The 132,914-nt window shown below is 49.1% G+C and overlaps 49 protein-coding genes across 49 annotated transcripts in view; 29 read left to right on the plus strand and 20 right to left on the minus strand.

Annotated features, from left to right (window-relative positions):
- Positions 1 to 3,827: 3,827 nt before the first annotated feature.
- Positions 3,828 to 5,324, minus strand: PHATRDRAFT_39244 (predicted protein; the record flags this gene model as incomplete). Its single annotated transcript, XM_002183373.1, has 2 exons — positions 3,828 to 4,200; positions 4,396 to 5,324. 2 exons carry the CDS (start codon positions 5,322 to 5,324, stop codon positions 3,828 to 3,830), a joined length of 1,302 nt encoding a protein of 433 aa, XP_002183409.1.
- A 4,931-nt stretch (positions 5,325 to 10,255) lies between these two features.
- PHATRDRAFT_48710 (predicted protein) lies at positions 10,256 to 13,488 on the minus strand (the record flags this gene model as incomplete). Its single annotated transcript, XM_002183374.1, has 3 exons — positions 10,256 to 12,842; positions 12,922 to 13,306; positions 13,416 to 13,488. 3 exons carry the CDS (start codon positions 13,486 to 13,488, stop codon positions 10,391 to 10,393), a joined length of 2,910 nt encoding a protein of 969 aa, XP_002183410.1. The 3' UTR covers positions 10,256 to 10,390.
- A 2,175-nt stretch (positions 13,489 to 15,663) lies between these two features.
- Positions 15,664 to 16,850, plus strand: PHATRDRAFT_48711 (predicted protein; the record flags this gene model as incomplete). Its single annotated transcript, XM_002183236.1, has 1 exon — positions 15,664 to 16,850. The coding sequence occupies exon 1, from the start codon at positions 15,687 to 15,689 to the stop codon at positions 16,848 to 16,850; it is 1,164 nt and encodes a 387-aa protein (XP_002183272.1). The 5' UTR covers positions 15,664 to 15,686.
- A 547-nt stretch (positions 16,851 to 17,397) lies between these two features.
- PHATRDRAFT_39247 (predicted protein) lies at positions 17,398 to 18,913 on the plus strand (the record flags this gene model as incomplete). The annotated part of the gene is made up of 2 exons (XM_002183237.1): positions 17,398 to 17,669; positions 17,893 to 18,913. The coding sequence occupies 2 exons, from the start codon at positions 17,398 to 17,400 to the stop codon at positions 18,911 to 18,913; spliced, it is 1,293 nt and encodes a 430-aa protein (XP_002183273.1).
- Positions 18,914 to 19,042: 129 nt separating this feature from the next.
- On the minus strand, positions 19,043 to 20,260 carry PHATRDRAFT_22658 (predicted protein; the record flags this gene model as incomplete). Its single annotated transcript, XM_002183375.1, has 1 exon — positions 19,043 to 20,260. One exon carries the CDS (start codon positions 20,258 to 20,260, stop codon positions 19,043 to 19,045), a length of 1,218 nt encoding a protein of 405 aa, XP_002183411.1.
- Positions 20,261 to 20,660: 400 nt separating this feature from the next.
- Positions 20,661 to 22,727, plus strand: PHATRDRAFT_22659 (predicted protein; the record flags this gene model as incomplete). The annotated part of the gene is made up of 3 exons (XM_002183238.1): positions 20,661 to 21,472; positions 21,536 to 22,320; positions 22,375 to 22,727. The coding sequence occupies exons 1-3, from the start codon at positions 20,694 to 20,696 to the stop codon at positions 22,725 to 22,727; spliced, it is 1,917 nt and encodes a 638-aa protein (XP_002183274.1). The 5' UTR covers positions 20,661 to 20,693.
- A 3,886-nt stretch (positions 22,728 to 26,613) lies between these two features.
- PHATRDRAFT_48715 (predicted protein) lies at positions 26,614 to 28,271 on the plus strand (the record flags this gene model as incomplete). Its single annotated transcript, XM_002183239.1, has 2 exons — positions 26,614 to 27,551; positions 27,652 to 28,271. Exons 1-2 carry the CDS (start codon positions 26,660 to 26,662, stop codon positions 28,269 to 28,271), a joined length of 1,512 nt encoding a protein of 503 aa, XP_002183275.1. The 5' UTR covers positions 26,614 to 26,659.
- A 351-nt stretch (positions 28,272 to 28,622) lies between these two features.
- PHATRDRAFT_39252 (predicted protein) lies at positions 28,623 to 29,083 on the plus strand (the record flags this gene model as incomplete). The annotated part of the gene is made up of 2 exons (XM_002183240.1): positions 28,623 to 28,639; positions 28,795 to 29,083. 2 exons carry the CDS (start codon positions 28,623 to 28,625, stop codon positions 29,081 to 29,083), a joined length of 306 nt encoding a protein of 101 aa, XP_002183276.1.
- A 482-nt stretch (positions 29,084 to 29,565) lies between these two features.
- On the minus strand, positions 29,566 to 34,310 carry PHATRDRAFT_39253 (predicted protein; the record flags this gene model as incomplete). The annotated part of the gene is made up of 3 exons (XM_002183376.1): positions 29,566 to 29,592; positions 29,653 to 32,214; positions 32,283 to 34,310. 3 exons carry the CDS (start codon positions 34,308 to 34,310, stop codon positions 29,566 to 29,568), a joined length of 4,617 nt encoding a protein of 1,538 aa, XP_002183412.1.
- A 1,388-nt stretch (positions 34,311 to 35,698) lies between these two features.
- Positions 35,699 to 36,124, plus strand: PHATRDRAFT_15371 (predicted protein; the record flags this gene model as incomplete). Its single annotated transcript, XM_002183241.1, has 1 exon — positions 35,699 to 36,124. A coding segment is annotated over one exon (426 nt), but the record flags the coding sequence as incomplete, so codon positions are not given.
- A 224-nt stretch (positions 36,125 to 36,348) lies between these two features.
- On the minus strand, positions 36,349 to 38,502 carry PHATRDRAFT_48717 (predicted protein; the record flags this gene model as incomplete). Its single annotated transcript, XM_002183377.1, has 1 exon — positions 36,349 to 38,502. Exon 1 carries the CDS (start codon positions 38,410 to 38,412, stop codon positions 36,349 to 36,351), a length of 2,064 nt encoding a protein of 687 aa, XP_002183413.1. The 5' UTR covers positions 38,413 to 38,502.
- Positions 38,503 to 38,896: 394 nt separating this feature from the next.
- Positions 38,897 to 41,420, minus strand: PHATRDRAFT_48718 (predicted protein). Its single transcript, XM_002183378.1, has 2 exons — positions 40,709 to 41,420; positions 38,897 to 40,622 (listed from the first exon to the last, which is right to left on the minus strand). The coding sequence occupies exon 2, from the start codon at positions 40,314 to 40,316 to the stop codon at positions 38,970 to 38,972; it is 1,347 nt and encodes a 448-aa protein (XP_002183414.1). The 5' UTR covers positions 40,317 to 40,622; positions 40,709 to 41,420; the 3' UTR covers positions 38,897 to 38,969.
- A 451-nt stretch (positions 41,421 to 41,871) lies between these two features.
- PHATRDRAFT_48720 (predicted protein) lies at positions 41,872 to 43,135 on the minus strand (the record flags this gene model as incomplete). The annotated part of the gene is made up of 1 exon (XM_002183379.1): positions 41,872 to 43,135. Exon 1 carries the CDS (start codon positions 42,805 to 42,807, stop codon positions 41,872 to 41,874), a length of 936 nt encoding a protein of 311 aa, XP_002183415.1. The 5' UTR covers positions 42,808 to 43,135.
- Positions 43,136 to 43,818: 683 nt separating this feature from the next.
- On the plus strand, positions 43,819 to 45,817 carry PHATRDRAFT_22666 (predicted protein; the record flags this gene model as incomplete). Its single annotated transcript, XM_002183242.1, has 2 exons — positions 43,819 to 44,503; positions 44,696 to 45,817. The coding sequence occupies exons 1-2, from the start codon at positions 43,985 to 43,987 to the stop codon at positions 45,815 to 45,817; spliced, it is 1,641 nt and encodes a 546-aa protein (XP_002183278.1). The 5' UTR covers positions 43,819 to 43,984.
- Positions 45,818 to 46,759: 942 nt separating this feature from the next.
- PHATRDRAFT_29793 (predicted protein) lies at positions 46,760 to 48,568 on the minus strand. Its single transcript, XM_002183380.1, has one exon. The coding sequence runs from the start codon at positions 48,396 to 48,398 to the stop codon at positions 47,124 to 47,126; it is 1,275 nt and encodes a 424-aa protein (XP_002183416.1). The 5' UTR covers positions 48,399 to 48,568; the 3' UTR covers positions 46,760 to 47,123.
- Positions 48,569 to 51,551: 2,983 nt separating this feature from the next.
- On the plus strand, positions 51,552 to 53,431 carry PHATRDRAFT_48723 (predicted protein; the record flags this gene model as incomplete). Its single annotated transcript, XM_002183243.1, has 2 exons — positions 51,552 to 52,520; positions 52,598 to 53,431. Exons 1-2 carry the CDS (start codon positions 51,726 to 51,728, stop codon positions 53,429 to 53,431), a joined length of 1,629 nt encoding a protein of 542 aa, XP_002183279.1. The 5' UTR covers positions 51,552 to 51,725.
- Positions 53,432 to 53,515: 84 nt separating this feature from the next.
- Positions 53,516 to 55,761, minus strand: PHATRDRAFT_48724 (predicted protein; the record flags this gene model as incomplete). The annotated part of the gene is made up of 1 exon (XM_002183381.1): positions 53,516 to 55,761. The coding sequence occupies one exon, from the start codon at positions 55,759 to 55,761 to the stop codon at positions 53,803 to 53,805; it is 1,959 nt and encodes a 652-aa protein (XP_002183417.1). The 3' UTR covers positions 53,516 to 53,802.
- Positions 55,762 to 57,377: 1,616 nt separating this feature from the next.
- On the plus strand, positions 57,378 to 59,504 carry PHATRDRAFT_48725 (predicted protein). The gene has a single exon (XM_002183244.1). It carries the CDS (start codon positions 57,757 to 57,759, stop codon positions 59,377 to 59,379), a length of 1,623 nt encoding a protein of 540 aa, XP_002183280.1. The 5' UTR covers positions 57,378 to 57,756; the 3' UTR covers positions 59,380 to 59,504.
- A 1,025-nt stretch (positions 59,505 to 60,529) lies between these two features.
- Positions 60,530 to 62,986, plus strand: PHATRDRAFT_48726 (predicted protein; the record flags this gene model as incomplete). Its single annotated transcript, XM_002183245.1, has 1 exon — positions 60,530 to 62,986. Exon 1 carries the CDS (start codon positions 60,668 to 60,670, stop codon positions 62,984 to 62,986), a length of 2,319 nt encoding a protein of 772 aa, XP_002183281.1. The 5' UTR covers positions 60,530 to 60,667.
- Positions 62,987 to 64,244: 1,258 nt separating this feature from the next.
- Positions 64,245 to 65,282, plus strand: PHATRDRAFT_39265 (predicted protein; the record flags this gene model as incomplete). Its single annotated transcript, XM_002183246.1, has 1 exon — positions 64,245 to 65,282. One exon carries the CDS (start codon positions 64,245 to 64,247, stop codon positions 65,280 to 65,282), a length of 1,038 nt encoding a protein of 345 aa, XP_002183282.1.
- A 1,684-nt stretch (positions 65,283 to 66,966) lies between these two features.
- PHATRDRAFT_39266 (predicted protein) lies at positions 66,967 to 67,581 on the plus strand (the record flags this gene model as incomplete). The annotated part of the gene is made up of 1 exon (XM_002183247.1): positions 66,967 to 67,581. One exon carries the CDS (start codon positions 66,967 to 66,969, stop codon positions 67,579 to 67,581), a length of 615 nt encoding a protein of 204 aa, XP_002183283.1.
- Positions 67,582 to 71,283: 3,702 nt separating this feature from the next.
- On the plus strand, positions 71,284 to 72,635 carry PHATRDRAFT_48727 (predicted protein; the record flags this gene model as incomplete). The annotated part of the gene is made up of 1 exon (XM_002183248.1): positions 71,284 to 72,635. The coding sequence occupies exon 1, from the start codon at positions 71,325 to 71,327 to the stop codon at positions 72,633 to 72,635; it is 1,311 nt and encodes a 436-aa protein (XP_002183284.1). The 5' UTR covers positions 71,284 to 71,324.
- Positions 72,636 to 75,739: 3,104 nt separating this feature from the next.
- Positions 75,740 to 76,604, plus strand: PHATRDRAFT_48728 (predicted protein; the record flags this gene model as incomplete). Its single annotated transcript, XM_002183249.1, has 2 exons — positions 75,740 to 75,748; positions 75,960 to 76,604. The coding sequence occupies 2 exons, from the start codon at positions 75,740 to 75,742 to the stop codon at positions 76,527 to 76,529; spliced, it is 579 nt and encodes a 192-aa protein (XP_002183285.1). The 3' UTR covers positions 76,530 to 76,604.
- Positions 76,605 to 76,855: 251 nt separating this feature from the next.
- On the minus strand, positions 76,856 to 78,520 carry PHATRDRAFT_39269 (predicted protein; the record flags this gene model as incomplete). Its single annotated transcript, XM_002183382.1, has 1 exon — positions 76,856 to 78,520. The coding sequence occupies one exon, from the start codon at positions 78,518 to 78,520 to the stop codon at positions 76,856 to 76,858; it is 1,665 nt and encodes a 554-aa protein (XP_002183418.1).
- Positions 78,521 to 80,001: 1,481 nt separating this feature from the next.
- On the plus strand, positions 80,002 to 80,460 carry PHATRDRAFT_7235 (predicted protein; the record flags this gene model as incomplete). Its single annotated transcript, XM_002183250.1, has 1 exon — positions 80,002 to 80,460. A coding segment is annotated over one exon (459 nt), but the record flags the coding sequence as incomplete, so codon positions are not given.
- A 1,023-nt stretch (positions 80,461 to 81,483) lies between these two features.
- PHATRDRAFT_52450 (predicted protein) lies at positions 81,484 to 82,071 on the plus strand (the record flags this gene model as incomplete). Its single annotated transcript, XM_002183251.1, has 2 exons — positions 81,484 to 81,574; positions 81,699 to 82,071. Coding segments are annotated over 2 exons (464 nt in total), but the record flags the coding sequence as incomplete, so codon positions are not given.
- A 1,086-nt stretch (positions 82,072 to 83,157) lies between these two features.
- PHATRDRAFT_48730 (predicted protein) lies at positions 83,158 to 84,670 on the plus strand. Its single transcript, XM_002183252.1, has one exon. The coding sequence runs from the start codon at positions 83,287 to 83,289 to the stop codon at positions 84,541 to 84,543; it is 1,257 nt and encodes a 418-aa protein (XP_002183288.1). The 5' UTR covers positions 83,158 to 83,286; the 3' UTR covers positions 84,544 to 84,670.
- A 282-nt stretch (positions 84,671 to 84,952) lies between these two features.
- Positions 84,953 to 87,280, plus strand: PHATRDRAFT_48731 (predicted protein). The gene is made up of 3 exons (XM_002183253.1): positions 84,953 to 85,329; positions 85,403 to 86,287; positions 86,618 to 87,280. The coding sequence occupies exons 1-3, from the start codon at positions 85,143 to 85,145 to the stop codon at positions 87,211 to 87,213; spliced, it is 1,668 nt and encodes a 555-aa protein (XP_002183289.1). The 5' UTR covers positions 84,953 to 85,142; the 3' UTR covers positions 87,214 to 87,280.
- Positions 87,281 to 89,833: 2,553 nt separating this feature from the next.
- PHATRDRAFT_39274 (predicted protein) lies at positions 89,834 to 91,945 on the minus strand (the record flags this gene model as incomplete). Its single annotated transcript, XM_002183383.1, has 1 exon — positions 89,834 to 91,945. One exon carries the CDS (start codon positions 91,943 to 91,945, stop codon positions 89,834 to 89,836), a length of 2,112 nt encoding a protein of 703 aa, XP_002183419.1.
- A 1,224-nt stretch (positions 91,946 to 93,169) lies between these two features.
- On the plus strand, positions 93,170 to 94,717 carry PHATRDRAFT_48732 (predicted protein; the record flags this gene model as incomplete). Its single annotated transcript, XM_002183254.1, has 1 exon — positions 93,170 to 94,717. Exon 1 carries the CDS (start codon positions 93,188 to 93,190, stop codon positions 94,715 to 94,717), a length of 1,530 nt encoding a protein of 509 aa, XP_002183290.1. The 5' UTR covers positions 93,170 to 93,187.
- Positions 94,718 to 95,369: 652 nt separating this feature from the next.
- On the minus strand, positions 95,370 to 96,372 carry PHATRDRAFT_22677 (dihydroderamide delta-4 desaturase; the record flags this gene model as incomplete). The annotated part of the gene is made up of 1 exon (XM_002183384.1): positions 95,370 to 96,372. The coding sequence occupies exon 1, from the start codon at positions 96,333 to 96,335 to the stop codon at positions 95,370 to 95,372; it is 966 nt and encodes a 321-aa protein (XP_002183420.1). The 5' UTR covers positions 96,336 to 96,372.
- Positions 96,373 to 97,372: 1,000 nt separating this feature from the next.
- On the plus strand, positions 97,373 to 98,136 carry Lhcf13 (protein fucoxanthin chlorophyll a/c protein). The gene has a single exon (XM_002183255.1). It carries the CDS (start codon positions 97,435 to 97,437, stop codon positions 98,026 to 98,028), a length of 594 nt encoding a protein of 197 aa, XP_002183291.1. The 5' UTR covers positions 97,373 to 97,434; the 3' UTR covers positions 98,029 to 98,136.
- A 544-nt stretch (positions 98,137 to 98,680) lies between these two features.
- PHATRDRAFT_48735 (predicted protein) lies at positions 98,681 to 101,603 on the minus strand (the record flags this gene model as incomplete). Its single annotated transcript, XM_002183385.1, has 4 exons — positions 98,681 to 99,505; positions 99,628 to 100,626; positions 100,722 to 101,164; positions 101,378 to 101,603. The coding sequence occupies 4 exons, from the start codon at positions 101,601 to 101,603 to the stop codon at positions 98,711 to 98,713; spliced, it is 2,463 nt and encodes an 820-aa protein (XP_002183421.1). The 3' UTR covers positions 98,681 to 98,710.
- Positions 101,604 to 104,973: 3,370 nt separating this feature from the next.
- Positions 104,974 to 105,899, minus strand: PHATRDRAFT_48736 (predicted protein; the record flags this gene model as incomplete). Its single annotated transcript, XM_002183386.1, has 2 exons — positions 105,171 to 105,899; positions 104,974 to 105,095 (listed from the first exon to the last, which is right to left on the minus strand). The coding sequence occupies exons 1-2, from the start codon at positions 105,808 to 105,810 to the stop codon at positions 104,974 to 104,976; spliced, it is 762 nt and encodes a 253-aa protein (XP_002183422.1). The 5' UTR covers positions 105,811 to 105,899.
- Positions 105,900 to 106,180: 281 nt separating this feature from the next.
- PHATRDRAFT_48737 (predicted protein) lies at positions 106,181 to 107,656 on the plus strand. Its single transcript, XM_002183256.1, has 2 exons — positions 106,181 to 107,147; positions 107,245 to 107,656. Exons 1-2 carry the CDS (start codon positions 106,378 to 106,380, stop codon positions 107,468 to 107,470), a joined length of 996 nt encoding a protein of 331 aa, XP_002183292.1. The 5' UTR covers positions 106,181 to 106,377; the 3' UTR covers positions 107,471 to 107,656.
- Positions 107,657 to 107,765: 109 nt separating this feature from the next.
- Positions 107,766 to 109,863, plus strand: PHATRDRAFT_39281 (predicted protein; the record flags this gene model as incomplete). Its single annotated transcript, XM_002183257.1, has 2 exons — positions 107,766 to 109,751; positions 109,834 to 109,863. 2 exons carry the CDS (start codon positions 107,766 to 107,768, stop codon positions 109,861 to 109,863), a joined length of 2,016 nt encoding a protein of 671 aa, XP_002183293.1.
- A 95-nt stretch (positions 109,864 to 109,958) lies between these two features.
- On the minus strand, positions 109,959 to 111,437 carry PHATRDRAFT_39282 (predicted protein; the record flags this gene model as incomplete). Its single annotated transcript, XM_002183387.1, has 1 exon — positions 109,959 to 111,437. The coding sequence occupies one exon, from the start codon at positions 111,435 to 111,437 to the stop codon at positions 109,959 to 109,961; it is 1,479 nt and encodes a 492-aa protein (XP_002183423.1).
- Positions 111,438 to 112,079: 642 nt separating this feature from the next.
- PHATRDRAFT_39283 (predicted protein) lies at positions 112,080 to 112,442 on the plus strand (the record flags this gene model as incomplete). Its single annotated transcript, XM_002183258.1, has 1 exon — positions 112,080 to 112,442. One exon carries the CDS (start codon positions 112,080 to 112,082, stop codon positions 112,440 to 112,442), a length of 363 nt encoding a protein of 120 aa, XP_002183294.1.
- Positions 112,443 to 113,383: 941 nt separating this feature from the next.
- PHATRDRAFT_29812 (predicted protein) lies at positions 113,384 to 114,687 on the plus strand. Its single transcript, XM_002183259.1, has one exon. It carries the CDS (start codon positions 113,472 to 113,474, stop codon positions 114,603 to 114,605), a length of 1,134 nt encoding a protein of 377 aa, XP_002183295.1. The 5' UTR covers positions 113,384 to 113,471; the 3' UTR covers positions 114,606 to 114,687.
- Positions 114,688 to 114,889: 202 nt separating this feature from the next.
- On the minus strand, positions 114,890 to 116,107 carry ACT1 (actin/actin like protein; the record flags this gene model as incomplete). The annotated part of the gene is made up of 1 exon (XM_002183388.1): positions 114,890 to 116,107. One exon carries the CDS (start codon positions 116,105 to 116,107, stop codon positions 114,974 to 114,976), a length of 1,134 nt encoding a protein of 377 aa, XP_002183424.1. The 3' UTR covers positions 114,890 to 114,973.
- A 1,208-nt stretch (positions 116,108 to 117,315) lies between these two features.
- PHATRDRAFT_48742 (predicted protein) lies at positions 117,316 to 118,230 on the plus strand (the record flags this gene model as incomplete). Its single annotated transcript, XM_002183260.1, has 1 exon — positions 117,316 to 118,230. One exon carries the CDS (start codon positions 117,316 to 117,318, stop codon positions 118,228 to 118,230), a length of 915 nt encoding a protein of 304 aa, XP_002183296.1.
- A 40-nt stretch (positions 118,231 to 118,270) lies between these two features.
- Positions 118,271 to 119,837, minus strand: PHATRDRAFT_29821 (predicted protein). The gene has a single exon (XM_002183389.1). It carries the CDS (start codon positions 119,778 to 119,780, stop codon positions 118,359 to 118,361), a length of 1,422 nt encoding a protein of 473 aa, XP_002183425.1. The 5' UTR covers positions 119,781 to 119,837; the 3' UTR covers positions 118,271 to 118,358.
- Positions 119,838 to 120,317: 480 nt separating this feature from the next.
- Positions 120,318 to 121,436, plus strand: PHATRDRAFT_39288 (predicted protein; the record flags this gene model as incomplete). Its single annotated transcript, XM_002183261.1, has 2 exons — positions 120,318 to 120,621; positions 120,745 to 121,436. The coding sequence occupies 2 exons, from the start codon at positions 120,318 to 120,320 to the stop codon at positions 121,434 to 121,436; spliced, it is 996 nt and encodes a 331-aa protein (XP_002183297.1).
- A 188-nt stretch (positions 121,437 to 121,624) lies between these two features.
- On the minus strand, positions 121,625 to 123,139 carry PHATRDRAFT_48744 (predicted protein; the record flags this gene model as incomplete). The annotated part of the gene is made up of 1 exon (XM_002183390.1): positions 121,625 to 123,139. The coding sequence occupies exon 1, from the start codon at positions 123,104 to 123,106 to the stop codon at positions 121,625 to 121,627; it is 1,482 nt and encodes a 493-aa protein (XP_002183426.1). The 5' UTR covers positions 123,107 to 123,139.
- A 683-nt stretch (positions 123,140 to 123,822) lies between these two features.
- PHATRDRAFT_15393 (predicted protein) lies at positions 123,823 to 124,416 on the plus strand (the record flags this gene model as incomplete). The annotated part of the gene is made up of 1 exon (XM_002183262.1): positions 123,823 to 124,416. The coding sequence occupies one exon, from the start codon at positions 123,823 to 123,825 to the stop codon at positions 124,414 to 124,416; it is 594 nt and encodes a 197-aa protein (XP_002183298.1).
- Positions 124,417 to 124,682: 266 nt separating this feature from the next.
- On the plus strand, positions 124,683 to 125,894 carry PHATRDRAFT_48745 (predicted protein; the record flags this gene model as incomplete). The annotated part of the gene is made up of 1 exon (XM_002183263.1): positions 124,683 to 125,894. Exon 1 carries the CDS (start codon positions 124,851 to 124,853, stop codon positions 125,892 to 125,894), a length of 1,044 nt encoding a protein of 347 aa, XP_002183299.1. The 5' UTR covers positions 124,683 to 124,850.
- A 130-nt stretch (positions 125,895 to 126,024) lies between these two features.
- Positions 126,025 to 127,929, minus strand: PHATRDRAFT_48746 (predicted protein). Its single transcript, XM_002183391.1, has one exon. It carries the CDS (start codon positions 127,784 to 127,786, stop codon positions 126,116 to 126,118), a length of 1,671 nt encoding a protein of 556 aa, XP_002183427.1. The 5' UTR covers positions 127,787 to 127,929; the 3' UTR covers positions 126,025 to 126,115.
- A 309-nt stretch (positions 127,930 to 128,238) lies between these two features.
- On the minus strand, positions 128,239 to 130,703 carry PHATRDRAFT_48747 (predicted protein). The gene is made up of 2 exons (XM_002183392.1): positions 130,283 to 130,703; positions 128,239 to 129,999 (listed from the first exon to the last, which is right to left on the minus strand). The coding sequence occupies exons 1-2, from the start codon at positions 130,569 to 130,571 to the stop codon at positions 128,285 to 128,287; spliced, it is 2,004 nt and encodes a 667-aa protein (XP_002183428.1). The 5' UTR covers positions 130,572 to 130,703; the 3' UTR covers positions 128,239 to 128,284.
- A 661-nt stretch (positions 130,704 to 131,364) lies between these two features.
- Positions 131,365 to 132,914, plus strand: part of PHATRDRAFT_29824 (predicted protein) — a 6,297-nt gene continuing 4,747 nt past the window's right edge. Inside the window, exons 1-2 of the mRNA XM_002183264.1 lie at positions 131,365 to 131,610; positions 131,749 to 132,914. The exon at positions 131,749 to 132,914 is cut by the window's right edge and continues 4,747 nt beyond it. Of these exons, the coding sequence (XP_002183300.1) occupies positions 131,491 to 131,610; positions 131,749 to 132,914 (1,286 nt within the window). The 5' untranslated portion in view covers positions 131,365 to 131,490. The remainder of the gene's footprint in view (positions 131,611 to 131,748) is intronic.

Consider the following 132,914-nt stretch of genomic DNA (forward strand, 5'->3'; position numbering starts at 1 on the left):
AGGTTTTGGATGTTGCATCATACACCGTCACTGCCAGCCAGAAATTTTGATTAGGCGGGTGTTTCGGTAGGGTGTTTTCACAGCGTCACTTTACATTAGTAAGGATTTGAAAAAGATTTTATTGCTTTAGAAAAGAAGTATTGTTCTCCGGGTTTACCAAGAGGGTTTACTTATGTTGTTGGACACTGAACCCAGAGGAATTACTTACAACATCGGACAGTGAACTGGGAGGGAATACTTATATGTCGCACTGTGAACTCAGAGGGAATATTTATATGTCGCACTGTGAACTCAGAGGGTTAACTTATGAGGAGTTTTTAGATAGATTTTATACATCATTGTAGGAAAGTACTACTCTGGGTTCTCCCTCCCCTTAGGGAAGCAGATGTATCAGCTGATCTCAACACAAGCTTGCCCTTGGAAATGAGGAAGCATCTAGCTGCAGCATAGACACACCCCAAGGGATATTGACTTGTGCTGGCTGGATTTTCCAGTAAGACATCAACCAAAAGCTTGCCAATCAGACCACCTTGAATGATCTGAGTCAAAGACACACTGCACTCCAGAAGATCAGAGATCTCTTGTCTTGTCTTGACAATGATGCTAGTTCCAACACAATCATGTCTCCAGAGGAAGCATAGCAGCTTTTTCAGTTCCTTGCTCAACACACTAACATTTTCTCTCATAGAAAATGTAGTGTTCTGGACAACTTGATTGATCTCCACTCCCTCATACAGTATCAAGCTGGCTCTGAGGTTGGCAGGCACTTCAGCAACTTCAATCCTTGCATATTGAGTCAGCCAATCCTCTGCAATCTGAAGCAACTTGGTTAACTGAAGTTCACCAGCCTCCAGCTCACGGTATTGAAAAATGTTCTGTCTGACTTTGCTTTCAAACTGAATTGCTGAATTTCTGATATATTTTGAAAAAATGGAAATGTATCTCTGAGGACTCTCATCCTCTCTGACAAATGGCTTGATCATCAAGGCTATGGCACTGAAGGAGAGAAGATCAGATGACTTAGGAACTGCCTCTTTTTCCTTCTCTTTAGACAAATCTTCAACCACCCTATTACAAATTGTTTTGATACAAAACTTTTTGACAGATCTAGCCTGAGCACATTGATCCCTCTTCTTGACTGCATTTGCAATATGACGCTCAAAATTAGATGGTCTTGAGAAAATTTCACCACAAACTCCACAGGAAATCATCATTTTTTGTGTGTCAATGCAACAATAATCATTCATAGTTGAATTGCTGATTCTTTGTACTTCTAATTGAAGTTCCTTGAAAGTTTTACCACTATACCCAGCATGGAATCTTTTTACGTGCCTGGAGAAGTTGGTACTATGATCTGCAGAAATTTTCTTCTTGCATACTAGGCAGTATAGTCCAAAAGGTGTAACTTGGAACACTGAATTGTCTGAATCTATGTTGACTTCATCAGGGGATAAATCTATGGATGATCCTGAGGGATTGTTTTGGCCATTTGCAGCACTAGTGGATAAAGTCCTACTACTAGATGCAACTTTAAAAAAATGTGATCCATGTTTTTTGTAAGGGTAGGGTTTGTCCTTCTCTGTCAGACTCTTTCCTCTTCTTCCGTTTGGCTGCGTAAGGATTATTTATGGCAGTGGGATGACTGTTAAGGTGGTCATTACTACTCATTTTGCTAACTCCTGTGGTTTTGCAATGGGATGTGTTTTGGATGTGGTTGGCAGTGAGTGTGAGTGACAGTGGAGCTAGCTACTTAGCCCATGGAGGCTTGGGACGGAGCCAAACCCTGCAGCCCCTTAAACCGGAGGAACATGTCTACGTGGCAAGGTGATGACGCGGCAACAACCAAATTTCGGCTGTCGTCAACAAAACGGTTTTGGTCGATTGGACCAACAAAGCTTACTCCGAATTAGATGCCCCAAAATTAATCTACCGTACATACTCATTCTCGGATTCACAGGACTTGCCTGTCTACATCAGCAAACGGAAAGAGACGGACCCCACAACAGTTTCAGAGTGAATAGTGCAATCACCCTAACGTTGAGAGACACAAAGACGGCAAGTTGTTTGCCACTGCATCTGGCTCAATGAAAATGAAGAAACGGTATTTCTTTGTGGATACAACAACAATTGTCGAAAAGTCTGAATAAACAACGACGGTCTATATTTGGTTCCGGGCGGAGGAGCGTGTGTGGCGTGCCGTGCCGCCGGAGTGTTGACAAATTGATACTCGTTTGTTGGAGTCTGGAGGATGGGCGACAACCCGTGTGTTTCTTCCACGGCAAGGACGACCAACGGGGAGATCCCCACGATGCCACACAGGCATACGACGGTGACTATCCGCACAATGGCCTATTGAATCTTCTACGGTATTGCGAAAGCACAGGTTGTTGCGGTTCCAGAATCACGCAAATGTGAAAGGTGGGGTGCTATCCTACAAACACGACAACACAATTTACACTGTAGGGATGGGCAACAATGGCACATACAAGCAAAAAGATTTGGATCAGACTGCTAGAAGCAATACTCAAGCAACGCTTTGGATGACAGACTTCTTTGTTGGGCTTTGTTGTTCGCAAATTGCACCACTTGCACAGTATGTTCGGAACGTGTCCATTCTTAGCAGTATCACGAAAGCACAGGTTGTTGCGGCTCCAGCATTGCAGTCAGCTGCAAAAGTGGCTATGTGATTATAATCGAAAAAGGCTTACATTCATAGTGGTTGTAAATTAAAAATTCTTACTTTACAGTCAATACTGTTTCCTTAGAATATAGCAATCACAGCGTGTATGGCAGCGTTGCGTGGGGTGCGGGCAAGCGCAGTCCGGCAGGTGGCAAGTTTGCGAATGGCGAAGCCGTCTTCCCACTATTCCATCAGCTGCAGAGTGATGTGAATGTTGACAGTGCAACCCAGGCTGAACCCGCCAGCGGTTGACTTGGCGCGGCGTGCTGGTTGCCGCGTGCTGTTTTTGTTTGCGGACGACACCTTCCAGAACAATCCGGGAGGCTTCTTTCCCCCGTCTTGGCGGTTCGGAGTTCGACTGGCTGGCTCAATGCGGTATTGGGATAGTGCCTTTTGTACAGATCCTCGGAGGAGTGTGAAATTGTTGGATATGGAGCAGACTTAGACGTCGTTATCCCGGACAATGCGTACAAGTTCCTGAAGTTGGCGGCGGAGCGACTATTGAGGGGGGGGGGGGGGGGACAGAGGAATGAATCCAGTGAAATCGACGATTTTAATTTGGGCTTTGCAAACAGGCACGCAACCCAAGAAAACAGTTCCACTACCGTGCGGCTACGACAATTCCTGTAGGCTACATTTTCCTCTAGAAGTTGTGTAGATTGGGACCAGTGGACTCTTTGGATCCCAAGCGTTCCTACTGCAGATCCTCGTGCTTTTACGGTACTCGCGGGGAATGCTTGCAAAGCCGTGCTGGGCGGCGTTGGTGCTGGATAGTGGTGACGGCTTTGCAGCAAAACCGCATTGCGGTGGGAGAACGTCTCTGTATGGTCAGTGCTGGTCTGACATGGATTTAGGATGAGTTTGTTAGGTGGAAAGGTAAACTTATCGATGATCCAAGAGAATTACTTATTGAAAAGACAAACTATGTTGAAGATCCCGGAGCAGTCACCTACGCAAAAGACAAACCAACTTGAAGATCCCGGAGCAGTCACCTACGCAAAAGACAAACCAACTTGAAGATCCCGGAGCAGTTACCTACGCAAAAGACAAACCAACTTGAAGATCCCGGAGCAATTACTTAGAAATAGTTTTTGGATAAATTGTATACAGCTAGGTATACCCCTGCTTCTCTGGGATCTTCCTGCCCTTAGGCTACCACATTCTTGGATAATGTGGACCATGTCAGAACCATACTCCTCTGAGTCTCTGACAGCCAATTTGCTTCTCCACCATACAAGATTTTGAGAGCAGCAACAATGGTTTGCTCAGGCAAAACATCCAGGGGAATATCATAGGTCCACTGAGTATCCTTGTCTCCAAGATGAAAGTGGTAGGCATCATAGTAGTCCTCAAGATGAGCCTTTCTATGAGTAAAGTAGGTACTGGCATGAGTAGAAGGAGCATGGTGACTCTGCATGGCAACCATGTCAGAAGTGGTGGCCTTCCCATCATCTTGCATAGGGAACAAATAGTTGGTCAGACTTGCAAAGAAATGTCTAACTTGAAGATCATTAGGCTCTCTGGGAAGACAAAATAAAGACTGCACAAAGTCTTTCATGCGGTACTTCCTATCACTTCTTACTGGGACAAAGCATGCCAAATCCCCCCCTGTCAATGAAATGACAAGTCTGAAGAGCAGTACAATCCTTGAAATTGACTTTGGAAGCTTGTGCTGGGTAAGCTCAGTACTGAGTTTTGACTGGGCCTTCCACTACTTTGTAGATTTGGCATAGAAGTACAAAGCACCATCCCCCCAGAGAACTTGAAAATCTTGGAGGCCTAAAGTTTCTGAATGCCTCATACTGCCAAGACCCAGACCATGTAAACAGAACTCAACAATTGATGACAGATGATCTTGGTCAATTTCATTGATCTGAGGGGACAACTTCAAAGATTCACTGAACACATCTCCACTAGCTTGTTGAACTTGAAAGTGCACACTATCATCAGATCCACATGATATTCTGACATTGATCAAAGGCAGAGTTGTGGTCAAAAAGACTTCCCAATCCTTTCCATCAAAGATCTGACTTAGAACAAGTCTGGCAGCACCAACAACCCTTGGAATGAGAGTCTTCCAAACTTCTGGCTTAAAGATGAGCCCTTGAACCACAATCTCTCCATTTCTGGAGAAATGCCTGTCAACAATCTTGGGTTTCTGCATCTGAATCTCTCTGAGCTGCCTGATCATGGGTCCAAAGGTGTTCATGGTGGGCCTCTCCATAACTGTTTTCACCAGTACCTTAGCTCCCTCCATGTAACCAAGAGGATGGCTCATAGCCCCCACAACAGAACAGAAAGCCAGTCTGAACAAGTGCATTATGGTGGCAACTTGGGAAGCAGATGTATCAGCTGATCTCAACACAAGCTTGCCCTTGGAAATGAGGAAGCATCTAGCTGCAGCATAGACACACCCCAAGGGATATTGACTTGTGCTGGCTGGATTTTCCAGTAAGACATCAACCAAAAGCTTGCCAATCAGACCACCTTGAATGATCTGAGTCGAAGACACACTGCACTCCAGAAGATCAGAGATCTCTTGTCTTGTCTTGACAATGATGCTAGTTCCAACACAATCATGTCTCCAGAGGAAGCATAGCAGCTTTTTCAGTTCCTTGCTCAACACACTAACATTTTCTCTCATAGAAAATGTAGTGTTCTGGACAACTTGATTGATCTCCACTCCCTCATACAGTATCAAGCTGGCTCTGAGGTTGGCAGGCACTTCAGCAACTTCAATCCTTGCATATTGAGTCAGCCAATCCTCTGCAATCTGAAGCAACTTGGTTAACTGAAGTTCACCAGCCTCCAGCTCACGGTATTGAAAAATGTTCTGTCTGACTTTGCTTTCAAACTGAATTGCTGAATTTCTGATATATTTTGAAAAATGGAAATGTATCTCTGAGGACTCTCATCCTCTCTGACAAATGGCTTGATGATCAAGGCTATGGCACTGAAGGAGAGAAGATCAGATGACTTAGGAACTGCCTCTTTTTCCTTCTCTTTAGACAAATCTTCAACCACCCTATTACAAATTGTTTTGATACAAAACTTTTTGACAGATCTAGCCTGAGCACATTGATCCCTCTTCTTGACTGCATTTGCAATATGACGCTCAAAATTAGATGGTCTTGAGAAAATTTCACCACAAACTCCACAGGAAATCATCATTTTTTGTGTGTCAATGCAACAATAATCATTCATAGTTGAATTGCTGATTCTTTGTACTTCTAATTGAAGTTCCTTGAAAGTTTTACCACTATACCCAGCATGGAATCTTTTTACGTGCCTGGAGAAGTTGGTACTATGATCTGCAGAAATTTTCTTCTTGCATACTAGGCAGTATAGTCCAAAAGGTGTAACTTGGAACACTGAATTGTCTGAATCTATGTTGACTTCATCAGGGGATAAATCTATGGATGATCCTGAGGGATTGTTTTGGCCATTTGCAGCACTAGTGGATAAAGTCCTACTACTAGATGCAACTTTAAAAAAATGTGATCCATGTTTTTGTAAGGGTAGGGTTTGTCCTTCTCTGTCAGACTCTTTCCTCTTCTTCCGTTTGGCTGCGTAAGGATTATTTATGGCAGTGGGATGACTGTTAAGGTGGTCATTACTACTCATTTTGCTAACTCCTGTGGTTTTGCAATGGGATGTGTTTTGGATGTGGTTGGCAGTGAGTGTGAGTGACAGTGGAGCTAGCTACTTAGCCCATGGAGGCTTGGGACGGAGCCAAACCCTGCAGCCCCATTAACCGGAGGAACATGTCTACGTGGCAAGGTGATGACGCGGCAACAACCAAATTTCGGCTGTCGTCAACAAAACGGTTTTGGTCGATTGGACCAACAAAGCTTACTCCAAATCAGATGCACCAAAATTAATCTACCATACATACTCATTCTCGGATTCACACGACTTGTGTGTCTACATCAGCAAACGGAAAGAGACGGACCCCACAACAGTTTCAGAGTGAATAGTGCAATCACCCTAACGTTGAGAGACACAAAGACGGCAAGTTGTTTGCCACTGCATCTGGCTCAATGAAAATGAAGAAACGGTATTTCTTTGTGGATACAACAACAATTGTCGAAAAGTCTGAATAAACAACGACGGTCTATATTTGGTTCCGGGCGGAGGAGCGTGTGTGGCGTGCCGTGCCACCGGAGTGTTGACAAATTGATACTCGTTTGTTGGAGTCTGGAGGATGGGCGACAACCCGTGTGTTTCTTCCACGGCAAGGACGACCAACGGGGAGATCCCCACGATGCCACACAGGCATACGACGGTGACTATCCGCACAATGGCCTATTGAATCTTCTACGGTATTGCGAAAGCACAGGTTGTTGCGGTTCCAGAATCACGCAAATGTGAAAGGTGGGGTGCTATCCTACAAACACGACAACACAATTTACACTGTAGGGATGGGCAACAATGGCACATACAAGCAAAAAGATTTGGATCAGACTGCTAGAAGCAATACTCAAGCAACGCTTTGGATGACAGACTTCTTTGTTGGGCTTTGTTGTTCGCAAATTGCACCACTTGCACAGTATGTTCGGAACGTGTCCATTCTTAGCAGTATCACGAAAGCACAGGTTGTTGCGGCTCCAGCATTGCAGTCAGCTGCAAAAGTGGCTATGTGATTATAATCGAAAAAGGCTTACATTCATAGTGGTTGTAAATTAAAAATTCTTACTTTACAGTCAATACTGTTTCCTTAGAATATAGCAATCACAGCGTGTATGGCAGCGTTGCGTGGGGTGCGGGCAAGCGCAGTCCGGCAGGTGGCAAGTTTGCGAATGGCGAAGCCGTCTTCCCACTATTCCATCAGCTGCAGAGTGATGTGAATGTTGACAGTGCAACCCAGGCTGAATCCGCCAGCGGTTGACTTGGCGCGGCGTGCTGGTTGCCGCGTGCTGTTTTTGTTTGCGGACGACACCTTCCAGAACAATCCGGGAGGCTTCTTTCCCCCGTCTTGGCGGTTCGGAGTTCGACTGGCTGGCTCAATGCGGTATTGGGATAGTGCCTTTTGTACGGATCCTCGGAGGAGTGTGAAATTGTTGGATATGGAGCAGACTTAGACGTCGTTATCCCGGACAATGCGTACAAGTTCCTGAAGTTGGCGGCGGAGCGACTATTGAGGGGGGGGGGGGGGGGGACAGAGGAATGAATCCAGTGAAATCGACGATTTTAATTTGGGCTTTGCAAACAGGCACGCAACCCAAGAAAACAGTTCCACTACCGTGCGGCTACGACAATTCCTGTAGGCTACATTTTCCTCTAGAAGTTGTGTAGATTGGGACCAGTGGACTCTTTGGATCCCAAGCGTTCCTACTGCAGATCCTCGTGCTTTTACGGTACTCGCGGGGAATGCTTGCAAAGCCGTGCTGGGCGGCGTTGGTGCTGGATAGTGGTGACGGCTTTGCAGCAAAACCGCATTGCGGTGGGAGAACGTCTCTGTATGGTCAGTGCTGGTCTGACATGGATTTAGGATGAGTTTGTTAGGTGGAAAGGTAAACTTATCGATGATCCAAGAGAATTACTTATTGAAAAGACAAACTATGTTGAAGATCCCGGAGCAGTTACCTACGCAAAAGACAAACCAACTTGAAGATCCCGGAGCAGTCACCTACGCAAAAGACAAACCAACTTGAAGATCCCGGAGCAGTCACCTACGCAAAAGACAAACCAACTTGAAGATCCCGGAGCAGTTACCTACGCAAAAGACAAACCAACTTGAAGATCCCGGAGCAATTACTTAGAAATAGTTTTTGGATAAATTGTATACAGCTAGGTATACCCCTGCTTCTCTGGGATCTTCCTGCCCTTAGGGCTGTGAAGCAGCTCCCTGTGCTTGTATTGGCGTTGGTTGGTATTGGTTCTGTTGGTGCTGTCTACAGTGACAACAAGAACAGCAACAACAACGACAGCAATGGGTGACGATGGCAACGGTCAAACCGGATCCGTCAACCCGTATCAAACAGAACCCTTATTTGGCTGCAGGTACCCACTGTGCTGTCATTTGGCACAACAAAAGCATGTCATTTGGGGCCGACAAAGGCCGCAATATTTTTTTACCATCGAAAATGCCTTGCTGCGATCGTGACGGAGGGAACCAAAGTTGGAATTGAATGAAAATTGCGGGAAGTATTGGTAGTTATCATTTCCGGTTGCAAGGGGCTTGCCAGTGTTTCATTGACCAAAGCTGGTGTTGGCAAAATATCAGTTGTATTGGGTCACTCTATCTGTGACCGGAGGAAACCTTGCTTGGCTGCTATCCGTCGCAAACAACGCTTTCCATTTCCCTAGCCATAATGGGAGTGACCAAGAGAGTTGCAGATGCAGGCCGTGTGGGGGACAAGTAAACCAAATAGAATCCACAATAAAAATAGTACAGGATACAACAGATATCAAAATACAACCAACATGTGTGTAGAACAGCTATAGATACTACAAACACTCAAAAAAATGCGTAACAGTATGCTAACTTTAAAAAGACTAGTTGATTTAGTTCCTGAAGTGCAAGCAGTGTCTCCATTTTGTAGCGTGGTAGCGTTCGTAGTGTATTTGTAAACTTGTCGGTTGGCGCACACTGCTCGCGTTGAGCTTTATCCCAGCCTTATTCCGATTTTGTTCGACATCATTTAAACCCTGTCGCAAACTTTGTTTTGCGGAACTCCTGTTCCCTCTGTGCCGCTTCCCCCTGCTCCTTGAAATCGCGTCGAAGATATTGCGCCTGGGATCTTCCACTCCGGTACCGTTTTCCCACTTTGCCATTTGCAAAGGCCAGAAATCCTCCAAAGCGGACAATTGCTGCACCGACTACATTAATGCCTTGTCCGTGGCAGCTTGTTGGAGTTGCTCGCTAGACCTCTTCCTAATGGGTGTGCCTATCATTTGAATGTTGAAGTTGTTTTGGTTGCATGACTGTGAAAATTAGAAATTTTAAATGTTGGACGGACCGTGAGGTTTTGGATGTTGCATCATACACCGTCACTGCCAGCCAGAAATTTTGATTAGGCGGGTGTTTCGGTAGGGTGTTTTCACAGCGTCACTTTACATTAGTAAGAATTTGAAAAAGATTTTATTGCTTTAGAAAAGAAGTATTGTTCTCCGGGTTTACCAAGAGGGTTTACTTATGTTGTTGGACACTGAACCCAGAGGAATTACTTACAACATCGGACAGTGAACTGGGAGGGAATACTTATATGTCGCACTGTGAACTCAGAGGGAATATTTATATGTCGCACTGTGAACTCAGAGGGTTAACTTATGATGAGTTTTTAGATAGATTTTATACATCATTGTAGGAAAGTACTACTCTGGGTTCTCCCTCCCCTTAGGAGCATGACCGCCCATCTGTACTCCGTTCCCTCAACCCCCTACAAAAGTATACAGGATCCTTTCGGGTCCTTAGACGATTCTAACCCGTTATCGTTGCAGTTCTCTATTTTATCAGCCTACGGAAGTATCTACAATCCTTTGGTTCCTCATGCACGATTCTAGCCCATCATTGTCGCAGTGTTTTAACTACTTAGGGACTAGCTTCCCTTCCAAAAGCGAACTATAGCAAGTGAAGCCTAATATGTACTATATCTTTTGTTTCCTTATATGTTGCTTGACTGTTCGTATTGCTTTCCAGAAGATAATGTTTCTTTTCTTGTGAAGGAGGACATGTAAGAATGAAAGGCAGTGCCCTCTGGATGAGCTTTAGTATGCATCAGAATTGCCACGAAGCGATCGTGTACCACCAGCACAGACATCAAATTCGAAATCGATCTCGTAATAATCCTGGTAACTGCTTTCTCCGTCGAGTATAGCAGCGGCCCTAATGCGGTATTTACCAGCAGGCACGGAACCGTTCCGAATGTCTCCATCCTTATCACCATACAGCATGTACGGTGCGTCGATCTCGCGTCTGCCTTTGATGCCAGCATTAGTCGTTGCATCGCGCAACTGCAATCGCACCGAGACAATATCAAAGCCGGGACATCCGTCGGCAACAGCTTCAATGTTCAGTTTACATGGGCGACCGGCTGGCACCACGGACCCTTCCATAATTTCACCACCCATAAGGATGCTATCAGCCACAACCGAATCCATGACAGAATCATAGAGCATAAAGCCAGTTACACAGGGTCCTGCAATAACCGTCACTTCAAACGTCTGACTGAAGGTCGCTCCAGCGTCCGAGGAACAGTCAGCACTCAGGTAGGGCGTCGCGCTCACAGTGTGGACTCCAACCGGAATGACAACGGCACGGTAGTCTCCCTCCGGGGAATCGCGGAAGACCGAGTACGGCGTATCCAATTCGCAGAACGAAACACTCGGATCGTCGAATGTCACCCGAACACTGTCAATGAAGTCAGCCGTCGAGCAAGGAGAATAGTCCGCACGAATGTTCACTCCCGACGGGTAAGCACTCTCATCATAGTCGCCCAGAGGACCAATCTCAGCATCCGTATCCGGGTCAATCAAGGTGAATCCAATAATCTCGTTCAAGCAAGCCGGGGGCGTAGGAGTCACTTCAAACGTCTGACTGAAGGTCGCTCCAGCGTCCGAGGAACAGTCAGCACTCAGGTAGGGCGTCGCGCTCACAGTGTGGACTCCAACCGGAATGACAACGGCACGGTAGTCTCCCTCCGGGGAATCGCGGAAGACCGAGTACGGCGTATCCAATTCGCAGAACGAAACACTCGGATCGTCGAATGTCACCCGAACACTGTCAATGAAGTCAGCCGTCGAGCAAGGAGAATAGTCCGCACGAATGTTCACTCCCGACGGGTAAGCACTCTCATCATAGTCGCCCAGAGGACCAATCTCAGCATCTGTATCCGGGTCAATCAAGGTGAATCCAATAATCTCGTTCAAGCAAGCCGGGGGCGTAGGAGTCACTTCAAACGTCTGACTGAAGGTCGCTCCAGCGTCCGAGGAACAGTCAGCACTCAGGTAGGGCGTCGCGCTCACAGTGTGGACTCCAACCGGAATGACAACGGCACGGTAGTCTCCCTCCGGGGAATCGCGGAAGACCGAGTACGGCGTATCCAATTCGCAGAACGAAACACTCGGATCGTCGAATGTCACCCGAACACTGTCAATGAAGTCAGCCGTCGAGCAAGGAGAATAGTCCGCACGAATGTTCACTCCCGACGGGTAAGCACTCTCATCATAGTCGCCCAGAGGACCAATCTCAGCATCTGTATCCGGGTCAATCAAGGTGAATCCAATAATCTCGTTCAAGCAAGCCGGGGGCGTAGGAGTCACTTCAAACGTCTGACTGAAGGTCGCTCCAGCGTCCGAGGAACAGTCAGCACTCAGGTAGGGCGTCGCGCTCACAGTGTGGACTCCAACCGGAATGACAACGGCACGGTAGTCTCCCTCCGGGGAATCGCGGAAGACCGAGTACGGCGTATCCAATTCGCAGAACGAAACACTCGGATCGTCGAATGTCACCCGAACACTGTCAATGAAGTCAGCCGTCGAGCAAGGAGAATAGTCCGCACGAATGTTCACTCCCGACGGGTAAGCACTCTCATCATAGTCGCCCAGAGGACCAATCTCAGCATCCGTATCCGGGTCAATCAAGGTGAATCCAATAATCTCGTTCGCGCAAATAGGGATTGGGGGATTGTATTCTACGGCTGTGCAACACTGATTGGTGACGTTCATGGACGGAGACGTATTGTCGGTGCATTCAACTGTATGGCAAACGGAATAATTACCAGCGGTTGAAATCGTCGCCATCGCAGGATTAGTCGTGTCGGAAAAGACCACTTCGGAGTCTGGACTCGACCACAGAGCGGAAATCGGCATGCTTCCATCCGTGCATGAGGGAGACCCAGAGAGCACAATCTCCGGGGTTGTAGTTTGGTAGGGACCATTAGTGCTGCATCCGGCATTGGTCGAAATCACACCCACACATCCGAGTAAAATATCGGCAATGATGGCTTCAGCAGCCACATCGCTGCTACGGAAGAGGCTGATGTCGACAACACTACCTCCTGTCTGCGCAGCAAGATCTCCGTAAGTACCTCCTGTACTGGAGAGTTGGTTGCTCGGGACGACACCAAAAAACACGCTGTTGCTGGCATTGTCCAAAGCAGTCTTTGCGTCCGCAAGCGTTGTGGCTCCATCACCGTTGGAAGGTTCATCCGTAATCAAGCTAAATAATCGAAGTATGGCAGAATAAGCGTGTCAGAAGTTGTCAATACTGTTCAACAAGGGCAGGTGGATTCACTTACACGGCACAGAAGCCGGCAGGACCGGGAAAAGAGGTCCCTGCAGACGATCCATCGAGCTTTGTGGAGTCCGAGGTCGTCGTGTACAAAAGGCTGTCTTCCGCAGTGAGTTCGGTTGCCACAAAACCGGGTTCGGTCCCCCCAGAAGTCTCGAGAGAAGCTACGGCAGCTCCGAACATCGAAGCGTCGTCTGTAAGCGTCCCGACTTTACGAGGGAAGCCTCCGAAAGCACTCGCGCCGTATCCAACTAGACCAACGCGGAAGTTTCCAGCAGTTGCCGAGTCAAGCGCGGCCGTAATCTGGTTGGCACGGTTGGCAATCTGGGCCTGGTCGTCGCCCATGCTTCCCGATTCGTCAATAATAAAAACGAGATCAACCGGTGCTTGGCCTTCGAATTTTCAATACAGAAACAGTCATTGCGCAGCAGAAATTGTCAGTAGTGTTTTTGTTAACAGTAATCCAAACAATGATGAAGAAACACAAAAGAAATGATTTACCTTTGACGGAAACCAAATTGGCAACAAGAGCAGCCCCGTAAAGAAACCATGTTGCTGGACGGAAAACCTTCATATCGTTGTTCTGCTAACTGTAAATCCATGATCGTCGTCATATAGCAGTAAAAAGGCACCGTGAGGAAAGATTTTAAAAAGACTCATTGTCGAGCCTAACTGTTGAGCAGCATTCTCACACACACCCCGCTGTGCTTTGCAATTTCAATCTTTTGGGACTCTTGTCAAGATCCGATGTCGAACCCGAATTGATTACTTACTGATATCTCTGCAGATGTCGGTGACAGTAATTTGAATAGACAGAGACCCTTTTACCGTCAATGAGATATTTTATGAGACTGTGAGGTGTGAGCGATCTTCCCCGAGCATGCGCTGAATAGCACAGCATAGGCTGGCTCCTTTCGTTCGCGTTTGATGATTGCTGCATAGGAGTTCAAAGCGGCACCGACAAGTGATGGTGATGTAACGCTCCCCTATTATTACTGTTTGGTGATGTATTGTACCGTGCTGTGTACGGAGATGGTCTATCTCCATCTCAGATGAAGCATATCTAGTGATGGGGTTCTCGTTAGTCAAAGCTTTGACAATAGTCCGGTACCCGCTTTTGCTTCTCTGATGCTTATGTCTGTGGTACGTGTCAAGTTGACGGGGAATAGTTTTCTGTTTGGTGATGTATTGTGATGTGCTGCGCACGGAGTTGGTGCATTTCTTCAATGATCAGAGTTCTCATAAGTCGTCCAGGGAAAAAAGTGTTGATGTTTTGCTCCCCAATCTATTTTGTTTGGCGATGTGTGGTGATGTTTTTGTTGAAGGGGAATGGATTGCATGTATTTACCGTTATACCGTAGGATACGGCGGTCGCGGCATACGAAGCTTCAACAAAAGTCCGGTACCCGCCTTTGCTTCTCTGTGATGCGTTTCAAGCTGAGCGGGAATGGTTTTCTATTTGGTGATGTGTTGTGCTACGGATATAGGGCTACTTTATATGCATGGGAGTTCTAAATAGTCGGTCAGGGCAGATTTTGCTGATGTTTCGCTCCCCCATCCACTCTATCTGGTTTGAGCTGGGACAACTTGTATGCAATGGAAATTGCTCGTCTAGCTAAGTATGGTCTGTGCTTACAAGTAGGGTCCAAAAGTCTATTTCTATTTTTTGCAAGGTGACTGGCCAAGCTGTGGGAAGTATTGTCTGTTCACCTTGAACGTGAACTACATGGATTCGCTTCACGGACAAGACGCGGCGGACCTGATGATGTTGTCCAATAGGTTGAGGCTTTCCACCTTGGACCAGCTCATTCCGTTGCAACGTCATACCTGTTGCTCTTTTACGATTAATGAACAGGTAAAAGATAATTTATACACGAAAAGCTCATGAAGTTCTCGCCTCGTTAGAGCATGACCTTATAGTTAGAGTCACTTTCATACTTTGGAAAATGACCTGCTGTAACCTTTTTACATTGAGAAACATCTACTGTCAACCCAAATTTGTTGCTCAAATTAAAAAAAAACGTTGAGAAATCTTGGTTTTGCCCATTTTATTGCTAGAATTCCTGCCGCTTCCGCCAACGCACCCAAATCGCTTTCACTTTTAGTTAATTTGCTGCTACTGTAAAGCAAACCAAATTTATCATTAACCGGTTTTGCGTATTAGGAGAGCTGATGAGAGATTGAGAGCGAGCAACAGCGAGTCTAAGTGAAGCGGCAAGTGTTGCAAAAAAAGGTAAGACCTAACATCAGTCGGAGTGGCTACAGCGGCTCCATAGAAAAACGAATTCTATGTATCGGTTGGAAACAAAACTTTTCGAAAATCTGTTATCATAGTTGACTGTCACTAATCAAGCATTTTCAGTGACAAAGGTTTTATATTAGTTTATCTCTGAATCAGCTGTATTGCCCTTTTTTGGCGTGAAATACATCTTAACCCTATCATCTATACTTCACTGATGATCTTTTTTTCTCATTCTCGCTCTTTCTCTAAGTATATACACGGAGTGGCACAGCAATTATGGTTTATTTTCGCTATTTCGAGCGTTCAAAGCCTTTCCTTTAGACGCGCATGTAGAATACGTAGACAATACATACCATACTTTCTTCTTGCGCTACTGACGAGGTCACTATGTAAAAGCGTGACACCTACCACCAAACAGCAGAATGTACGCGATGCTCACATCAATCGTGCCAGTTCTCCCTGTTTAGGTTTCCTGTTAGTCCCATGAGTTTCCAACGCCGCTAATCATTTTGCCAGTTTCTCTTGTCGCGATGATCTTTTCCTTGCTTTCCGGCGCGGATACATCAATCTTCCTTGGAAGCATTGTTTTCCTACTCGTATTTGTGATAGGTGCAGAAAACGGGGTTTCCTCAGCAATTTTTGCCTTGCACACATTAATTTTCGTGCCATCTCTCATCAGCTTAATCTGGCGTTGGCGTACTTGCCGATATGATGTTCTGTTTGGAGACTGGGCTGAGGACGTCGGCTCTCGTTCGACCAAGCAACCTCTGAATCCTTCTTCACTTTCACTGGAAAACCAACAAGTTCTTTTAAATCGCGTAGAGACAGCCCTGTCGACGTCACCGATGACGAATGTGTTGGTGATGGCGCCGTCTATTGCTCTGTTTTACATCTTGCTCGTCCGCCTATTCGTCGGTCAGGATATCTTCGCTGGCGACCCCTCCCAGCTAGACTACGGATGGAAGTTTGGTATTGTTAATGGTGAAGATAACATTGCCTTCGTTCCCGAGTTTAATTCATACGGACACTGGATTCAAGGTGTGTTGTCTGCCGCTTTCGCTTTTCCGAGTTTGAATGCCACTGTGTGCCAGTTTTTAATGTGCAGAGCGTTTCGGAAAGCTTCCTTTTATGGACCCACTAGTAGTGGACTTTTTCGAACAGTTCACTTCGCTTCCTGGGTTCTCACAATATACCCGGCCTACAATCTCGTGAAGCGTTTTTACCGATACTCGGAAGCCTTTGCCGGGTCATCCTTCGGTAACAACGGCTTGGAGTGGGCGTACGGATTTATGAATGGTATAGCTGTGGGGCAAATGGTTACTTCGATTCACCGTCACACTCTTTTCGTATGGATTCGAACAGATGGCCAAACGTTTGAGGCTTTGTCGCGAGAACGTGACTCGTGGGTTGTTCGCGGTGGTGGCTGCACTGCCTTTTCTGGGGGCTTTTGTGTGTGTCTGGGCATACTGGAAGCGATGCTTGGCCTGTTGCTGGTGTTTTCGGTCTTGTCAGCGGCAGCTTTGTTCGGCTTGACGTGGCATGGGTGCTTGGGCGGTGGTAACGACTGCTTGAACTATGAAGCCGACGTCGATACCAGAACACTATTGTTTGGATTCTGCATTATTCCAACAGTAATTATATGTTATGCAGCGCTACAGGAATGTTGGCGTCTGAAGAACGGGCAGCACATTTGAGTCTGGACTTTTCAACAAAGTCTCTTTTGGATTTGCGCCCAAGCTCTTGGTCGCGGCTTGCGGATATCTTACGCAGAGACTGTAAGAAATCTAGAATGGAAGGGAGGGCTATCGGTAGGAGGAAAGGCGCTCTAATGTTTGATCTCTGCAGAGTCAAAACATCTTAGTATACGATAAATCTTGCCAATTACACACGCACAAAGGGAGAATCCCCTTTTTCCGGACAATTTTACATTCATCCGTACCAAATGTTGGCATACACGAAGAAACAATAGGTTTAGGGCTCGGTCGATTTTGGCACTGTCACAGTCAGTTTGTACCATTCGTTCCACCGAGACGCTGTCTAATATTTCGTTGCAAGAGAGAACGCCAATACCCGCTGCTCTTATCTGGCGTAGAGGAAGAAGTTGGTACATTGATTGTCACTCCGTTGTGTTTTCGAGGTCGGCATTGACATCACGTACCAGTATGATTTGACAGTAAAGACAACGCACACATGATACTAGTGCGGTGTTGCTTTTGGGTTTGTTGCGTGTGCACATGGAGCATGACTATATCGCGAGGACCAAACTTTTGTGTCGCGTTAACAACTGTACGCCAACGAGCGGTCGTCCAAACCCGAGCTCGGACAAAAACCAAAATGGCCCTAGACAGTGCCTTGTCGACGCCACAAAGAGTAGCAGTTATCGGGGGTGGGCTCGCCGGCCTTTCGACCACTTACCACTTACTGGAAAAAATGCCAAGCGGTCGTCATCTCTCGGTAGAAGTCTTCGACAAGGGGTTAGTTGGAACTGCGGGAGCCTCAGCTGTTGCCGGAGGGTAAGTTTTCGGCGAGAGTCAATGTCAATACTGACTATTGTCAAAGAGCTTTTTCGTCAATGATTATAGACATATTTGCTACTCCTCATTGAGTTCTGTACTCATGACGACACACATATATCACCAAGATCGATGAGACGAAAGGGTCGAAAAGGATTGAGAAAAGATCAGATTATTTCTTCGCTTGTTCTTTTCTCACACGACCCCTTTTGTTTCTTGGTAGACTTTTGCATCCTCTCTCGCCTCGCGGAAAATTGGTGCACTTGGGTATGGAAGGACTCCAAGCAACAAATTACCTTTTGGACAAGGCGCAGAGATCTTCGGCGGACGTTGGGTGCACCCCCGAATCGGTCGTTTTGCGCAATGAACTGTATCGAGTGGCCATGACTCCAAACAATGTCAAACAATTGCAAACTACGGCCCAAACTTTACCAGAATTGTGTGAGTGGGTGGATTCTGGTACTGATCTGTCCGGCCTCTTCTCCGAAGGTGACAACAGCGTACTCGGTGCATTGCGTATGTATAATGGCTGCAAGGTAATCCACCCTCCGTCCTATTTGTCTTCCCTTTGGGCAGCTTGCGAGAGTCTAGCTGACGAAAAGGAGTTATCGGTGTCGTGGAATATAATACATGGTGATGATGGATTCACGGAAAGCACCTTGTCAGCGTGGAAAAATCGCTTGAAGGACTTTGACGCGGTCGTGGTTTCGGCTGGTTCTGGTATGTTTGGAACCTTTTTGCCACTTGCATCGCTCCCGATACAGCTTGTACGGGGACAATCGCTGGAAATGCGTATACCGAGCGACGCACAATGGTCGAAAAACGCGCTGTTGTGTGGTAAATACGTGTCACCACTAGCAGACAAGGATACTGTTTTGGTCGGTGCCACACATGAATTCCAGGAAAATGCACTTAATGTGAAAGGCGTGCTTGCTGAATTGAAAATTCGGACGGAAGGAATGGTTCCAAAACTGTGGGAGCAAGGTGTAATTCAACGAATGACGGTCGGCTACCGAGTGCAGAGCGAACGCGGCAGGCATGGTAGGCTTCCGATTGTTGGGCGAATTCCGATGCCTTTCGCGGAAGCTTTACATCGCAATGCTTGGGTATTCTCCGGTCTGAGTAGCCGCGGCTTGCTTTACCACGGGATTTTTGGGGAGGCTCTCGCTGGGGCGGTGCTACAAGGGAACGAAAGTCTTATACATGTAAGCTATCCAGAACTGGCTTGGTGGCAGAAGTCATGAGGACATATTTTTGGTATCCATTCCTGCACACCTGTACAGACGGATAATTGCATAGATAGATTATAATGTATAATTGTTCTTTTTCAGCGGAGACCAGAATATCGTATGGTGGCAGTGTCCACGGTGCGACTACGTTGCCGCCCGCGACATGTTTCGGTAACCAGAACCCAAGCAACTTAGGAGGACCGTTTTGGTAGCATGATCCGGTTTGACTTTGAACTCCACACCGAAGGCTTGTTTGAAAAGCCGCAACGACTCTACAGCGTACTGAGATAGGGTACCGACCCGTATTCGGCTCACATCTTCGGGTGATAAACACATCCACAATAGCGCCAGACTTTGCATTCCGGTATCGACACAACCGCCTTTACGAATTTCGTTCAACAGCAAAGCCGATCCTCGTGTGCCCAAGTCTTCCGGTAATTCCCGACTAGCATCTTTACGGTAGTCCAAACAGCACTCGGCCGTCAACACAACACCGTTGGTAGATTCTGCCGTCAATACGAGACTCAAGCCGGGACTCGGACCGCATTTGTGGTGTTTGATGGTGTGCGCGTCTGTATGGATCCAAACATCCGGCAGCAATCGGTGCAAGAGGCCTTTGGAGGCAAAGGCAACCCGTGCGGCCATACTCGACGAGACAATTTTGCAGGTAATGGCTGTCCCGCGGACCCGTTTGAACTTTCCGGGATCCGTAAATTCGATCGGTTGCAGTACTTGCACGACGGGAGAATAGAGCTCCACGCGACCGCCTCCGGCCGGAGCCGCACCGCGTCGCACCACGCGAATACTCGGTGCTTGTGGCGACAGGAAATCTTCGGCATCCGTCACACCCACGCCAAACTTTTGAAACAAGGGCAGAGCGGAGGCTTTAAGGTAGTCTGAGGTAGGATCGACGTCGCAAGTGCCGTCTGTAATGCCAAAAAAGGAAACCGACAAGGGTTCCTTGCCAAAAGGGGCGAGCGGAAGTATGCCTTCCAAAAACCAACCAATCGAGCGAGATGAATCCATTGATTCTTCGTCTGGGCGGGAATCTGTTGGCTGTGTCGGAACTGGACAAGTATGTTCAATGGATCCTCCAGTCAACACTCCTGGACTTAACCTAAGTTGTGTACCCGTACTGTTGATTTCAATACGACTACCATTCGTCATGCTGTCAATTAATCGCAGAAATGAAGCTTCATACTGCCGCAAACCCGGTGCATCAATGTCTTCCGCTCGAATATTGCGTATCAGAAGTGATCGGTGCGAGAGAATGCTAACCACGATGCGCTGCCGGAACTGGACGGCGCCATCTTCGAACCGCAGCGTCCCCGCGCTGCTAGTAGTTGCCGCTGCCGCAGACATCGTGTGTATGTTTGTTTGTTTGCTTGTTGAACGCGAGCAGATGGGAGGACGATGGCTATCGAAAGTGGCTTCCTTCTTTGACTGTGAAAAGGAGTTTGGCTATGATGAGTATTAGCTGGAGAGACTGACTATCAGATCCTCTCTGTCTCCCATGTTTGTCAAATATTATTCTTGACCTTTGGCAAATAAAAGAAATTTCGTTGGTTCCGAAAATCTTGCCTGGAAAATTGTCGGTCTGGCCTGCGCCTGTCGCCCCAAATCCGTTTCGCTTGACTGTGCGTGAGCGAGACAGGTTTGTCCAATAGGGTAGGGTACGTTTTGCACGTTGACGTTCCCTCTCCAAACGGCAATCTCCCAAGTCACAGTCAATCAAACGTATTTTGTGAGCGAATGCGGAAGGGTAAGTACAGTCCATTCGTAATGGTCGATACTCATGCTTCGTAATAAGTGTTTCACTTTCGGCATCGGATTGCTCTGCTGTACTATTTTTGGGGCAACTTTGGACTTGCCGCCGCTCTCCCACACCGCTTACGGGACGTCGACGGGGCCGAACGAGACGCCAATCAGTGAGAGTCTCCTCTGGAACTCCCTCGTGGATGCGTTGGACAACACCTGGCTTCGACATTTGTCATCGGAAACTCGAGAGAATCTGGAACGCTCCCGTGAGATTGCGCACTTGTCGTCCTTGGACGAGAACCGCACGGCACGACCCGTCTACAACGGTCACTATGTAGCCGTCCGACCCACGGGCTTGCCGCAACCTCGGTTGCTCCTGTACAGCCCGGACGTGGCCCATCGAGAGTTAACTATTACTCCAGAACAGATTGAGTCGGAGGAATTCCTGGCCTGGATCTCGGGAAACCAAGTGTACGGGCCAACTTGGGCCACACCGTACGCGCTTTCCATCATGGGCGAACGTTATACCAGCAACTGTCCTTTCCGAACCGGTGACGGCTACGGGGATGGACGAGCCATTAGCATCGGCGAATTCTGGGGACAGGAACTGCAGCTCAAAGGTGCGGGAACCACGCCCTTTTCGCGCAGTGGAGATGGGAGGGCGGTACTCCGGTCCAGTGTGCGCGAGTTTCTTGCTAGCGAAGCCATGTACGCGTTGGGTGTTGACACAACCCGCGCCTTGTCACTCGTCATCAGTGATTCCGAAACCATCTCTCGGCCGTGGTACAATCAGGCCTCTAGCGATAGAATCGACCAGTCTCTACCGTTTACTAATGATTCTTCTCGACAGCAGTCGTCCGAAACGGAACGACAAGATAGTATTGAACGCGTACGCCATCAAGATAAACAAGATCCGAATATGTTGGTTCAAGAGAAAACTGCCATTACCTGCAGAGTCTCAATGAGCTTCATTCGTATTGGCCATTTCGACTTGTATGCACGAAGATCGGAAAAGAAAAGCTTGGAGAATTTTGAGTATACGGGTCTTCGTTTCGATACCACAACTGCTGAATGGCACGAATTAGAGCAATTGATATGGCATACATGTTTTCGTGAATTTCGAACGGAATGTTACGATCCTTTTTATCCTCGTCGCAACATCGCCGCGGCTGCCGCGCTGCTGCTCGACCTGGCGGCCGAAAAAATAGCCACTATGGTAGCCGGGTGGATTCGCGTTGGTTTTGCGCAGGGAAATTTCAACGCCGACAATTGTCTCGTGGCGGGCAGGACAGTTGACTACGGGCCGTTTGGATTCGTCGAGGAATTTGATCCAACATTTTCGAAGTGGACCGGAAGTGGAACACATTTCGGATTCATGAATCAACCATCCGCAGCCTTGGCTAATTATAAAATTTTGGTGGAAAGCGTTGTTCCAGTTATCGCCGCGCAAACGATGGAAGATATGGAACGCATTCGGACTTCCTTTCTCGAAAGGGCACAAATTCTTTTCGAGAAAGCAGTGTCAGAGGTCTTTCGGATTAAGCTCGGATTCTCGAGAGATCAAAAAGAAGGAGACAGACTTTGGAATTCACTACAGTATATGCTGAGACATTCTAGAACAGATTGGACTATTTTCTTTCGCCAACTATCTTACATCACAAGGAGTTTGTCTCAAGATGCAGGCCGAAATTACACGGAAATGATGACAATGCTGGAAGGTGGTCAGCAAACCAGCTGGGGACAAGGGGCCTTCTACGATGCGTTAACTCCATCAATTCGTCAGCAGTGGATAGCTTGGCTGGAAGAATGGAGTAGTGCTTTAAGCGCAAATAGGATGTCGTCTGATGCGTTTGAGCAAATGATTTCTGTAAATCCCAAGTTCGTCCTTCGGGAATGGATGCTGGTAAAAGCATACCGTTCTGCTGAGATCGGTGAAGATGCCGAACTCTTCTATTTACATGATCTGATCCAAGCTCCTTACAGCGAAGGGAGTCCTCAACAGCAGACGCAATACTATCGAAGGGCTTCCGAGCATGCTCTCACGGCTGGTGGAACAGCATTTATGTCCTGATCCAGCTAGACGAAGCGGCAAAGGCTATATTGATTTTGAGTGTCTCAAGGAAGAAGGCTTGGCGGTGAAATCTGAGCATATGGCGTGGGGCGAATGACGGAGGTGGAATGCGATCGAACTCCGATTGTTTCAGATCTTGACAAGCCCAACACGGAGAGCCTTCCTCATTTCATTGATTACCGATTCACACTGTTTGGTACGTTTACTTCATAAAAAATAAATTTGGTTTCGTTGGAGCACCATTGCCAAAAGGGAGCGTTGACATTAACGATGTACCAAGACGCGTTGCTTCATATATGCATCGGTGGATAGGAGATACAGAGACTCCTCGCGTGGATGGCACCATGAGCCAAAATGCTTTACGTTTCCCACGCAAATGAGGTTGCGCCGCGCTCGCGTTAAGGCCACATTTAGGCGGCGATTATCATTTAAAAAGCCGGCCGGACCTCCGCTTCGAACAAAAGAAACGATAACGACATCAGCCTCACAGCCTTGAGAGGAATCAACGGTCGATACAAGGACATCTTTTAAAGACGTGTGCTTTATGAGACGCTTGATCGTTTCCACTTGCGATCGATAGAAAGTAATGACACGAATACTGTCGGGGGAGCACCAGTTTTGTTTCTTTGGATTTTCATACCGACTAAGAATATGAACGACTTGTTCCGCTTCTTCGCGATTTTGTAAGCTGCCAGATTTGGTCTTTTCTTCCTGACCAGCTATCTGGTGGAATACGTATGGGCGCGCATACGGCAGGCGTGAATACCGTGAATGGATCCGACTAACGACGCTGTCACTATCGGAAACCTTGCCTTCGTAGAAGCGCAGCATTGGAAAGTGACTGATCTCAGGATGCATACGATACTGAATATCAAGCATTGTGTACGGGTGTCCGCATTGGTACATGAGTCGCTCGTGTAGACTAATATCTAATCCAAACCATTTGGCCGTCTTGCTTTGCACTACCGCCGGTAATTGTTTCGGATCACCAACTATCATCACACGTGAAGGCTTGAGCCGAAATGGAATGTACAAGCAAGGCTCCGTTGCAGCAGCCGCTTCGTCGACAATCAACGCTTCCAGGGCAACATTTCGTTGGATCACATCCGCTCCGGCAGTACACAGTGTACAGAAGATAACGTCGGCTGAAGCAAGGAGCTCGCTAACAACCGTGCTGTCGTCAAGCTTTCTGAGTGCCTGGCAAATACCTGTCGCCAATTTCTCGGCAACGGAAAAATTTGTCTCCCGGTCAGATTCTGATACCGTTTGCAGATTGTGTAAAATAGAGCAAAGCTCATCCATAGCTGTTATCAGGTCTTTCGGTAAGGCGCGAAGACTAGAAATTATCCTAGATTTGAGCTGTTTCGCTGTTTTAGAAAGCCCAAGAAACGCAACTCCCATAGTCGATAGATCTCTCAACCGCTGCCGAATACCGTCAAAACCTTTTACCATCATGGCCTTCCATGAGTACAAGTATATCTCTTTGAGGACATGGTCTTGATTGCTGCCTGGTGGCTCTTCTAAAAGCTTCTCTTCGTCACCTACCATGAGCATCCGGTATGGTGGTGTGTCTTCATTCATTAAGCTAGCCTTGGTAAAGACACGAGTGGCCAATAATGCAATGGCTTTGTTCGTGGGGGCGCATACCATGAGTCGTTTTCGAGATCCTGATTGCCGAGATAAGTACTGGGCAATAGTGGACACCAGCAAAGTTGTTTTCCCAGTGCCCGGTGGACTGGGGAGCACACGAGACACAAATGTTGTGAGATACCGAAGAAAGTAATGTACTGGACAAGCGGGAAGTTCTTGACGTACCCTTGTACTATTGAAATTGAATTTGGGGGCGAACTAATGAAGTTGGCCACTATTTCTTCTTGCGCTTTGTTGAGGCTGGAGAGACGAAAGATGCTAATCGGGCTTATGGATTTCCGACTGATCACGGCATTTGCAGTGTAAACTTTTTTCTTTTGCATTTGTATACCTGTTGTTGCCGGTGTTGCTGATCTCTCGACGGACGGATTTCCATGACCAAGCAAAGCATGCAAAAACGGTACACAGGGAGGTTTGGTCGAACAGTTCCTCCTTCCATTCTCGGACGGGCTGGTTGCTACTTCAATCAGGGCTTCGAATTGCCGACTTTCGGAAACGAAAAAGTCCACTGGAACAACGTTCCAGTGCTCTCCTCGAAAATCGGAAAGTTTTACCGACCGATCATAGATCTCTACATCAAAGCTACGCTCTGTGATAATTCGGTCCTTGGAAGAAGGCAAAACTCGGGCTAAAATAGTGCTCTGACTTGGCCTGTGGCATTCTACCACAACTCCCGATCTCAGCCAAACACGCTGGTTCCTTTTGAACGGGTCGGAGCTTTGGAAGGTTAAGAAGATCCCGGTCGATTTCAACCCTATTTGCTGGCGCACTTGTACAGGGATAGAAATGGTGCCACTACGGGTCTCGTCGGGGTGCCCCGCAGGTGGAAGTCTCGGTGCGTGTCGTTCGGCCAAAGTAGTAGATAATGCATGCCTGGCCTCTTCCAACACCAAGGCGGCACGGATTCCGTAATGAGCGGCGGCCGTGTCGTAGATTGGTCTAATTTTTTGCGTCGGCATCTTCAGTCCAACTCGTTGACACAATAAGTTCCACTGTAAAATTGCTGGTGAGAGGGGGGCCATACCTTCCGTCGTCTTTGCTGCAGCAATGTAGTCGGCAACCGGAGATCGGAGTAGTGCCGCAAAGAAACGATCCGTTGCGCTCAACCCTGACGGAAGTTTTTCTGGGTTTGTCGAAAGACTCTCAAAAGTGCTAGAATACGTACCGGATTGGGTCGGTGGCGTCGATAAACCGGCTTGTGGGAATTTAGTGCCAGAGACACTGGGGGTGGAAAAGATGGGTAATTTTCTTAACGAGTTTGTCTCCTTGGATGCTTCCCGTGAGGGCGACGTAATCAGCGGGAAAGGCCGATGTCGTGGTCGTTTGGCGTATGGGTTCTGGAGCCGCGATGAGCTGCTACTAGCACCGCTACTACTGCATCTACCATTGGCTGGTCGCTTCAATGACGGAGACTGTGGTTGCTGGAGTAGGTTCACAGGGAGCCCCATTGGTACCGCGGAATCCAAGCTCGTTTCCAGTGAAGAAAACCCAATTAATACGGATTCAAATTCGTCTCGAGACGCTCCAGGCGAATCCATATTGTGCATGGGCTGGTCAAACAGCTCCGCCGCCTCTTTGGTACGGGACTGTGGCATTTGTGCGGTCGCCATTCTGTGGTTGTCACTTGATACGGCGCGAGGGTTTTCTGGTTTCGGTGTGCGAGTGTACACCTTGCGCGAATCCGGCCTCGTCGCGCTGACTGTGAAAGAGAATCAAGCGAAGCAATCGTCTAATGGCAGTGCGGCCTTGCAACAGATATGAAATAGATAGATGAATACGCACCGAATTCACCTTCGTGCGAAGCTCCTTATTTGTTGCTAGGACTGTTTATTTCGGATGGATCACGGGCCCGCGAGCATTGCAGTCTCGTGTATGTGCGTGCGTGTTGGACGACGAACTATTTGTATATTACAATTAACTGCAAGTTTGGACCCAAAACATGTGGCAGTGTTTTCCCCCTATGATACTTTCTTGTTTTCCTCTCGTACCATCCAGGTATTTCGCTTCAACGAATATTTACACATTTTTTGAAAGATCATTTGAAGTTTAAACAGCTCAAATCAGATAGCAGCTTGGCGCGGATGATTTCCTTGCGATTCTTGTCGCGTCTGTCTCGTTTCTACTAAAGCAAACACCGGCGAATTCCGGCGCAATTAGGCCCAACGAGCTGTCACACAGCGTCTGCCATTTTTTTCCGGAATGGTTTTGAATGACCAGGAGGCACTGACGGTAAGCAAGTGACTGCAGACGCGGGATCTCCGGTTTGGACTGTATCGGGCAAGATGAAACGCCGACCTGTAGTTCGTTGTATTGCTATGGCCGTCGCCGTAGTCACTGTGGGCATTCACTTTTTGCTTCGCGGAATCCTCTTTCTGCCGAATATCGCCAACCTCCGCCGACCTTACGGCACTGCGGCAATAAGTGGTGTCGGGTACCACTTCAACGATTCAGAGTTTGCTTCCAATGCCTACAAAGATCACTTTAGAAGTCGACTCGACAGCTTATTGAGCGCAACGAACTACACCGAAATCATAACGTGGCAAGGAGTGGGGCAAATGGATCACTTTTTGAGTTCCTTCTGGAGTGGCAACTATGGTTGCGACGTCTTGCGCACTTCCTTGGGCCGTAGTGAAACCAAACAGGGGCCTATCTTGCTCAACATTTCCTTTGGCTGTGATGACTTGTTTCGACAAAGTCATTTGGGCAGTGGCAATTTCCTTACCGGTTTGTACGGTCTTCGAATAGCCGCACGGGCACTGGGAAACGCCGATCTTCTTATTACGTGCCCCGACGCCATCGACCAGAAGTCACAGCTTCTCTTGCCTCATGTGATGGGTTTCTTTCCCGAGGCCACTCATCCTGTGCCTGCACATGATCCCTCCCGACGATCCGTATCTGTATCCAAGGCGTGCTCCAACGCCAACTTTTCACCGATGGGCTACTTACTGAACGAGATGCAGCACGAGTGGCGTACAATGGCGATCCGTATGGTAGGTATACCGTATCCAGACCATCCTAGTGGCGCGTGGGCCCGTATACACTTGTGGAATACCACGACGAACGATTCAACCAAGTATCGTAGTATTCGACAGCTTCCAGTAGTAGAGAGCACCGACGTGCCATTGTATCCAAGTGTTGAATTAGACGAATCGGTCATTCATTTTCGCTGTGGAGGTATGTCTATAACACCGGATAGCTCTACGTCACGGTACAGCCCCACCAATTACGTTCCACCAAAACTCAGATCTCTCTCTCTCACTCTCTGTTTTGGTAGATTTAATGGCAAGCAATCATCCCGGCTTTGGATTCATGAAGTTTCATGACTACGCCCGACATCTTTTTGTCAACACAAGCTCAATAGGGATTGTTACCCAGTCATTCAATGCCAACGCCACTCAGCAACGAAATATTGATTCTGGCAAAGGTGAGCGTTGTCGTTTGGTGGTAGATGCACTGGTAGATTTTTTGCAAGAGCGGTTTCCCGAAGCGCGAATTCGCGTCCACAACGACATACGGGAAACTATGGCACTCACATACGCCCGCATTGTCATGGCTCATCAATCCGTTGTTGCCATATCCACTTTTGGAGTGTTTGCTGCCGTGGCCAGCTTTGGTACAGCATACATTCGGAAACCAGAAACAACGGGATTCTTGGCCCGGAAACTGCCGAACAAGTGGCTGGTTTATGGAGCTGGCTACATTACCAATGATACCTCCATTCATTTGTTTGACGCACCCTTACGAATAAATGCCAAGGATATTCGACTCCTTTGGAAGCAACGTGGTGGAGATGCCGTAGTGGAGTGGTTTCGGAACGAGACGCTGGGTGGGTCCTACCCCTGCTCGACCGATCCCCGAATCGAGCATCGCAAACTTTGTTTGCCTTACATTTAGGAGAAGGCGGTTCGGTCAAGACTAGAGTATAGTTACGTACATTATATTAGCAGTGTTGTGAACAGGAGGAAAAGCAATTTGCCTGACCTAAACAAGGGCGGATCCATTCGTCGTCTGAGACGACAAGATATGACATTTCTATTTATGATATGTAAATGTTGAATTAAGAGGAATTCGAGCATTGTGACACTGAAGGAAAACCTAGCACTCTCTGTGACGGTGAGGACACGGAAACGACCGCATCTTACATTGAAAAATGCAACACGAGATCAACAATCAGGAGAAATAGTCGACACCGTTTGCACTTTGAGACTCGTCGCGACAATCAATACAACAGGTCGCCTTTGAAGAATGTCGAGCACTAAACTGTAAGTAGAGAGATATCGAGGCTTCTAGTGTAAACGAAGGTATTGCAAGTAGTGCATAATGACAAATCGTTCCCCCGGGGACGACTTCTTTGTGCTGTGATTTGTAACTCGTGTTTTTTTGTTGCTCATCTTCTTTTTTCCCTTGGCGCTTGCAGCTATCTTCGCGTGGAGCGCCGCAACCAAACGTTTTGCCTTCTCTGTGAGACGTCCGATACCATTGCTAGCCTCAAAACGCAGCTAGCACTTGCCGCTTCTCAACATTCGACGGATGGAGTCGATGCCGACCAAATGCGACTACTGTTAGACACCACAGTATTGGAAGACGATAGTACAATCGCAGGACTTGAACTCAAAGATGATGCCGTCTTGTATTTGGTTTACGCCGTGGCGGACAATGAGTACGAATCAGTTGATGTCGTTTCGACGGCCTTTCAAGAGGGATAGAATATTTGCCTTCGTGGAGCACACAATTTATGATGCACCGAATGCTGTGGGTAATGTCCTTGTTAACAAGAACGTTTTTTAAAGATTTTTTATCGATCCGGCAAGACAGGGTTGGATGGTGGAAGCGTAAGAAGTGTTTTCAACCGCCTCCCAGTCACGCCCCGACCCGGTTTCGATGTTGTTCCTTACGACCCCTATCAGCGCAATCGTTAGATAAAATCAGATTGTCTTCTCTTTGCTAGGCTGGGGGCACTTTTACAGCACGGTAGCAAAACTGTATTCTTAAAGCTTTCTTGTGTCTGACAATAGGGAGAGAAACTCAAATTCCATTGCTAGAAGCAGATATTTCCAAGCACTCCGTTTCCACATTTGTTCGAGGAGACTCTTTAAACTGCAAAACATTGAAAGGACAGTCGAGGTATGCTATCTCTATCATGAATTGCACGCTATCAAACAAGAGGAATGGTGGTGCTCTATCTCCTCTATTCCGGGCAAGCTTCAATTAAGAACTGACAATTACTATGCACGTTTTATCCGATTGTGTACAACGAAACTTGAGATTGACTTACGTCGCCCAACAAGAAGGTGTCTACCGATCCAGTAGTATCGAGGGCCGAAATTCTGCTGACGTTCTCCTGCTCCGAAACTTGAGTCCACTCATCCGTGGAAACCATATAGTCTAGTCGCTTGACTGTACCACTGGCCGTCCCGACAAGCAACTTGCCATTCGAACCAGTGAGCGTGTTGCGGTTTCCCAATCGCTCGTTGGCGGCGCCAACAATATCTTGGCCTTGCTGGACGAAAGTTCCATCGCTACTTCGTCTGTAAACCCGAATCACGCCATTGTTGCTGGCTCCAAAGCCTGGTCCTCCCATGGCTATGGTATTGCCATCGGCAGTCAGAATCTTGACCGTGGTCCCAAAGAGCTCGTCTGATTCAAAGCCAGGTAGCGAAAAAATAGGTTGCCAGAAAAGTCCAGAAAGCTGATAGTACAACACCACACCACTAGTGCTCCCTGGTGCTCCTACAAGAAGACGAGAACCGTCATCGGAAAGATCCACATCGAAACCCAAGAAATCGTCCGTCACGAAGCCTTCTACGGGAGTCGTTTCCAAAGCTGTCCAGTTGGTGCCGTCATAGTCGTATGTGTAAACACGACCGGTACGCTGGACAGTGGCCGACGTACTCGTGAAGGGAGCACCAATTGCAACTCGTCTAATATTCCTGGCGACGGCCACAGACGTACCAAATCGACCGCCAGAAGCTTGAGGCGTCAGCGGTGGTTCTATTGTCGATCCAATCATAGAGTACACATCACCGACAAGCTCATAGTAGTAGGCAGCGCCGAAGCGAACATTCAAGCCTTGCTCGTCAAAAGCTGTGGGGGCTCCGACCAAAAGTGCATTACGACCACCACCGTCCGTAGCATCGACAGCTTCTCCAAAACGCCCACCATTCACGGCAAAGATAGGATCCAGCGCAGTATAGCCCCCTCCAGATCCTCGGTAAGGCTGAACAATGCCTCCCCCATTCTGGAACAACGGTGCACCGAAGGCCAAGGAAGAATCTGTCAAAGCTACGGAAGAGCCAGTGTCGGTGTTCGGACTTCCACCTGGGAGAAGGCGAACAAGCGAAATGGCCAACAAAGCTACACTGGGAGCCGACGAAGGGGTCCCAGATAAAGGGGCCAAAGTCGGTAAAACAGTCATATTGACGGTAGCAGGCGACGGAGCTGATGAAAGCGTCAGCAAAAGAGAAGGTGCAGAGGATGAAACACCAGGACTCGGTACCAAGCTCTCGGCACTGGGCTGAGGAATCGGGACAGCAGTAGGCGAAGGTGTCATTGTCTCGGGCCCGGGCGGAGGGGTCGGAACAGCAGTCGGTGAAGGAGAATCAGAGGCTACCGGCGGCAATGTAACGTCTGGGACTCCAGCTGGGTTGGCCGTGAGTCCAAAGAAGGCTTCATAGACGGCAGCTTCATTTCCTGCAGCGTGCCCTGCAACAATCGAACTTGCTAGTCCATTGGTGACCATGGATAGTGAAGACACTGGTCCAGAAAATCCAGTGCTGACAGCTTCAAAGCGTTCTTGCCATTCACCGAGATTGGCATTGTAGTCAAATCTTCTAATAAGACCGTCAACAGTACCCACCGAGACAGCCGGGCCGCGTTCAGTGATTGCTCCCGTTAAACTGTTGAGCTCCCCAATACGTTCGCCATTTCTGCCAACGATATCTGGTCCAAACTGTCGGAACAAACCGTTATTTTGGAGCTCATAGACTCGAACGACCCCGGCCTCGTTACTAGCACCTGGACCACCAGCAGCGATAAAGTCATTGGACAGGACAGCTACCGAAGATCCAAACTCCTCATCTAGATTTCCACCAGGGGTCGACCCCGAGAATATGAAGGACCATGTGCTACCGTTCCACTGGTAAATATAAAAAAGGCTTCGAAAGGGCGAACCGACTACCATGACGTTTCCATCAGTGGACATGTCAAGCGAGGAACCGAATCGTTCATCTGTTGTTGTGCCTGTCACTGACGAATCAGACATGGGGACCCAGTCAAAGATGGCTCCATCTTGTCTATATTCGTAGGTGTAGACACGTCCTGCACGAGCAGCGGCGGCGTTGTTCATTGGAGCACCAATGGCAACCCTGTAAACATCACTGGTTGCAACTGCAGCACCAAAGTGCTCCTGGGCATTTTCCGCTAACGCACCTCCTTGTATCACTGATCCAAGCTGTGCCCATCTGGCATCGGCACGGTTGTACTCGTAATAGTAGGCTGCTCCTACAGGTATGTTTGTGCCTGTAGCGAGGACATTTGGTGCGCCGACCATCAAACCAGTAGAGGACGTGTCGTCGGTTAACGAGACTGCAGCTCCGAATCTTCCTTCTTGTTGTGGAGATGATAGAACTTGAAAAGATTGCCATTGACCAGTCGAGTTACTATACATTGACACCGAACCGGCACCGCCCTCCGGGGCACCAATTGCCATGAAAGAGCGAGACGATCGCGTCATCGCGGCGGAAAACCCAAAGCTCGATCCGGCAATGCCGCTGAGCTTCGCCAGTAAAACACTTTCGATATTGAAGGGAGTTGGAGAGTTTGTAGGCAAAGTGGTCGGCTGTGTAATCAATATAATATGAGGCGTTTAATGTAAATTTTCGTCAAGTGTCACAATTCGCAACTTACCATTCGTGTAAAACCATCTGGTGTGGGGGCCGACGTTACACTCCCTCCATTAGGGGCACCTGTAGGGAATGGTCTACCACCATCCGTCGGACTATCGCCCCCCGCTAGCACCACCACCAATATGACCCCTAGAATGATCAAGACGGATATGACGCAGCACAAAAGTTGCGTACAGGGATTTGACAAGAAAACCGCACAGCACCCGCGATAATGGCTGTCCTCCTCGTCCATGCTTTTTCCGTATTCATCTCGGTAGGAAGCGGAATCCTTCTCCGAGGCCCCTTCCAGACCAATTTCGATATCCTCTCCGTCATCACTCGTGCGTACCAGGCTTACGGAATCTTCATCGCTTTCTGGACCAGCGTATGCTGTCAGTACTAGTGAAGACTGCCCCTTGACACGAGCGTCATCACCATCGTCGCTATCGAACTCGAATTCTTCGCGATCCAGTTCTTCTAAGGACTCTTCTCTGACGCCATCGGGCTCTTCGTCGTCCGTCTCCTCAATAGCAACGCCTTCCATATCGCCATCACTACCTTCTTCGGCACCAGAGAACACGCTATCATCCCCGGAAGCTGATTCGTCGTGAAACTCTTCCCCCAGATTGTGCGAAGATGATTTGTCCTCAAGACCCGCTTCGTGGTACGAGCCGCTTGTTTCTATTGGGTGCGTTGACATGGCGTCTTCCATCGGCATGCTGGCATCCAGTGGCGATCGCTCCGATGCTGCCAGAGCTGTTGCCACTGTCCCCGCAGCGGTTACTTTACCAATCTTCGCCGTGTCTCCGCTGTTGCGATTTAAGTCCTCGTGTTTTGGTACCACGGTCGGGTTTTCATTGTGACGATCCATGCCACCCATTTCGTCCGTCGGTTCATCCTCGTACAAGCCCATGGTGGAATTCCGTATGGTTGGCGGTGCAGGGGCAAAAACCCTACCTGAAGGAGTCATGACCGGAGTAGAAGCTGAAAGTGGTGTCCATTGTGAGGCGTTGCTTTCGTTCGAGTCTACAAATGGAATAAGGGCAACCTCGTTACTGTCGTCAGTTTGACGAGAGAATGGATCGCTGTGGGAAGAACTATTGACGGACGTACGGCTGCTGGAGTCCTCGATTTGAATGCCTGTGACTGGTCCCATTTCGTCTAGCTCAAACTCGAGCGGCTCGGTGTGCGCGACGGAAGCCGTTTTCGTGAGCGGCTCCATGGACAAGTTGGGGTTAACCACAGCCGAATCTGAGGGAGAGAATACTTCGTTGTTGGCTAACATGAAGCTCACTGAATTCGAACTCCTATCTTCAGTACTCAAGCTGACCGCCGAGTCGAGACTAGGAACAGATTCTTCGCGGGGCGCATCACTCACGCTATAGATCGATTCGTCCGAGGTGTCGCCATTCGGTACCTCATCTTCTGGCGAAATCTCTCCGCTATGAGCACTATCGTCCGATTCACTGACCTGATCGATGGAGGCATGCGTATCATCATCTTCAAGAGGTTCGTCATCCGCAATAAGTATGTCGCCTTCGTTGTCCGAAGGCACCTCGACTTCTTCAAAGCCTCCGGAGGAATCTTCCCTGAAGTCAACTTGTTCCGTTTCTTCTTCAATCAGTTCCTCTTCGTCATCGGTTGGTAGAAGCATGCTTTCGTCGACTTCAATTTCATCAAACTGACCACTGACATGCGACGGGGAAGAGACGGGACCTACTGCAGAAGCCACCGTCAACCCCTGCACCTCTTCATGCGAGTCGTGAGAATCGGCCTCGTCCCTGGACACGTTGTTGGATTGCTCACTAGCAACAGAATCGTAGTCGTCCATGGTACTATTCGTGACCGAGGCTGGTTCGGAGGTGTCAATGTCTTCCTCGACAATCTCCGGTGATTGTTCCGTCTCTACGGATTCGGGAGCGTCCGTGACTTCGTCAAGGTCAGAGTTTGCAACAGGCACCGGTAGCGTTGTCGCTTCCTCGGTCGTCAGGGTCGGAACGTCCTCGGGAATCGTCGGAAGTGCCTCTGCCACTTCTTCTACGTCCTCCATATTCCTTTCGTGTTAATATACTTCGCTGGCAGACTACTCAATGTAATCAAGCAGTTTGTAGAGGTGTTTGTGGTGGAGCAATGTTCCATACGGCAGGTAGTCCACGACAAGGACTGGCAAGGGCAAGTTTTGTTGCGAAAAAGTCTTGTCCCAAAACGAGAGAATGATTTTTTGGGATCCGTAAATTCGGCAAAGCATAAGTTATTGGAGAGGAAGGTGTGGGCGTTCCCAATTTTGGCGTTTTTTGTGTAGGATGTTTTCCTTCGAATGACTGTCCTCGATGACCTGTGTCCTCCTCGTTGCTACGGCGAGTTTTGACAAAATCCTGTTGGGGACGAACTTTGAGTACCGGGTAGAGTCGATCCAAGGACCGTTCAAAATATCCTTCTGTATGTCACACGATCCTAGAATGGATTGGGCTTTGTCTCGTCGGATCCCAGAACGGGAATGTGTCTAACTCCACAACGTGAGTCCACGTTCCCATTTTCAGAGATCTATCGGAAGTAGGTTCTTGAACTAAGTTGATTGAATGACGTTTGGGATCCGGAAACCGGACTGAAATTAGTCGCGAGAACAACGGGATGACGAGGACGCGTCTGACAAAGGCCGTGACGATGCATGTGGAGTCCGTACGAAACGATCCTCGTTGGGCACAACAATACATACCTTGTTTCCGCCCAAGTTGTATTCGTAGGTGTCGCAAATCCAATTACAACACAACGCTGCTGATTCACAATCACCACGGATCGTTGTTCCGATACAAACGTTGTCCTCTTTTTTCCACCCTCCAGCGACGAGAGACGTGTTCCTACCCACTCCTTTAGTACATACTCTAGGAGAACAGTTTACAGTTAGCAGCTACCGAGACGACACTCGCACAGCAATAACCCCGTTACATAACGTACACACACACACACTCTCTCTCTCTCTCTCTCGCACACTACCAAGACATCACAAATTCCTCATGAATCGATTTGCACTGCTCGTGGTACTCGCTGCGTCGACGGCACAGGCCTTTACGACGTCGGGCGTTGCCTTTGTTCGACCCGTCTCGTTGTGTACCCCGCACGGTTCCCCATTGCGCATGTCGGACAGTGACAAGACGGCCGCTACTGATGCGGCCTTGCAACCTCCCGCATCCACTGCCCAAGACGACACCGGTGCTATTTCCGGGGAACCGGACTTGGATACGGTGGAAAAACTAGGACGGGGCGCCGCCAAGGTACGACTCGCCGACAAGCACAATAGGGAGCCGATTCCTGTCGCTCATTCGGCCTCAACAGGCAACCCCAACAACTCCATTCTCAACCTTTTTCGTTTGCTCGTGCCCCGTTTTTTTTGTACAGGCCAAACGCGGCAAACGCAAAGGAGGCAGCGAGAGTAGCAGTAGTACCGGTGTCAAGCCCAAAACGACACTGGCTCCGGAAGAAGTCTACTACGAAGGCCCGCCCGCCATTACCGAAACAATTGTCCCCACTATTTCCATTCTCACCGTGGTGGGTATAATCCCGGCCGCGGCAGCGTGGGCCCGGCAGGCCTGGGTCCGTTACAAGATCACCTCCCGTCGCATTCGGGTAACTTCCGGTATTGGTGGCAAGGACATGGCCGAAATTGTTTATCCCGACATTGTCGAGCTGCGTACCGCCAAACGATTGTTCGGCGACGGGGATATGGTGGCTTTTCTGCGGGATGGTGCCAAGTTTGAAATGCGCAACATTCCGGAATTCGAAACCGCCATGGAGTTCATTCTGGATCAAGTCGATCCCGAAGTGGCGGCCACCTACCGACGAAAAGGAGATGTTACCAAGCCGTGAAGACACTACAGACGTCGGCAGCGTACACACTGAATCAAACAAACTATCGATGGCTCTCTGTTCGCGATACACACTAAAGTAAACTATGCTGTCAGCGATTTTCGTTACTTGAAAATTTAGGGTTCACGAGGATCTCTTCTTGTCGGTATCGCCCACACTCTAGATGAGGCCAAAGTAAAACCCTCACTGCTCCCCTGGACACAAGTGCACGGATTCCAAAAGCCTTACAGCACCACGGAGAGCTCCGTGTCATGGTTTCGATCGTCTACTTTTGCACCGAGACGATACCCCTGTCCACCCCAACGGGTTGGTCGCGTCGAGGAAGCAAGCTCGGTAGAGCACGACACGCCCCCTAGCGCTTGTCCAGGTCCGGCAAAGACACCGGTCGGCAAGACACGATCTCGGGACCAAGCATGAGCCAACACCGTCGCTGGCTGGACCACAGTCCATCCGAGTACCATGTCAAATATACCACTAGTATTAGCCTCATCGCCACTATCACCGGTGCTACCGGTTGGCGTCAAATGACAAGCCGCCCCAGCCAAACTCGTCATAAAGGCTACCCATCGGATGACCATTACAGACGTAGGTGCGATTGCTGCCGGTAGGCGCGAGGCGCCAGGGACCAAAAGTGTCCAGCCTGCTACGCTCATAGCGTCCAATAAACATGCCAAGACAACCGTGATCATCCACCCCTTCACCACTCTTATATCTTTCGGTAGCTTACCACTATTCCAGTGCCCATAGCCAACAACTAGTCCAAAGCAAATCGTTAGTGCATTCATGACGCCAAACGTCCAGCTTGACATGGCCAAAACGATCTTCAACCCCCATTGGTGCGAGAATCGTGCGACACGGTCCGAAGTGTCGTTCGAGCCGAGCCTTGTACTAAACACTTGAGTAGTGGGACAAACGAATTTCAGATACATCGCGTACAAGGTGGGTAACAAAACGGCTGGTTGCGTATATGCCAAGGGCAACAAGCCCCAGTGCAGTGCCAACCCGGATAAAATTCCTGCCAAATGTCCCGTTAGACTAACACGGGGCAGCAACACTTGAGCAATGCCAAGCTGTACGAGCGGGGCAAAGTTGAACCGGAAGCCAACAAATTCGTGCGTGACAAAACACAGACTCGGCAGAAAATGCACTGGACAAGTCTGAGATTGTTCGAGCGAGGCCACCACCATCCAGGCAAACAAGACGCCGGAAAATCCAACAGTCGGAGAATCCCCCGATGCGACCGGTGACATTGCGCTTTCAAATCGTCGCTTTAGTGTTTCCAAAAGCAACCAAAAAATGGTAGTCCAAAGCACGAGCGATGCTGTGTACATAAAGAACGTGACACTGGAATATTTGGTGCTACCATCATTGCTTTCTAACTCAGATCCCAAACTGTATAGAGCCTGCATATTGAAGAATAAATGCCAAGTCTCGAAATGGGCCGTCGCACCGGACAGCCCGCGCCATATTTCTCCATCATGCATCATCTTGCTATACACTTTGGCAACGGACGAGACTGCAATACGCCGATTCCAATATACAAACGCTAGACCAATATTGATCCCCATCCAAAACAGCGTCGCGGGTTTTTCCAGAAGCATGCGCTGCCACGGCTTAAGTTTGATTGTTGTTCGGTAGCCAAATGGCGATGAAGCAGACCCATGTCTCCACCGATCGAACGAAGAAATATATTGGATCTGTATGCGAATCTTGTCATTTTGCGATGATGTGTCTACAGCACCGCTAACAGTATCGGTGTCGATGTATTCACCCACTACGGCTGATCCTTCGTGACAAGCAACTTTTTTCCAATCCCGTCCTGCATACAAGCACCACTCGGAGCTATCTCTGGAACGACTTAACCTTGTTGGACTTACTACCGACGAAATGTCGGTGATCGAAAAGCCATCACGCGGGGAAGTGAATCTGTTTGAAGTAATATCAGGCCAAGAAAATCGAGTCCACGACGACGACTTTATATGTTGCGACTCTCGCCAAACGAATAAACCTTCTTGAACGTAGTCGTATACTCCCGTGATGACAGCGTCATCGACGCCGTTATCACCCCCAATCGACGGCGAGGTTCCGTAGATATTTTTTCGTGTTTCCCTATCTACACCAATAGCTTCTCCTGATTCTTTACGTTGTATATATACGAAGAGCGTCTGGTGGGAGGAAGCGACGGCATGTAAATGAACGCCGACCAGCAGAAATGGAAAGACGTAGAGGCAAATGAATAATCGGAGCAGCGCTACCAAAATCGTCTTGGACCAGACGCTTTCACTCATGTTGATGTAGATTGTTAAATTGCCTAGTCACTTCACATGACAGCCTCATGCAAGTCCAAGCAGCAACATACCACCATTGTAGTATCGCTGTAGATGCGCAAACTCGGTTTTTTGCGACTGTGGGTCCCATGACTTCTTTCAATCGCGCCACCATCGTTGACGCGAGACAACATCCAATTGCCCAATCAAAAACACTCCAGCACAATCATAACTTACAGTTGATATTAGCTACATTTTGCATCATAAGGCATAAGTCATAAGTATCATAGACTACAGATCGCTTCGTACTGGAACTGCCTAGCTTGCAAACAACAACCAATCGTTTTTCTTTTTCACAGTCACACCCCAGTGGAATAGTTTTAAATAGAAAGTAAGAGATAAAAGGATGGTCACATCAAACAAAGCAAATAAAAAGTATGCTTGACACGAACGAAACGGTAATCTGATGAACTAGGTCTCTAGCAGCTTCAAATGAATATAGTTTGTCAGAAAACGTTCAGATGTGGCTTTAGAAAAGTAAGTACTGCTACATGAATCAACGAATACAAATCTTCAATCTAAACAATGGCAAGCAATCCACCAATCAACCATATGTACGAAGCCAGAGCAAGCCAAAACAACCCAATCTCGATGACGGTGCCGCCCATCGACCAGCCAAAGCCATGCTTTGCAAAGTACCAGCCAAACAGGCCAACAGACATTACGAGGAAGATGATGTTCAAACCAAACGTATAATTGAGTTCAAAAAAGTCCCGTTCGCTCAAAGAGTCAACGCTTTCCGGAGACGGTAAGATTCCGATGACGTCGAAGACATAGTACAAAATCAGTGCCGTGGCGACCAACACAGTCAAAAAGACTCCTAAAATGTACAACGCCATCTTCAATCCGTAGTACTTTGCATTGATTCGAATGATGGGGATCACAACAAGGTCTGAGAATATAAATGCCATTATCCCGGCAAACGAAACGCCGTTCTCAAAGAGGACCGCGGCCAGTGGAATGTTTCCCATGGAGCCAATAAACGTGAAAAAGGCAGCAACAGGGCCGACCAAGCATTCTTCGAGCAATTCCCAGAAAGATGGGTCGTCCCCGCTTATGAACAACCAATTGAAAAATGAATTGGGCACAAAAGCGGAGACAATGCCAGCAACAGTAAAGCCAACTGTTACATCTTTCCAAACCATGTTCCACTCCATGAAGTAGCGCATTGCCACCTGTTCCCATGAATCCTTGGCAAAAAACTTGTGCGGCTTCATGCTACCTTGGTTATCTTCATCTCTGGATTCGTGATCGTCATCGTCGGAAGCATCTCCGTCTTCTACCTCCCTTTCCGTGTCGCTGTTCCTCTTGTCGCGACTTGCGCCATCTTTCATACTCTCGCCTTCATTCCGTCTTCTTTGATTGCCGTGGCTACCTTGGCCTTCGCTACCAGCATTTTCATGCTTTAGCGCTCGCTGACGTGCTTCTTCCACGGGAGCAAACCGTGTCGTAAAATGGACCAGGAGCCACGTTAACAGAATTAGAATAATCCCTCCGACATATTCACCAACCACAAATTCCCAGCTCAGGAAGACGGCAATTACGATTCCTAGCTCGATTACGAGATTGGTCGAAGCCAAAAGAAACGACAAAGCTGGTACAAGGCCAGCCCCTTTGGCGAAAAGAGAACGGGCTCCAGACAAAGCGGCGAAGCTGCACGAAGAGCTCACAAAGCCGAAAAAAGTTGCCAAGGCAATTGACTTTACGCCTTCAACGCCCATGAGTTCTTGCATTTTTTTTCGCGTCACAAAAACTTGGATCATAGAAGAGATAAGGTAGCCTAACGCAAATGCCCAAAATGCGGTCCAGAAAAGGCCAAGTGATGTGATGGCAGCTTCGTGCCAACTTTCTAGAAAGGCGGCCATCGTTTCAACAGCATATTCCGTCTGCCCCTCTTGTCTTGATGGAAGTTTTTGTTTCGTTAGTACGCGTCGTCATCGGGATCGAAAAATTATGAAAAGACGTGTCAGTTGTTATTCCATCGAGCTCTGCCGCACGAACATTTTCGAATTCTGAGAGGACGGACAAGTGTTGGACTTCCCAAATTCACAGTCAGCGCCACGACTGGGGGACGTCGGCACCTCTGCATCGTAATGTAACGGTCAGTAGTTTTTCGTCTTATCAATCGTTGAGCCCCTCCTTTTGTTTGCCGCTTTTGACAAGAATGATCCCTGCGAGGAAACCGAGCAAATACTCGCAGTCAATCCCGATATGATCAGATTATATTTTCTTGTTGACAACAGTAGATAAGACTCACTTTACTTTTTAATAAAAAAGCCTTTTGATGTAATGAAAGTGATTGCGTGGAGTTTAATTGCCGTTCCAATCATGCAAGGCTCTTTGTTTTCACTTTCACAGTCAACAATTTACAGAACATGCATCGATGTAGTAACTGTAGCTGACATGTGTAGCAATGCTGAAGCAGCACCAGTTGGATCAGGTATTAGAGAAAATGTCGAGAAACACTGGGCGGATCGAAAGTAAGAATCCAGAAAGAGTAGGCGCACAAACAAAGAACGAGATTTCATGTCAGCTTGTATCGGAGACACTTGCTAGCCCCCAAGGAACTATCGAGACCAGCGAAGAAACGTAGATGAGGTCGCGCCCTCTGCCACTTCCTTCGAGGTCCAAGGTCGGCCGGACGGTCCGGCTAAACCCTTGCGGACGGCAACACTTTCGCGCCGTTCCTGCACCCTCCAAAACCTTCCAACGGCGATGTTGAAAGATTCCAAACGCGTTGGACTGTCCCAAAGCGTACGTGGAATCAATCGTTTCGACGATAACGACCCGTTAACGCAAACTGCGACATATGGCATTGCCAGAATACCGGACTTCATTGCGAGTCTTTTGGGTGCCCAACGGAATAGAAAGCCTCGATTTTAATGCCGGATGTCACTTACTTTTACAGGGTTCCATGCGAAAGACAGTGGACGCCCTGTCGTCCACGGCGGCTTTAAAGAGAAAGGGTTCCGCTACCGACTGCACTTCCACGATTTTCAACATAGACGATTGTTCGACAGAAGACGAACGGATCTCTTCTTTCGATTGACAGAATTTGATCACATTTAACAGAAAGAAATAATGGAAACTCATCTTGTTCATATTTCTTGGGAGTCGTTCAGACTGTATTCAGATACGCAACATCTGGTAGCGGAAACTATGAATCCGGGTTCTCTCTTATCCTGCCGGCGTAACAAGACATACAAGCAAACCAGACTGTTGATGATTTACAGGTACCTATTTCCGGATCCTGTTCTATGGTTGTTTGAGGTTTTCATTCGGTCGGGACGCTTGTGTCTTCACCTGTTGGTTTTTTGGAGTCTACGGTATGACTCCAGCACAGAGAGGACAGAATTACGTAATACAAATAGTACAGCATCAAATCGTACTGATTGATAGTAGCTGATCCAATCTGCTATTTTAAGCATCCGATTGGCGGGTACTGTCGCTACTACTTTTGGTCATGGGTGGAAGGGAAGCATCCGGTCCGCCATGCGGCTGCCGGGAATCCGCTAATGTGGGCTCTTTCCAAGCTAGGACGTGTGCCGAAGGTACCACTGGCGAGGTGCGTGTACGTCGCCGTTCGTCGGGGTCGCTGAGTCTGATGATGTCACCGTCCCGGATGCTCGTTTCGGGAAACAACGGCATGAGCGGCGAGTGCTGTTGCATTCCCGCCAGTTTGACTTCTTCGTAGTAGACCGTCGAGGCAATGGTATCGTCTTGGGTATGGAGGGTGTGGGAATCCGACACGACACTGGTAACTTCGTCGAGCGGCACGACCTCGGGTTCGGCGTTGCTGTGTACCGGCGAAGCGAAACACAAGGTGCTGGCGAGGGCGGGATTCCGGGACAGAAATCGTGAAAAGGAGTTGGTAGCGTTGGCACCGACGGATCCCGAGCGCGAGGGTGTCCGTGGCTTGGTCCGAAAAATGTCGGCGGGACGTTTTCGTTTGGCCCCGGGGTGTCTTTGCGCCGGTGTAGCCAAAGCCTTTTCCGAACGGACTGGTTCTTTCGTCACCGCCGATTCCGAACGATATCTCCGGGGCTCGATATTGATCAAGGTGGGTCGCGACGGGGTTGTTGGGGAGCGTTGCGGTTGTTGGCCTTCAAACAAGGCATCCCACTGTTTGTCTCTTAGTGCGAGACTTCGGGTCCGTCGTTTCATATCCGGGGTTGCGTTGGAAGAAAAGGTGGACTGTCGCGTGGGCGATATCGGTAGGGATAAATCCCCCACTTCGGGAACGTCAGATGCCGCTATGCACTCGGACCAGACGGTGGGAGTTGCCGGTGGGGACACTGCTGCCTTGGTACCGGCGGTGTCCCAACATCGACAAAGATTATCTACGAGTGACTGCATCTTTCACACGCTTACCCGGAAAGCCGTCAGTATTACGTTACCACGGTGTTAGCGTGGCGGAGACGTAGCGACGGTAGAAAGGGCAAGGCGTAGACTCGGGTTCCTGAAGAATAATTCGAAGAGGTGCGCTCTGGCGCTCGACGTCGAGAGAAATTCCTATGGACGAGTGCTTCTCTGGCAACCGAACGAACAAACAAACAAACAAACAAACGAAACGGCCTTGACCACCACAACGTTACTGTAGAATACCAATCAACGAACTTGACTGTCAGTCAATCCCGGCTCTTCTCTCACAATACGGTTGGATTTTGCTGTTGGCACGGGAAGGCTCTACAGCACCATCAGGCTACTCACTGTCAATTGCACTGGGTATTTCGGGGCTGTGTTGGAGACTCGCTTCTTGGGCTTTTAGGGGCTTTTGTACGACCACTTTCCTGCCGAATCGAGTCCACACACATACATATACAAAAATACATGAATACACGACACAGTAGGTATTCTTGCAGGTCGATATTTCAAGTACTACGCCTCCCCAGCCAGCCTCGCCGACCGGCGTGCAACTACGAGGATTCCCACGTGCAATTTTTGATAGACTGTACAATTTGCTCGTCAAGTGTGCCGACTGAAATTTAATTTAGCTAAAAGGACGTCTTCTATCTAATATGGACAATTGCCGACATGCACTATGGTTACGGATCCGTTGGAATAAATTCAAGTTGTTCCCACGATTCCCCCCGAGTCTTTGACGACAATCGCGTCCACAGAACATGTGTGTCCGACGACCCTTGTGGGAAGGGTGAGCGATGTACATATTCAGGCGAACGTACTTTTTGTTCAGAGGGGAATTCCGTCTGGCTGTCCCGCCTACCGGGTACCATCAAGCCATCCATGGTCCGCCCGGCATTCCGAAATCGACCATGGATTCGTTGTAGGCTGCCGTTACCGCTCTCGAGCTTGTTTGCTGACCTACACCGCTACCAACAACAACAACAACAACAACAACGACTATTGCACTACCAGTTATACCGTCAACGCCTTTGTCCCATACGATCCATTACGATCTAAATTGTTCACTCCCGATCGTTCTTTCACTCGCACATTTACAGTTACAGTTAGTTCCTATTCCACCTTCCGCGCACCAAACTTCCTCTTCGTCCTCGTCATTCTTCCCCGCAGCATGAGCAATTCAACGCTGCACGAAATTTCTCCCAACGCCGAGATTGTCTCGCGTCAACAGGCACTCCAGGTCAACGTCGCCGCTGCTGTCGGACTCTCCAACGTACTCAAGTCCAACTTGGGACCCACGGGAACTTTGAAACTGCTCGTCGGGGGGACGATTGAGCAACTCAAGTTGACCAAAGATGGACTCACCTTGCTGAAAGAAATGCAGATACAGCATCCCACCGCAGCGCTCATTGCCCGTACCGCTACGGCACAGGACGACGTCACCGGTGACGGAACCACGTCGGTCGTCTTGTTGACGGGAGAATTGCTCCGACAAGCCGAACTCCTCGTACGGGAAGGATTGCACCCACGGGTACTCACCGATGGACTCGATACGGCACGGGATGCCTGTTTGGAAGTCCTGAAAGCATTTGCCGTAGCTCATCCGGATCTAATCCATAATCGGGATCTATTGCAGCAAATTGCCCGGACCTCTCTGGCGACCAAACTCGACGGTCCTCTTGTGGATCAGGTACGTGCGCTTTTGTTGTTGTGGTAGCGTTAGCTGAGTAGTTATTTCGTACCGTGCCATACCGGAATTCAAGGATGCCCCCGTTGTCACTCTGGCGTCTCTTTGCTTACTCACAGTCATACACCATCAACCCCTCTTTCCTTTCCTCACACTGTCCATTATAACTTTGTCTACGCTTACGCTTTTATCTAGATGTCTTCGGCGGTCGTCTCGGCCATTCAAACGATATACGAACCAGACACGCCGCTCGACTTGCACCGCGTGGAAATACTCACTTTGGCTCGCCACCGGGCCGTCGATTCCAAATTCGTTGCCGGTTTAGTGCTCGATCACGGTGCCCGCCACCCCGACATGCCCACACAACTCCTCAACGTCAAGGTCATGACCTGCAACATCTCGCTCGAATACGAACAAACCGAAACGCAGGCCGGTTTCGTCTACTCCACTGCCGAAGAACGCGAAAAGCTCGTCGAAAGTGAACGTGTTTGGTTGGACGAGCGTTGTCGGCGCATTGTGGAATTCAAGCGCCAAGCCTGTGCAGACGGCGAGACCTTTTGCATCATCAATCAAAAAGGTGTGGATCCGTTGAGCTTGGACATGTTCGCCAAGGAAGGTATCCTTTGCCTGCGTCGGGCCAAACGTCGCAATATGGAACGTCTCACGCTCGCAACCGGCGGTAGTATCATTCTCAGTCTCGAAGATTTGGAAACCAGCATGCTGGGCTACGCCGGTAGCGTCAAGCAAGTCACCTACGGCGAAGACAAGTACACGTTCGTGGAAGACTGCCCCAATTCACAGTCCGGGACTCTACTTTTACAGGGACCAAATAAGTTGACGACCGAACAAATCAAAGACGCCGCCAAAGACGGCTTACGGGCCGTCAAAAATGCCGTAGAAGACGGCGCCCTCGTGCCCGGAGGCGGCGCCTTTGAAATTGCCGCTTCGGAACATTTACTGCACAAAGTCGTGCCCACGCTCAAAGGCAAAACGAAACTGGGCGTACAAGCGTACGCACAGGCGCTTTTGGTCATTCCCAAAACGCTCGCCGCTAATTCGGGTTTTGACGTCCAGGACGTCCTGCTGAAACTTCAGGATGAACGCAACTCAACCAACATGGCGATTGGTTTGGATGTCAAAACGGGGGAACCCATGTTGAGCGCGGAACAGGGTGTATGGGACAATGTCCGGGTCAAACGTCAAGGCTTGCATCTGGCCACGGTCTTGGCCAACCAGCTACTGCTCGTGGACGAAGTCATGCGGGCTGGCAAACAAATGGGGAGAAATGCCCAACCAAATCCGGAAATGATGGGATAGGCTACATACGAGTGCCTTTTCCTTTCACCAAGAGCACTGCTGGAGCTGTTGTCGGTGCCACGAAACTAGAGGAAGAGTAACAGAATGGTAAATATCCTCATAAGCTCACGATTTTACTCCGAGTACCTATTTTCAAAGAAACCCACAGCTATGTTTAAACGTAAATGATGAATGCCCCAATATCCTCGGTAATCAAGACCTAGTGTTGACTACGGATTACATGCTTTTCATTTACCCTCAGTTTGCGTACCCTAACTGTAAGACGCTATCGGTTTTATATCTGATGTAGCCCTCGTCCGACAGTGTTTCCCGTCTCGATGCAAATAAGAAGCCTATAATTTGTCGTCTGTTTCGATTCGGAATACGATGCCACGTATCTATATTAACTATTGAAGTAGCGGTAGTCCACTATAATTTAAACAAAACTTCACGGCTTCGCTCTGGCGTTTTTTGGTTTTTAAAATAACGTTTGATACAACAGTCTTGACGAATCTTCAAGAGGTATAAATATACTACAGAAAGTGCGATGGGCACGTGTCGAAAACTGCGAATATAAATTTGACAAAAGACCAACGCCAAAATGCCGAAGGGACCAACACATCTTTTCTGCGAGGGTTGGGAGATCCCGATACCGTCAAGCATCGATCAAACTTCATTGGCGAGAAGCATACGATGAACTCACCGTAAAGGAAGAAACACTGGACATACTCTCTACGCCTCTTTCAAATCAAGAAGTACGCGCATCCATGATGAACAAGCCCTCCCAGAGTAATCAACAAACGAATGCCGGCGTTGAGCTCGCCCAAACTTCGTCTCGAGTGGGCCCTTGTCGTGCAGTATTCCCAAGTCTTCAGCTGCTGCTTTCCGTCTTTCCGGATTCTACCGAAAATGATATTCTCCATGTGAGTACATCGGTACTCCTTCAGGAAGCTCTGGATATTGGAGAGGCCAGTATGGAAATACTCCGAACAGAGGATGAGCAGCAGCTTGACCAAGATCCTTCAAGCACCAAAAAATTGAGCCTCATTCTGCCGCCATGAAGTGGCCTTTAAATGGCAACCTCATCATCCCACAACCATTTTCGCTTCTATTCTTTTTAACAGTAAGCAGCTATTTAATCAATAGACGTATTCCAACTACCAGCCTTCAAGATAGATCCCACATCGAGCAGTAAAGTAGTTGACAGGGGGCCATTCGGATCAGACGATAGAACATGGTTTGCTCTATACTCACACCAGAGATTTTCTAAAGCAAGCCATTCCATGCACTGCACTGTCATAGTTGAATGGAGCAAGGTACCACAGCCTTACTTCGTTCGAGTTACCCTTAGTTTCACGAAGCGATCGTTGCCGTAGAGGTCCCGGTACGTGTGTACAAAGACGACGCCCAGTGAGCAATCGCTTTCCAGCCATTTTCGAAGTAAAGCTGGATGGGTCGGATCAACCTCCATCCAGCAAACGGCATTTTCGACACACCAGAACGGTAGCTTCTTCACAATACTACGTACAACATCCAGTCCATCCTCTCCTCCGCAGAGGGCGGTCTCGCTTTCAAAGTCAACAACCGTAGTTTCCAACGTTCCCATGTCAGCGCGGGGTATATAGGGCGGGTTGCTAACGACCGCATCGAAACGATCTTGGACCGTAGCCACGTCGAACACTTCGGCCTCGCAAAGTTGCGCGTTAAAGCGAGCTTGATATTGTGCGCCGAGTACTCGCTCGGCGTTTTCCGTAGCGGTTGCGACAGCCACGTGTTCGACATCGATTGCCTCGACGAAGCTATTCGGAAGTTTAGCAGCCAAAGAAACTCCAATGCATCCAGTCCCACAGCCCACGTCCAGTATCCGTAGACGGCAACGGTCACTGTTGTTTTTGGCAGCTAGCGTAGCAAGATCTTCCCGCACAAGCTCCACCAGTTCTTCCGTCTCGGGGCGGGGACAGAGCAATGGATGTCGGACAGTCAAGACGTAATCCAGAAAATCCCACTGGCCAGTTAAATATTGAATGGGTTCCATCGTTTTCCGGCGGACGAGCAAGGCCTGATAGGTTTTGAATTGCACGGCGGTTAGTACTTGATTGGCCAACAAATTGTTCGAAGACGGGATACTTTGGGACTGAGGCCGCATTAAAATCTTGCGCAAGTCTCGATACCCGGTTTCCCATGGCAGATCCAGGGCCGTGGACAAGAGATGTATGACAGACTCTTCGGGCTCGGGTACTTCTACACTAACTAAATCAAGATAGGAGGTTGTTAAAATGGAAGCCACGGTCGGTAAGGAACATTTCTGTTGTTGCTCGTCTTCATCGTGAATGTGTATTTTGTCTGTCTGCTGAGACTGTGCGAACAAGCGTACGATTTGGCGTGCCGTCCCGCTCGAGGCAGTGGGGATCCTAGTATTTACGGATCCCAACGTGTTTCGGTTCCATCGCAGCCTTGTTCGTGCTTTTGTGAATCGGGGCGTCCTGTACTCGGCCATGAACCCTCCCACCAGTCGCCGTCTCATGGGGAACAGGACCAGTAAGGAAGCGACCCAGAGTGTAGCGGTACTTATCATGCGTTCTCGACAAGATAAAGTGCCCATCACAAATTCAACACGAAAGGTTCGACTGCGGTGTTCCGCATCGCACGTGCCGGCGGTGTCTCGTGTCGTGCAGAAGATTCTTTTCCCGAATACAGCAGGGCTTCCCGTATGAATGGGAGGAAGTCACAGCAGGGCGACGGTTCGTTCCTTGGGCTATGGCAGCTGTGGAGCTTGTCAAAGCGAATGGAAAGGCCAATGAAAATCCGTGACGAGTTCGCGACGCACACAACTTGGATGGCCGCTGTCCATCCGTCAGCGGTACACCGAACGTGAGAATTCGGCGCCGTGAGAATGCCAAAACGAAAGATCCACAAGGTTTCAAATTCAAAACGTGTTTGGTCCTTCTGCACTATTTATAAGTATTGACGGCCAGTTTGTGGCTTATGTCATTTCGAGCAATTTTTGGAATGGATGACCTCTTCTCATTCCGTGTTTTTGGTGACGCACAATCATTGTCAATAGAGAAAGGTCGGCAGCAATTTTTGGTTTGCTATTTCATCGAGAGGCCCTGATAGTGAAGGATGACTACGGTACGAAAGATTCACGTCGGGGAAAGATAGATAGGTAGAAATCTACGCATCATATCGTAGTCGGGATTGCCTCCCATATCTCCAATTCCGTGGACAACCTCTGACTTTATTTCTGGTCACAAATCTAGTGGATCTCCATTTGATACAACAGAATACGCTAAATCTACCACCTTCAATACAAACACGTAAGCCATGATCCGCAGTATTTGCTTCGCGCTTTGCATTGGGTTTACTTCTGGACAGGCGTCAAATCCTGCTTGTTCAGCCTCCCAAACGATTCCTTCCTTGCCTTTCGACACTGTTGGAGACGTCTCCCTCTCCTCTTTTATGGAAAATACTCAGGCCGAGAGCTGTGCGCTCTTGTCGTCCCTTTCGTTTCAAGACAACGAAAATGCTCCCACCATACACCGTGGTCTTTGGTACGTGTATACGGCTTCATCCGATGGCTGCATTACGGCAACGGCCTCAGATTCGGACGGAGACAATTCTTTCGACCCGGCATTGTTTGTTTACACCGGAGCTTGCTCGGAACTTTCCTGTGAAGCCATGAACGACGATTTGGCTCTCGGAAATTCGGACAGTCATGTGAACTTTGACGCTGTCGCTGGCACTACGTACTACATCTTCGTCACCGGCAGTGAATTTGGATCGAGCAGCCCCGAATTTGACTTTTCGATTGCGGTAAGTACTTAATACAAATGGATTGAAACCGCATCGATTCAAAATACCACAAAGAAACTCACGGCGTTTTGCTTTGTCTATGCCGCTTCTTCAGCAAGTGTCCGAGACATGTTCCGTTGCGACCGGAAGTCAATTCTGTCCCGTATGTCTCAACGGAGGGCAACCTGCTGCCGGTGCCACCTTGGACGGAGAGTCACTCTGCCAAGACGTTCCTGAAGACATTTCCATTGTGGACCAGGGAGGCCGGTGCCTTCCTCTACAGATCACGGCAGGGCCCGTTTGTGGCTGCTCGGTCGATAACACACAAGCTACTTGCAAGCTCTGTCCCGGAGGAGAAGATGTACCGGATCCCACATTACCCATTCCTATGGCCACTTTTACCACCTGTGGCAGTATAAACTCTTTCGCGGGAGGTGACTTGTGCGGGAATGATAGTACCCTGGGACTGGCCGCGCTGTGCGGATGTCCCGGAACAACTCCTTGCAGGTTGTGTGGCGAGTCCTCAATGACATATAACGCCAGCTTCACTTTAGAGTTTGGATTTGGGTTTTCCCTCTTGTGTGGCGACATAGACATTCAGCTACAATTCGCAAATGCTTTTTTCCCCATCACGGATAAGTGCAGTCCAGAATCTCTTGATCTTCTCTATGGAGCCAATGTCGTTGGCGCTTGCTGTAACGGGGAGGATTTTGTTTTTTCATTCCCTACTCCGGAGCCTTTCCCAACGCCCGCACCGGAGCCCACAACCTCCCCCCAGCCTTCATTTGGTCCATCCGGTCCAAGCTTGTGCCCGAATGCCCGCGACGTGGCGTCTTTTTCCAATGTTGTTACAGGCAATACCAATCTTGTCGCAACGGCCAATGACGAATCTGCTTTGTCTTGCAGTGCCGTGTCCTTTGGTTTCCTACCTTACCGGGGAGATTGGTTCACCTATACTCCCGAAAACGATGAATGCGTGACGATTGAACTACTTGGTGACTACGATACAGTTCTGGCAGTGTATACGGGTGACGACTGCGATTCTTTGTCGTGTTTGGTCGACAATGACGATTTTTCTATTCCATCATCCCTCACTTTTAAGAGTCAAGTATCTTTCGAAAGCTCTGTTGGCAGTATCTACTACATCTTGGTCACTGGATTTCTCAGCAATGCAGGTATCTACAGTCTTCGGTTGACCGTAAGTGCCATTTTTATCGTCTACGCTTCGTGTGAATGATTAGGATGTGTCATTTGTCACTGACTCTTGTTTGACTCTTTCTTGGAGAAGGATTGCAACAATTCGACAAACACCGAAACCCCAGTTACCGCTCCTCCATCTTCTACAGTTCCAACTCTAGCTCCGGTGAACGAGATGCCCACCGCGTCGGCGCCAGTTGCGACCATTTCCCCGTCTCCTGCTGCTGATTCTAATGCTACACAATCACCAGCTGCTGGCAGTGCCTCGGGATCTGGAAACGGACAAGGCTTTTTTTGCGCTCGTGCTGTGATGACGGCGCTTTCAGTCACTGTCGTTTATCTGTGTGCATAATTATGTAAAATGCAAGCAAAAATGGTGCCTGTTCTTCAGGTTCGTTTCGTTACAGCTTTGATGACTGTGGGCACTCTTTTGCCTTCAACCTTGAATTGGTAGCTCCCCCCCCCCCCCGTCAAATCTTAGTTTTACGGTTAAATAACACGAACGCCATAGTTGTTGTGGCCTACCTGCAAAGTGCTTTGGGGTACACATGTGCGATGTGAACGTTTGTGTTTGTAGGTTTACAGTTGATTTGTCTTGGTCCTTCGGTGATGGGATGCACTAGCTAGCTAGCTAGGATTTCTATTTCCACTGTCAGTAGTGCTTGCGGTCGCAGTCTAACCTGTCCCGTGGCTGTGACATCAAAGTGAGTCAGCGAGCGTGATCGGGATTTTCGACCAGTTTCGCCCTTTCCGGTTCAACAATTTGCCTGCAATAGCTGGATCTTTCCAATTCCCAGTAACGGACAGTTCGCCATTGCCAAAAAGAGATTGTTAACGACGTGCTCACAGCGCAGTGGCCTAGTCCTTTGTTCGCATCACATACAACACGAGTTGCAGCAAAGAATCACTTCAAAGCGCTCAAAAAAACCTTTGTCCCAACATGAGAGTAGCTCATTTTCCTTTCGCGGATGGTCTTTTGTTGGTACTTGGCGTGCTGTGGTGTACCGATGGCGCCTTGGCGTTCACCGCGGCTCCATTGCACACTCAGTCGCACTTGGATTCAAAGAATGGCGTCTTCGGGAACGGAAAACTGACTGACAATCGCTTTTTCGGCAAGGCCGATACAGTTAGGCCCATTAGCACTCCGCGCGGTTCGGCTGTGGGAAACTTGAAGGCTTCCCCGTTGGTCGCACTGCTCTCGTCACCACTAGGTTCCGTTGGAGTGCTCGCCAGTATCGTCTTGGTGCACGAAATGGGACATTATCTGGCGGCTCGAAGTTTTGGTATTTCCGTGGAAGAATTTAGCATCGGATTTGGCCCCAAGCTGTTGGGCTTTCGAGCCTTTGGGGACGAATTCAATTTACGAGCGTTACCCCTGGGAGGCTACGTCCGATTTCCCGAAAATTACAACGCGACACGAGTCCGCGAAATGGAAGAAGCGGCATACTTAGCCGCAAAGGAGAATGGTGCGTTGGAAAAACCCGACGCTGCATCGGAAATACTGAACATGGTAACCTTTGGAGCCGTCGAAGCTCGGCAGCAAAGGGAAAAGGAGCAACAACTATTACAACAAGTGGAAGAATTTAACAACTTGCCGTTTTGGAAAAAAATGGTCAAGACACCTCCGCAAAAGTCGCTTGATCGCGGAAACGTTGAGATTGAGTATTATGATGATCCTAAGCTTTTACAGAATCGGCCGTGGCAAGAACGAGCTGTAGTCCTTAGCGGAGGAGTGGTAAGTCTGGTTGCGCCACACGTATATCTTTCGTCTCGACAACGGGGAGTAACTCATTCTCTCTTGGATTGGAAAAGGTATTTAATTTGCTCTTGAGTTTCTCGATCTACTTCGGCCAAATCAGCGTCGGGCCGGGACTTCCCCAACCTGTCTTTGATCGTGGAATCGTCATCAACGCGGCACCAACTTCCAACGCAGCGGCGAGCGGTTTGCTTCGAAAAGGCGATATCGTGTACGAGATCAACGGCTCGCCAGTTTCTGTTTCGTCATCGCCGTCACCGTATGAGGCACAGAAATCTATCAACGAATTTATTGCCAAAATTCGAACGGCACCTGAAGGACAGCCAATAAAACTCGTTGTGAGGCATCCGAACGAAAAAGAACTGGTTAATGTTGACGTCGTTCCCAAAAAGTTGGACGCTGCTGGACCTCAAACCATTGGAGTTTTGCTCGCACCAAACTACATCAAATCAGAAGTGTTACGTACCGACAACGTCGGGGAAGCTGCTTCGTTAGCATACAAGTACGCTTATTCATTGACGAGCCAAACGGCTGCGGGTCTGGGGTCCTTATTTGGGGATTTGTTTTCCGGAAAAGCGGGCTCCTCCAGCAACCAAGTCTCGGGCCCTATTGGCTTGATACGTACAGGTTCCGAAGTCGTCGCGACTCAAGATCTGACTACCGTCTTATTGTTTGCCGCGGCCATCAGCATCAATTTGGGTGTTGTAAATGCCCTCCCTTTGCCTGCGCTGGATGGCGGACAGCTTCTCTTCGTCATTGCTGAAGCACTTACCGGACGTAAAGTCAATCAACGATTACAGGAAGGAATTACTGGAGCGGCAGTTTTGCTGCTACTGCTTCTGAGCGTGGGTGCGGCCGTCGGCGATGTTTCCTCTATTCTTGGACGGTAGGCTGTGTCCTGTCGCCTATCGCTAACGACTATATTCACTCTCGCCAATTACTCGCGGTCGGCAAGAAGCAGCGACCAAAGTTTTACAATACTAATATTAATATAATTTGCGTGTGGCTGGATTTCCACATATAATAATGGCTTTAGCGTTGAAAGTAATACATATAGTTGCAACAATTGCAGGGTATCCCAAAACCAGCGGTGCCCTGCTTTTGGAAAGTCGATGCTGTTACCAAGCTCGATGTCCATGGTAACAAAGACTTTTGGATGATTAGCTCGAAGTAATGGTGATATCCACTGGTATTCGCAAAAGCTCCTTTGAGCGGTGTTTTCAATCTACTGTAATTGGTGGTGGTGGAGATGGTTGACCAATCAAACGTTATCCGAACGCAAGGGCGATATCGTCAGCTCACTGCTCGTGACGCTACCGGTACTGGACTCGGCGGCCGCCGACGCACCACGAGCCACAGGTGGTGGTGTTGACGCGTGTGAAAGCGTTTCGTCGAGTGTGTCATTCGACTTATCGGAATCTTGCTTGGTCAAGAATTTCTGGATAGACGAAAGGCATTCTGGATCCACGTTCAAGTGTTGCGCCATTTTTGACCGTGCTTCGTACAATTCGTTTTGTGCCGTCTGCTGGTCGATTGTTGCCGTCAATGTCGATATTTTGAGGTTGCATTCGGCCAGTTTTTGTTCCAATTCAGTAATACAGACGGCGGCGTGGACCATGCCACTGGCTTTGATTTGCTCGTCTCGTACGGCGCGATGGAATTCCAACCGTGAAAGCCTATCGTCTTTTTCTCGCAACAAGGACGATAGATTCAGTACGGCTTCCTTCAGAATGAGACCCTCCGATTGGGATCGGTACAGACGCCCTTCGGTCTGAAACAGACGCTGAGCGTAGACCACAGCAGTAATTGGTTTGGCGTCGTCGCCAGACTCAATACCATTCTTTGTTTTATTCCGGTTGAGTTCCGCTTCAAACACCTCGGTGCGTCGTCGATGTTCTCGAATATGCGATACACGGTGTTTGTTTGCGACGGTGCGCTGTTTGATTTGACTCAGTAACGAATGGGCTCGAGCCGCGAGCGGGGCGGGCTCCGTCTCGACGGGTGCGGACTCTTTCGCACGGGACGACGACGTTGTGGATAGCGTGACGTCGGTCGTGGCGGTACTGACATCCTCCTCGGTAGGACTGCCGGTGTCTTTGGCACGGAGCACCGTTCCCAAGGAAGACTCCGACGGTGGTAAATTCCGGTGGCTACCGTCAGTTTTAGACGGTTGGTGTACGAGTTGTGGGATATCCCCCAGGATAGGACTCGGCAAATGAGTATTCGATGGGCGGTCGTTGGATTGCGCAAGAATAGGAATGGACAAAAAAGTCTCGGCGTTCTCGCCACGAGGCACCACTGGCGTGCCCGTGTCTCCCCCTACTAGTTTCGGTTGCGCGTTCCGGGGAGAGTCCTCTCTCCACGACTTATGATGGTGTTGTTCTCTCGTCGAGCGATGTACGGTAGGAGAACGAACGCCGTGCTCCACACTCCAGCCTTTCTGGAACGGAGCCTGATGGCGGACCGGCACCGCGTCTCGGAGACTGATTTCCATCTGCAGTAATCGATCGTAATCGTTCGGGCGTCGGGATACTCCCGTGGTTTGGAAGATATTCTGCGGTCGCAGCGGTGAGTTCGTTCGGTCGAGTCGATGGTTGTGATCCAAACTCGAGCGGCGATCCACCGGAGCCCGATTCTTATGTGGTAGACTGTACCGCCGTCGGCTCACGGACACCTTGGGTCGGAAGCTTCCGTTGGTCGATGAACGTCGACCGTCTTGTTTCGTACGCTGGGACACGGAGGCTCTTGTTACTGTTGTTGTTAATGTTGGGGCTTGTCGAACCCGTGGTCCCTGGGAACGTTCCAAGGTCGAGTCGTCGTCCGGTACAGTAGTCATCCGCTGCGGCTCCGTAGAAGCCCAAGCACGTTCGGAGGCTTCCTTCGTTGGGTCGACCCGTGCGGGTGTTGTGGGAAGGTTCGTGTCAGATCGTTCCGTCGGCGTCACGGTGACCAAAGACGATCGTGCCGTCGCACGAGTAACGGCGCCTTTGCGGTGACGGACCCGCGTGTCTGTTTCCTGAGCAACGATACGGACCACGGACGACGGTGCCCATTCTTCCACAGTCGGACTAGCGAGACTGGTTTCGTCGTCGTCATCGTTGTTGTTGTCGCTACCGGGAGAAGCCAACATTCTAAGGGTGTGAATAATCTCTGGATCCGTTGGTGGGGGAAGGAGGTGCACCGCGGGAGTGGTGATGAGCTGTGCGGACGACGTAGACATGCGGGATGAATGGATGAATGACTCTGCTGCACTTTCTACACCCGAGCTAAGTTCCGAGGGCGACGGGAGGGGTGGGGTAGTTGGAGAGGGGCTAACCAGTCGCTAGCTAGCTCTGTAGCTATCGTAGTGACCGTTCGCAATGGTCCCTCCGAGTTGAGTCGAGTATACTGTATCCGACGTTCGAAAGGTTTTTTCTTTTTCGAAATAAGCCCGAACCCAGTAAGTGTCGCACGAAAGGGGACGGACCCTAACGGAGGCGTAGCAACGTAGAAAGGATGCTCGGCTGGCGTTATGTATCTACACCGGTTCGTTCCCTATTCTATATCAAGTCAAAACCATTCCGGATTCAAATTATCGAAGTTTCGTAGATCAACGGACACACAAATACATAGGCCTTTGGGGGTCGGTAGTAGGCCACACGTGTCGGTAGTAGGCCACACGTGTCGAGTACGAATGTGTCTCCCGCGCTACGAATCGTCGAGACTTTACTACGCCCGGCGACAAGATCTACAGATCCACACGGGACAAGATCGTGTTCTTCGCTGACACCTGTGACACAACGGAACGCTCTACTAGTCGTTCCAACATCGCCCGTTCTCTCACCAGCGTTCCACGCTCCCGCGGATTTTCGATTCGTGAAAGCCGTCCCCGTAGCCAAGCCATGCGAACCTATCCTACGTCATGCACATTCTACTCGAGACATTCCCAACTATCCGTTATATTCGTTGGTATGCTACCTCCCTACCTGTGATGGTGCGTTTATATACGTGGAGATACGATTGTGTGGAGGTGTGTTTTAAGGATGGTGGCTAGTTTCGGTCCGAGACTGTTCAAATAGCAGGCTTGTCATTGGATACGGAACGAGGCGAGCGACCCTGGAAACACACGATCCACTCACCAAGGTGCCGGGTGGGTGTCTAACAACGTATCGCTCCGGAGTCGTTGGACTTTGTCGAGACCTAGAGCAATCTCGTTTGGAGAGGAACACGAACCAAATACCTGTGTTCGTCACGGTTTCTGGTTTGTCGTTGGACGGGATAGGTCGTTGGTCAATCGCAGTCCCAGTCAGTCCATGCGATCCATAAGATGATCTCTAGTTACAGTAGCTACTAGCGAACTCGTCGGTACCGGTTGACGGGATCGACGGTGATCGACCCACGTACGAAAGTCGGGTTTCCACATGCCCACACGGGTCCGCTAAATTCTGTCTTCGGAATGTCCGACCGGGATGCTGTGGGCACGATCGCTGTCCAACCGTACTTATCCGTGCGAGCGAAATTCTTCGGTAGTCGTAGTTACAAGGCATAAGGAGATCCCATCCCGGCGTTGACACCGGGCGTAGGAAAGGGCTCTAAGTATCCATCCCTATGCTCTATGTACGGCTCGCCAATTGTGCGATCCGTTCACGGTCGTTATGGTCGATGGGAATACCGTAGGATTTCTGCGGGGGCTGAGTACTCGACAGTTTGGATTGCCAGTGAAACTATATATGAGTACGAGTAGCCATCGCGGTCATTCCAGGTATGCCTGATCGACCGAAGGATTCAAAACGTGAACGAATATATCTCCATTTTCGCAACGGTTTGTCGACACGGGCATACGCTCAGATTTGTCCATTCGCCTGGAATTCGCTGCTTTCGTTTGCGATTCTCCAACGATCAACAACCCCACTGTGTACCAAAAGAGACAACAACAACAACAACAACTTCTTGTGTGTGCATGCTTTGTGTGGAACACAATCCCCCCGTAGCCCGGAACACGTGCGTGTCCCTTGTGTAAGGACGAAAACTCGGAACAGGCAAAGACACACGAACGCGAGTGCAGACACGAACTCGGGTGCAGACACGAAGCGGCGTACAAAGTACACTCCGTTCACCCAGAGAATCGTCACTGCAAATACCCGCCGAAATCGGTGCCAATCCTTCGTTGGCATTCCATCCATACAGTCCGTTGCGTCTCCAATCAGTGTGCGTTTGTTTGCCGCGTCCGGGGAACATGTTGCGTATGACTTCCCGACGACCCTTGTCTCCAAAGGTCCTCCGGAACAACAAATCCCAACAGTCCACCGGCACCGTTTCGGTGGAAGATGAAGACGAAGACAATCGTTCGGTGGATCCAGTCGACGGTGAGCCGCCGGTGTGGATTCCACCCGCTACCGTAGCCACGACTGACTCCACACCCTCGCGACCGTCACCAACCTTTCCTCCCTCCGCCGACTCGCCGGATACGTGTTTACTGGAACAAGCGATTGTCAGTATGAGTTCCGCCCTCACCGAATTGCATACGGAATTGCGGGACAAAACGTGCCGGGTCGAGGTTTTACAGGACACGATTGTGGCCTTGTCCAAGGCTCTGGAAGCCACGGAACGAGACGTGCAGGAAAAGGCGCTGGACAATGAACGACTGTCGTTGCAACTATCCGCCCTCACGTTTGGAATTCCGCGGGGAGTGCAAGGCCAAGGCCATTCCAGTCGAGATCACGGAAATTCTCGGTACGACACGGAGACGGACGACGAAGAGCTCACCCACACGGAACAACACCACGCCTTGAAACGCAGGAAGGGCAAGAAAAAGAAACAGCTCGAACACGCGAAACAAATTACTGATATGAAGAAGCACAAGGCCAAGAAAAAGGCCGGACTGGTAACTATGAATGGTATGGAGTATGATCTAACTGCGAAGGTAGCAAGGGCAGTTGAAGAAACAGTATTGCCACAACAAAAAGAACAACCACCACAAGAACAAGACAAAGCCTCGGACACACAAGTAACACCAGAGGAAGCAGTATGGCCACAACCAGGACAGTCACAAACACTATTATCACAAGCACGGTCAGAACCAGAAACCAGAAGTAGCACCATTGCAGATTCCCACAACTCCGACACCAACCGTATGATCGAGGAATCCAGCACGGACGAGTCTGACGCCGCCGTCGATAGTGACGAGGAGGATACGGATTCCGATTCGGACGGCCACGACCCCGACGAACTGGCGACTCGGCCAACGACTTTGACAGCCACGGCGGACGGGGTCGGATTGGGCAAGGATGGCTATTCCATACCGACCGACGGTTCGGCTTCCAGTACGGGTCCCGGACAAGCCGCGTTCTACCGTGTCATGATGGAACGGGATGTGGCGCAGAAACGGGCGCACAATTACCACGCCGAAGTCCGGTCACAACGAGCGAAAATTCGAGAACTGACGGCTCGATTGCACAAGAGCGTGGCTCTCGTGGAAGTTTCGTACAACGGTACTGGCGACGAGGACGGGACTACCAAAACTGGCAAGACGAAAAAGAAAAAGGCGAACAAGCAGAAGGTATCTCCAGACCCGCAGCAGCAGCAACAAGTTAAGAAAAGGCCGTTGCGGTGGCTGTCCAAAGGCTCCAATGGGAACGAGGAACTGGTACATGATGCGGGGACTACGTTACCACCGAACTCGCCCCCGACCGTATCGCGAATGTTCAAGTCGACTTCGAAAACGTCCGACATTCAAGACTTGGAGCAGTATGCATTTTCGTTGGCGGATCACGCGGATCAAGCGGCGGGAGTCCTATCGACCAAGTCGAGAACGAGAACGCCGACCTCGGTAACCACCGCGAGCCTCTTGGAGTTGTAGAACGGATTGCTTTTAACGGTTCCTTTCTATGGTACATTTTACTCGCACGACTCGAAAAAATGGGTGAGCGGTAGTTGTCTACCGGTAGTGAGATAGATGAGATAGGTTACAAACGGATCTCCTGACAGTGAGCTAGCCTTACCTAGATTAGCTATAGTCACTGGTAGTTTAGGCTTCCGTGAACTGTTGTAAGTGACGGGTATGTGGATGGTGAATGGTTTGGGTAGGGTAGCTTATGGAAACGGTTCCATCTCGACGACCCACCGGCGTCGGTAATTGACCGTGAATGAATCCGCGACTTCAAGTTTGGTCCAGTCGTGAAAAGCCCGTGTGTGTGTCTGTCAGATACCCGTGTCAAAATACATGTGTGTCGTCGAGGATTGACTCTATCAAAAAGTTGAATGGTACCGGTATCCCAACCGCTTTTCTAATCACCAGAGTTCCCGCCTCTTTCCTATAGTTCGGTCGGACAATTTTGGGTCTCTCTTTTGTTGTTCGAAGGAAATTCTACCTACCAGAGGGAGTTTACATACGGGAAATCTCGGGTACGAACCACGAATTGCGAACGGGACTGTCGCAGGCGCGTCCATAAATACCAACCAAGCTTGACAGGGAATAGTAGACCGTGCTCCATTCGACTCCGCGGACTGTTGCGCAGTGCAGAATGTCTAGAGCTACATCCACGGCCACTTACCGATCCGGCGCGTGGCTGCGTGTCGATCCAATGTGTAACTAATCCTCCCGGGCGCGTATCGGAACAACCGTTGGAGTCGCGGTTTGGGGCAAAGACGGTATGCCGACGTTCCAACGCACGACACCCAAGAAGAAATCGTGTGTGTGTGTGTGTTGGTGGCACTCTCTCGATCCGTCGCTCTCTTGTTTCTACGGAAACACACGCACGCACACGCACTGGCTCGTCGTACTCTCTCGACTGGGTCCGTCCGGACTAGTTGAATGGGCCAGTACGGAAAAGACCGTACTGTCACTGTCCTTTGGTCCTATCGACTCGACTCCAGCTTACTACCTACCTACCTACCTTATCTGTCTGTCTACTACTACCTCTCTCTGGCTTGCAGCGATTACCGGCACCGTACCGTCGTCGTTGTCTAGCGTTTTGCAGATCCCACAGACTACCATCCCGTTGTGCTACCAACTTACTTGAGAACGACCAAGCTTTCGTTATTGTTCTAGTTGCTGTTGCTGTTGTTGTGATACGGTTGCTGTTGTAATCCTGCTCGGTGCCTCTGGTTGCGTTGGCTGTTTACGTACCCCTCGGAAACGTGTCATTATGGATCGTTGGATTCCCCTCCCAAGCAAGACGAGTTCGCGTCGGACTCCTGCCACTAGTTCGAACCAAACGTCGTCGACTGCGACACGGAATCCATCCCAGACAGCAGCGACGGTGCCTCGCAGTCACCGTCCATCCAAGTCTTCCCAGACTCGTCGATCAAGCCGTGCCTCCACCAGTCCCGTCGTTCCGACAGGTCACTCGTCCCGCCACCACGAACCCACCTTTGCATCGGACACTTCCTGGTGGGACGACGCGACGTCCCCGACCCTCGCTTCTGCGTGGGATCCGTCCCAGTTCGTCTCCCCAAAACATTCCGTGCACCAATCCACCAACCAGGCCACGGACTCGAACACCACCACACGACGCCGCACGTACGAAGATGCTCCCGCATCCACCGGACGCCGTGGCGTAACCGAACGGCGGTCGAACACGCCCGTGGCCTCGTCGCCACTCCAGTCCTACTGGAGTGACGATGATGAGGACGACGACCATGACGGCCGGATGGATCTGCACAATAACCCGTTCCCGTCCGATGCGGTTCCTAGGAGTTTGGGACCCGTCGATCTCGATGCCATGGAAGACGAACTCGATAACGCATTCGTTCCACAATCGGAAGACACGTCACCGGAAACCAGACACCAGCACCATCCAAACGAAGTGTACGATAACCACGGTCGCTACCATGACAACCGTCGTGATACGGATGAAGACTTTGTCGACCGTCACTACCAACCCGTCACGGAAAAGGGGTACAACAACCATCACTACCAAACCAAGGAGGGCTTTGTCGACCAACAGTACAAAATGGAAAAGCAGTACACCGACCGTCATTACGAAACGGAAGAGCAGTATAACGACCGTCATTACGAATCAGAAAAGCAGTACAACAACCGTCACTACCAAACGGAAGAGCAGATTGACAACAAGCGATACGCCCACAACGGCTTTGAGGCAGAGACACCGGAACACCAAAATTTCGATCACTACTACCAACAAGAGAAGGAACTGCAGGAACAGCTGGAACATCAGGACTGGCATCACGAAGCACACGCCGAGCCGGAACCGTTCGTTGTGACCGACACGACGCCCGCGCCCTTGTTGGACACCACCACGACTTCCAACCTGGTCTTTCAAGACGACGAGGACGACGACGACCCCTACCATCCCTACAACCGCGCACCGTCGCGGACGCCCGTGGAGGTCGTCTCCCAGACGCGTGAGGCCTCCTCCAGCCGGCACCGACCAAACACCTCGCCCGAAACGAACCAATCCCATCCGCCGCGCTCCCAATCCTACTCTGTCCCGGATTATTCCGATAGCGAAGAATCGTACCAGGATCGCAAATTCATTTCCAACGACGAACACTCTCAGGAAAGTTTCGACAATCGCTCCTATACGAACGAACCGCCGGTGGGCATTCAACCAAGCCCGTGGGCGTCTGGATCGTCGCCTGGCTACCACGAGGAATCCGAGTACGAGTCCGAGAAGGAAACCGAGTACGAGATTGCGGAACGGATCGCTCAGGATGCCATGGAAACCCGGGTCGACGAGCTCGAGTCGGAAAAGTATCCTGAGCGTCCAACGGTGGAACGGGTACTCGACTGGGAAGCGGTGCTTCAGAAACCCAAGAGTACCGGGCAGACCGGAGCCACCGCTCCGTACGGAGCGTCCTCATCGCAACGGGAACGCCGCCAGCAGCAGCAGGATAAAGAGAAGGAAGCCCAAGTCGAGGCGGAAAAGTACAGTCACCGCAATGTTCAGGAAGAAAAGAAGGAAGACGATCATGCCTTGCGGGCCAAGAAATCCGCCGACACGCCGGACGAAATAACACTGGAACTCGAACGGGATGCCGCCGTGGCCCGGGCCAGTCACTTGGCCACCGACTTGGCGGCGAGTCACGCCAAGATTGACGAACTCCAAGATCACGTCATTTACTTACAGGAACAGCTACTCGCGTATCAAGATCGAGACCAAGAACAAATGAATGTCTCGCAACACCGCTCATCCTTGAATCAGACTCTGTTGCTGAATCAAGGTCTGTCTTCGATCGGTAATATGTTCACTCGCCCCGGGAATGGCTCGAAGGAGGACGCACGGTCCGCATTGCTCCGTTCCTGGCATTCGTCCGTCCCGAAAACGAACCTGACGACCGCCCGCACCGCCACGATCACCCCGACCAAAGCCGACGTACCCCAGTCGACCATCGACAATGCGTTTCCGCACGACCCCTTTGCAGAGACGGTGAATCCGAAACGTTCGCCCGTGACGCCGTACCGCAAATTGAACGATTCCAAAACGTCACAAATGTCTTTTTGAAAGAAACCAAAAGAGGGGGAAGCGGGCGTACATGGCTGTCGTAGACGTAATGGTATACACTCAACGATGCAACGCTGTTCCACGCGATCTTTTGGATAACCTGATATATATATATATATACATTAATCCTAGTTTACATGAAAATGGAGGACACAATCTTGGTACGTGTTACATTAGTTAGTTTTTCTACTTTTGAATAGAGAGGGATGTAGCTGACAGTTAGCGTGGATTTTACTGTCACACAGACGGGAGCCACAAACTAACAGTAAACGCGAGGTGGTCACTGTCCACAGCGGGAATTTGGCGCGCCGATCGAATCGTTCGACTCACCACTGTCAGTCCCAGAAAGGTTCCTCCAAGCATGCCATCCTTTTCTGTTTTCCCTCTTTTCACAAACGAAGGGTTGATGCGGGGGAAGACGTGTATGTCGAACAATTCTGGAGGTCAGGGCACGGTAGGGTACATCACAGTCAGCGCCTTCCCAAACGACCTAGTATGTGCCCCACCAGTACCCACCCTCGCCTGAGCATGATGTTTTGCACTTGAGGTTAGAATTATGTTTTCGATATACAATACGTAGTTCCAATGATCCCAAGCCCCGCTGCCTACCTATTCGATCCGTTTCGATTGCTTCTGTAGTAGAGTTTGTACCATACGAACGGGGCGAGAGCACAGACACGAGTATATACGATTGTGAATCACGAAAGAGCGGCCGGCGTGACAACCTATATCTATACAAAAAGAATGTCCCACCGTGGCCATTTCCGTCGTGGTGCTATCACGCGTGTCGACCTCGGGTCCCAGCGGAGGATCACCTTCCCCCATGCCCCCCCCATTCGGGAATCGAGGAGGATCGAGTGAGCGTGGAGTGGGAGAAGACTTTCGACGGGTCCAATGGGTACACGGTCTTAGTGGCGATGGGGTGATGCTGGACACTTATCACCAATGCACACACACACACACACACACACCAAAACGAGAGTTCCACACGCTCTCCCACTACCTGAATCTACCTACAACAACAACAACCACCACCTTTTACCACCATACAAACACACTCCGCATTCACCCCTATTCCTCATTGACAAGACTTGCAACACTCGCAGTAGACGACGCTGGGAGTACTAGTAGTAGCGGTAGCAGTAGCAGTAGCAGAAATCAATAGCAGAAGTGGCCGTAGCAGTCGCAGTAGTTGCTAGAGCAAGAGCAGTCACAATCGCAGCAACAACAATCACACTCGTCGCAATCGAAAGACGAAATGCCGCGGCACAGCAAGTGTTGGGATGAACCTTCGGAGCCAATGGACGAAAGCTCCTGTAACGCGTTGCAGGACGCGGAAGACAGCGTAGTCCGCTTGGTGGAAGACCGCAAGTTGGTGCGGCAAGCGACGTCTCGACAGTCTCAGGCTACTACTACGTTGGCGGAAATGGTCTTGTCCTTGTCGTCGGCGTTGCATCACGTGTGTCCGGACTCTCACGGAAGCGCGCGGGTTGCCCAGGTTGCTCAAGGCGTCGAAAGTCTCAAGCTCCGACAAACCAAAGCCACACGCAAGACGGAACAACTCGTACAGAAACTTCAAAGTACAATCAATGCCCAACAGAACGAACTCGAAATCCTACGCGCTCGGCAGCAGCAACAACAACAACAGAAGCATACGTACCAAAGGAACGTCCAGGTACAAGTGTCCCGTTGGCCCCCCGCACACGGTCCGCAAGACGAAAAGACCGGACGAATGCCGGATGTCGAAACCTCTACCCAACGGACCGAGACGACACACACGACGTCGTTTGATTCACCGTCGGCGGACTCGCATTCGACGACGGAGGCCTCTCCCGTTCGCACAGAAACTTGCCCCACTACAGATCCGGAATCCGAATCGAGTCCTCTCCTTCCCACATCACCCGCTCGATCCCACAACGACTCCGCCCTGCCAGTGTCAATGCCAGCACCAGTGCCAACGGTCCCGACACCAACGGCATCACCCGTGTCGCTTACCGAAGACCCGAACGATGCCAACATCCTTCCCGCCCTTCTGGATATGCATACACTCCTTGACCAGCCACCCGATTCGGACGACATGAGTGCCTTGACCTTGCACACCACCCGCCGTCCCAGTTCCTCTCCCCACGACCCGTCACCCTCGAAGCCTCGGCGCAACAAGGTGCGCCCTACCAAAGCCACTGAAGGGACGACTCCCCAAGATAACCATCCCACGAAGACTACCTCCACCTCTCGACGCCGTACCAAAATTCCTGTCGAAATTACTCTTTTACCTCAGGAACGACTGGAGGTCTAATCTAACTTTCCTCGCGTCTATAGAACAAGCCAGCTCGGCCCGCCTCTTGCACATTGGACGGGTGGATGGATATATTTGATATAGTAGGTAGTTGCATAGGTACTGTTTCTTCTTGCTAGGATTGTACTCGCGTCCAGGCAGCATCTCGAGACCATAGAGAGATCTCTCTCTCTATTCTACGGGAGCATTCTTCCTGGACCGCTGACAACGGATTTCTTTAGTTGTTGGACAATTTGTTTTGGTGGACAATGGATGCTCGCTGTGGGTTGTCGCGTTGTATACTAGTTCCGTTCCCGGGTCAAGATGTTCCACCGGGTACGGACCAAAGGTTGTCTCCACGCAACGGTCGGAACCACGGGTCCGTATCGTTCCCGTACGGTGGTTGAAACATCTTGCGGCTGTTGTCTGTGGACCAGAGCGAAGTATTGTCGTCGTTATTCCGTCCACGTGGTGAAAGTAGACGTGCCGCTGTATCCTTCGTCCCGTACCGATGGAAAGAACAATGTCGACGGCCGCGGTGGCCGTGTACGCCGCGTTGTCGTCGTCAGTATCATCGTCCTCGTCTTCCACGGAAACGGGTGTCAAAACAAAGGCGCAATGTTATCGCTGTCACTGTCGTTTGATTGGGACACGGCAGTGTCTCGTTCCGCATACTAGAGTAATAGCATAAGTAGTAATAGGCGTAATGGTTGTGTGTATTCGTTAGAACAACGTCAATTAGAGCATGTTTTACAAAAGGAGTCAATGACATTCGAAACGCGTATATACCGGTATGCGTATCGGACGAGTGGCCAAGGCTGGAATCGGTCGAAAGTGTGGGAGGGCGGCAGAAGGCCACGGGATGACTTTTTCGTCCACGCTCGGATGGTGGCTGATAACAACTGTAAGCGTTTTCCGAGACATATGGTGCAAGCCCCGATTAGGAGAAAAGGACATTTTCTCGTTCCCGGATGGTCTCCACTTCGCGTTATATCTTTGTAACTTGACGTTTGTTGGTACTTATAGGTGACAACTTTTGAATTCCCTTGGCGTTCGATATAGTGTGGGTTACAACACGATATATATTGAAATAGTCCCGATCGCGCCATCCAAGACTTCGCTACGCCGGTCGACCCAGATCGCCAGTACCCCTCCATGGCCTGGTACGGGGGAACCCCCCCCCCCCCCTGCAAGCCTCGGGAACCACCCCCTCGCCCCGCCAGGCCAAGCCACCCATGGGACTCGCAGGGTCACAGCCCCTCCCGCTATCTCGGATGGCATAATCGACATACGCCCGCAATTCCTCGTGAGGTCTTTTTTCGACTGCCCGGCGGCACGCTGGGTCTATGGAAACAGCGACCTGGTAGACCGCCGCCAAGCCCCGCGTCGCTCGTTTCCTCTCGCAAATGTTTGTTCCTTATGGATCAACAACAGTAAGAGTGCACTTTGAGTGTGACAGTGAGCTACGGTGAGCGAATGACTATTTGAGTGCTCGTCAACCCACATTGGTGTCGATCTCACCGGGATAATTTTGGGTGTGTAGCGTCGCTTTTTGGCCGCAGTGTGTTACAATCCTTCAGCCTCCCAACGAACTTGGAAACAACGTTGGTGGTAGTGGTAGTGGTAGCATTAGTAGTAGAGGTACAAGTAGCAGAGGTACAAAAAATAGCCATCGACCGTACAACAACAGCGACTCACTGTGAGCATGACGACGGAAACGACTCCAATGCCTGCTCCTTCTTCTCCGCAGTCCTCCACTAGGACTGTATCGGACACCACCAGTCCGACGGAAACCTCAGCGGCACCGGATCCGTTCCAAGCCGTTCTCTACGCCAGTAGTCAGCTTTCCATCGTTGACACCTTATCCAAACTCGTCCGGACGCTATCCACAACGGTATCTCTCTGCATGCCGGACACGGGCACAACGGCGACGACGGCCGCCGACTCCGTGCGGGACGCCGTTGCCCGACTCGTCGAACGCCAGGAACGCACTACCGCACACGTCGTGCGGCACATTATGGACCTTTACCAGTCCCTCGGCGAACGCGACGCCGAACTCGCGCAACTCCGACAGGAACGGGACGCCCTACGCGAGCGCGTCGCCGTCCTCGGTGAGTGCCTCGCCTACGGAACACACACGCACGGATCGCCCTCCACCGTCACCGCCGCCAACACGGATGATCTTTACAGTGCACCCGGATTACAAAAAAGTCCCAGAAAGCATTCCGGTAAGCGGGTCAATTCGCAACACAGTCGCACGAACCTCATTCCCTTTGAAATTGTGCTGGAAGAGTACCAAGAAGAACGGGTGGAGTTGTAGGCGCAGCCTGACACTACTACCATCATCCCCCCATGCGCTAATCAACCTTCCGTAGAGTCGAAGTCATCCCGTAGCTATCCAGCTGCTCGTAGCTTGTCCCGCGGGGTTGATTTAGAGGTACAATACACTGCCATCAGTCAGTTGCAACCCGGGAATGGCTGTTGATAGTGCAATTCTCTCTTTTTTAGAATGCCTGGATACCGATATACACATACATATCTTTAGCACAAAGGGTTGCAGCCGAGCGTCGTTGTGTCTGTAAGTATCGACGCGCGTGTGTTTGCTAGAGAACGCGTCATCGCTCCGCCACCAACAAAGATAGACGCGGATCCCCTGTCCAATTGACAATTATTCCGCACCTGATAATCAACATTCACGTAGTTCGGCTCAACCCGCAAAAGGTCGCGCGTCGTACCGGGGACCTGACAGTCCATCCAGGAGAACTAGCGTTTTACGACACAACATTTCGGATCAACTCGTTTTTACAAGGATCGGTGATGCCGGTATCCGACAATACGGTGTAACCGCAAACAATCTGTATCTAAGCTTTATCGGAGATACCTTCCGAACTACCACGTCTGATATGTACGAATGGGCAGTAGAAGGTGATGAACGCTGCGTACAGTTGTATAAATATGGACACTGGATTTGGGCCGTTTCTCCTACAAGTTTGTAAGCAAACTTCTTTCCAAATACTCTTAGCGATGGACAAATCCAAACAATAATTAGAAGAACAGGATTGGGGGATCTTGTTTTCGTATTTTGCTAGTCAACAAACAAGGGCATTCGTGTTGCGAGGGAGTCCCACAACGGAATAGGATGTAGTATATAGGATGCCTTGAACAAGTGAGTCAAAGAGTACAGAGTTCACAAAGGGTACGATCACGTTTCACGCGGGACCGCTTACGAAGTTGCTTCCCCGTTCAACGATGCTCTGGCTAACGACACCGATTATTGCTCAAATACCAGTAGTCATAAGTGGTATTGTCCGGTTTACAGCATCTCTCATCAGGATTTATAAAAGTAATACTCTAACACGTAAAAAGATGGGCATGCCTTACCACTTGAGAATCCTATGTAAATCATGTGGGGTGATCCTGTTTCAATGGTTTTGTTCACAAGATTATTTTCCACGGCCGGAATACGGATACTTATAACAGTTTTCCCAGACAAAATTGCTTGTTTAAAGATAAATTCGATTGTACAAAGCCGCGGGAACATCTATCATCGCGGAAAACTCGACAAAACAAACGGGGCAATGCAGACTGGATTGCAGACGGGGATGCCGACATCCTAGCCTGGGTACAAAACGTGAGCCATTTTCATTTAAATAAAGGAAATTAAGAATTTTTAGATGGATTATAGAGTGTTTCACTTAGATGTGTTGCCTTGAACTCAATAATCTTTTCAGATGCTCGGGTGTTGGCGCTAAGCCCGGATTTACGATAGATATTCGGTTGGGCGGATTCGTTCGCACTCACACTATCATTTCTCTGAATTCCAGCGGGACTCAAGAGGCTAAAGAACGATGCCAAGAGCTGAGAGGACACATTTCTGACAACAAATTTCGGTAGCACAAAGCTTCGAACTTGAATACTCCATGCTTGTGACGAAGCAGCATGGACCGCTTCGACGAGGGCAACGATAGTGCCGACGATTTGGCGAAAGTCGTCTCGTCGATGTGGTGCAAGTTATGGTCGGAAACCAACAAGAGTCGATGCCAGAACGAAACGAGCCGCCGCCGCAGTCTCTTCATCGATGAGGAAAAGTCAAACCGCCTATCGAACGGAATTTCCACCATTATCGCTGATCTTCAGAAGGATTTGCAAGAGCGGGTTCAAGAGGAGATAATGAAGGGCCAGCCATACCACCGGAAAAGTAGCAAAACGCATTTGCGACGAAAAAGCCACAGCTCTCATCTTAGTGCGCGATCGGGAGATACACAGGAATGGTCCTTCGAATCGGATTTGGTGCAAGTGGAGCAACGACCAGACTGTGTTCGATTGTCCCTGTAGTGGTGCATGTGGGTGCGACTGCATTCTGTTGGTTGACGGGATATCCTTTGAACAAGCATGAGAGCATTGCGGATGGATGTACATGTAAATTAAACAAAAAGTAAAATACGTGTCTGATTTGATCTGGCATTAGGCATGGTTCCTTCTTCCTATAGTGGATCAACAATGTGTGTGTTATCTAAACTTACGATTGCAGCGGATGTGTCTCCAATACGCCTGGGGGGTAAAAGAAGACCTAGCGCTATTAAACTTCATTCTGTCGATTGCGGAAATGAAACAGCGTGGTCACTTGTTTCCTACGCAACCTCACATACATTTTTTGACTTCGAGCTGGAAACGAAAAGCTACCATAACCAAAACCAAAGTCCGGAACGCACAAGACGAAACAAGAAATTATGAATTGTTTCATCGTCTCAATTACAAGGGCGCTAGAGAACCGTCTCGATTCGCATCTCTTGGCTGACTGTCATATTTTTTACAACCGGGGACCTATTTGTTTTCTCAATCGAATAGCGATGATAAAGTTTATCATTTGGGGGAGACTTACCAAAAAACGACACGCAAAGTGCGAACTAACCAAAAACGGAGACAATCAATAGCCGTTGCTCCACGTGACCAATCCGCAAACCATGCGCTTAATGAGGACAACAAATCGAGAAGTAATCCAATAAATCGTGAAGGAGGTGCTCGCCAAGATCACGTATTCGTCCCCCAACCTTTTTAAATTTCGAGCCTTGGGACCAGCAAGGCAATCTCGTTCTTGTCATTGATCGCAACAACGACGACACAACAGAATTGGATGTACGCTCAATCAAACATGTGTTGTACAGACCGAGAGGTGACGCGGGGTGCAATGGTGAATGGCAGTTTGCATCATGGTAGCGTGAGATGGTCAGTCAACGATCGCCCGCGGACGATCTGGAATCGGACGATTCTGAAAACACGCCAACCACGTACAACGGTTCCCGACTCGACCGTGTGGCGTCTCGACTACCGAAACGGAACGGTACTGTAAATTGGAAAGTGTGTGATATAATTTGGGCGCGCGCAATGTCAAGGTTGCCGGATTTCCCGACTGACACTTACGGTCACGGGAAAGCGGGTACTTAACCCCCTCGAAATTCGTTCGGGACTGGGCTTGGTCAACACATAGATTCCTCTGTGTTCCGTTGAAGCAAATAATTAGATGGGGGGGAACATGGGCTGGGCTATTTGTGATTGAGGTTTTTTACTAAAAGTAAATCTTTAGACAAGTATCCGTGAACGAGCCTTATAATTATGCTCACACATCTTGGTAATTTGTAAGCCAGCCGACACCGAATACGAATGGCGTCCATAGGCGAACGGACGGGACGGAACGACGACGGAAAAAAGTGTTGCCCCGGCCTAGTTGTGTAGGCAAACAAAGAAAGTGCCCGAACGAGTCCATCAAGCAGTGAACAAGCTTACTGCTCTAGAGGCCCCTCTGCCACAACGCGCAACCATACTCATCCGAACGATTAGCCAGAATCTTTCACTGCGAGCTTTTGAGCATAGATACACAAAGCAAGCACGGACCGTCACAACCTCTCCGTCGACAGCAATCTCAGTCTGGCCAATCCCATCGTCAAAGCAACGCAGTATCACCAAAACAGTTCTGGCATTCCCGTACCTTTGTGCTACTCATCCTACTTTCGTGTGATAGTGTCCAGTACAGAGGAAAAGAAAGGGAGAGCAGATTCTTCAGAAATGAGGGAAAAGTCTGCATTCTTTCGCAAGCCCCGTTCGCGGTCTGCCGTCGGCGTGGCGTCGTCCGAAGGACACAAAAGTGAACAATCACCACAACCCGAACAAGAAGGAATGGCTTGGAAAGACGAGAGGAATAGTTCCGACGCGCCCACGAGTACTAGTAATCAAACCATCCGGATGAGTGACAACCATACCGCAATGTCGTCCGCAACGGCTGCCAAGTTGGTGGAAGAAATGATGATGAAACAAATCGATATCTGCACGACAACGGGTTCCATTCTGCAAGCCTTGGATACCAAGGGAGACATCTACGAAACGACACAAGCCCTGCTGGTGCAACAAGAATCCATTGCCAAAACATTCGCCACAATGGTGCACAAACTCATCGATACTACGTCGCAACAAGAGCAGATTATTCGAGAGCACGAAGACCGAAGACGTACCTTGGAAGAGCACGTCCAACGCACGGCGGAAGGCTTGCGGTACCGCAGTACGCAAGTCAAGACCCTGGAGGATCGCATTGAAGAGCAACAGGAAGAACTCGTCAAGCTATACAAAGAAAATCGTCGCAATGCGTCTCGTGCGGCGGCAAAGACCAGTGGTAGTAGTAGCAGCAACAGCAGTAGTAGCAGTACCAACAGCAGTGTCATCACGAAAGCTACGATACCGAACGTCAAGCCGGACGCATCCAAACTCGTCAAGACCGCCAAGAATGACGAGCCGGTACCCACCTCCGTGGTAGCTACCGGCATGGCAGCGAAGGTTGTGTTGGCGAAAGTTGCGACTCCTCCTATTCCTGCCGCAGCAAACGTGACCACCAAAAATCTGAGAGCCGATTTGAGCAAAAAGAATAGCGAGCTCGAGGTCATGAAGTCTAAACTCAACGACAGCCAATTTCTCTTACAGGCCTACAAGGAACGATGCGAAAAACTCGAAGCCACCAGCAAGACCGGTAAAACACGGGCCCCGAGATCAACCTTGCCTTCCACACTCATGGAGAAGACGGTTTCGGTTGAAAAGAAAGCTTCTGACGGCCCCACCCACAAGACAGCGAGTCCGAGAACCTCAAAGCCCGTATCAGCCAAGGATTCCAAAACGTCGCCGTTGGCACGTCTGGCTGGGGGGTTTCGATCGACACGATCGAAGAAATCTGAGTCGGGAACGGTTCGGAACAGAACTCACACCTCTGTCAGATCCTCACCGCTGGATACAAGCTTATCCTCGACAGAAGAGGAAGGAGAATACGATTTGGACGAAGGGGACGCTGGCTTTGACAATGATTCCGTAAATTTGTCCCTGTATTGTGTCTGAAAAGGCAGACGGGAAGACAGGTATGACTTTTTCATACGTCCACCTACGACGCATGGGTGCTGCTCATGAGTTACTACATTCTATTGAGGAGTTGCTTTTCTATTGACTCTGACTTTCACATTAGTATAATAGCAAGAATTGCTTTAGAAATTGCGTGTTACCTTACTCCGCTCGGGCCAACAGCATGGCGACCCCAGCAGCCTTCTGGTCCATTCCCGACGCGTGCGCGACAAAATCCCCGGCATGATAAAATAAAGGAGATCGGTACCACTCTTCTTGTTGTATTGAAATGGACGACGTCGACCATTTGATTTGCGTTGCTCCGATCGGCTCGTCGCGTTCGAGTGGTCGTCGCACGTGAGGTTTTTCGGGGACGAAAGCTCCGAACGAGTTGAGCTGACATTTGGGAATGATCGAAATGTGCGGGCTTTGCTCAGGATCGTCCAAGAGTCTCGCAACGAGATTTCCGAAAGCAGCGTTGTCCCCCGATAAGCTCAATCCGGGCTCCCGTACAAAGGACGTCTGATTCCACCAGGACTCTAAAAATGTATGCGACCATGGATCATTCCGAATCAGCCACGAACCGGAATTCACTGTCAACCTACGATCTGGAGTGACAATCAAATGGAGGTTAGGGTCTTGTGGAAGCAGCGATTCTTCTAACGCAATGCTGGAATTCATAATGACAACGTCGGCATCCAGCCACCAGACCCAATCGCAATCAATTGTACTCCTCATCTTTAGTGTGTTCGGTTCGTGCTTCTCTTCTTGGCGTAGCAGACGCAGGACGGCGGGTATCTTACTCCATGCCGGAGGTCGGGAAACATCTAGCACATCGCTTCCGTCGATTAAAACGTAGCCATGACGATCGGCGTAGGCCTGCTGATTGGGCAATGTCAGTGGGCCGACCTGGTCAAAATCCCGACAGCGCAACGAGCGTTGCCACCAAGAGGATATTGCGGCCTGATCCGTCAAGGTAGTCATACAAATTCGCGAACGTGCAGACTTACTCTTGTCGCTGCCGAGTGTGTCACTCTGCCCTTCATTCGACAGGGTTGTGTACGGAACTTTGGGACACACCCGATGGATCCCCGACGCAGCATCATGAATCGGAGCTTCCCCCCACGAAACAAAGGCTTCGCGACTGTAGCATTGCGCATGTCGAAAGAGCCACAATCCGATCCACGGCAACCAAGAAAGGATTACCAAAGCCAAAGTCACGACTACTGTGTTAAGGGGTGTGCATCGATTATAACAAGAAAGGATCCATCGCGATGGTTTTCGTTTGGTTCCAGAACGCTTCTGTCGCCGGAGATTAGTCCCTTGGTTGTCACTTCCGGTATGGCTTGCTTCCAAAGCCGATCGCCGTCTCGTCGCATCGCCTGACGCTCTACTGAAGATATCGCTACTATCTTGAAGCGTTTGAGGTAGCAGTCCGCTCATGACGACAGCGGAATACACATCGAAAAACTTGTACAGACGCAATTGGATTATATGCACAAGCGTGATTGACTGAAAGATGAGGCTGGCTGGCTGAGAAAGGTCTGTCGGAATGGATATCCATACGACATTCAGTATATGAATGAGTGAGTGTTTTTGGCTCTATTGACAAAGAGCTGGCTCGCTAGTAGCTTCATTCTACCCGCTCCATAGACGTGAGACGTTATCTACGGAAAAAACTATTCACAGTCAAGGAAGGACCTTTCCGTCTCTCATTAGGGGATGCTTTTATGGATAGGTTATGTATCGTCATGCGTGTACGCGGTTGTTGGGTGTCAAGTCGACAGACTGGCGAACGAAGAGACCTTCATAGCAGAGATAAACCCTTGTATTATCTCGCATCAAGACCCTTTCTACTCGTCCACTAGCCTTAAATTTCTCTTTTGTACTGCAAGGAGGGTTGCATTGAGCCCGATTTTATGCATGCCGTCGAAAATACACTAAATGAAAATGTCCTTGTCCTTCAAAAGATTGACAAATGCAAGCTGGAAGGGGGACTCCCTGTGCTTGTGCCGTCAGTCGATACTTCCTGTGGTTTGTTGACCTGGTGAAAGTTTCGGAAAGTGTTTGTTACACTCCGAGGGGATCCCGCCGGTTGGGTCGCTTTCGCTGTCTTCCACGCATTGGCCATTCGCGACGACATCAATGTCCGCAAACGTTCTCTGAGACCAGCCTGTGACAGTGGTGTGTAAGTCTTGATCAACCAGGTTTGTTCCGTCAAAGTTTCTCGCTCCGTCTCATCGCACAAAGTCCAGCCAACCAGGGTGCCGTTCTGCTTTTCGAATTGGCGTAAAAAAATGCTGACGTGACTCATGGAGCACATTTTCTTGGGCTCAACCATGTTTAGTGACGGACACTCGCTATACCAACCAGCGCAGTAGGCATCCATGAGTTGTACAGTGAAGGTATTACAGCATGGTTTGAAGCTTTGGTGGCCGAGAAAAACAATGTTTGCATTTGGACGCATAGAGATTGCCTTTCCAGTATCGACCATTGTACAATTTCCTATTGATGAAGTGAGAGAGAACGAGAGCAACGAGTGACAGGACCACCAAGGAATGCGTCAACTGCACAGAAGGTGGATCAAGGGTTGGAATTTTCTTTTTTGTGGATGTTCTTCCAGCTTGCTTCGTTTGCGCCGGATACGCGAGAAAGGCCGGAACAGAAAGGCTGACGAAAGTGCACTACATGCCAATGCATTACACGGTACTCTGAGTGAATTTTCATCAGTGAAGAGAGGTGACACCTCTCACCTAGCAGAACAAGAATTTGGTTCGGTCGGGAAGTTGCTTCGCGAAAGAACGAGCACAGACGATTCTCGATGCAGAAGGGGTCCATCACACGATCGGAACAGTTGAGTCGAAAAATGAGACTGTTGCTATATTTCAAATGTCCTCCACGACATCATTTGTGAGACTGGATACAAAGCGAATTGCGTTTTTCTTTCGTAAACCCGGAAATTAGGTTTGCGCAACGAGCCGTGGACGCGAGATCGACAGACCAAAAAGTGATTCGCCTGGGGATCCAAACACCAACACCAATCTTCATCCATCCCCAAAGCACCGTTCATCCATAGGTTTCCTGCTTTCCCCAACACTATTACCATGCCCGAGGTAAGAACACTATGAACTTCCGGATTTCTGTAAACAAAATGGCCTTGTGTCGACAAAAAGACGGAAGAAAAGCGATGGGAAGGTCGCGTCTCCTGAGGTGGCATCCTCACGCCCTTGCGACGGGTAATGAGTCTCGTTTTTTAGTAGACCGGCAACCGCTGGAAAATTCATTCCTGAACAAAAACGACTCACTTTCGCTTTTCGACACTAGATTGAAGAAATCGACGATGTCCCCGAGCTCGAAGTTCAGGAAGAAGATGACGATGTTCCTGATTTGGAAACCCAGGGCATGGACCCCGCTATGCTCGCTCAGGCGCAGGCCATGATGCAGCAGGAAGAGTTCAAGCAGCAGAACCGCAACGAAAAGAAGTCGCGCAAAGCCATGCAAAAGCTGGGCATGCGGGCCATTCCGGGCGTCCTCCGTGTGACGGTCAAGAAGTCCAAGAACGTTTTGTTCGTGATTCACAAGCCAGACGTCTTCAAGTCGCCCAACGCCGACACGTACGTTGTCTTTGGCGAAGCCAAGTCGGAAGACGCCGGTGCCGCCTCGCAGGCGGCTGCTGCTAAGCAATTCCAGCAACAGCAGGCCGCGTCGGCTGTTACCAGTATGTCCCAGGCACCGGAACCCGAAGAAGAAGGGGAAGCAGATGAAACAGGACTGGAAGCGAAAGATATCGAACTTGTCATGGCCCAAATCAATTGTACACGAGCCACTGCCGTCAAGGCGCTCAAGGAGAATGATTGCGATTTGGTCAATGCGATTATGAGTTTAACCAAATAGAACAGTGAAGCTGACCGCATTTATTGAAAGACGTGGTTGACTCTTAACATCATATTATTAAAAAGTTTCACCTGCAATTGTGTGCTTGCCGAGTCTAGAAATCTACCATACTACAGTATTCGCTTGTGCGAAAAAAAACAACAACCCGCTGCCTCCTTTGGTATGAAAGCCTCGTTGTCTTCCTTTATTCCTGATCGGAAGGATCCATCAGCCTCCCTAGTCAAAAAACGGTATCTGTGCTTCAACGCCCTACGGAAAAAGGAAAGGCAACGTGTGAGACCTGACCGTCCGGCCTGAAGGAGTCAATGAGCCATTCAATGCCTGTGTTAAGAATAAATCTCTCGCACCTGATAGTTTCCGGGAACCGCTGGGTCACTCTGATATCGATTTTGGTAAAAATTCATCGTCTCCTGAGATCCTTTGGTGTACACTACCGAGTTTCGGTATCCGTCCCGTCCCGTTGCATCACACTGTTCTCCCAACGCCATTTCCGTCAACACCACAAACAAGGCATTAGACCATTCAAACCAATTGCGCGTCATTCCCGAGCCACTGTCCGTGCAACCGCTATTACTATCAACGCTTTCGTGCGCCGCATCCTGACAGGCGGCTTGTAAGGATTGTCGTAGTTGAAATGCCACGGCATGGGCACGCTGCTGGGGAGTACCGGATAACGTCAAAGCTTCCATAGCAAAACTCATGGGCCAGACATACTGATGGGGCGTATGGGAACTTCCCATGCCGCGAAAGGCGTGGTTGGCGTAATAGTGCTTGTTGAGTTTGGGATTCAACAGTCGTTGACGAGTGTTTTCGTACACTTGTGGATCAAACTTGGACCACCCCAAGACCGGTATAGATAAGAGAGATGGCACGTTGGCGTCGTCAAAATCTTCCAACGAGTTACCAAGACCATCCACTTCGTAGGCATAAACAGTTTCTCCAGAGTCCATTTGAATGGTTCCATGTTTCTGGATACCTTCTTCAATTTCTAGCAGCAGTTTTTGCATTTTGTTGTGCAAGGTTGCATCTCTCCAGATTTGTTGGTTCAGGACAATCGCCCGTTCCAAGGCAGCAGCCGCGTAGATATTGGACGGCACATGATAATGTAGATCACAGGCCTCATCCGAGGGCCGAAATCCTGACCATGTCATGCCCGTGTAAGCCGTCTCCTTGCCTTTGCCATCCCGGGGTAATTCCAAATAGCGATACGAAGAATCCCTTTCGTGGTGCTGTTCAATAATGTAGGTGTCTACCAAAGTCTGAACGGCGTCAAAAACAATGGGCTCCGCCAGCAAAATTTCCGGACGGTACACGTCCGAGACGTAGTAATCCCAAAGCTGTGTGATAAAATAAGCCCCCGAGTCGACTTCGTAATTGCGTGTTGCCACCCAGCCTCCCCGTCCAATGACACGATCTTTGAGCGGCAGGGAACGGGGATTCTGCCACGACCGTGTATAGGCGTTGCCGTAGGGATCCTGAATGATATGAAAGGCTTGTCGACGAATGGCACCTTGTATTATCAGGTTTAACCAGGGTTGGTGTTGGATACGCGGCACGTAGAGCCCCATTTGTACGGCCGAATCGCGCGTCCACATGTAGGGAATGTCGCCGGTGGCGACAAAGGTTTGTGAGCCCAGGTCACCCACCTGGGTAGCCCGCGTCAAACTAGAGTAGAGGAATTGGCCGCACAGTTTGCGAGCGCGGTCCATTTCGGCCGCGGTGAGATTCTGGCGGACAAATTCTTGTATCGCGGTGGCGTCCGCCGTGGGGTGCGGATCGGCTTTTCGGGTCCATACCGATGGTGGTAGGCGGCGAGCCCAGGCAGCTTTCTTCAATGCAGCCTGGTTCGAGCCGGCGAAATTTCCTGCTCCGCGCAAGAAGGAAGCTCCTTTTCCTCCGATGGTTTCGAGAGTGCTTGGAATATTGACAATGGCGTTGGACCTTCCTAATGTGGGCTCGAGTGACGAATTCATATAAACAAGGGCCGTCATTGAGACCAGGGAGAGAACAAACACGACAATCAGAAACATCCACAAGAATACCAGGCTTACTGTAGGAGTAAATTCGTTTCGTGGAAACTGCTGTTGCTTGTCTAGGCCAGCAGCGCTACCGCGTGGATGCGTTGTTGGGCCAGTCCTGTTCGTGCCAGTACGCGTCGCATTGACGCAGGGATTGCTCCCTTGGCTCTTTCGCAACGACAACATGCCGAATTATCCGGAATAGGTCTAGAGCGCGCAGATACACCAACGGTAAGTTTTTACAATTGGTAACTCTCTCTCTCTCTTTTCGATGTCAGCCCTTCAATAGAGATCGCAAGTGCCGGCCGGTACAGAATTCACATTCACTCTAACGCAATCTCATCACCATCGAAACCTCTGTGGGTTTATCATTTTCACCACTAGCTAGCTAGCTAGCACGTTGACTGGTATCGAGTTTACTTCCTTGAAATACTCTTGGGTCAAGAGTAGGCGACTCGAGCACGCGCATCGTGTGCTTTTTAGACTTATTTCATATGTGTCGCAGATTCTTTTAAACTGTTTATCTATTTCATATATGTGAGTTTTCACTTTCAATATTGAGAAGCCCTTGTTTAGGTTGTGAAGTCGTGCTTTCCTTAGTGGTGTACCGTTAAATTGCTTTCGTCAGACTCTTACGGTAGTTCTTTTCATTTGGAGCTGATCTTCGCTTACTCAAAAATCTTGTTTTGGTCGCTTTTATGAGAAAGCCCTATAGACTTGCGCATTCTCATTCACTGCTAGGTTCCCTGCCGCCAGGTTCGTTTCCCGGTCTTCCCGCCGACTGTCACCGTCAGCACGATGAGGCTGAACGTGAACGGTGATTCCTACCACTGTCAATCTACTAGAGGGCGGAGGTCGATCAACAGTAAAACCTACTTCTTCTTCAATGACGTCATTGAAGGGAATGGGTGGATTGATTGTGAAGGCGGTGCGCATCTTGCCCATCGGTGGCGTATCTTTCGCATTACCAGTCAATCCCATAGGTATCTATCGCACCATACTTTGGTTCTGAACGGTTAGAGTCAAACCATACCGTTTCCCCTTGCGTCTACAAGAAGGACCCACGAAACTCGTTCGCTTTTCGTCCTTTCGCACCGCACCCGGAAAAGATGTGGCGTCGAGTTGCGTCTTTCGGGATCGCCTTATGCGTTTGGTCGATGGCCGGTGTCGTCCCGAGAATCAAGGCCTGGGCACCGCCGTCTCGACGGCTGTCGGTACCGGTACATACCAGTTCCTGTCCAGCGCGCCCAGTGCTTATATCGTGGCGTCTGACACCCGAGGCTTTCGACGTGGATACGGCCGACTCCGCGACCGAGTCTACACCGCTAACGCCGAGCTTCCACCCCTTTTCGTCGTTCGCTCACAATACCACAGGTCGCCTAGCGTCCCTGAGCCTACCCTTCTTGGCGGTGACTGTTGGATCCAGTCTCCCCGCCGACGCCGCGACGGCCGCAGTGGGTCCCGTCCCCAGCGCCCTGGTGGCGTACACGCACTACGTCGGTCTCCTCCTCTGCACCGCCTGTATCGTACAGGAACGCGCCTTGGTGTCGACCACCATGTCGACGAGTGACGAATCGACCCTGCGCACGACTAACCTTGTCTACTGGTTGAGTGCGTTGGTGGTGATTGCGTCCGGTGGCGTCCGTGTCGGTGCGTACGGCAAGGGGTGGGAGTTTTACAGCCACGAACCGTGGTTCTGGGTCAAACTGGCTCTGGTTGGGGTATGGACGGCATCGTCCTGCTTTCCGACTATCCAACACATTCTGCGCGAGCAAAGCAAAAACCCCGCCACGGGACAGTACTACCCCATGTCGGAGGCTTTGGTGTCCCGGATGCAGAGCCTGTACGTGGCGGAACTTACGGCGCTTTTGTTTATTCCCGTGGCCGCTACGCTCATGGCCCGTGGGGTTGGTTACTGGAATGACCTACCGTGGCCGGCGGGGGCAGCCTTGGTAATTCTTCCGAGTGCCGGATTGACGTACAAATACGTCAAAGAGGCCATGACTTGGCAAGAACCCCCGCCGGTAGTAGACTTGGACCAGTCTGATTAGGTAGGCAACGCTGGAAACCGGAACGTAGAAAGTGACGGAGAATGCCCCAAAAGTCCAGTCGGTCCGTACCCTTAACCTCAGCAAGCTTTAGAGACTTTGGTTAGGCCTAACATAAACCATCATGTGCGTCTGTCTAACCGACCTCTAGAGAGATTGACAAGTAGGTGTGAGGTAGGTAGTTAGTTACAATAGGAAAGAGGGCGGAAGGTTAGTGTAAAATAGCTATCTCAAAAGAGTATTTTTTTTTATGAAAACAAGGTAGTAGAAGAGAGATCTTCCCATGCTTTTTGGTATCTATCGCTTCCTGGGGACTCACCCGACTTGACCCGTGCAGACTCAATGAACCGAGAAGGGGGGTAGGTGTAAGTTGAGTGCGCGAAATGGCGAGCGGGGCAGGCTGCCGCGCGCCAGTTCCGGTTTGGCGTGTTTCGGATCGGGTCACCATGGCGCCGAGGACGAGTGCCGTTTCCGCGAGTGCGCACCGACACGGACGGCATTTTTCCGCAATTGGGCCAATATACTTCACGCTTACCGTTTTCAATCTGTACGCGCAGTGCGGTCTCTTCCTTCCGCCGCACGTCTTGGTAAGCCGTAACACTGACACGCACACGCATACACAGAGTTCTTCGAGTACAGAGGAACAACCCGACATTGTGATTTCCGGTTTTTTTGTTGTTGCACTCGGACGCACACGAGACGAGTGTCATCAGTAGCGGCGTATTTATTATTGAACAGTATACATTTTTCTGCCTATATCATGGCGCTCGTCAATGTTGTCAATATGGTAAGGCCGTCAGAACGGTTTACGGCACGGACGAAACGACCGTCTTCGAAACGGATGTCCTCATTTGGTTCTGTACTCTGCTCTCACGTTCTTTCTTCTCCAACACGCAGGTCGTTTTGGACAATCCGACGTGTTTCTTGAATCCATTCCAATTCGAAATTACCTTCGAGTGCTTACAAGAACTGGAAGATGGTACGTTTCACAAAATGCAGATGGAGCGGAACGCACGGTTCGGCACCTCTCGGATGCCAACAAAACACCATCAATCTCACGACCTCGGAATATTTCTTGTTTGTCTTTCTCTTCGCCGCACCAGATTTGGAATGGAAAGTGCTCTACGTGGGGAGCGCACACGATTCGCATCAGGATCAGGTCCTGGACGAGATACTGGTGGGTCCGGTACCGGTCGGTCGGAATAAATTCGTCCTGCAGGCCGACGCACCCGATAGTCAAACCCTGCCCAAAGACGAACTGCTCGGCGTCACGGTCGTTCTCGTCACCTGCCGGTACAAGGACCGGGAGTTCGTACGGGTAGGCTACTACGTGAACAACGAATACACCAAACCGGGATACGATCCGGACGCGGACGGCCCCGTCTCCTGGCCCTTCGCCTTGGAGCACGTCACGCGACACATTCTAGCCGACAAACCGAGGGTCACCAAATTCGCCATTCCATGGGACAGCAGTGAGGTAGAAAATGGCAACGGTAATGTCGGACAGCAAGAAAACTTTCACAACACTAATACGGCCCAACACGAAGCACGAGATATGCTGGATCAAGTAAACAAGGTGGCCGCTGCGGCAGCCCAATCGACACCATCCACCGCTGCGACCGATGGCATGGAAACGGATTAAGGTCAGGAATATTGGTAAAGCAAAAGCGAACTTTCGTCTTTTGTAGAGAGACGAGAATTACGCTCGCGTGGTGTGTCTCCACAATCATTTTGCTACATGTTAGACCAGCACTAGCTGTAACACCTACTAGTAGCGACCAAACCTCGGGGAAAGGAAATGTTACACGAAAGTGCCTATGGAGACTAAGTTTGTAGACTATCGGTAGATATATTTAAACTGGCGCACAGTGAACAACGAATCTCAGCTGGGTGGCAGCCCAACGTGTGGTTTGGGATACTGCATCGTGGCTCATAAGCGTAAACGGACAGGAAAGCAGACCAGAAATGAAATCCCTTCATTTGTCGATCAGAAAATCAAGGTTGATAGTGTATGACAGATGTAATGGTTCCATCCCTCCTCACAAAAAAAAGTCACTGTACCTAGATTTGAAGAAATGCTCTGTAAGGCACCAGAGCCCAATCAAAAAAAGGAAAAAGGCAGGATGTCTGTCAAACTGAACGAAGAGCTTCATGGGAGGGTGTCCGACGTCTGTTTCACGCGATACAGATTATACGTCCACAAGAATGGGTAACAGTAAACTCCGTCGGTTGTGAAATAGGGTTGCGGTGTATCGATATTTTTCATCGACTTCCTAGTACTCTCCTGATCAGTCATCTCGACATCCATTTATCCTTCCACTTTCGCCGAGAGTTTAACGAACACTGTACTTAACTTTGACCCTTTCACTTGTTAATTCAAATAGACGTTATTGGGGGTTATTTCATTAAGCCTACAAGAAAACGACAATTTTTCGCACTATATATCATAATCCGGAGAGCAGGCTCGGCTCTGTATTTATTGCAGTTCTGCGATCCACTAGAACTTCGACGTCGCCAAAACTACGCCGGGGGATGATTTTGGCGCACTATTTTCGCTCCTGTCAAAAATCCACCTCAATTGGCGGTCCCATTTTCGAGAGCCACCTCAAATACACGAATCGTGCATCGCCATTTTGTGAGACCACATAAAACAAGTACTTACACCCTTCAGCATCAACAGCTACCAAAAACATGGCATTTCGAAGTGCGCTCATCTTCTTGCTGGCCTCGAGCCATGCGTCTGCTGTTCAGGCTGCGCACGGAGGATTGAAAGGGACAAAGGTCGCTGACCAACAAGCTCACGGTACGCAAGGTAGGAGGTTGTTTCGCAAAGCCGAAAAGCCCGTCCCCAAGATGGTTGAGCTCCCCCCGATGGAGGAACGAATGGACTACAATGACCAAAACTTCAATATCGTCATGGCAACCGACGGTGGCGACTTTTGCTTCGACTTTGATAAATGGTGTACGGGCATTGCTTTGGCGACGATGGCATCACGAAGCGCAATGAGTGGCCAAACTGGCTTAAATTCGAGTGACTTTGTCAACACATTCGCCCTATGTGAAGTGGGACGGCTGACGGCACAGACGACTGGCTCGATTCTCGTGGCTGAAGGGAGCTTCGACGTAACACGCGTTGGGCAAGACGTGAATGGAGCAGGATCGGTGCAGGAGATTGACCTTGCCGTCAACATTCAGTCCGCCAGTGTCGCCCTTACGAGCTCAAACAATCAAATTGAAGGAGAAATTATGGCTGAGGTTGACGGATTTGCGTATACAGATACAAGTGCTCTTTGCGAGAAACTAGCAGAAGAAGGAAGTGGCGGCATGATGTCTGAATTTCTATGCGCTGCTGGAACATCAAACTCTACCATCTTTGGTAACTCCACGGCCACCATCTTTACTAATTCGTCTGCTGCGTCCGAGGCTGGAACCGTCGGCGTTATTGCGACGCATGTGCACGTAAAAGGCGAGGACATTCAGGAGTTTTCGGCTTCGGTTGCCGGTGGCGTTGCCAGCTTTGCCTTTGCCGAGGCCTCTTCCGTAGCCGAGGCTGTGGTAGCTGCATACCTGGATGCAGTGGCCGACAGTTACACCGAAATTTGTCAAGATTTTATCATGTCTACCTGCGTCGATGAATGCGACCTTCTAGCCGGTATGGGACTGCAAATGGATTGCGTGGGAGCTTGCAGTGGCGATCTGTGCGACGAAGACTTTGCAGTGAATGGGCTCAACGCAACATCGTTTGCCGACTCGTTTGCGTCGTCCTACACAGAATCGTTCAGTCGAGTTGCCTACCAGTTTGTGGTGGATGCCGTTTTCCAGCGAGTAGAGGGAGACAACAACGACGTTATGTCCTTCACCTTGGGTACGAATAGCTCAGGGCCCAACACCTTGGTTGAAAGAACCAGCATATCGCAGACTTGCATTAGTGGTGTGGTACCTCAGTAAGCATAAAAATACCTATTTGTGAAGAGCAAATGTCCTGCCGACCAACCACTAATTCTTTCATCTGGCAGCGCCAAAGCAGCTGGAGTCAAAATACAAACAGTAAACGAATAGTACTCGTGTGTGATCTATATGTAGTCGATCAATAGTAGCCATATAACGAAATCAATCGATCAGGATCTTTTGCAAAGGAAACGCTTACATTAACTGTAAATTTCAAAATGATTTTTTTAACCAATCCGATATCATGGTAGCTTGACAGTGAGTACCGGTTGCTGGGTTCTCAATTTCCACAACGAGATATTTACCGTATTCGGATCGATGTAGAGGATGTGATGCAGTGACTCACGTTCTCTGGATGAGGGCAAGGCTATTCGATTGTGCAAGACCTCATCGTCTGCAAACGTTACCTCGCTTTCGTTTCTTCGCCTCTAACGAATGTGGAAACATTTGATCTAGAATTTACTTGGATTTACATGGAATACGTGTAAGTCTCTCGAATTAGAATATCAACATCCTTGGCACCCTGTCTGCCTCACTCGCCTGAAAAAGAAGATCGAAGTACAACCTTTGAACATGCCGCCGATACACCACATTGGAAGATGGAATCGGCTGGTCCTACCGAGCAATACTTTGCCGTCGTCTTTCAAACACAGTCAGTGCAGATCGATTACGACTTATCTTCGAGACGTCTGGCGAAGCAAATCTTTCAGGCCTTCCAATCCTCTGGCGAACACTCTGGAGGAAATTTATGGTCCGAAACCTCCGAGCAACAGGAAAATCTCAGAGGTTGATACGCCGATCACTGTACCGGCTAACGTCCCACGTCTGCAACATGTGCGACCACATCATGTCGGTCCAGCCGTACAAAGCTTGCAGACTCAATTTCTGTCAAGCAACAACGATTCGATTGGCGAAGTCCGAAAGAACACTGCGGCTCGGTCTCTAACGTCTACACTGACAACGCTTAACGAAAATCGGGCGGTCTTGCAGAGTGGACGTCAAATTGCCAATTGGCTGTGTCATATGGCGGATGAACGAAACAAGGGCGAGTGGCACCGCGCGGCACAGACTGTGGCCAATACCATTGACGAAAGTTCTTTGGAAACGTCAGAAACGGTCTACCAGACTCTACGTTCGCTATTGCTTGTACAAGACGAACAACATGGCGAGTTGGATTTCGCCATGTCGGACGCCCGGTTTGCTGCGCAAATGTGGGTTCGAAAGTACGAAGTCGAAACGGGGCAAAGCTTGTTTGAGGACGAGGAGAAATTTATAAAATATCGGGAATACACAGAAGCTCTTCATGGTGTTACCGCCGCCATTCAGAAGGCTCCACCGCTCGCTACACAGCTTTTGATTGCGGATATGTATAATTATGTCGGTTTGTCCAACGCGAAAGCAAATTTGTTGGGGTACAAAAACTGGGCCGAGCAAATATTGGAGCATCGGATCGTCACGGTGGAAGAATTGGAGGGCTTGCACGAAACGATCCGAGAACGGTTGCAACCCTTTTTGAAGAGTGCTAGTGGACAGGCGAATAATTCATCAGGGCAAGCCTTGGACGATCTCTTGACCCCGACAGGAAACACGCCTCTTGTAAGCGGGCTAAGTCCGCAACAAATGGACGACCTTTCTCGATTGCGCATTGAGCGTCACGTGACGCTGGAGGGCGCCTTGTTCGTAGCGAGCCGCATGTCGCAAGATGTCTTTGGGGTCTCGCTCATCCCAGCCAGCCCGGAAGAAAGTTTAGTCTGTGGTTGGCATGAAGATGTGCGCTTATTTCATGTTCAAGACGACATAACTGGCTCCCACCTCGGATCTTTCTACTTGGATCCCTTTGCTCGAGATGGCAAACTGAAGCGAGCAGTTTCCTCCCCACTGATAACACGAGGACGTATTTTAGAGAACGACGCAGAACGTACTCCGGTTGTGGCGGTGGTCCTCTCCATTGCACCACCAATATGGGACACAGATCCAGCCACTCTTACTTGGATGGACGTGGAAGCTCTATGGCACGAACTGGGACATGTGTACCAATATATGCTTGGGCATAGTTCATTAGGAACATATCTAGGTCCGGAGCAAAATCTCGACTGGCTCGAGATTGTGCCAAAATTCATGGAACATTGGCTGATGGAACCATCCACATTGCTTGCTTTGGTACACGCGTCGGAGCTAGGTCGTGATTTGGAATCCAATGTTGAGGAGTCCATTGAAGCGGCCTATCGTCACCGCTCTCGCCAGAAGGTGATGGAATTAGCTCAACTTACCTTCTACGGACAGCTGGAATTGACTCTATTTTCCAAGTTTGATTTGAAAGGTGAAGAATCGATGTTGGACCTTCAGCACCGGCTTGCACAGGAATTTGTACCACACGATCTGCCCGGTCGCAAAGACATCACCGCGCTCAGGGACATATTCCAAGACAATGCCAATGGGCGTCCATTAGCCAACTATCGTTATTTGTACTCTGAGATTGTCAGCGCTCAAGTTTTTGAGCAATGGAAAGAATCATATGAAGTCGATGTGGAACGTCTTCCGCAACTTCGGCAAAGTCTTCGTCGGTCTTTTTTGGAACGAGGTGCCGCTGTCAAGGTGGACGATATCGACCCAACGTATCAGATTCAAAACGTCTCACCGCATGCGCTATTTCAACGGTATCGGCTTTAGATTTTGTTACCGCCAAGTTACTGAACTTATTACAAAATACATGCTCGTCAGACATGATGACGTTGGTAAGAGGTGATCAATCCGCCGTCCAGTAATGGAAACAAATTCGGGTTAAATTAAGTTTTAAATGTGAGCATTGATTGATTGCAAAAATACAGCTGACGGTATCTCTAGTTTGAGGGATCGTTGTAGGAACAGGCCACTGCGGCCATACCACCGAAAAAAATGACAATTAGAACGACAGCAATCATAATGTTGGGCTTATCGACATCTTCATGATGTCCACAAAAGTACAGACCAAACGGCATACGCTGACTGTCGGCCACTTCCTTCAAAACTCTTTTATACAGATCATCTTCAACAACAATTGCAAATCGGTTGGGTGGCAATAACTCACGGTGGTGCTTGTAGTTCGCGCAATTATTGCAGTTGCAGGTGCATCCCGTATTGACGAGCTCATCGTCGTCGTCCAGAAAATCCTGCCAGGAATTATTGACGCCAGTCGCAAAAAGGTAGTATTCAACAAAACAATCATTTTCATCCGGATTTTGTTCTTTGTAAATGAAACCTTGTTCTAAAGCCTGGTCCGTGATGATGTGTATGTTGTCCTTGGGCAGATGAAACTCTGCCATGCCATTCTCCGAAGCACACTTGAACAGGGAGCTTCTGGTTACATCTGTAACGTAGGATGCCACTGTGGCACTTGATGTCAAAGAAAGTGCTGACGAAAAGGAATCAGCTCGTCGACGGATAGCGTCTCCAATAGAGGTGCGTGACGACGACCGTCGATGATGGTGTGGAGAAATGGTCGCTTTGGACGATGGCGCTACGGGTGGAAGCCCTCGCAGCGAACTAGCGGCGTCGGTTGAGCTGAGGCGGCGATGGTGGTGGCTGATGGAACCTTCTCGAGCAAAGTTAGACGCACTCGGCCGTAAAAGAGGATGATGTTGTTTTGCTCCCTTCGAGTTGGCTGTGCTACAGGATGCAAGACTGGAACCATCTGAATGAAAGCGGCGGTGGCCAGACTTTAAGCTTTCAGATTTACTCGGGGCTTTGGATCTCCTTCGTGTAGCCTTTAACAGCTGAAACCTGCCAGAAGCTTCGGCTCTAGCTGTTGTAAAACTTGTTGATCGTCTTCCTTTCAACAAACCTGATTCACTCGTCACTTCGTCGCCCAAATGGACAGGCTGGTCGTAAGCCTTTCGATGATCTATTACTAGAGGTAAAGAGCGTACTTTTGAAAAAAGAGACGTTGAGTTTGAGGAGGGCGGGTGTATTTCTCGCGCAGCCGACCCTTTTTGTGACGTGGTGTTGGGAGTGCGTCCGGCGCCGAGAAGTTGCATCACCATGGATGGGTCGCCCGTGGGGCGTTCGTGGTAGCCGTTGGCTTTTTGTGGATCGCGAATATACGACGAAAATCCGCTTATCTGCGACTTAGTAGGGAAAGGTTGCTGTTGAAAGTTTGTCAGTTCTGGATATGAAGTTGAGGGTGGTGATCCCTGATACGATTGCTGGGAATACATTGCTCCATAATTCGCCGGTTGCGAAGATAGAAGCGAGTGTCTAGGTGCTTCATAGTCTTCGTTCATCGGTAGAGAAAACTCGTCGTCAATGTGATGTTGATGGTCTACTCGGTAAGCGTATTTGTAAGATTGCAGCTGATGTTGGTGCTGCTGCTGCAAGAAAAAGTGTTGCTCTTCCGAAAGATACAACGGAGGTGTCAGCTGCCGCTCCGGCTGGCTTTCAATCCAACGAGGAACACCATCACATGACGACGACCCGTATTTTTTAATGTCTGGTACGTCATCATCGCTGTCAACAGAAGGCGAAAGCTCGCGGCGATGGTTGTTCTGGGGTGTTGTTCGTAAACGCTCGCTGTGATGGTGCGAAGAGTTTCGTGCGGCGGACATGGCGTGTAATTGTTGCACTTTCTGCGTCTCTTATTTTCGATCAGTCTCCGGTAGCAGATCGAGCAGAATGTTCACCAGCAGGTCTCAAAATGAAGAAGGAGTCGACTCATAAGCCTCCTTTCTTTCATCGACAATCTGCGTTGCCAAAATGTGCTTCGAAAAGATTTTTCGCGGAGACCCAAGATTCATTGCCGTCAGGACACAGACATGATTTCGTACAGTGATCGATTATGGTCAAAGATGTGTGGCTAGATGTACTTACATTCGGTTTGTCCGACCGAAAGAAAGCTTGATATGAAGTTTTCACAGTCAGATGAAAGTCTGTATTGTTTCATGACAGTTCTCGTGGTTCACATTTATATGTCTCAAGCTCGTCTTACTCAAATCTGTCACACTGCGACTTGCTAACAGTGAATCCATCCTCTCCTGTATCCATAAATGCCTCTAGAGGTTTTGACGGAGCTTTGTGGGGAAATTTTTCATCCAGTCACCTATTTTTAAGATGTACAGTTAAAATGTTAGGGATGTTGAAAGCTCCACGAATCCAGTGAAAGCAGAAAAGTTATCGTCCTATACCAATGAATAATCGACGTCTTTTCTGACTCTGATAATAAAGAGAAATTCTTCTAGATATAGGAAATATGAGACCTACTTACGGTTGCGTGAATGTCAAGTTGGGAGAGGGTTGCGGTTTCGGCTGGCCGCCGTAGCTATGCTTCTTCTCTTTGTTTCCGCTTGCGGGCTAGATCACCACCGAATGCTCGTTTTACAAAATCGGGGGCGCGTCCGTACAGTCGACACCATTCCAGAGCATCCACTGGATCCTTTCCGGCCAAGGTACTTTCAATCCAAGAATCCAGCTGTCGAATTTCGTCGTCCGAGGCAATCCAAGTTCCGGAACGTTCCAACAATGCTTCAATCTCGGTTGGACAGACAGTTCCGGTCTTATCCTGATCCATGGCTTGGTACATTTCCAGCAGGTCCTCGACTTCACCGGTGGAGATACCAGCCGCTTCTGCGGCTTCTGCCCGAAAATGTTCCGGAGAATTGAAAATCTTGCCGGGCAAGTTGCCCTGCCATACACCTTCCAGCAGAGCAAAGGCGGATCGGGGCAATTCATCGGACTCTACCACGACTTGTGTTGCCCCGGCCTCTTCCAAGGCACTTACTTCGGCCCGGGTAGCGGCGCGGGCAAAAATGGGGACGGTGGCAAAGGCGGCCCGCAAACGCGCTGTGGCGGATTGGACACGACCAAAGTCTTCGTACGTGACGTAGATGGCGGAAGGCTGAGAAATGCCGCTGGAACGGATTACTTCGGGGTTGGCGGCGTTACCGAATAAGACGGCGGTATTGCGGGACGGTCGTAGCGCAGTATCCGATAGGGAAGGATCGACGTCAAAGGCCACGACGCTGGGAACTTCATCTTTCAGGTAGCTGGATTTGATCATGCCGGCCTTTTCCTTTTGTTTGCCCAGCACGCGGACGGTATTCTGTCCGACTTCGCCATAGCCACAAATCACCACCGCCTCCTTCGCCACGTGTGGAATTTCGCGTTCCGGGACAACCGCACCGTTACTCCCGTTAAGGGCCATTAACTTCTCTTCTTCCTTGTACGGTAGCAGCGGCTCGGACAATATTACCGCCAGATCTCCGAGCAAAGGAGTCAATCCCATAGTAATTAACACAATTGCCGTAACAATGGCGGATAAACTGGCCGGGATGATATCGAGTGATTCTGCCAGAGCCAGCACGACAAAGGCGAATTCGCCACCGCCGGCCAGCAAGAGACTCACCCGGATGGCATCCGCGGTGGGTAGCCGGTTGGGTTCCATCCAGTGCGGAACTCGTGTGGCGGCACCCAAGGTAAACGCCTTGAGCGCCAACAGAGTGACACAACCAATCGCAATAGTGGGCCACTCGCGAACGACCAATTCGACGTCAAAATTGGAACCCGCGCCCATGAAGAAAATTCCCAATAAGATACCCTTGAAGGGCAGAATGTCCGCCTGAATTTGGGCGCGGTAATTGGTGTTGGCGAGCAAAACACCGGCGGCAAAAGCCCCGGCGGTGTCGGTCAGACCAAAGTATTTGGCAATGGCACCCATACCGGCACTAACCAGTAAACAGAGCGCGACAAAGGTTTCACTGGATTGTGCGGTGGAGACCACACGAAAGACATTCTGTAGGACTAAACTACCCACGTAAAGTACGGCACCAAAGCCCAGCGTTGCCTTGGCCGTGAGAAATCCAATGGCGAGGTAATCGGTGGCGGTATCGCCGGCCAAGTATGGCAAAAGGACCAAGAGTGGTGCGACCAAAAGGTCTTGCAGCAGCAAAATTGACGTGGCGGCTTCGCCGGATTCTTCGTCTTCCCAGGAGCGTTCCTTCAGGACGGGGAAAATGAAAGCCGATGTGGACAAGCAACCAATGAGTGCCAGTACGACGGCTTCGGTCGGGGGAATCCCGAGTAGCGTGGGATCGATTGCAAAGACGGTCGCCGTCCATTCGGGTAAATCGGACATGAAGACGCCGGTAATGACGGCCGTGACGAGTGAGATTTGCGCAATTCCGAGTGGGAGGTAATTGGTGAGTTTTTTCAGGCGCGGTTGCGTGACTTCGAGGCCTTCGCTGAAAAGTAAAAACAAAATGCCGACGTCCCCGAGTTCAATGTCGGCTTTGGAATTGGCAAAGAGGTCTAGTCCGTTGGGTCCCAGGATTGCCCCCGCCAACAGGTATCCCAAAATAGGTGTGACGTTCAAAGATTTGGCGAGGGGGGTGACGACGACGGAGGCTGCGAGAAAGACGAGCAAATCGTATCCCATGGACTCAAGCACGAGGGATGTTTCACCTTCCGGCAACATGCCGAGATTTTTGTTCATTCCTTGGCCAATGTCCAGTGCCGCAGCCAGCTCTTTCCCCAGATCTTTAAAGGGGACATTGACGTTCTCGATAACGTCGCTGACACCCGCAGAAAGAATATGAGAAGCGGAATGAAAGGAGGACACCAAAGCATCGTAGTGGAATAGATCGGGCGGGGGAAGGGCTTGTAGTTCCGAACTCGAGGGCCGTATTCTTCTCGAGTATCCGGCGGTCCGTGCTGTTCGGACTGTCCATGCGTTTCGGATCGCAGCCTTTCCGTGCAGTCTCCTATTTGCGGACTTGTGAGCAGTAGCAAAAGAAGTACGTAAATGAAACCGTAGACGTGTTGGTGTTACGGAGAACGCTGTAGCGTTGGAAAGACTAGCGAGAACAATCGAGACCAGCAGCATACCCAGGTCTACTGCTACTAGTAGTCTTCGGGTGCGTCTCCGGGGAATTGTGTTTGTCATTCTTGAAGTGGATCGCCGTCACGGGAGATTCAGTAGTGACTGCGGGTGTGTAGTGTAGTGGTGTAGTAGTGGAACGATCAAATGCCGTTGTGCCCAGTGTTCATGGTCGATCGGTCCGGAGCCAACGTGAGTATCGACCTAACTGTACTGGAAACGAACGAACGAACGACCGAGTCGTCGTAGATTTCCTGGTCACACCGAAAAACGCACTATGGGCGTATCTACCACCACGACGTAGTAAGGCAAGTATTCCAATAGAATATGTATAAGGTACCGCCGTCACAATTGGCTCGGCGTGTCAGTTTCTCGGACAGTCGGAATATACCTATTCCAAAGAATACTCTTGATCGCTCGGCATCACCTGAAATTCGTGCATAAATTATATTATGTCTCCCGATTGAATTGCTTGCCAAGACGCTCAAGAGGGATAGTGTATGCTCCCCCACGGCTGGTGGCTGACGTCACTGTCAATCGAAGGACAAAGGTGGTTTCCCCAAATTCCGATATTTGAATTTGAAAGTCATATTTCTAATATCAACATGGACTGCGAACGATATGAAACAAAAGTCTGTCAATTCATAGGCAACTTTTTGTCTCGGTGAATGGGCACGGAACAGTACGGCATCGACGTTGTCGTTGTCTTTCACGCACTCGCCTCCGCACAGCACAACTCGACAATAAGTAATCTATCCTTCCATTTTACTGTCCATCGTTGTCCATCGTTGCGTTCCAAACATGAAGATCACTACATCAACAATAACGACGACGGGGAGACCAACACGTCTCCGACCCATCCGCGGCACCAACCACCAGATCGGCTCCGGACTGCGGTACGCCTGGTGGACTCTCTGGACGTACGTCCTCCTGGCGTCCGCTACGGACGTGCCTCCACAACAACAACAAACGTGCGTCGTGGATGCCACCGGATCCGACCAAGTGTGTACGGAAGAATCAGTGGCATCGGGAATGTCGTCCACGTGTGAGGATCTTCATCCAGACTGTGACCGACGCGCTGGTCACGATGACTGTGTCTTGAACTATCCTTCCATGAAAACAACGTGCGCCCATACGTGCCAGCTTTGCGATCCAGCGTACTACTATTGGTCCGCAATTTCTACTGCTGGAGCTGCTGCTGCTTCTACCACCAGCCCGACATCTCTGGAGGGAAGTGTTCTCGAAAAAGCAACCATTAGTATACAAAACGTCTACGATGCACTGGCGCAAACCGTACAAGGACCCGAGCCACAGCGGGAAACCACACTGGCTCGTCTCCAACAAACGCACCAATACATGGATCGTATGGTGTACGGCAACGAAACCTTACAGGATGTGTGGGTAAATTGTATGAACCGACACGAATTGTGTACCTTTTGGGCATCACTCGGTGAGTGTGACGCCAATCCGACCTACATGAAACTACAGTGCGCTCCAGCCTGCAACACTTGCGACGAACTGAGTTTTGATTTGCGCTGTCCCATGCCAGCGGATGATGAATTATTGGAAGCGAAGAATGCGTGGGCGACATCAGCCAACACCAGGGGCGGTGACCTCAACGGAATGTTCAAACGCATCGTTACCGATCCCGATATTGCTACCAAACACCAACCGACTGTGCATTCTGCTCCCATGGAGCATTGGGAGAGCCGAGACACGCTAACAAATACGACGACAGAAGTTCACGACGATGGTCCGTGGGTCGTTTCGTTGGAAGACTTCTTGACGCCCGAAGAATGTGCCGTTATGATTCAGCTCGGCGGTGACCAAGGCTACGAACAATCAAAAGATGTGGGGGAACAAAAATTTGACGGCACGTACGCCGCCGTCACGAGTAACGAGCGGACGTCGACCAACGCCTGGTGCGTTGGCGCCTGTGACGAGCACCCAGTCGTCCAAACCATTCACCAACGGATGGAAAGCTTGTTGAACATTCCTGCAGTCAACTACGAACATTTACAATTGTTGCGGTACGAAGAAACACAGTTTTACGGGAATCATCACGACTTCATTCCGTTTCATGTAGGCCGACGACAAGGTCCTCGCATTTTGACCGTATTCTTGTATTTGAATGATGTGGAAGAGGGCGGAGGAACACATTTTGCGCTACTCAACTTGGTACGTGTCGAGAACGTGCTTGGTCTACGTTTGCAATTTGAGGGTTTCTGCTCCACCTTGCTCACCAGATTTTGTGGTACCTTTACTGCTGCAACGTTAGACGATTACTCCAAAGGCGGGGCGCGTCGTGATTTGGCCCAGTGTCAAGGATAACAATCCCCTGCGAAAGGATGCCCGGACTGATCACGAAGCTTTGCCAGTCATCAAAGGTGTAAAGTACGGTGCCAATGCGTGGGTACATCTTAGGGACTTCAAAGCACCGCATTCGGAGGGGTGCCAATAAAGATACATTTCGAGTGTGAACGGCCTTGGCGAACGGTGTTTGAGTCAATCCCAGTTGGTTACAGCGCACGTGAGTTATTTGGCTTCCGCAAGCAACGTGGCAGAGACGAACTTTCTTCGGTAAGAAAGGAGAAAATTAATGGACAAGCGTGAGGATGTTTAGGCCGCCGGTGCTTGAAGGACGGGAAATGGATTGGCACCAGTTATTTCCATGTGTTCGTTGTCTGCGTCCCCTATAATCAAACTCGTGTTAACTGTAAACGGCAGATCTGTTGGTTTAGAGTTGTGTTGTTGACGAGACTAGTGGGTAATTTGAAATAAGTTAACTTTTTTCCGAGTGTTATATCAATCTAGTTAGTATCTGTACAGGAAATGTCTCATGGGAAGTGTTGTCGACCGACAGCCACCTAACATTTCTGAAAGGCATTCACGAAAACGTAGACTGTTGTAAAACAATACCATGAGCCTACATTATTCGACTACTTACAAGGAAAAAAGTCTGCACGGAATTGTGTGCAGGGTTCTATCGATTTGCGGTAGGATCGGGACGCTTGACTCGAGAAAAGGGCCCAATATCGGGTCGCACAATGTAGTCGTAAATGACACCCGTCCACGACTCGTAGCTGTGCAAATTGTCGTAAAACTCCGGCGCAATGGCTTTGACTTGGGGAAGCCGGAAACCTGAGACGCGTGGGAAATCGTGATGCTCATTATGGTAGCCAACGTTGAAGGTGACGAGATTGAGAGGTCCGTAGTAAGAGTAGGTTTCCTGGCCAGTGGCAAGCGTGTAGTGTTCGGCAATAAAGTGACCGGCTACAGGGTGGAGACCCATGCCTAACAAGGTGGAACAAAGATTGAATAATAGGGCTTTCAGGCCGTACTGGTACCAGAGGAATAGATCAAACCCAATGGTGGTGGCAGCGTTGATGGCTTCGTGAATAGTGGGAGGCTTGGGTCGAACCACAAGGGGTCGAATCGCGTAAAAAAGTGGTTGCAAAAAGACCCAGATAATCTTGCGAAAGGTCGTGTTGAAAATCTTGCCTTCCCATTCTGTAGGGACATCGACGTCCTTCTCGTCGATGCCTTGAAAATAGTGATGATCGAGATGATACTTGCGAAACGTCACAAAGGAAGGCAATCCTTGAGCACAGTTAGCAATCATCCCAAGAACTTCGTTATAACGGGTGGTTTTGAAGCACAAGTTGTGCGCCAACTCGTGGTTCCCTAGACTTAGCCAATGAGTGAGGGTTCCGCCCGCACTATAGGCCAACACGATCCATTTATACCAAACTAGCTGCGTGGAATACACGCACAAACACAACTGTGCTGCCGCAATGGCGAGAATGGAAGGAAGCAAGCGAATGTCAGGGCCGTAGAGCTCCTTGATTTCTGGGTACTTGGTGAGGATCTCCTTGCGACGGCTCTTGTGTGGCTCGTCGGTTCCCACACGAGCGAACTCGGTTGTGGTAACCGTCTGATTTATCGGCATGATTTACACTTCGAGCCTTTGGAATGGGTAACGAAAGTATTGGTATGTGTGTGTGTGTGTGTGTTTTTGTCGTGATTCTGTATTTTCGGTAAGTGCCCCGTAGTTGACCCATCTTGTAAGAAGGAATCGAGTCGAATTGGCACGACAGCTCATCCAGCGTTCCGTATGTGTACATATGTCCATGTACACGTACACGACAACCAGATGCCGATTCGGTCACAGGCGCGGAAGCTGCCGTTCGTGGCAATTCGGAGTCTGCGTTCTCGTTCGCATTGGTCGGAGCGTTATTCGTACCTTAGGATTCAATTCAGATTCTCGGTTTGAATTTAGGTCTTTCAGCAACGGGAACTATCTTTGCAAACGCTTTCTGACTTACTTAGATTTTGTCAACCTCAATTTCCACTTAAGTTAGGCGACCTGCTTCAGAAGTCTACGGAATCGTACGTAGAAAATCCGTTTTCCAACCGCTCGATTTTACGCATGGTTTACGCCAGCTTACTCATAAGAAAGTGTACCATCCGTTTGATAGTACCCTTGAGCGGGTGTGTCCTACGACAATCAGAAGCGGGAACGAATGGAGATTCGTTTTTCGGAGTTTGTGTGTGGTGCACGAAAACATTGCCAAGTTGGAGAGGGTCACAGGACGGTAGTCCAGGCATCCCAAGACAACATTGTCTCGGTCGCAAGCAGACTGCGAACTTTTCGAGACCTTAATGAGTCTTTCCTTTAACGCAGCCCAATCTTAGCTTTCGCTTGTAGGCGGTTGAGTCTATTCGTTGAAGCAATATCTTGCCGCGGACCTTGAACATACAAAGATACCCAGCCGTTCTTGATCTGTTTTGTTTCGAAACAAAAACAAATCCATTTGTTTTATCTTCAAATACGAGCTAAAGAAGAGTAAATAAAACGTTTCGTATTCATCAGTTTTTTAAAGACCAGCTGCTTTTTAACAATCGTTATCGGTCGTTCGCCCCACCACACACGGTATCGCCATCGCGGGTGAGGCGTCGTCACCCTACCAGCCCAGGTTCTGGCCAAGTGCCCTCCCGCATCTTACAATTCTTGTAGTGCCAGTGAGTAGTCCGACGTAAATAACAACATGAAGCTCCTTCTTGCCGCCTCTCTTGTCTCCGTTACTTCCGCGTTTGCCCCGAGTTCGCTGAAGTCTGCTACCACAGCGCTTCAGGCGTCTCCCTACGAGAATGAGCTTGGTGTGATTGAGCCTACTGGCTTTTTCGATCCTCTCGGTCTCTCGAAGGACATTGATCAGGAAAAGTTCGACCAATACCGTACTGCCGAACTCAAGCATGGACGCGTCGCTCAGCTCGCCGTTATCGGATATGTTGTTCAGGAAATCTACCGCTTCCCCTTCGACATCGCTCCGGGTCTTCCCTGCGCCGAGGTGCCGAACGGCGTTGCCGCTATCCAGGCAATCCCTGCGCTCGGCTGGGCGCAAATCTTCTTCTTGGTAGGATCTGTTGACTACTACGGCTACTTGGGAGACTTTGACGCCGGAAAACCCGATTTGGATCCCGCAGAGATGGAAAAGCGTCAGCTCAACGAACTCCAACACGGCCGCTTGGCCATGTTGGCGATTCTTGAACTCCTCCGTCACGATAGCCAGAACTTGGTGCAGCCCGGATTTGATGGCCTCAATAACCTCATCACGGGTCTCCCTTTCCTTTACAAGTAAATCGATAACGGTATTGTGTAAAGCGAACAAGACGCAGACGTCGAGAACAGTACGCAAAAAGTTGTTTTAGAATATACTTATAAGCTAATTCAGCGAGTATTGCTCCGCATGATAGGTGTCCTGACATGAGGTATTTGCGCAACCAGGCTGCGTCCTCGTCTAGAGTGTAGTTGCTTAATCGATCACTTGCACAACTAGGACGCAGTGGCTAACAGTACGCCTGTAAACCAACGGCTCTCACGCTGACAGAGCGTATTCCGTCCAATTAAAAGGCTGAATTAGCCAGATCACAAACAATCTAAACTGTTCGTATGAGAGTATAAAACTCCAGCGCCACATCGCAATCTATTTTTAGAAAGGTTAGTATCTAACTTCATCGATCACTTTTGCAACCAGGACGTGTAAGCTTGTAAATAGATGGCTTTGTGACACTGTGAGCATTCCGTCCATTTTTAGGGCTTGATTAGCCAGATCAAAGGCATTTGAATGTGGAGAAACTCCAGTGGCATATTGTATTACCTTTCTATGGTAGCTGATAACAAGAAAAACGGATGTGGTTGATCCAGGTCAACAAAAGGAACTCTAGAGGAGTCACGAAAGAGGAGAGAGAGTCTGATTCACCCTAGGGAGCTCACCGTTTTCCACAATAATATAAAACATCCAGTAAGAATAGTCTAACCTATTAGTTGAGCAAGACAAACAAACAAAGCAAGGACACTGTGGCGATTCCACCTCGAAACGAAACTGCAACGGAAGTCGACGTGGACTCCGGTGTATTGCCGGAGCCGGCACCGGCACCGGAATCGGTAGTCGGGACGTCCGAGGAAGCCGTTGGACCAGTCGCCGGAGAAGCCGTGGGACCGAGGGTTCCCGTCAGAGGACCGCCGTTGCAACAGTAGTCAATCACGTTGATTCCACTATCAATGAAGGATACCGCAATGCTTGGGTTGCAGCCCTCGGCGTCAAGAGGGTACCAAAGGTAATAGTACTGTGTATCTTCGTTGGCATTTCCACACGTGTAATTTCCATCTTCCAACAGAACAAGGTCAGGGTTGAACATGGTGGAGCTGGCGTCACATAAAGTGCAAATAGGACTGGAGCTTGGACATTCGCAGAAGTTGGCTACACCAGCCGTGACGTCTCCGCAAGTGCTGGTACCTGCGACATTGTTGAGCTGCGAGCAGGTCGTCAGGGCATCAGGAATACTCTTGTCGGCCGCGACAGCCGGGACATCTTCTCCATCCGGACACAAGTTGCACGTGTCTGCTGCAACAACTTCGCAACCACAAATGGGTGCTCCGATAGTTTGGAATAGCACACAATCTTGTGAGTCTCCGTCTACAACTCCAAATTCGGCTGCTGCGTCAATACACAAAAGGTCGTCATTGTAAAATGCGGTAGGATCGGGGTCACTACCGTCTGGACATACGGGACAAAGTTCGCCCCCGGTCGGGCTCGGACAGTTTCCTGCAATTTGCTGTCGAAACGAAAACAGAGGGGAAGAATGTAGTAAGACACGAGGCATATTTAGGTAAGCCGGCTCCTTTTTAATGTTGGCGCGAATTTAATTGTTTGCATAGTTGGTATTCGAGCACGTACCGAAATCTCTAGGGTATAGGTGTCAACATCGTCGGAGGAAGATCCCGTGACCATAAAGAAGTACCTCGTCCCCGCAACCGCGTCAAAGGTCAGTTCACTTCCGGAGACTGTGAAAACGGCGTCGTCGTTCATCGCGACGCACGTTAAGTCGCTACATTCTCCAGAGTACACAAACAACATGGAGTCCAAGTTTCCGGAAGTCCGAACGGTAACACAGCCGTTTGCATCAGCGGTATAGGTATACCATTCTCCTTGGTGTTCTCCGTAGTTCAGGAGGCCACATGATTCTGCCTGGGCGTTCACTTCTGGAGTGGCATCTCCTGTATTTCCACTGACCGTAAACGGCAAGGCCGTAATGACGCTAGCAGAATCGCAATTTGAAATGTTCAGATCACCGGGGAAGTCTCCGTTGAAACAGCAAAAGTCAACGACATCGAATCCGGTGACGAAGTCCACAAGGCTTGGACTGCAGCCTTGCTCAATGGGATTGAGCACAGCCGAGGCTCTAATATCCGCTTCGGCATCCGCACAGGTGTACGGAGCGTTATCCGGTGGAAAGTTGAACAAGAGGCGTTCAGGATTTGGATTGGTTGCCGTTTCATCGCAAAGACGACAGGGGGTTGTCCCAGGGCAGCCACATTCCGCTGCGAACCCGGCGGTAACGGCTCCACAGGTGTCGGCTCCGTCAAGACTGTTCAAGACTCCGCATGTCAGGCTTCCATCGCCCAAAACGACCAGATCTGGGTTGGCAACGTCCTCTCCACCGGGACAAAGTGGGCAAGATTCTTGAGAGGTGGGGCATCCGCAAATGGTGGTTCCAGCAATTTGCAAAATGGCGCAGCTTTCCCCACCGTCATCGAGGATTGAGCCGTCTACCGCGGCATCGGAACACAGCACGTCTTCATCGAAGAGGGCGCCGGCAGCCGGCTCGCCACCGTTGGGACAGACGGGACAGATTTGGTTGGCAGAGGGATTTTCACATTGAGTAGACGCAGAAGGCTGAAATGAGACAAAAAGGATGAAGATGGTTAGGTACAATTCCAACGTAGGGTACAAAAGAGCGTCAATCAGCAACGCGAAACCACGCAACTTACCACAATGGTGAAAGAAAAGGGCCCAGCACTTTCACCCCCAAAACCAGTGACCAGGAAATAGTAGGTTGTTCCAGCAGTGGCTTGAAGTTCCACGAGACTATTGAGGTTCTGCAAGGAGATGTCGTCGGCCATGGCTGTACACATAAGCGCACTGCAAGTCCCCGTATAGACCAACAGGATGGGGTCAAGAGGCGGCGTCATAGCATCACTTGCGGAGAGACCAATGACTTCGGCGTCCAAGCAGCCGTCTGCTTGAGCTGTGTAGGAGAACCAATGTCCTTGTACGTTACTAGCGGGCAAGATTCCACACACATCGGCTCCGGCTTGCGCTGTTGGGCTCACCACTTGCGTATCTTCCAAAACTCGAAACGGCAAGCTAGGCACGGCGTCCGCAACGTCACAGGTCGGCGCTTGGCCTGATGTCATGCCCAACGCAAGAAGGGCTACGACGGAACGAAACATTATCATCTTTCTCGAAAAAGCAAAAGGCAGCAAACGGAACTCTCAAAGTCGTGTTGAAGACTTTTGATCTTATCAATCTATTAATCGTCCTCACTGTCAGTGAAAATGCGCAAGGTATTGTGGTACCGTTGGAGGGGACTCGTTACCTTACTCTACGACTAGCTCAGTTCAAACATCAACCTTGTTCTACTTACGAATCGGCGGGCTCGCTGAAAGAACGAACTCCGCTTGCCGATTGAGAATACGTCCAAACGTTACGCGACCCAATAACTTCCATGTGTTAATTACAAAAAAGAATCCATCATTGTAACCTTGATACTCATGACAACCAGTGACAGATTTTTTGGGTACCAATATTGTTCCGTTTGCACATTTTAAACAGGATTCGATGGTTAGATAGGCAGTAACGGGCAAAGTCATGTCTCAGTAATGTCGACAACACGGAGAAGGCCATACTCAAATAATAACGGCCTTCACATCAGCGATTTGGTCGGATGAATCCGCTGCCGCTGCTATGGATGCTTCGGGTCGTTCCAAACAATCTTGCATTCCCTGCACCATTGACGACATGATTCACAGTCATGATGTGCAGCTGCAATCTCTTAAAATTAGGATAGGTAGATCAATCGTGTCAATGGAATCGTTTCGTTTCTTGATTGATTCACGTGAAGGAAATCTCCCTCTCTGGCAGGATGCCATGCCAAATTTTACGTACATGTCGCCAAGGAAAAAAAGAGTGGTGGGCAGATTGAGCCTGGACAAAGGCCAAGGCGTATTATAGATAGCCGTTGTACGGCAACACAGTAGCAAAACAGCTGCACTGTTTGTCCCGTCATTTTTGTGTCTTGCGCTCACGGCAAGACCTCCTTCTTATTGGCAACGAAGAGTGCTCCAACATACGCTTTGTGCGCTTCCACCGCCTCGTCATGGCTAACATCAGGATTCCCAAAAAGCAATGTTGAGCGAAGTAGTTTTCATTCATACTGATGCATTTAATGCCACAACAAGCAAAGCAAACAATAGCCAGAATTCGTGTGAGAAACGGTCGGCTAATTTAGTACCTCAAACTAGGTGTAGCTAGTCGCAAAAAGGAGATTTCTAATTCGAAAGCCCCCAGCCGGATTAGACTATTTCAAGCAAAGAGAGCTAGGGACTCCACGCTATTTGGTGGTTTTGTCACTTGTCGCTCCATTTTTACGCAGAACTCCATCGCTCTGTTTTGATCGCAAGCGCCAAGAAAAGCTGGTCGTTTGGAGTGCTGATAAAAGGATCAAGCAAGAGTTCATCAACCATCTGACTATGAACTAGGGTTTTCCGACAAGAAGTTTTCATCAGGGGCAGTGTAAGAAGGCAGTCAGCCTTTTATAGAATATCACAATTTGTTGTTCAAGCAAAGACTATGGACATAGTTGAAAATATTTACAATTGTAAACAAGGTTATTCAATAATGGATAAAGTTGAACTAAAAAACAAAATCAAGAGTGTAGATCAAAAAGTACTGGAAAACAAATCTTTTTCCACTTTCCTGTAAACTAAGATTTTAGAAAAAGTACAAATGCACAGAAAATTTTCAGTCCTACTTCAAATTTCAAGAATACACTAGACTCATATAAAACTGATGGACAATGCGAACACAATTGAGCCCACAGAGTTCCATCACGATGTCCAAAACCGGCATAAAAACTGAAATGTATCTTATAGTTTCGGTTTTCGACTGGCTCGTACGTAAAGAACTCTGTAATCTCTGTCAAAGGGATTTGTACGAATAACAATTGCCCAACGAACTTCTATGTTTCACAAATTGTAAGAAAAAAGCTTCCAATAAATGTGTGTGAAGCAATACTTGCTAAAAGATAGCAGAAAAAAGCAAATTTGCGAAACGAAAAACAAAAAATACTTGAGATCTTCAGAGAGAAAATTAGACATGTTCACAATAGCTGAAACAAAGTTGTAAAAGAGTAAATTAGCATTTTCAAAAGACCTGAAAGTTCCATGTCTCTCCAAAAGACTTACGAAATGAGAACAAATAAAAATTACCAATTTCTTTCTGAATCACAAGACAAGCTAACGTGTATTGAGCCAAAATATTATACTGCTTAATCTGTTTGGTGCCTTGGACTACAAGATCGAAACTTGATGTCAAACGGACACAAATATTCTGGAATTTGCTTATTATACAAGACGGCACTAGTACTGATGATCTGCTGTAAAATTTCAATATGTTCACCAGACAGCACAAGTGATTTTTGCAAGAAATTTCGGTAGTTAACATGGATAAAACCTCATGTTATCTCTACGTTAAGTTAGAAGTGATATTTGATAAAGATGCAGATCAAAAGAAAGGGCCATGAAAGAATCTTTTACTCGATCCCAAGAAAAACGTTTTCCGACTTTCTTTCACTTACATATTCTTTCAAATGGATTGATTTTTTCGCGTTCAATAGCAGTTGATGTACCGATGAAACTTTTTCGACGTCTGGTCCTTATTATTTAATTTATCTTTAATGTTTCTTTAATTGATTTCGGATCAGTATCATTTACGTTTTTGTGCATCCTCACAGCATGTGTCAAGTTTTGCAAAAAAGCAAAGCTGAATTGTATGCTTTACGGATATTTTTTGGACAATTGCTGAGGTTTGTAACTTCAATCAACCCTGTAATTGCAACAACCGTGAAGAAGTATTGCTAGTCTCGGCATTGAACGTTTAGACTTGTCGATCCAGGTGTACACGATTGCGGAACGTAAAGAAATAGTAGTAAATGTTCTTCACATTAGATGGAAATTATCGCATTGTGTATTTCCTACTGTTCTTTAAGATTAAAAAGTTGCCACTGGAAATGGAAACGGGCTGCGAAGGATGCAATATCATGTGCTGTCATATTTGTGTTGGTAATTACGTTGATCAGCCAAATTTTTGACCCGACAAAAAGCACGCAAATCTCCAACGCTTTAGAAATAAACACGAAAATAAAAAAGTGACAAAATTTGTTAATGATACGCCAGCATTTTTTTATATCTGACTATGAATGTACATATACTAACTTGTATTTTGGAAACTGTGATTTCCATACAGCGAGCGCACCTCTGAGCACTGAATTTAGAGGCTTCTCTCTTTAGTGACTGAAGGCAACAGGAACAAAAAATATGTATTATTTTACAGTTACTGTAAATGAATGACTAACGGCAGGTAGGAGCAAAGTCTTCATCAGAATGATTGTGGGTAAGATGAGATAAACCTCTACTTACAGTTAAGTGTGGAGGTGTGTTTAAATAAATGGATATGCTCACTTCACTGTCAATAGATAATTCTCGGAGCTATCCACACGTTGCTGTCATCTCCATGGAAGAGGGCTGCTTTCCAAGAAACCGCAGCTGTAGCGTTTCACTGTCAACAAAAATTGCTTCAAATGAGAGAGCTAGCTCGGCCTATGCGTTGTTCCAGTTTTTAGTTTCCCTACACTAACAGTAAGGAACTCTTGCTGTGAGTCCGATGCTTTGGTTGTCATACCTCTTGGTCACTTCGTGAATGGCCCAAATCCAACATACCCAAGGTATGATGACATGGTTTATAAGCTTTCTGCTGATAAAAGATACTGTTATTCAGCACATTGTTATTCCATCTTGCTAAAAGGCATTGTTAATTCAGCGCATATTTATAAATTAGTTTTTACAAGGCCAAAAAAGCGTCGCGGGTAGTAGCTGACGATTCAATGAGGGTACAATCGTTGGTGTCAACTGAGTGATCATTTATGAAGTGATTCCATCAAGTAACGAGCACGCTTGTGCTTTTTCAAAACGATAGATTGAGAACGCGCGTTTGTGAGCACGAGAAGTCGTCATCACTTTCGACAATTTTCATGTCCAATAGCTCAGCAGCGTCATACAGGCTCCCGTTGGGTGAGCTGAGCTTTACTGTGATCCAAATGTAAGTGTGAGTATTTGATAAACGGGAAGGGAGTGAATTTGCCAGTCGTTCAACCGACGTACCACTCTCATGTAGCATATCTTGGAACTGTTGGTCGAGAAAGAGGAGAGCGTGCTCTTGTTCCTCCTTAGCTCTCTGCAGAAGCACACGTTCTTGATCTTTAAAAGTCGTCCATACACTAGTAGCATCGTTTAGTAATTCGTCCATTGAAGCAGTGGTAGAATCGTCGTCCAGCAAAGCCTGCTCGTCTTTCCAAAGACGCCCAGCTGGATGCTCGATGTCGTCGGTCGAGGAATACTCAAAATCTGCTCCTCTGAGATCATGGCTGTCCGTCAGAGCTTTTGGTTGGGTCAATTGCAAATTCTTGTGAACGGATGAGGGTAGCGCAAAATCAACCCGTCGTTTCGTCGCTGGTGAATCTTTTATAACCCGCTTCTGTAATGGTGTCTCTGGAACACTCTGCACTTTCCCCCCGTTTGTTTGCGAAGCAACGGTCGAAAGCTTGGCGAGAGCAATCACCTTTCCCCCGCCTGCTTTCTTTCGATTGGAAATATCGCCAAAGGCTCGACGAGCCTTAGAAGGTGCGGGAGTTTTACTCGAAGCGTCCATTCCGACAATTGGTTTTTGCGCAACGGAATTTTCATCATTGGACCACCGCAAAGTACCGTCAGCGCTTGACAGAGGACGACGGCTGTGAAGCATTTTCCACTTTAAAGCCTCCCTCTTGCACGTGAGATTTTCTTGGTGCAAAGGCTTTATCCAACGCTTACGGCAACGCTTTGCTCTGGAGATCGAGATTGTTCACTGGAATAGAGCAAGACATCAGCATGTCGAGAAGTGGTCGTCACTTCGAAGGAATATAGCGAGGTGCTTGAAACGGAAAGTTGAAAATAACCGTTTTTGTAAATATTACCAACCTCAGACATAAAATTATACTTTTACTATTATTATATAACCGTTGTTAACCCTCATTCGCTCAAGTGCTGGTCCGAAAGAAAGGGAAGGGACCCAGCTTGCTTCCCATGTTCGTTTCATTCTCAATCCGGTTTGCAACTGGGCAGATTTGGTGGTGAAAAATCTTCTTACGTCAATCGTAGACAATGTTACTGTTAGTCTGTCTCCAGTGGTCTATATTACTCCTTGCGTTCGAGTCAGGGCCCTTTGCTTCTCAGCTAACTCAAAGACATAACTCATGCATCTAGTTTCAATTGCGGGTCGAAATTTGCTTTACAGCCATTCGAAAAATTATCGGTCTCCTTGCAGTCTATTATGAACTTTTCTCAACCTCGTTTTGCGAGGCATCGTAGCTGGCGAAAGTTGCTTCCCGTACTTACGGTTCTCAGTCTACTCTCTTTTGGATTCTGGAATTGCTTTGCTCGGACCGGGGATTCACTAGAAAGCGAGATTCGCAAAGATGCCCTCGGCGCGCCGAATGGTATGCCGGCTGAGCTTTCAACAGCGCTAGCTTACAAGCAAAGTTTTGGCTTTTTTGATGATATTCTTGACGGGGCATGGAGGAAAATGCAGGAACGTGCCAGAATTTTTATTCAATATTCGAATCCCCACAATCCAAATCAAGGTCAAACCGATTCGGCCAGGTGGTATGTTGAGAATCTTGAACCTGATTTTACTTGTCCACAAGTTCAGCGGGTCGGAGGACACGGTGATGGACCGAAATGGACCTGTGATCCTAATCGGCTTTTGAAAGAAGAACCATGTCTGATATACTCGGTTGGCTCCGCAGGTAAATACCAATGGGAAGACGGCCTGATCCACCTCTTGGGAGGTACGCATTGTGAGATTCATGTGTTTGATCCGGGAGCTTTTGCACGATCCAGGGACGTGGAGGACAAAAATATTCACTACCACCAGTGGGGATTCTCAAGCAGCTATGTTAAATCATTTGTACCCGATATTTATTCCATGGGAGAAGCTTCCGGCAAACCAGTTATGAAGACATTTCAGGATACCTTACGAGAGCTCGGTCACGTACATCGTACAATCCATGTTCTGAAGCTAGATTGTGAGGGCTGTGAATGGTGAGTAAGACTGTGTTCACCCCACTCTATTGCCGATTGCAAACATGTCTGGTTTATTTTTCCGTCGCGGATTGCTCACTTGTTGATGTTTGCGAAGGGTGAACTACAGGGATTGGATTGAACTGGACATTAGGCAGGTATTGATTGAGACGCATCAGCTTCCTGATCGACGAGCCGGGCCTGGTGCGCTGACGCCTTCCACTTTTTTTGATGAATTTCGGAAAAACAACTTTGCGATGTTTAGTAAAGAAGCAAATGTCATCGCCCAAGGAACATGTGTTGAGTTTGGATACGTCAAGCTACATCCTGACTTCTGGCACTGATAGTGATAACGCATGTCTTTCGCTTACTCACCTTTGAGCGACCACTGACAGTGAGTGCAGGACGCAGTTCGCTACTTGCGGATTTGAAAGTTCTCTATAGTTTAATTTGCGAGGCTTTGGAGGATAAAATGCAATGGTAAAAACCGATTTCACAGGCAGACTTATATAGACAGACAGTAAATTGTCCTCACTGTCAGTTTCCTCGAACCAAACACTAGGCCCAAGAGGTTTTAATCATAGCGGATTGAAGTTGCGGGCTCTCACTTTACGTTTCGCCTTCCGATCCCTCAGCGAAATGTGTCCATGGCATCGTACTCACAGTCAAGCATCGATCGCTCTTCGGGGTAACGTGGGTAGTAGCAGCTGTAAGCAAGGAGTAGCTCAAGGGCTCAGGTGCATCGCCTGTTACTTGGTCAAACGCATTCTCGGAAATAGGGGTCCTCTCAGGCGAATTTTGTTTGGCATCGGAGTTATCATACTCCTAACGACTGCGAGGCAGGGAAGGTCCTTCGCCATAATTCTTAAAACGAACACCAAAGAGAGTTGGATAAAGCTTAAGCTGGCTCCTGCTTTTAATCCTGCTGTGAAAGCCGTGGGTGGTAAAGGACCAGTGCGCGCATCAGAGCGTAATCGCGCAAATTTTTCTTCATGTAACACAGATCCTGGCCAAGCCGAGAATGCTGAGGGAAGTGCAATGGGCTACAATAATCTTCTCAGAATCCGCGAGATCAAGATGAATGAAAGTTCAGCGAAAGGGCAACGACTTCTATGCGTATTTCCTTCATTTCCTTCGGTTCAGCTTCAGAACGCTGCGGTAGAAACGTATGGAAAGAATTGCGATGGTCGTCTCGTAGTAAGCCGCAATACGCCGCTGGTAAGCTACAGTTCCCAGACGTATTGGATAAACGAGAGAGACCCTACATATAGAGATGGAGCGGGGGCAATACTTCAGCAAATTCTGCACAAAGTCGGAAATGAGTATGATTGGTTTTATTTTGCTCAACCAGGGCGCTATTTGATCGGATCCAATGCCCAGATTCGCCTATCCTTTACGCGCAACGGAACCGATTTAGCAAGGAAGAATCCGTTAGCGCTGCGAACATACATACACAATATTTGGGAGTTTCCCAAAAAGGTTCATGCACGAGGGAGTTGCCCTGGAACTGAGTTTTTAAACCGCGCTGCCGTCGATGAACTCGTTCACGTCTATCTCAAGAACAAAGAGTCTACATCAGGAGATTCCAATTTGATTACATGGATACAATCAGTGATCTCAGACACGGGCACACGATGTGTGAAAGGCCTGCTAGCAAAAATGCCAAATCCACAGAAGTATGCCGAGCTGCTACTGTCGCCCAATGCGACATTCGAGCAACAGGCCGTGGGACTGTATCGAATTCAATCAATACTGAACGGTACATGCGACCGCCAATGGCGAGAAAAATTCGGATTTCTGAATGGAGATGTTCGGGATGTAACTTTACTGCGCAAGCATGGCCCAGCGTTTGATTTCTTTCCTGCAGGTTTTCACAAATCCGTTTGTGAGACCCCCTTCGGAACAGGAACCGAAGGACACATGGGATACAGGGGTTTGCGAAAGATCCAGATTGCGCAGCAGTCTCAAGAGAAACGAATCTTGTGTATGATTTACACCCACGAGAGTCGCCATGAGCAGTTGCGCTCAATAGTAGAGACATGGGGCAAAGGATGCGACGGGTTCTTTGCAGCTTCAACAAAAAACGACGAAAGTTTAGGAGCAATCAACTTACTGCACGAAGGTCCGGAGCTATATGATAATTTGTGGATGAAAGTCAGGGCTATGTGGCAGTATGCTTTTGACCATTTCTTGAACGACTACGATTTTTTCCATATTGGTGGGGATGACCACTACGTCATCGTCGAGAACCTAAAATACGCTGTTGCTACGGGAAATTGGAAAGAACACTGGAACCAGAGTGTTCCTCTCTTCTTAGGTGGATCAGTTGCGGACCACGCAGACCTCCAAAGACGATACTGCGGAGGTGGCAGTGGCTACACTTTGAATCGTATAGCTCTACGAAGGCTGGTAGAAGAGCTTTTTCCCAAGTCACAGTGCTGGCCGCATTGGACATCAGCTCAGGAGGACAGAATCATGGCAGGTTGCTTCCGGTCAGTTGGAATTCAGTGTATGGATACAAACGATTATAAAAATGAGACCCGCTATCATCCTTGGGGCGTGGACTATCACGCTTCTTGGACAAAGAGAAAAAAAGGAAACTGGCACCCAAAAGTTTTGGAAACAGTTCATGGGATTGCGCAGCCCGAAGGCTTGGCACAAATATCAGATTCTAGCGTATCCTTTCATCTGAAACCACTCCGCACAGATCCTGATTTGCCGCCCGATCGAGGAATGAGACGATATCACGCCATTCTTTATGGACTTTGCGAAAATATATTGAGACGGTGAACGCTTACATTTTTTCTCTCTCGCCCCGGTTAGAAAGATTACCTACAGGTTTTCTACTTCACTGATTTCCAGGACCCATGCGTGATGGCATGGCAAAATATCTGGAGTTAGTTTGGGAAGTGCAATGGCAATGTCTGGAAATCGCCTTATTACATCGAATCCTGAAGTCTCAGTATGCATTTGTCTCTTCCATTCTAGAGAGGCCTCTGTCAATCCCAACATTCGAAATTTAGTTCGAGAGCTGGGATGAGGACACTTTAGAACAAGGACACTCTCTGCTGGCCATTGGGTGATATGTGCAAACAAACTTTCGTTGCTTCTCGTATAGAATACGTTCGAGTCTGATTCGGTTTGGCAAACGCTCCAGGGTCTTGTGCCATAGACACTTCTACCGTTCACGCCCAGCCACTCTCCTATACCCATCAGTCGGTCAATGTACAACGGGTGGATCGTACCGTCGCCTGCAGGCGCAACATTCAATAACAGATTTCCACCGTAAGCCACCACCCTAATCAATTGATCGATGAGCTCCTTGACGCTCATAAAATCCTGCGCGGTAGCATTGCGATTGTATCCCCAAGAGCTTGTATCCATAGTCGTAGCATCTTCCCATTTCCTTTCTTGAAAACTATCAGGTTGGTAGCGATCATTGCAAGTAAGGTAGCTTCCATGTGCACACGTGGCGTCAGTACCCCAACGATCGTTCCAGACAGCTGTCTCCGCTACCGAGCTGTTGTATCCGTACCAGGATAAAAATTCCGTTGCTTTCCAGTATGTACTATCTGCTTCCCAAGCTCCATCGGACCATAATAAGTCGGGTTGGTAGCGCTTCACAAGATCGTACAGTTCTGGCAGAACTTTTAAGTCCACCATCGTTTGAGTAGTCCAGTTGTTCTTCATATCATGATGGTAAAGGGGATTGAACCATTCCAGCAAGGAATGATAGATACCAAACTTCAAAGTACGATTGGTATAGGGACTGACCGCTTTCTTAACTTCCTTCGACAAATCTCCCAAGAGGTCCCTACGTGGTCCTGTGTCCATGACGTTCCAGTTCCAAGTCGTAGCAATATTGGTCGAGTTCCACATACAGTATCCTTCGTGATGCTTACTTGTAAGTACAACATATTGCGCCCCAGATTTAGCAAAGGCGTCTGCCCAGTAGTCCGGTCGGTAGAGCTCTGCCAAGAAACGATGGGCGTAATCCTGGTAGGCAAAATTCGATCGCTCCGTCTCGTTTACAAAGGAGTCGTATTGCTTCCAGCTCCCGTAGGGCCCTTCCCAGTGTCCCTGCCAGTAGGATTGATACCATGGAGACAGATATCCTGGAACACTGAAGAGACCCCAATGTATAAAAATACCAAACTTCGCCTCGTCATACCACCTAGGGTTCGTCCTCGCATCGAGTTCATCCCACGTTGGGCTTGAATTGGCGCCGACCGAAAGCAGAAATAATAGTCCAACTAGCAAACGTAACCTTAAAAATGCACTGGTATGCCATTCCTTAAAAGTATTGCACATATGAAGGCCACTGTAACAATGAGACCAGCGTCCTGACAGATAGCTTTCAAAAGCAATTCCTTGGGTTTGCTGGAGATTCGACATCCTTATATACCTGTTCGCTCGAAATGGAAGACCATTTTCATTTTCTCGTAGGGTCGAATTCGGATTTAAAGATTTTGGTGCTCCTGACCCTCCTCTTGTCATCGTGCTGATCAATAAAAATCAACCCGCTGCGGTGGAAGAGAAGAACAATCCTTCCACACTTCTGGAGCCAACTTATTTGCAACTCTCTTGCGCGACTGTTGTCCTGACGTGAATTCTGATTTCGAGTACGGAAGTTTTTGAACTTTTGGATATGAATCGATGACGTCACTTTTTATCCTAGCGATATTTCTGACCAATCTTCCTTCTGATTTGATGTCTGCGGATGTTCGACGCAACCGCTGACAGTGCGTTTTGACACCTGACTTACAATACGATCGAGGTCACGTTACCACACCGCGAACCAGACGTTTCTCTTTGGATTCTATCCCCACCCGCCAACTGTAAAACCGAGCGTCACAGTCAGTCACGCTGTTTCCTATTTGGAATTGCGAACGACCCACTGCCCCGCGGCCCGATTCAACAAACACCGTAACGACACTGTAAGGAAACCAAGAGATGAAACCGGTTCTCGTAGTCATCTTTTCACTAATTCTAGCGGCAGCCGAGTCAAAAGGGACGGTTGAGCGCCCACTTTTTGGTATGAGCGTGAAGATGAAGCGTAGCATGGATCGTGGCGTAGCTCGCGAGCGATGCGAGAGTCTACACCAACCGATAGGCGGCGTCGAGAAATCCATGCTTTTTGGCAAGACCCATGGAGCATCACCTGGTAAAATTGTGGCTGTCCGCAACACTAAACTGCTCGGTCCAGGGACGGATCAGAGCCGGGTCCGTGGTGTCCATCACCAGTCTCCCGTCCGACGAGCAACACGCCGCTCAGACCTTTTACGCAGCACCGGTCGTGCGCGCGGAAATTCTTGAGCGAAGGTTCTACCGAGGAGCGTAGAAAGTGCAAAGTCGCGACTTGACGTTTTTATAATCAAAGATTGTAAATCAAGGTGCATTGCATTGTAAGGATGTCGACGAAAGTATATTTGATGCTGACATCGGGCTCCGGAGCTGTGTCAAGCTAGCAGCTTATATTTTTCCATATGGCTTTGTGAACAATTGTGGAATAGACAGGATATTGACAATAATCTGTCAACAATGAGAGTGGAATGTTGAAAGCAAAAGAGTTAACAATGAATGTACAATGAAAATAAGCTAGCCAATATAAATGGGTTAGATTCATTGTCCATGATGCGCCTTTCTTTCTGCTGCCTTTTCCAGCAAGACCAGCAATTGCGAGAATGAACTTAAAGATATCATGTGAAACAATTAATTTCAGCATACAGACTAGGGCGACTCTGGCATCCATCCCGACCTCTTGCAACATGAACTTTTTTGTCGTGGCTATCTTTTCAGTCTTGTTTCCTTGTCTGAATATGAGCTATCTCTATAATTCTACTAGCGTACTATTTTTCGCAGGAAACGTGTTGGCGCTAACGAGATTCTACCACACAGTTCGCACGGGATTCACTCTGTAAGGTTTAGGTATCCATTGTTCATACTGGCCTTCAATTGGAGCAAATAGTTTTCGGGACGTAAATAGTTCTCCAGTCGTCAGTATGGTGTTCCAAGGATGGAAACGCCATCCTCAATTTCAACCACGATCGGACAGCCTCACTTTTTCCGCCTAATCCAAGTTTTGCTTACGTAGCATTCTGTACATGAAGTACGACGGGGACCACAAGGGGATCGTTTCTTCAAAAGAGGGTCATTTTAGCGGTCATCGCCGAAGCTTTCAAAATTTGCGAAAACGGTCATTCCAAGCAGGATCCAACGCAACGTTTTGGACAGCACCAGCAGCCTCACAAATCTACCGTGACGTAACTTTTGCCTTGCCAAGCGAAAGTTCTTCCTGTCCTTCGCCTTACACCGCCGTATTCTTCAACACCTCTCTATCCCATCATGGCTGACGATGAAGATATCGCTGCCCTTGTCATTGACAATGGTTCCGGAATGTGCAAGGCCGGATTTGCTGGTGACGACGCCCCTCGTTCTGTCTTTCCTTCTCTGATCGGTCGTGCTCGCCAGCCCGGTATCATGGTCGGTATGGAGCAGCGCGACGCCTACGTTGGAGATGAGGCACAGGCAAAGCGTGGTGTTCTTACGCTGAAGTACCCCATCGAGCATGGTATTGTCACAAACTGGGACGATATGGAGAAGATCTGGCACCACACCTTCTACAACGAGCTACGTGTCGCCCCTGAGGCCCATCCCGTTCTATTGACTGAGGCTCCCCAGAATCCCAAGGCGAACCGCGAGCGTATGACTCAGATCATGTTTGAGACGTTCAACGTGCCTGCCATGTACGTCAATATCCAGGCCGTCCTCTCGTTGTACGCCTCTGGACGTACTACGGGGTGCGTTCTCGATTCCGGCGACGGTGTCTCCCACACTGTGCCGATCTACGAAGGGTACGCGCTTCCCCACGCCGTCATTCGTCTCGACCTGGCCGGTCGGGACTTGACCGACTACCTCATGAAGATCCTGACGGAGCGTGGTTACTCTTTGACTACCACCGCCGAGCGCGAAATTGTACGCGACATCAAGGAGTCGTTGTGTTTCGTCGCTGTCGACTTTGAGGAGGAGATGAAGAAAGCCGCTGAGTCTTCTGCTCTTGAGAAGTCTTTCGAACTTCCCGACGGTAACATCATTGTTATCGGAAACGAGCGATTCCGTTGTCCGGAGGTGCTGTTCCAGCCCAACTTGACTGGTTTGGAAATGGACGGCATTGCCGACTCCACCTTCCAGACCATTATGAAGTGCGATGTCGACATTCGCAAGGATCTGTACGCCAACATTGTGCTCTCCGGAGGAACCACCATGTTCCCTGGTATTTCCGAGCGCATGTCGAAGGAGATCACTGCTCTCGCCCCTGCCTCCATCAAAGTCAAGATTGTTGCTCCTCCGGAACGCAAGTACTCTGTTTGGATTGGAGGGTCAATTCTCGCTTCCCTTTCTACTTTCCAGAGCATGTGGATCTCGAAGGAAGAGTACGATGAGTCTGGGCCTTCTATTGTTCATCGCAAGTGCTTCTAAGCTACTGAGCTTCATAGTTACAGTTGGTTCTTCAACGTTTGTAGGCGGTGTATTAATCTTTTATAACGCTCCTTTATATGTGAAATCGATTTCTTCCAATCATTTTGAGAAGATCTTTTCCAGTACAAAGACGATTGTATACGGTATCCCCTCGTTATCGCACGTGCAGAGCGTGAACTTTTAGAATGAGAGCAGCCAGCTGCTTTACGGCTCGACAACGAAGGACTTTCTGCGTTATTCTCAACCGACGACGATTTCCGTTAATTCTCTACTTGGAAGAAAGCGAACATATAAAGGCAGCGTTATAAAAGATTAATACACCTCCTACAAACGTTGAAGAACCAACTGTAACTATGAAGCTCAGTAGCTTAGAAGCACTTGCGATGAACAATAGAAGGCCCAGACTCATCGTACTCTTCCTTCGAGATCCACATGCTCTGGAAAGTAGAAAGGGAAGCGAGAATTGACCCTCCAATCCAAACAGAGTACTTGCGTTCCGGAGGAGCAACAATCTTGACTTTGATGGAGGCAGGGGCGAGAGCAGTGATCTCCTTCGACATGCGCTCGGAAATACCAGGGAACATGGTGGTTCCTCCGGAGAGCACAATGTTGGCGTACAGATCCTTGCGAATGTCGACATCGCACTTCATAATGGTCTGGAAGGTGGAGTCGGCAATGCCGTCCATTTCCAAACCAGTCAAGTTGGGCTGGAACAGCACCTCCGGACAACGGAATCGCTCGTTTCCGATAACAATGATGTTACCGTCGGGAAGTTCGAAAGACTTCTCAAGAGCAGAAGACTCAGCGGCTTTCTTCATCTCCTCCTCAAAGTCGACAGCGACGAAACACAACGACTCCTTGATGTCGCGTACAATTTCGCGCTCGGCGGTGGTAGTCAAAGAGTAACCACGCTCCGTCAGGATCTTCATGAGGTAGTCGGTCAAGTCCCGACCGGCCAGGTCGAGACGAATGACGGCGTGGGGAAGCGCGTACCCTTCGTAGATCGGCACAGTGTGGGAGACACCGTCGCCGGAATCGAGAACGCACCCCGTAGTACGTCCAGAGGCGTACAACGAGAGGACGGCCTGGATATTGACGTACATGGCAGGCACGTTGAACGTCTCAAACATGATCTGAGTCATACGCTCGCGGTTCGCCTTGGGATTCTGGGGAGCCTCAGTCAATAGAACGGGATGGGCCTCAGGGGCGACACGTAGCTCGTTGTAGAAGGTGTGGTGCCAGATCTTCTCCATATCGTCCCAGTTTGTGACAATACCATGCTCGATGGGGTACTTCAGCGTAAGAACACCACGCTTTGCCTGTGCCTCATCTCCAACGTAGGCGTCGCGCTGCTCCATACCGACCATGATACCGGGCTGGCGAGCACGACCGATCAGAGAAGGAAAGACAGAACGAGGGGCGTCGTCACCAGCAAATCCGGCCTTGCACATTCCGGAACCATTGTCAATGACAAGGGCAGCGATATCTTCATCGTCAGCCATGATGGGATAGAGAGGTGTTGAAGAATACGGCGGTGTAAGGCGAAGGACAGGAAGAACTTTCGCTTGGCAAGGCAAAAGTTACGTCACGGTAGATTTGTGAGGCTGCTGGTGCTGTCCAAAACGTTGCGTTGGATCCTGCTTGGAATGACCGTTTTCGCAAATTCTGAAAGCTTCGGCGATGACCGCTAAAATGACCCTCTTTTGAAGAAACGATCCCCTTGTGGTCCCCGTCGTACATCCGTGTCCCCCTGAATTGAAAGTGTACGTTGGGACATTGTTACAACACTACTACGTATTCATTCCAATGCTTACAGTGAATCGTCTTCGAACCGTATTTATCTATCAACTAGCTTCACGTACCGATGCAAAAAATTACTGCCCAATCAAAATGGGAACAGAGAAATCTGACCAGGAAACTACCTAGTACCAAAAGCGTACAGATCAGTGTCAATTTACAGACATTGTTGATTTCGAAGCCATACGTGTAGCAATACACGCGAAGATGAAGCACTATACCAATTTAATGGTACGGCACGAAATCCTGTCGTTTGCTTAGATTTGCGCTTTTTTGCTGAACTCATCGCCAGTCCTTCTCAGATTTCGCGTGAGATGCAAAAAGAAAATTCATAGCTAGGAAATTGGAGGCTACTACCTACTTCAGCAGGGCAACTAATACAGCTAACAATAGCTGTAAACGAGAAGCTAAAATACCTACTTTCAAAAAAAGGGATCTTACATTAAGTATTTTGCCCTGCCCTAGGAGCCATCTAGTAAAGTTTCATACATTCACTCGGTCCATAGCTCAGTCTTTTGTAAAAGTGAACGGGGTGTTAGGCATATCCACTCTAGGAGTAGTCTGACGTGACTGGAAAGCCAAAGTGTTAAAAGTCAAACGCCTGTCCTTTGTCAGTCTACCGAATCATAACTGCAACGTCGAAATTGCAAATTGCCTCATCGCTTCTTCAGAGTAACAACGCGGTCGGGTCCCACGCAAATCGAAATAATTCTCTAAAATCAGGATGATTACAGCAAACCCCGCGATCCTTTTGATCATACTCCTATGTGTCCCTTGTGAGTCTTTTACAGCGTGTTTGAGCACTGCAAGTGGGCCCAGAACAGCTCTTCGAATTGCGCGAAATGAGATTCCATCACTGTATATGGAGCAGGAAGCGATTCTCGTGCGACGAGGGGAAAGAGAAGGTTCACTTATGGCGCATGTGGTTGATCCTTTAAAAGCCAACGTTGTGAAGGGTACAGGCTCAAGTGGAGGATTTGGCGGTAGAAAGGAAGGAGGGGAAAATTCCCAGCTAAAAGTGGAGGGTAAAGCTCATGCCGACGTATTGAAAACAGAGGGAGTAGTTCGTATCGACAATGTTTTGTCGAAAGAGACCGCCGACGAACTCCGGATATTCTTGTACGATCTCCGGTCTGAATCAGAAAAGTTGGTTGAAAGTGGTGACATTCAGCCCATCGAGCGATTCGCCAACGTGTTGTTGAAGGAGAATCGCTGCGATCTCACGGTTCCGCTGGGATCCAAAATCGTAGCCGATTCTCTTTGCAGCGTTCTTCAGCACAGCCCAGTGGGTCACACAATTTCCAATTTGCTTGGGAAAGATGCAGTGCTTTATGAGCTAAGCTGCCTGATTTCGGATCCGGGAAGCCAACGCCAAGTGATGCATCCCGATACCCCGTATTTGAACGATGATCCAGCTCTATACACATGCTTTATCGCTTTGCAAGATATACAAATTGATATGGGGCCAACCACATGGCTACCAGGAACAAACTCCATGGTGGCACACAAACAGTTCAAAGACGAGGATTGTAGTTCTGGTGAAAGTGCCAAGGACAAGCTGCTTCGAAGCACACCGGGTGTTCTGGGAACGTTGCCGAAAGGATGTTGTGCTCTGTATGATTCACGAACGCTACACTGTGGAGGCGCCAATGGCTCAAATCAAAGTCGGGCTCTTTTCTACTTTAGTTTTAAGAACCCAAGTATGGGATATCCTGGAAATCCTGGAAGCATACGGCGAGAATACATTTCTAAGTTTAGGTTGGCGGACCTACAAAAAGAAATGAAAGCGTACGGCAGAGGCAGAAAGGACACTGTTCTAACTTTGTAGAATGTCCTTTCTGCCAGAGAAGTATAGTTCACAGGGATTTGTTAAACAAATGGTGCTGTTTGTTATGTCAAATTGTTTTGTAAGCAACAAAATTAATTCGGACCATGGGCGCTAAACGGCAAGGTTTCTCATTTGTATAAATTTGCTAGGTTTGAGATTGCCAAGACCCACGAATGCTGACAAGGAATCGTATCAGGTGTCAAAAGTGGCAGCTGTACAACCATGGACTCTCCAGTTGACCTATTGCCGTTCAAAGAAAAGGAAATCTCGCTTCTGTCGTCCAAGCCAAGCATGTTCACCCGGGTTGATTTTGTTGGAACAGGACAGTCGAGTCGCAACAAACTATTCTCTGGCCATTCCGTAATGTGAGCGTACAGAACATCTGTCCTTCGCGTGTAGAATACAGAGAACTTGGTCTCATTTTGACAAATTTTCCACGGGTTCGACGAATAGATTGCTTCTCCATTCACTGACAGCCAGCTTCCTATCCCCATTAACCGGTCTACAAATACTGGATTGATTGTTCCATCAGCGGAGGGCCCGACGTTTAGTAAGAGATTCCCGTTCAGCGCCACGACCTCGATAAGTGTATGTACGAGTTGAGTTGTGTTCAAGTATTGAAGAACATCGGAAACACGACTGTAACCCCAAGATGTAGAATCGATCGTCATACATTTTTCCCACTTCTTGTCGACGAGCCCGTCGGGTTGGTAACGATCGTGACAAGTCAGATAGCTTCCATGCCTGCATTGAGTATCGGTGCCCCAACGATCGTTCCAGACAGCTTCTTTTCCAACGGTGCTGTTAAGAGCATACCATGAAATAAACTCTTCTGACTTCCAATATGTACTACTGGCTTCCCAGCCCCCGTCCGACCACATCAAGTGAGGCTCGTATCTATCTACGAGATCGTACAGCTCCGGCAAAGCCTTCAGGTCCACCATATTTTGCGTCGTCCAATTGTTTCCTTTGTCGTACGTGTACAACGGATTGAAAAATTCGAGTAGGGAATGATAAATTCCGAAACGCAGTTTTTTTCCAGATTGGGGGCTTTTCTTTCTTTTTACTGCACTCGACAAGTCGCCCAAAAGGTCTCGTCGAGGACCTATATCAACAGCATTCCAGTTCCAAGTCGTCGGAATGCTGGTCGAATTCCACATGCAAAAGCCGTCGTGGTGCTTGCTTGTGAGTACAACGTACTGCGCACCGGCAGCCGCAAAAGTGTCCGCCCAATTATCGGGTCGATACAACTCGGCTAGAAAGCGATGGGCGTAATCCTGGTAGGCGAAATTTTGCCTCTCTGTCTTGTTGACGAATGCAACGTAGTCTTCGTACTTGAAGTGTTGCCAATTGTTTTGAAACCATTCATTTTTGTACGCAGGAACAGAAAAAACTCCCCAATGCACAAAAATGCCGAATTTAGCTTCGCTGTACCATGCTGGTAGTGGAAGCTTATCGAGATCGTCCCAGGAGGAGAAAGAAGCAGTCAATTTTTGGCACAACAGAAACAGCACGCACAATACATTCTTTGAGATTATGGCTTTACGCATTTATACCAGAGCAAAAAAGTGGACTAGGATGCATGAGGTGGTTCGAATAAGGAGAAGGTGAACATAGGATATTTCATATCAGTTCAAGGCTGATCCTGGTCTTCCGCTCTCTTTCGGCTGTCTGGTTTGCAATTCGTTTGTTGGATCCTTCATGATTCGGAAAATTTTCTTTTCATTGTCAATACCAGTCTCAATGAGAAGATAACCCGGAAATGCCTTTCGCATTTCAAGGAAAAGCAATTTCGATGACTCGTGTAAACGCAAACGAGGACGTTTGAAAACGCGACGGGAAATTCTATTTCCCGGTCACCACAAGGACCTGACGACAAAGCCTTATCAGCGTTTACATATAGACTTGGTTCATCGGCTCTTCGTTTGCACAATCATTAGTCTGAAGTATTTATGGCTCGTCCTGCAAGGCTGATTCTCTCTCTCAGGCCTAACCTTTTAAAATGTTCTCTCTTCTGGAGGTCCTGCTGCTTGGGAATTTCCTTCCTATTCGCGTTGCAACAACACCTTTTCTCTTGCAAGCAGGAGATGGAATCGCCTGCTAACAAAGCTGCCTATAGCTGGCTGCTTCTACCTGCTGGCAACAACGAAAAGGCGGCTACGGGAGGATTCAATGCTTCCATGGTCTTAGACGGCACGAGAAACCAAGGCTCAACGCATGTTCAAATCCATCGAAATATTACGTTCGAAGGTGGCTACAGGCTGCAACGCAACGATAACGATCTGGAAGTAATGGCAAATCGAAGCATCATGTTCGTGCACGTCGGAAAATCGGGCGGAGAGACTATCAAGCGTGTTCTAGAGATCGCATGTCGGACTAAAGCAAACAAAGGTCAACGGAAGAGATGCTATAGGAATTTGACGCAAAGTCGTCTGTCTTCTTCAGTCAAAAGCTATTTTCACTGCTTCAAAATTCGGCCGGCATCTGTGAAAGAAACTGCTATACATGATGCAGATGCATTCTTGTTCAGCTTGCGTCACCCTTTGGATCGTACACTCTCATGGTTTCGAAACTTTGATCCTCAAAACTGCCCTGAAGGGAAACGAACAAAGGCGAGCTGCTTGACGGCACATTCCATTAAAAATGATCCTACCAGTTGGGCCGGTCACTTTTTTGGAGTTTGCTTCTCCAGCGCAGAAGCATGGGCACAAGCTTTGAGTCATCCGAAAGACAAATGCAACGTTCTCGCATGGGACACCATCCTGGGACGAATTGCAATCCAAGATGAGTCTTTAGTGGCACACATGACGGCAAACATTCGACGATATGCGAAAGCTACAGCAGCAAGGTATCCAGAGAAAGATGTGCTTGTTGTGCGAATGGAATATATGTGGAAGGATCTTAAAGCTTTGGATCTTAGTTTAGGAGGAACTGGTCGATTTGGAGCTATGGCTGGTTCCAAAGTCGCCCACGGAAGCGAGGTGTACGAATTCCAAAATGAGGATCTTTCGGCGGCATCCGTCGTCACAATGTGTTGTGCTCTACGAGATGAAATGGAAGTTTTTTATTCTCTTCTTCATAAAGCGCAAAATCTCGATGCCGTTCATAAACGTCGAACATGGGAAGATGCTTTAAGCTATTGCGGATCTACCTCATGGATAGATTTTGAAGCACAATGTCGTACCATTCAGCAATCATTCCATTGAGCTTTTTTGCATACGTATGTTTAGATAAAAGGGGGCAGTCAATTTGTAAAGTATGATGACTTCAGGCAGCGGATGAATACGGAGACCAGTCGCTAGAAAGGTCGTCCTCCACATTCAACCATTCAATTCAGTTGTTGTGTATAGATGCTTGGGCAAACGAGACATTGAATGTCAAGTGCCATACCTTCTCAGGCAGCAGATAAATGTGAAGACCTGTTGCTAGGTATTTCATCTTCCACTAGCCATTTCTGGTGATTGAGCCATAAATTGATGTAAGGCCTTCCAAAGCGATCCCATTGGTGGACAACGCGCGATCTTGAGCCATCAAATTCCGTAAAGTATCCTTCATCATCACAAATGTTGAACTCAGCACCTATCCAACGCTTTCCAGATGCACCGTCAAAGGCTTTCCACATTGCATCTCCATGGGTTATGCCGTGCCGAGCCCGCATCGTAGCACTGTGTTGTTTCACCAACTGAGCGCCCTCAAAGCCCGCAGTGTTGACGATCCCACCCCGTCGATTCTCATTAGCTGTGGCGAACGGAAGCTGTCCTGAGTAAAAGAGGTGATTGTGTATACTCTGATCATCACCATTCATATTAAATCGGCAGCGTGGGTGCGAGATCCAATCCTTCATTTCCTCGTACATAATTTCGAGATATTTTAGCATGGCGGCACGCGTACCAATGGTAGTTCCAGAACAAAGCATTGTTTCGTCGTAGGACACGCCTTTGCACTCGAAAATTGGCCCTTTCGTCAGCCAATGCTGAGTTGTCCGATTCTTGTGCTCTTCAAAAACTTGCAAGCCTCGGACTACAGGGGATCCTGGCCCGAACGGATTCACCTGAAACAAAGAATCTCGGACGTCCATCACCAGTATCGGACCTGTACAAGATGTGCACTCGCGTAGCCAGTCTCGGGCCAAAGGGAAGCGACTCCATCGAATTTTGATATCCGGATAGGGAGCCGCGCATGTCGTCCTTTTGAAAATGTCTTTGGTTGTGCTGGAGTTGTCCAAGTATGTACAATCGGTCCATTGGAGAATCTTGGTAGTCACGTTGCGGTACGCCAAGTACTCAAGTATCTCGGAGTCTACATCCGGAGCCAATCCCAAAATAATATGGCCTATATACCCTGTCTTACGCAGACTTCCCACGAAGCGTTTGAATATGCTCAAATCGTACCCAGTCGCGACACCCATAACGGTAGCAGCGGAGCTGTCGCCCTGTGTGTCCACGCTTTGATAGAGTGTCGGGTCGGTGAGATCGATTCCAGCATCAGATGTCGTCCGTTCGGCGGCTTCGTGACGAGCCAAAGAAGAAGTTTCTCCGGTGAAGGACGGGTCTTCTGGTGAATCCATAGCAGCGCTTTTTAGTGTCACTGGGCTGGAATCTATGTAGTTGTCCGCTTGGTGCTTGTTTGAGACTATAGAGACTTCCAGCTTTTCCCGCGCCAGAAAGCTCTGAGTCGGCTCATCGGAAGCACTGATTGCCTGAATAGTTTGTGTCTGTGCCAAAAGTGTTGTTAGATCTAGGGTTTGCGTTGTGACAGTGCCTTGTCCCACAAGCTGGGCCAGGAACCACACGGCCAGAGGGGTGGAGAGCAAGATTGCAAAGAGACGCCTGGGAGTACTGCATGTCCGCCGGGTTGACCTTCGCTTTATTCGCATTGTGCGAGTATCTGAAAAATCTAGAAGCCAAAATGTACGATGGTAGGAATGGCAGAATGGAATCTTCGACTTGATTGCGTTTCGGCAGGTACCGACCGATTTTATCCAGAGGTCCTCTACTAGCTAGTAAAGGAACACCGGATGACTTTTTCTCAGAAAATTGTAGGGTTTGGAGATTGTCCAATCGATGTCGAGTTGTTTTGAGAACCTATGGCGAGCGTCTTAAACATGGTCTTACATTAAACATGGGCCACTCTTACTTTACATTCAGTCACAGTAAATCCAATCACGACTCGGTGGATGGTTGTCGTTTCCCCGCCATCTCAAAGTACCAACAGTAAATGTAAATAATTAACTGGAAGGTGATTTGAGCTGATTCTTTAGAGCTCATTACACTACCTATCGGGCAATTCAAATTCGACATCCTTTTTATATTTATATCTGAATTTCTACTTCTGGGGAGTCAGCGTTCCAGGAATGATCCAGAACACGATTGCAAAAACGCTCTGTGAATTGCTGAGGCCAACTCACTTGGAATGCCGATAGAAAAAGAGACAAGTTGCTCATAAAACGAAATGGTCTGTTGCAAAGACAATTCTGCAGTTGATCGAAACGCACACGCTGAACCAACAAAAATGACCAAAATTGCCATCATCCAATACAGGTAAGACTTATTTCACTGATACTGGTCGATGCAGCTTATGTTTCTCTCAATAATGAAAATCCTACCTGCAACAACCAGTCTTTATGGACACATTACCGCCATGAGCGCAGCGGTCAAGAAGGGCATCGAAGCGTCTGGAGCTACATGCGACATCTATCAGGTCTCCGAGACTCTCAACGACGAAGTTCTTTCCAAAATGGGTGCTCCACCCAAGCCAGACTTCCCCGTAATCACACCGGACAAGATGCTCGAATACGATGGATTCATGTTTGGCCTTTCCGGTCGTTTCGGAACTTTCCCAGCCCAGATGAAGACTTTTTTTGATTCGTGCGGTGGTCTATGGCAGAAAGGGTCCCTCACGGGTAAGGCAGCCGGTACATTTACCAGTGTCGGTACCATGGGCGGAGGCCAAGAAACGGTAAATCTTTCTTGCGTTCCTTTCTTCACCCACCAAGGTATGATTTTTGTCCCTTTGGGATACGTGGAACCCAAGGTTTTCACTTTTGAAGAGATTCATGGAGCATCAGCGTATGGATGTGGAACCTTTGCTGGTGTCGACGGCAGCCGCCAACCCACCGACCTGGAGAAGGAGATTGCCGAAACTCATGGAAAGCACTTTGCCTCGATTGCGGCCAAGCTCGTCTAGCTCGTACACAATGGTAGCATCATTTTGTAATGTGTTACTTTTTAATCAACGGAACCCTTTTTGTCGGTTCCTACCTAATCGTGTAACGCCAACGTACTTATGTTTTGACGGCTTCGTCAGATCAAATAGGAGGCAGAGGTGATAAATCGACTTCCACGTGGAAGATTTCATTCCTTCCTGCCACAGCCAGTTCCCTGACAGCGACCTCGAATTGTATCTTTCCAATCAAGCCTGACTGAGCTCGTCGTGTCTCACTGTAGAAGATTCTTGTCGGACTCCGGACATTGCAAAGCAAACATCGTCAATTCTAGTTGCCTTCATCGATAAAAATTGCTTCCTCACTGCTTCAAGGCATCGTCGTATTTGTGCAGTTCGAGTAACGCTCAGCGCAATCTACTTGCAGAGCAGTTCATTTGTACAAACGGGAGTCCAAAATGGTTTGGAAATGTCACATCTTCGCGATTCTGTATTGCGGAACTGTATATTTCAGAAAAGTCACTGTCTATGCTTCTCGTGGTGGCAGTTGGAGCAATTCCTCGCCACAATCCAGTGGAATATTCAATGGGAGAATGTCGACGCCTTATCACGGAGATGATGACGACAACGATGTTGGGATCGTCGGTACGGGTCGCGAGTTTGCTCTTTTTGGCGGTTCGCAACCATTATCAACGAATCAGAATAGTAACAGTGGTCCAGGGTCGACCATTCGGAATGTAAGCTCTCGTGACTTACCTTTCAGACCCGGCTCGAGTAGTACCTCCACGCCACCGCGGGTGAATGGTCTGAATAGCGCTCCCCCTTCGTCCTTCTTTAGCCCCAGCAGCAATCGGAGATCCCGTAGTTACAATGGCCGAGGAGCGTCTTTTAAACGTGGGTCTAACCGATCCTCTCAGAGCTTTTTCCAGCCCGTCGCGGACTGGTGGACTGCATCGATTTCACCAAATGTTAAGAATTGGCCCAAAATTCAATGTCGTGTGGAACCCACCACAACATTGAAAATTCGAAAAACCTTTCGTCCGCTCAAAACCGTCGTTCAACTCGGTGCGGACTTTAACACTCAGCTCGGGGTTTGGCAATTTCGATCTAGCTGGGAAGACGCCATTATTGGCGGCAAACTGACTTTAGCAGGTAGGGAACTGCAGCTTTCCAAGTCTTGGCAACTCAGCGTCGGGGCCGTCGAAGACCTGGTTACGCGCCTGCGTTTCCGGGCCGCGGTTGACTTACAAACCTGGAAGGCCTACGCCCGTGTGGGTTTTCGTACCGAGCGACTGTCGCCGATAAACGTCATGGAAGGTTTTACGCTTTTGAAGCAACTGCCCTTGGATGGGAATCACGGTCACGTCAAATTAGAGGTCAAGGCCAATTTCGCCCTTCCAGAACCTGAAATTGAGTACAGTACTGAAACGCAACGCTCATTGATTGGAATGGGAGACATTGAAGTCAACATTGAGGAGTTGAATCTTGTTTTGGATTATTAAGAGTGAGAGGTTTGAGCCACTACTTGCTTCCAACCATCTACCCAGGCAAGCCATTTAATCAGCCTTCTACCAAGCTTTATTTTCCTACAAAGCGTTTACAATCTTGTGCAAGATAGAGAGCCCGAAATGTCACTCTTTTCCGTAAAGTCTTCTACATAGCTACCATTTACAATTTATTTTTCGCGCGCGTAATTCGGCATCGACCTAAAATAACATTCTTCTCAACAAAACGATGTACTCGTGGGTGTCGATGTGGAGCATAAATTGTTGTACCTCCCATCAATAGGCGGCCGGAATGGTGTTCTCGAAGTGTTGCTGGTCCTGGGCGTAGGGGCTCCTTTGGGAGGTGGAGAAAAATAATCACTGGGGCGAAAGGCGCCGTCCCGTACAGGAATTTGAGTCGCTTCCTCCAAGGCTTGGTATAGGGGCTCGGCCGCCTTTGGGCCCTTCTGCTGCATTACGAGCCCAGCATCGACCGGTTGGCCGTAAAATTTGGAATTCACGTCGTTTCGAATTCGAACAACGGAACCTTCTAGACTCAGACCGACAAACAATCCTTGGGAGTGGGCGTAGGCGTAAGCCGGATGTAAGGTCCAATCGCCCGTTTGTAGGTGCGAGGTTGCACCCCTTCCAACAGGACCGACAGCAACTCCCAACTCGGCTCCCAATTGGATCGAATTGGACCCACAAATATCTTTGACTGCTTTGGTAGTTGTCAGAACAATAAGATAATGCGTCACATCCCCACCAACCAAGGCGCCCCAACCCATCCCGACTGTACCAACGGCTGCTGGTGCACTCCATGCGGGGCCTCCTTCGCCCGAAAACGAGTCTTCTAATCGTGCAATGACCAAGCCTGTCCCTAATCGGCCTGACACCACAAAGCCCGCCTTAAAAACTGTCATGAACACTAGCCCCTTCGCTTGTTGCAACAAATCCAAAGGGATAGCTTGGTCCGTTTCCGACATGTTTCCGTGACACATGTATTGCACCGTCCGTGTGGCTTGCCGAATGGATGAACCTAGTGTGAAGGACACGGGATTATTCCATTTCCAACGATCTCCTGAAGCTGACGTGTCATTCTCGCGTTCGCAGGGCAGCTTGTCGGGGGCAGCCAGAAATTCAAAGACCGCCTGCGCTAAAATGGGTGGTAACGTTTCGGCGTTGTACTGTTCTAAAAGATGCACGAGCCAAATATCAAGTTGAATTGTTCGAAAGGAAACCAGATCGTCGTGCTTATCTGGTGCCCACGTAATGGAAGGTGTCCAGTTCCCTATTCGACCGGCCCAATGCTTGGCCGGGAAGCACGCGTCCCCCGGCGTCGCCACGTTGTGAGTTTGACACAATGCGTGCAGTTTGGCAAAATCCGAATACCGGTGCTCCACTAAAATTTCCTGCTGATTCTGAATGACCCGAATTACGTATGTCGTAAAAGTGGCGTTGCTCAAATCGGAACGCTTTTCCGCAGAAACCACACGCACCACGAAATGGTGTGGATTCTGAGTGGCGTGCGCGTACCGCTTGTCTTCCAGGGCTTGAGTACGCCCCGTCCCGTGTTTACGCCATTCCTGTCGAGCCGTAGATGCGAGATCGGCGGTATTGCTGCTCTTGGTGGAATTCATGGAGGGTTCCGACGCCGCCATGGGGTGTGCCATTGCACGCATTGTGCCCTCCGCAGTCGAGTGGTGCAATTGCTGAGAAGTAGGAGGCCTGATCCTACCACAATCCGTCACCGCCAACGACTGCTGGTAAGGTGGTATCACGTTCGTCGAACGTGGTAGCTGGCCGGAGAAGGCGGGGCCAAGGTCTTCGTTATCGAAACTATCGTCCTCGTTGTCGTCTCGCAGTTGCGCCGCTCGACGCATCGCATCGTTCCGTAGCGACGCCGACATGCAAACCCCGTGCGTACAAGGAACAAGGAACCAAAGACAGCGATTACAGAAGAGGTGGATGAATGAAGTCTGGAGAATCTCTTTGGCAGCCAAACAGCCTCCCCAAAGTGGTCGAAGGTTTGTTCGAAAACGAGCCAACAGCAACAGAACACTTTGACTCTCCTCACTGTCAGCTCACATCGTTTGCTTCTCTCGACTCACAGTGACCGCGATTCCTTTATCTAAGACTCAAAAAAGATAGACGATCCCGACCGGGCTGGCTGCCAGACCGTGATGGCAATTGTGATTGTGCATAGAAACTATCACCGAGTGACTGTTTAAAAATCCCCGATTTTTCAGGATTAGTTTGACCTTCTCATTACACCTCAAATACCGACAGCAATGCTGTCATTGACTAAACGCTCTACTAGCGGAGAAGAGCTAGTCGTCAATAGACGTAAAAGCATATAATTGTCCCCAGCGTGATATACACGACCTATTTTTTACTGATCGAGACAACTAGACAGTCGGACCTACGCCCCCGCGAACGCCCACAACTTCAATCTCGTTTTCGTCCGCTTCGGCAAAGGCCACTTCATCAATCATGCAACCTGAAGATGCATCGGAATCAACAGTCGTCGCCACCGACCTTGATTCTTCCTTGAAGCTGGCACTCATTGGAGGGTTGAAACGGTACGTCTCGGTCAAGAACTCCGCAGTTGAAATTTCATGGTTTTTGTGAATCGCCAAGTCCCGCTCAGCGCCAGGGGCCATTGTGGGAAGAGGTTCTTGACTGGCGGAAAGATCTTTGCACTGCGCTAACGCTTCGTCAGTGCATCCTTCCTTGATCTTGAGTACCTCGCAGTGATTGCGTACCCGCTCCATCGTCGATTTGAGCTCCTCGTCATCGCTCCAAATCATGAAGTATTTGCGCTCCGTCGCACACCGACACATGTAGTGACTGTGTCGCAGACAGCTCACTTTTGATTGACTGCACTCGCAGGCAACGGCCGAGAAGAAGCATACATGTTTGCAGCCGTGACACAAACGTTTGTCGTCGTAGTTGGCGCTATTTTCGTCCAACTGATCGAGACGATTCTTCGGCAAAGATATAATCTTGGACACATCCCGGACACCCTCCCCCAGTAGCTTGGCCCGCAAACGCAACTCTTCCTCGACCACACGTTTCAGTTCAATCAAGAGCAGCTTGCAAGTGGAATATGCTTTTTGTTCTTGTAGATGATTGGCCATAGTAAAGGTCAGGCGATCGTGTGAAAAGACGGCCGGACGAGCGAAGGAACGGTACCGCTCGTTCGCATCCGAACCGTAGGCAATCCAGTCGTGAGTGGCAAAGTTGACCGCTTCGCCCACGTTCGGACCTAGGCTAAACCCCCCATGAAAAGCCCGGGGAAAGGTGATGATGAATTCACCTTCGTGCTGTAGAAGCTTGTAGACGGGGACCAGCGCATTCTGCAAGAGTCTAGGACTGAACATGGTAGTGATGTGGTGGAGCAAATCCGGTACATCACGCATCTTCATGGACAAAAAGCTCTTGAACACTTTCTCCAAACCATCCGCAGTTTGTTTACTCTGTCCAGGTACGCCGTACCACAGTTTGGGGGCGCCACGGTGATTGTAATTTATGCTGTAGAGGTAATTGTCCTCGTTGTGCCAGCAAAACGTGGTAAATAGTGATCCGTAATACATCCAGGGAACATTGATTCCGTTGATACCAACCTTGACGTGGCGTAGCACGCTATCCGGTGCGCAGGGAATGTTATTGAGATTCCACCACGTTTCTTTGTAGTAATCTTCGCTACCAAATGTAGGTTCCGGTAGATCCATCTTTTCCAGTTTCTTGGTGCCGTACACGGACCGTCCGCGCTGCGAAAGAGGAAAGCCCGACCCGAACTCTTCCGTGTCGACATCGTTCCCGTAGTCCACCGTAACCGGGCGTGTATGGGTTTCCACAATGTCCCAGTAATCCCGCTCCAGGTTTTCCGGACGAAAGAGCTTGGCGCGCTGGGCATCCTCCTGGACTACGTCCGCGTGCCGGGAGAGTAGATCGTGATCAGGGTAGTTGAGAGCCTTCCATTCCTGGGTCCGTTCACTGGCCATGCGTTGGTACTCCTTTGGTGTATAGTCGACGCCATCGTCGAAACTGATTCCTTCTTGGAGACGATGTAGCAACTGTCGCTTGGTTTGAAATTTCTTTCTCGTATTGCGATCCACCTCTGTACGCAAAGAAAAAAAGGCCGTGAGAAAAAAAAATCCGTTGGGAGCTACCCGCTAATTTCGCGGTTTAGCAGTAAACTAGTTCCTATCGAGGCATTAGCCGTAATTCGCGGGACCAAAATCAAAACAGGTATCAAGGTCAAGTGTGTGTGTGTGTGTGTGTACATATTGTAAATAAGTGTTCAGGCAAGCGCGAGTACCGTCCATGGTCACGTTCCAGTCGATCGAGTATGCCGTTCCCAGCCAAACCTGGACACGCTCCAAACGGGATTGATTACTTACGACAGGGAGGATTCCATCCGTCCGGAGGCACGATCTTGCAGATCCCGTAGCGTTCCGCCACAGGCCGAATCTTTTCGACGAAATGAATCATGTTGCCTTCGAAATCTTGTACGGTGGGATAAAAGGTGGGTGCCCAGGGCACTTCGAGCGTTCCGTCCCGTCCCTGATCGAGCTTGGAATTTTGGATGGCCTGTTGGAGAAAGCGTTCCTCCGCCGCCGTGGCGTGGTGGAACGGATGCGTCCGCTTGCGGCGGCGTTTGTTGGCACGGTGACTAAAGGCTGCACTCATTGGGATTAATGAAAGTGTCGTAGAATCCAGGAAGGGTATTTTGCCTGCTAAGTAGTTTGAGTACTAATGTAAATAGGCCAAACTAGTCGAAGGAAAAAGGGAGTGTGTGTAGTTTTTCCACAATTTTTTTACTGGAGTTCCAAACAATGGGCATCTGTTTGTGGTCCAAGAAAGAAACCTTGGCGGGTAAAAAAGTGTGTGGGATCGTGTGGCGACACGGCGGCGGGGTAGTACCGTTTCCAAAATCGACACCTGCGACGGTTGGTGCAGATTGGTACGTTGGTCCATACATAGGGCAGCTTGCTTCTACTTAACGTACCTCGCCGATGCAGACTCGGTGCCCAGGTCCGCGAGTGACGTCGCATCCACGTAACCCCGAGTACTGATTCTACAGTATTCCCGACCAACCATCGATCACCCAACCCGAACCCCGAGCGTCCGAGCGACATAAAAGCGAATTTTCTGATTCGAGACCCAGAATCCACCTGCGAATCTTAACTGTAGAAAATTATACTCTGGTACTAAAATTCATAGAAGGATATTCGTTGGGTTTGTCCTACCGGTATCGGTTCCGCACTTTGGAAAGTGGTTCGTACTGCTGTTTCGTATGTTTTTGTTATCCAATGAATGCGTGCCACGGGGAGTATCACAGAGCCCCATCCGTCGGTGCGATTGGGAACTCCTCCTGTCGCAAGTTAGAGACGGGAGGCACCGAGACCAAGGTGAGGAGGACGGGTTGTGACACTTAGCTAGGAGAAAAACGTACAGATCCCAAACAATCGAGGCCTGGAAACCAGCAGTCCAACATTAACAACGAATTACGAGTAGTGCTGTAGCAGCGTCTCCTTTTTTTCGGTTCGTGCCAAGTTTACTACATTTAGTCTCAGTTGGTGACATTGCTGAGTATTCGTTCGTTACCATGTCGGCACTTCCTCCCAATCTCGACTTTGCGGCGACCGAGGTCGAAATTTGCGCAAAATGGAAACAGGAAAGCACGTTTCAAACCCAGGACAAGCTCAGTTTGGACCGCGGTGATGAGGTGCGTGGGAGTGCGTAGAGCGGACCCATTGACTCTGAATGAGATCTATTGTCGCTCGCAAGTACTCGTATGGTACTTTCGTGCGTGCGTGATACTGACACACTGTGTATTTTTGTTTTTGTTCGCGTACGGGTACAGGAATTTACGTTTTACGACGGACCTCCGTTCGCCACGGGTCTACCCCATTACGGCCACATTCTGGCCGGTACCATCAAAGACACGGTCACGCGGTACGCCGCCATGTCGGGCAAGCACGTTTCCCGCCGGGCCGGATGGGACTGTCACGGACTGCCCGTCGAGTACGAGATTGACCAAAAACTCAACATTACCCACCGCGATCAAGTTTTGGAAATGGGCATTGACAAGTACAACGCCACGTGCCGATCAATCGTCACGCGATACACGGCGGAATGGGAAAGTACCGTCACCCGACTCGGTCGCTGGATTGATTTCGAAAACGATTACAAGACCATGGATCCGTCCTTTATGGAAAGCGTTTGGTGGGTCTTTCGCCAATTGTTCGATAAGAATCTCGTTTACCAAGGGTACAAGGTCATGCCCTACTCAACGGCCTGTACAACCCCGCTCAGTAACTTTGAAGCTGGTTTGAACTACAAGGACGTCAAAGATCCGGCCGTGGTGGTGAGCTTCCCCATACTGGGCGAACCACAGGAAGTCTCCTTCGTCGCGTGGACCACCACCCCCTGGACCTTGCCGTCCAACTTGGCGCTCTGCGTCAACCCCGCCATGGAATACGTACAAATCCTCGACAAGGCGACCAACCACAGCTTTATTCTCGCCAAAAGTAGACTGGCGCAACTGTACCCCATCATGAACAACAAGAAAAAGTGGAAGCCCGAAAAAGCCGCCGAGTTGTACGAACTCCAAGCGACAATGCCGGGTACGGCGCTGGTCGGGAAACGCTACCAGCCGCTTTTTGACTTTTTCCAGGGAGAGCCGGGATCGGAAAACTACTGGCAGGTCGTGTCGGACTCCTACGTGACGGACGATGCCGGTACCGGCGTGGTCCACCAGGCACCGGCCTTTGGAGAAGACGATTACCGTGTCTGTCTCGCCCACGGCATTATCGCCAAGGGAGGCGAAGTTCCCTGCCCGGTCGATGCCGACGGCAACTTTGTCGATCTGATTGCACCCGTCAAGGGCATGCACGTCAAGGCTGCCGACGAGATTCTTATTCAGCTCGTCAAGGACAGTGGCCGTCTGGTACAGAAGGATGTCTTGCTGCATTCGTATCCCTTTTGTTGGCGTTCGGATACCCCCTTGATCTACAAGGCGGTACCCTC

The sequence above is a fragment of the Phaeodactylum tricornutum genome, chromosome 19 (genome assembly GCF_000150955.2).
Source record: "Phaeodactylum tricornutum CCAP 1055/1 chromosome 19, whole genome shotgun sequence".
In the NCBI taxonomy this organism is placed as follows: domain Eukaryota; phylum Bacillariophyta; class Bacillariophyceae; order Surirellales; family Neidiaceae; genus Phaeodactylum; species Phaeodactylum tricornutum.

Excerpts from the sequence above, each read along its gene's own strand:
- PHATRDRAFT_48737 (XM_002183256.1), top strand. The coding sequence starts at position 106,378 with ATGAACTTTTCTCAACCTCGTTTTGCGAGGCATCGTAGCTGGCGAAAG. Across the intron at positions 107,148-107,244 it reads GATTGTGAGGGCTGTGAATG|GGTGAACTACAGGGATTGGA; the intron begins GTGAGTAAGACT and ends ATGTTTGCGAAG.
- PHATRDRAFT_48746 (XM_002183391.1), bottom strand. The coding sequence starts at position 127,786 with ATGTCGGCGTCGCTACGGAACGATGCGATGCGTCGAGCGGCGCAACTG.
- PHATRDRAFT_48747 (XM_002183392.1), bottom strand. The coding sequence starts at position 130,571 with ATGAGTGCAGCCTTTAGTCACCGTGCCAACAAACGCCGCCGCAAGCGG. Across the intron at positions 130,000-130,282 it reads CGGATGGAATCCTCCCTGTC|AGGTGGATCGCAATACGAGA; the intron begins GTAAGTAATCAA and ends CTTTGCGTACAG.
- PHATRDRAFT_29821 (XM_002183389.1), bottom strand. The coding sequence starts at position 119,780 with ATGCGTAAAGCCATAATCTCAAAGAATGTATTGTGCGTGCTGTTTCTG.
- PHATRDRAFT_48730 (XM_002183252.1), top strand. The coding sequence starts at position 83,287 with ATGGCATTTCGAAGTGCGCTCATCTTCTTGCTGGCCTCGAGCCATGCG.
- Lhcf13 (XM_002183255.1), top strand. The coding sequence starts at position 97,435 with ATGAAGCTCCTTCTTGCCGCCTCTCTTGTCTCCGTTACTTCCGCGTTT.
- PHATRDRAFT_48725 (XM_002183244.1), top strand. The coding sequence starts at position 57,757 with ATGTTGCGTATGACTTCCCGACGACCCTTGTCTCCAAAGGTCCTCCGG.
- PHATRDRAFT_48718 (XM_002183378.1), bottom strand. The coding sequence starts at position 40,316 with ATGGCCGCCTTTCTAGAAAGTTGGCACGAAGCTGCCATCACATCACTT.
- PHATRDRAFT_48731 (XM_002183253.1), top strand. The coding sequence starts at position 85,143 with ATGGAATCGGCTGGTCCTACCGAGCAATACTTTGCCGTCGTCTTTCAA. Across the intron at positions 85,330-85,402 it reads GCAACAGGAAAATCTCAGAG|CCGTACAAAGCTTGCAGACT; the intron begins GTTGATACGCCG and ends ATGTCGGTCCAG. Across the intron at positions 86,288-86,617 it reads CCCAGCCAGCCCGGAAGAAA|GTCCGGAGCAAAATCTCGAC; the intron begins GTTTAGTCTGTG and ends GAACATATCTAG.
- PHATRDRAFT_29793 (XM_002183380.1), bottom strand. The coding sequence starts at position 48,398 with ATGGGCACTTTATCTTGTCGAGAACGCATGATAAGTACCGCTACACTC.
- PHATRDRAFT_29812 (XM_002183259.1), top strand. The coding sequence starts at position 113,472 with ATGGCTGACGATGAAGATATCGCTGCCCTTGTCATTGACAATGGTTCC.